We start from the raw sequence: 123,863 nt of genomic DNA, 5'->3' as shown, positions 1-123,863 counted from the left end.
ATGTGCATAAATGATTTGGCAAAACTTGTTTTTATGCGCCTACCAGTTTATTCGTCACTTTATAACATCGGTTAAACAAATGTCATTTGGAATGAGTTGACTGATATGAAACAAGTGCCAATGAATTACACGTTCCATTTTGTTGATAATGTGACGCATAGTTTTTGGTAATTCAAAATATTCCTGAAAATGCTTTTTTTTCAGGATTTGTGTATTTGAATCATTAAAGGACATTTTGCATTATGTCAAGTCCAAGAAAATGTCATGTGCATTTGCTTCCATCTACTGGTACAATGATGTATCACAGACATTGGCATTCGCATATGTCTACTCTCTTCTTAGCAATGACTGCAACATGTGGCAATTGCTGGGTATTGCTTCTTGACACAATTACTACCAAACTTGAACAAGGTGACGCAGGTGAGTTTAATAATAATGAATAGGCTATATGCGATACAGTTTGGGATCTAACCAGTTGTGCAGTAAGCATGACTTTTCTATATCAGAAAAATTCTAAACCGACAATGCGGAAACGCTGATTAGAAATAAATCAACATTTCACTGTCATTTTGATAATATTCCATTCTCTTGTGGTGAATGTAAATTAGCATATTTATCATGACACAATCACACACGTTGTGCCAGTTCTGTATTTAGAAACACGTTGATGTGTTTTATGTAAGCTGTGATTGGATCCCCATGTTTGACAGTTGCTTCTCACATGTACTGTAGCTAGTCTTTTATATTGTTTTTGTCACTGACACACATACTCAATGCCAACACATCCCCTTGTGCATTTTGACCTGCAAAGGCTGGATGAGATGATCCATGATTAACACAGTGCAGAATATCTTGGAAGTAGGAAGTAAAATGTCCACTTTAAGATTATATCATTTAAATTATGCTTCAGCATCCTTAACTTTTTATACATTTATTTTTTGCCACAATTTTTTTTCACTGCAAAATGCACAGACACACACACTTTTGTTAGGGTGCGGCATAGTTTGTGTCAGCAATTATAGATATTTTTAATTGTACAATATCAGTATGATATATTGTCAAGTCATATCAGGGCAAATCATACTGTGACTCATCTTATTTAGACATCTTGTTAGGTACACAAATAAACAAAAAGGCATGCATGATGCCCAACCTTCCATCCAAAGAATGCCAGAAATAGTCAAAAGTTGTGTAGATACATTTACATAAAAGAGAGGCTCTCCTCTGTAATTAGTTGTACTTGTATTGATATGACCACACACGTCAGCCCTCCAGTTGAGTAAGTGGCCCAAAGATGATCAGTACTATTACGAGACCTTAGAACCTTATTGCATTTCTGTCCAGAGTTATTGACATATCCTTCTGTTCAATGTTCTCTACCTATATAGTACTCTAAATACCTTGGTTCATGTTAAGGTCAAAATAATACAATTAAAATAAAAAAAATGCTGACCATTCAAACCAATGAGGGTTCGGAACTTTAAAGCCAGTTATCTCAATCGTCTTTTTGCACATAGAACCTTATAGTCCCAAGCTCTCGCAAAGTCTCAGTGAAAAGGACTCATTAAGCCCACAGAAAGAAGGGCTTGATTTGTCATTTCTACCTATAAACTATTAGCTAGGGACAAAATGACTAATTGGGTCTATAGTGGGAGAGAGGATGGGGTAGTGTCATGTATAAATCAGAGTACTAAAATTAGATAAGTGATTTACAGATGATTGGGGACCTTTCAACAAAGATCTCACTACTCAGAGGCCCATTGATGGTGTAGACAACATTGTTAGGGTAGAATAGAACTAAATTGGCATCTGGTACAGCGAGTAAACCTAAAACATCTGCAAGGCATTATTTAATAGTGAGTGTTTATTGTAAAAAAACATGTAATGCAGCCATTTGAGATCTTACTTAGACTAAATGAGCCTTTTTACAATTGAAGCAAATCAAACATATTCATCGTGATTTTATCCATTCAGCTTCTTTTTTCTTCTTACCAAAAAAACATCTCATCCTACAAACAAAATCAATACGGGGGAATCTCAGCTCTGAAAGGGTGTGATTTAGCCTCTTTTCATGGCACAGATGTGTGTTTTTGTCCCCAGTTCAGATGGAATAGTAAGCCTGAGTATGGGAACAAATGGCACTAACGCAAGGATCTTCTGACGTGATCTCATTTGACCCATTCATTCATTTCTCTACAATATTGGATTCCGATGCCGATTTCTCTGACCGACAGGAAATGGCATCAGCAGTCTGACAAGACAGAACAGTTTGACCTTTACAGACAACCAAGTGGAATGCTTTTCCTCACAATTTTTATGTTTCTATACACTTATAAAATAAATACATCCATGTCATTGTTTTTGATCAGGAAATATTTAGATATAGAGTATACTATAGCCTAAATGGTCAGTTCATACAAAATGAATGTCAATCTCTCCAAAAAGCTAGATTTATTTTCACTTTCTTCAGTCCCAAACTTAACGTTATTACATCATCTTCACTAACTAATTTGTTGTCATTTCTCACAGTTTTGATTTATCAGCAGAATTCTGTGGTGGACTAAATTGCAGCTGTCATGAGTTTTCGTCATGTCCCCCTCTGTTTATAGTGACAGCATGATAGCTAATGAGCCACAGTTGTGGACAAGCCCAATCTGTTTTCAAAGCAGATGCCAGTCCCCATTTGATCTCCACTGAATAACCTGCCATCTCCTCTCTGCATGCACAGTCCCTATTACCTCACAGGATGGGAGAATCTCTTATTGTCTAGTGCTTTGATAGGTCAGCATGTTGAGCCGTGCGAGTGTATAGTTACAGTATGTGATGTTTCTTCATAAAAAATGTCAATGGGTGAGAGACACTGTGTACAAAACAACTCTTTTGATGACAGACTGATCAGGTGAATCCAGGTGAAAGCTAGGATCCCTTATGGATGTCACCTGTTAAATCCACTTCAATCATTGTAGATGAAGTAGAGGAGACAGGTTAAAGAAGAATTGTTAAGCTTTAAGACAATTGAGACAGGGAGTGTTATGTGTGCCATTCAGATGGTGAATGGACAAGAAAAGAGAGTGCTTTTGAACTGGTTATGGTAGTAGGTGCCAGGCAAACAGGTTTGAGTGTGTCAAGAATTGCAAACCTGCTGTTTTTTTCCGTTCAACAGTTTCCTGTGTGTATCAAGTATCCACCAACCAAAGGACATCAACCAACTTGACACGACTATGGGAAACATTTGAGTCAACATCGGCCAGCATCCCTGTGGAATTCTTTCGACACCTTGTAGAGTCCATTCCCAGAAGAATTGAGGCTGTACTGAAGGCAAAAGGGGGTGCGGCTCAATATTAAAGTGTTCTTAATGTTTTGTACACTCAGTGTATAAAACTGGTAAAGCTATAGCACACATTGGACATAAACAGTAAAGATTGTTTGTATGCTACTGTTATGGTAAGTAGTTCTCTACTATCAAAACTGCAGAATTTTAGGCAGGGGGCTGGAGGACACTGAGTTTTGTAGTCCTGAAAGTAATCCCTCAGCATTTCACTTTAACATGTAAAGCATTGCTTTCAATCATGCAATCATTGCCACATTAGTTACTAACACAGCTACACAGTGTATGAGATAATAATTAGAAAATTGGGCACACTAACTGTTGTATTTTATTTTCTAAGGGCCCCTAACACACAATACACTGCCCCTCTCTTTACACAATGCTGAGATAAAAACAAACTTACATGGATCAGTATTACTGGCAATGGATGGGAACAATCTGCTGTTGCTTTTTAGGGATTATATTGGACACAACTCTAGGAAATGCTGTATAATTAGGCTATTAATAGCCCACAGTCAATTTTCTTTGCTAGGTCTGTAATGTAGTGAACGTTATGCCATAATCCAGTCTGTCTTTTCATCGTGTGGGATTCCAGTTCCATGTTTTACAGTAGCCAGCGGGTGGGAGGGATATGCCATGTGAACTATGTAATGCCAGCATACTTCTGAGTAAAGTTAAACTAAAGTATATGAATGCCTCAGTTCTTATCAACATAAGCCATCTAAATAACTGGATGTTACAAGGTCTAGATGTATGCTTACATAAATCTGTTCGGCACAAGTATTCATATCTCTGACCATTTTTTTTAAACCATTTTTAAAATACCCCAAAAATATAATACACTGAGTGTACAAAACATTAGGAACATCTGAAGGGGTGGAGACAGGTTAGAGAAGGATTTTCAAGCCTTGATGGATTGCCTATGTGTGCCGTTCAGAGGGTGAATGGGTAAGACAACGGATTTAAGTGCCTTTGAACGGGATATGGTAATAGGTGCCAGGCACGCCAGATTGTCAAGAACTGCAACGCTGCTGGGTTTTTCATGTCAAGAACTGCAGCGCTGCTGGGTTTTTCATGCTCAACAGTTTCCCGTGTGTATCAAGAATGGTCCACCACCCAAAGGACATCCAGCCAACTTGACACAAATGTGGGAAGCAATTAAGTCAACATGGGCCAGCATCCCTGTGGGTAGCTTTCGACACCTTATAGTCCATGCCCCGACTGTTTGAGGCTGTTTTGAGGGCAAAAGGGGTTGCAACTCAATATTAGGAAGGTGTTCTTAATGTGTTGTACACTCGGTGTATATGTTTTGTTGCAAATATGGTAGAGCAATTCATTGTTGTGAAGTCAGTTCTATGTTTGGTGGCAATTGTCTATGTGCTGAAGGAAAACATTTTTATAAATAATTCATAATTATACTCTATATTCCCTACGCAATTGTCTCCATCACAACAGCTTAGCAGCCAAAAACAATTAATTGTCCCTAGTCCATCCGCCATGCCGGGTCTTAGTGGCATCTTGATTTCTGCTGTGTGGGTTTTCCTCCTCTATGCGTTGCATCAACAGTGCGAGCTGTCAGGTGCATGGAGCAGAGGCTCGTGCGGTTTGATACCTATACTGCCCACCACCAGTCGCTTCTATTATTTCTCATAAACGGTTGTTTCATTTAGGATTTATCGAATATCGTTCCACTCATGAATGTTGACTTGAGAATACTCTGAAGGTAAGCTCTCAATATTTTTCCGATATGTTGCATGTTTTCCTCCATACAAATAGCAAGTGGTTGATTTGATGAATATACTAATGGTGAGGAATGGACCACATTAGCCTACTATCTACCTTCTTTGACAACTGTTTGTTCGCCGAAAGGCATTCTTTTAAAATAGGCTACATTGTAACCAACATGATGGTTGTAACACACACTTATCGCACAATGAAATTCCATAATTCTAGCGCCGATACAGCAGCCCACATCAGTTGCACACAGCAGCGCAACATATGAAGCACGATAAAGACCGCAAATGCCAAGCCTGCTGCTCCTACACATGTCGTGAATAGTCTGTGCGCTGTTTGAGTTAAAGCTATCGATGAATGCATGCACATTTTCTGACAGTATTCTATTATTTTCTAGTCTTGGAATGCAGTGCATGCTGTGTCTATAGCTCTTGAGTCATTTAACTGTTCAATAAGTGTTTGGAAACAAGTTTTTGCTATTTGCATAGTTGAACATGAGTGTTTTGAGCAAACACACTTTCTTCCGATTAGTATATCAAATAGCCTACTAATCAGGAGACAAATTGTAGTATTTAATAGATGTATACTGTTGCTCTAAAGTATTGCTTCAAGTCATGGACAGAGATGGGCGTTATCATTCTCGCAGAGAGAAGACGAGAGAGAAGACATCAGTGTTGCAGATTTATCTATGTAACTAAGCAGGTATTGCCAGGGTTTCCCCTCCTAAATATTATTAATACCTACATCAGATGGCACTTTTTTTAGGGTCTTCATCTGACATAGAGGTCCTCGATGGCAGGAAGCTTGGCCCCAGTGATGTACTGGGCTGTACACACTGCCCTCTGTAGTGTCTTGCTGTTGGATGCCAAGTAGTTGCCATACCAAGCGGTGATGCAGCCAGTCAAGATGCTCTCAAGGGTAGAGCTGTATAACTTTTTGAGGATCTGTGGGCCCATGACAAATATTTTCAGCCTCCTGAAGGGGGACGAGGCGTTGTCGTGCTCTCTTCACGACTGCGTTTGTGTGTGTGGACCATGATAATTCCTTAGTGATGTGGACAACGAGGAACTTGAAGCTCTGGATCTGCTCCATTACAGCCCTGTCGATGTGGATGGGGGTGCTCAGCCCTCTGTTTCCTGTAGTCCACGATCATCTCCTTTGTCTTGCTGACATTGAGGGAAAGGTTGGCACCACACTGCCAGGTCTCTGACCTCCTCCCTGTAGGCTGTCTCATTGTCGTAGGTGATCCAGCCTACCACCGTTGTCATCTGCAAACTTAATTATATTGTTGGAGTTGTGCACTGCCACGCAGTCGTGGCTGAACATGGAGTACAGGAAGGGACTTAGCATGCACCCCTAAGTGGCCCCCCTTGTTGAGGGTCAGCATGGTGAATGTGTTGCCTACATTCACCACCTGGGAGTGGACCATCAGGATGTCCAGTATCCAGTTGCAAAGGGAGGTTTAAAAATGTTGCCGGAAGGGATGGCTGTCATTTTACTGACTCTTAACCAATTGTGCTATTTTGTGAGTTCTTTTAGCATTGTTTGTAACTTATTTATGTAAATAATGTTGATGTTGCTGTCTCTTATGACCGAAAAAAGCTTCTGGATATCAGACCAGATATCAGTGAGTAATCTGACCAGATATCAGATTACTCACCTCAAACTGGACAAAGATTTTTTCTTTATTGAGTTGAACGCGAAGGATAAAATGTTGATCCCAGACAAGGCCCAAATCCCTGTCATTCACATGAAGGAAATACAGGGGGCGAAGATCAGGGTACCTTGTGAGAATGTCAGTGAGTGGGTAACCTGCCTCTACCATCTGTTCTATTGGCCAACGTGCAAACACTGGAGAATAAACTGGATGAGCTCCGTTTGAGACTATCCTACCAACGGGACATTAAAAACTGTAAAAGCTTATGTTTCACGGAGTCATAGCTGAATAACGACATGGATAATATATACACTGCTCAAATAAATTAAGGGAACACTAAAAAAACACACCCTAGATCTGAATGAATGAAATATTCTTATTAAATACTTTTTTCTTTACATAGTTGAATGTGCTGACACAAAAATTATCAATGGAAATCATATTTATCAACCCATGGAGGGCCTGGATTTGGAGTCACACTCAAAATTAAAGTGGAAAACCATACTACAGGCTGATCCAACTTTGATGTAATGTCCTTAATACAAGTCAAAATGAGGCTCAGTAGTGTGTGTGGCCTCCACGTGCCTGTATGACCTCCCTACAACGCCTGGGCATGCTCCTGATGAGGTGGCGGATGGTCTCCTGAGGGATCTCCTCCCAGACCTGGACTAAAGCATCCGCCAACTCCTGGACAGTCTGTGGTGGATGGAGCGAGACATGATGTCCCAGATGTGCTCAATTGGATTCAGGTCTGGGGAACGGGCGGGCCAGTCCATAGCATCAATGCCTTCCTCTTGCAGGAACTGCTGACACACTCCAGCCACATGAGGTCTAGCATCGTCTTGCATTAGGAGGAACCCAGGGCCAACCGCACCAGCATATGTTCTCACAAGGGGTCTGAGGATCTCATCTCGGTACCTAATGTCAGTCAGGCTACCTCTGGCGAGCACATGGAGGGCTGTGAGGCCCCCCAAAGAAATGCCACCCCTCACCATGACTGACCCACCGCCAAACCGGTCATGCTGGAGGATGTTGCAAGCAGCAGAACGTTCTCCACGGCGTCTCCAGACTGTCACGTCTGTTACATGTGCTCAGTGTGAACCTGCTTTCATTTGTGAAGAGCACAGGGCGCCAGTGGCGAATTTGCCAATCTTCGTGTTCTCTGGCAAATGAAAAACGCCCTGCACGGTGTTGGGCTGTAAGCACAACCCCCACCTGTGGACATCGGGCCCTCATACCACCCCCATGGAGTCTGTTTCTGACCGTTTGAGCAGACACATGCACATTTGTGGCCTGCTGGAGGTCATTTTTCAGGGCTCTGGCAGTGCTCCTCCTGCTCCTCCTTGCACAAATGTGGAGGTAGCGGTCCTGCTGCTGGGTTGTTGCCCTCCTACGGCCTCCACCACGTCTCCTGATGTACTGGCCTGTCTCCTGGCAGCGCCTCCATGCTCTGGACACTACGCTGACAGACACAGCAAACCTTCTTGCCACAGCTCTCATTGATGTGCCATCCTGGATGAGCGGCACTACCTGAGCCACTTGTGTGGGTTGTAAACTCAGTCTCATGCTACCACTAGAGTGAAAGCCCCGCCAGCATTCAAAAGTGACCAAAACATCAGCCTTGAAGCATAGAAACTGAGAAGTGGTCTGTGGTCCCACCTGAAGAACCACTCCTTTATTGGTGGTGTTTTGCTAATTGCCTATAATTTCCACCTGTTGTCTATTCCATTTGCACAACAGCATGTGAAATTTATTGTCAATCAGTGTTGCTTCCTAAGTGGACAGTTTGATTTCACAGAAGTGTGATTGACTTGGAGTTACATTGTGTTGTTTTAAGTGTTCCCTTTTATTTTTTTGAGCAGTGTAGTTGGCTGGGTTTTCCCTTGCATCGGCAGAACAGAACAGCTACATCCGGTAAGACGATGGGGTGGGGGTGTGTCTATTTGTCAATAAGAGCTCATATTTAAGGTAGTCTCGTGGTATTGCTCACCTGAGGTAGAATACCTCATGATAAGCTGTAGATCACACTATCTACCAAGAGTTTTCATCTATATTTTTTGTAGCCGTCTATTTACCACCACAAACCGATGCTGGCACTAAGACTGCATTCAACGAGCTGTATAAGGCTATAAACAAACAAGAAAATGCTCACTAAGCTGAGGATCCTTGGACTAAACACCTCCCTCTGCATCTGGATCCTGGACTTTGACGGGCCACCCCCAGGTGGTAAGGGTAGGCAACAACATATCTGCCACGCTGATCCTCAACACGGGGGCTCCTTAGGGTGCATGCTTAGTCCCCTCCTGTTCTCCCTGTTCACCCACGACTGCGTGGCCAAGCATGACACACACCATCTTTAAGTTGACTACACAACAGTGGCAGGCCTGATCACCGACAACGATGAGACAGTCTATAGTGGGCAGGTTGAAGACATGGCATTGTGTTGCCAGGACAACAACCTCTCCCTCAGCATGAGCAAGACAATGGAGATTATTGTGGACTACAGAAAAAGGATGGCCAAACACTTCCCCATTCATATTGACGGGGCTATAGTGGAGCAGGTCGAGAGTTAAGGTCCTTGGTGTCCACATCACCAACAAACTATCATGGTCCAAACACAGCAAGAAATTTGTGAAGAGGGCACAACAATGCCTTTTCCCCCTCAAAAGACTGAAAAGATTTGGCATTGGTCCCCAGATCCTCAAAGTTCTACAGCTGCTCCATTGAGAGCATCACCGCCTGGTATGCCAACTGCTCGGCATCCGACCATAAGGTGCTACAGAGTTTAGTGCGTACAGCCCAGTACATCACTGGGGCCAAGCTTCCTGCCATCTAGGACCTATATACAAGGCGTCATAGTCTCCAGTCACCCAAGTCAGACGTTTCTCTGTGCTACCGCGCAGTACCGGAGCGCCAAGTCTAGGTCCAAAAGGCTCGTATATTTCTGTTCAAAATGTTGTATCAATACTTCCCATATGTGCCTAATTAGTTTATTAATACATTTTCATGTTCAAAATTGTGCTCTCCTCAAACAATAGCATAGTAATATTTTACTGTAATAGCTACTGTAAATTGGACGGTGGAGTTAGATTAACAATAATTTAAGCTTTCTGCCAATATTAGATATGTCTATGTCCTGGGAAATGTTCTTGTTACTTAAGTAACAAGAACGTTTCCCAGGACACAATAGCAGTACCCACCGCACTCCAGCAGTTATATTTCACTGGTCATCCCCAAAGCAAACTCCTTCTTTGGCTGCCTTTCCTTCCAATTCTCTGCTGCCAATGACTGGAAAGAATTGCAACAAACAAAAAAATCACTGAATCACTGAACCCTCCCTCAGTAGCTTTAACCTCTCTGGGATATATGGGACGGTAGCGTCCCACGTAGCCAACATCCAGTGAAAATGCAGAGCGCCAAATTCAAATAAATTACTATAAAAATTCAACTTTGAAGCTGCACTTGTTGTGAATCCAACCAACGTGTCAGATTTCAAAAATGCTTTAACGCAAACGATGCTATTATCTGAGGATGGCACCCCAGTAAACAAAGAAGCATATTTCAACCCTGCAGGCGTGACACAAAATGCAGAAATAAAAATATAATTCATGCCTTACCTTTGACGAGCTTCTTCTGTTGGCACTCCAATATGTCCCATAAACATCACAAATGGTCCTTTTGTTCGATTAATTCCGTCGATATATATCTAACATGTCAATTTATTTGGCGTGTTTGATCCAGAAAAACACAGGTTCAACTTGCGCAACATGACTACAGAATATCTCAAATGTTACCTGTAAGCATTGTCTAAACATTTCAAACTACTTTTGTACTACAACTTTAGGTATTTTTTTACGTAAATAATAGATCAAATTGAAGACGGAATCTGTGTTCAATACCGGAGGAAAACAAAGTGGAGCGTGCTTTCAGGTCACGCGCCTCTAACAAAGAGTACACTTCCCCCCCCGTGCCTCATTCTGAACAGTGTTACTTCTTAATTTCTCAAAGGAAAAACCAATTTATAAAGACTGTTGATATCCAGTGGAAGCGATCGGAACTGCAGGAAAGTCGATTAGAAATCTGGATTCCCAATGAAACCTCATTGAAAAGAGTGACCTCAAAAAAATATTTAAAAAATTCAAAAATTAATCTGAACGGTTTGTCCTCGGGGTTTCGCCTGCCAAATAAGTTCTGTTATACTCACAGACATGATTCAAACAGTTTTAGAAACTTCAGTGTTTTCTATCCAAATCTACTAATAATAGCTTCTGGGTCTGAGTAGCAGGCCGTTTACTTTGGACATGCTTTTCATCCGGGCGTGAAAATATTGCCCCCTGTCCCAAAGAATTTAAGCACCAGCTTACCGATCATTGCACCCGTACACAGCCCATCTGTAAATAGCCCACCCAACTAACTCATCCCCATATTGTTATTTTTTTGCTCCTTTGCATCCTAGTATCTCTACTTGCACATCTATCACGCCAGTGTTTAATTGCTAAATTGTAATTATATTGCCATTATGGCCTATTTATTGCCTTTACCTCCCTAATCTTACTACATTTGCACAAACTGTATATATATTTTTCTATTGTTATTGACTGTTTGTTTATCCCATGTGTAACTCTGTGTCGCACTGCTTTGCTTTATCTTGGCCAGGTCGCAGTAGTAAATGAGAAGTTGTTCTCAACTGGCCTACCTGTTAATTAAAAAATAAAATAAAAAACATTGGCTACGGAGAGGCATTGATCATACCAGGCAGGTGTTCAGTCCCAGGGCCCTGAGCTTAATGACCAGCTTGGAAGGGACTATGGTGTTGAAAGCTGAGCTGTAGTCATTTAATAGCATTCTCATATAGGTGTTCATTTAGTCAAGATGTGATTGGGCAGTATGCAGTGCTGTGGCAATTGTCTGTTTGTAAGTCGCTCTGGATAAGAGCGTCTGCTAAATGACTTAAATGTAATGTAAATGTCTGTGGATCTGTTGAGGTGCAATGCATTTTGAAGTGGATCCAGGCTGTCAGGTAACCAGGGTGTCAGGTAAGGTGGAGCTGATTTGGTCCTTGACCAGCTTCTCTAAGCACTCACTTCTGTCATCATGAAGTGCCACAGGGCGATGGCTGTTTAGGCAAGTTTCCTTTGTTTGGTTGGGTACAGGGACAATGGGCAACTTGAAACATGTGGAGATTACACAATGAGATGGGGAGAGGTTGAATATGTTAATAAATACTCCAGCCATACCATCTGGGCCGGCTGCTTTGAAAGTATTCTCAGACTTAAGTCTTACTCACTTTGTCCACAGAGAAAGAGAGCACCCTGCAGCGGGGATTCTCATAGGAGGATCAATGTTTTCCTTGGAGCAAGCGTAAAAAGGTTTTTAGCTCATCTGGGACTGCGGCATTGGTGTTCGCCACGTAGCTGGTTTTCCCTTTATACAGTAGTCCTTACAACATGTCTTGCATGATTGAATTGCGATTCCATTTTGTCACTGTACTGTGTTTTTGTATCTGATTGATTTTGTTGCCATTTACCCACGGTTTTTGGTTGGGATATGATACAGTTGAAGTCGGAAGTTTACATACATTTAGGTTGAAGTCATTAAAACTTGTTTATCAACCACTCCTCAAATTTCTTGTTAACAAACTATAGTTTTGGCAAGTCAGTTAGGACAACTACTTTGCATGACACAAGTAATTTTTCCAACAATTGTTTCCAGACAGATTATTTCACTTATAATTCACTGTATCACAATTCCAGTGGGTCAGAAGTTTACATACACTAAGTTTACTGTGCCTTTAAACAGCTTGGAAAATTCCAGAAAATTATGTCATTAGAAGCTTCAGACAGGCTAATTGACATTTGAGTCAATTGGAGGTGTACCTGTGGATGTACTTCAAGGCCTACCTTCAAACTCAGTGTGTCTGCTTGACATCATGAGAAAATCAAAAGAAATCAGCCGAGACCTCAGAAAAAAAATTGTAGACCTCCGCAAGTCTGGTTCATCCTTGGAAGCAATTTCCAAATGCCTGAAGATACTCAACTGTTATTCTGACAGCTGAAATAAGTCACTCTCTACTATTACTCAGACATTTCAAATTCTTAGGATCACCACTTTCTTCTAACTGACCTAAGGGAATTGTTACTAGGATTAAATGTCAGTAATTGTGAAACTGAGATTAAATGTATTTGGCTGAGGTGGATGTAAATGTCCGATTTCTACTGTATGTACAATAAACTCAGAAAAAAAGAAATGTCCTCTCACTGTCAACTGCGTTTATTTTCAAACTTAACATCTGTAAATATTCGTATGATCATTAACAAGATTCAACAACTGAGACATAAACTGAACAAGTTCCACTGACATGTGACTAACAGAAATGGAAGAATGTGTCACTGAACAAAGGGAGGTCCAAATCAAAAACAACTGTCAGTATCTGGTGTTGCCACCAGCTGCATTAAGTACTGAAGTGCATCTCCTCCTCATGGACTGCACCAGATTTGCCAGTTCTTGCTGTGAGACGTTACCCCACTCTTCCACCAAGGCACCTGCAAGTTCCCGGACATTTTTGGGGGGAATGGCCCTAGCCCTCACCCACCGATCCAACAGGTCCCAGACATGCCCATTGGGATTGAGATGCGGGCTCTTCACTGGCCATGGCAGAACACTGACATTCCTGTCTTCCAGGAAATCACGCACAGAATGAGCAGTATGGCTGGTGGCACTGTCATGCTGGAGGGTCATGGCAGGATGAGCCTGCAGGGAGAGTAACACATGAGGGAGGAGGATGTCTTCCCTGTAACGCACAGCCTTGAGATTGCCTGCAATGTCAACAAGCTCAGTCCGATGATGCTGTGACACAACGCCCCAGACCATGATGGACCCTCCACCTCCAAATCGATCCCGCTACAGAGTACATGCCTTGGTGTAACGCTCATTCCTTTGATGATAAAAGCAAATCTGACTGTCACCCCTAGTGAGACAAAACCGCGACTCGTCAGTATAGAGCACTTTTTGCCATTCCTGTCTGGTCCAGTGATGGTGGGTTTGTGCCCATAGGCGACGTTGCCAGTGATATCTGGTAAGGACCTGCCTTACAACAGGCCTACAAGCCCTCAGTCCAGCCTATTGTGGACAGTCTGAGCACCGATGGAGGGATTGTGCATTCCTGGTGTAACTCGGGCAGTTGTTGTTGCCATCCTGTACCTGTCCCGCGGGTGTGATTTTCGGATGTACTGATTCTGTGCCGGTGTTGTTACACGTGGTCTGCCACTACGAGGACGATCAGCTGTCTGTCCTGGCTCCCTGTAGCTCTGTCTTATGCGTCTCACTGTACGGACAATGCAATTTATTGCCCTGGCCACATCTGCAGTCCTCATGCCTCCTTGCAGCATGCCTAAGGCACGTTCACGCAGATGAGTAGGTACACTGGGCATCTTGATTTTGGTGTTTTTCAGAGTCAGTTGAAAGGCCTCTTTAGTGTCCTACGTTTACATAACTGTGACCTTAATTGCATACTGTCTAAGCTGTTACAGTTAGTGTCTTAATGACTGTTCCACAGGTGCATGTTCATTGAACAAACATGGGATACAGTGTTTAAACCCTTTACAATGAAGATCTGAAGTTATTTAGACTTTTACAAATTATATTTCAACGACCGTGTCCTGAAAAAGGGACGTTTCTATTTTTGCTGAGTTTGTGGGATATGCATCGTATGATATGTACCATGTTTGAGAGACCCAGTGGGATTGCAAAAGTATTGTTCTGTGGAAAGACCATTACAAAAGGCATTACATTTGATTAAAGGTCAAAATTGGTCCAGAGACAGAGCAGGGAGTAATTGAGTAAAGAGTTGATAAAATAAAAATAAATCTCAATGTAATATACAGGACATTTTGACTTAACTGTCATCTGTCAGGCTCTGCCGTTTTCTAAGAAAGACCTCTGCTCTCCAAGAACGTATTGGGCTAGGCTACTATCATCCTCGGCCACTTTTTACATTTCACTGGATTAGTATTCCTTTTTAAAGCTGCAATATAACCTTTTGGGGCAACCGACCAAATTCACCATAGAAATGTGAGTTATAGATCAGTCTCATTGAAAGCAAGTCTAAAAAGCAGTAGATACGTTCTAATGCTTTTTCTATGCTTTCTGTTCTTATGTTTTGTTTTTGCATATTTTACTTTCATTTTTTGACACCATCTTAAAACAGCTGGTGATTGAAAATATATTTCACAATGGTTTAGATGGTACAATATTTCTCTACACTTGTTTTGTCACAATCTGAAATTACTACTTTAATTACTTCTTATTTGTCAGCAAGAGTCCTAAACACCGGAGGAATCAACTTAGAAAGATTTGGTTGTCAACTTCATTGTGCCACACACTACGAGGGAGGATAGATATTGCATTTCAATTGAGTTAGGCCCAATAATATACTGTTTGTAGATAATGTGTCAGTGTCTTCACATCACAGGCTGCACTATCACAGTATCACAAAGTGGAACTGATTGTCAAGCACCAAGTATCCTCTGCATCACAGTCCCCCTCTCACTGTGTGTTAGAACTATATCAGGATTACATAGACTGCCATTCAAAAGTTTGGGGTCACTTACAAATGTTTTGTTTTTGAAAGAAAAACAAAAATGTGTCCATTAAAATAACATCAACGTATCCAAAATACAGTGTAGACGTTGTAAATGACTATTGTAACTGGAAACAGCAGATTTTATTTTTTTATGGATTATCTACATAGGTGTACAGAGGCCTATTATCAGCAACCATCACTCCTGTGTTCCAATGGCACGTTGTGTTAGCTAATCTAAGTTGATCATTTTAAAAGCCTACTTGATCATTAGAAAACCCTTTTGCAATTATGTTATCACAGCTGAAAACTGTTGTTCTGATTAAAGAAGCAATTACAACTGGCCTTCTTTAGACTAGTGGAGTATCTGGAACATCAGCATTTGTGGGTTCGATTACAGCCTCAAAATGGCCAGAAACAAAGACATTTCTTCTGAAACTCGTCAGTCTATTCTTGTTCTGAGAAATGAAGAGAAATTGCCAAGAAACTGAAGATCTCGTTCAACGCTGTGTATTACTACCTTCACAGAATAGCGCAAACTGGCTCTAACCAGAATATAAAGAGGAGTGGGAGGCCCCGGTGCACAACTGAGCAAGAGGACATGTACATTAGAGTATCTAGCTTGAGAAACAGACGCCTCACAAGTCCTCAACTGGCAGCGTCATAAAATAGTTTCATAGAAAGTATGTTCCTCTGTCCAGTGTCTTATTTTTGCCCATCATAATCTTTTCTTTTTATTGGTCAGTCTGAGATATGGCTTTGTCTTTGCAACTCTGCCTAAAAGGCCAGCAGCCCGAAGTCGCCTCTTCACTGTTGACGTTGAGACTGGTGTTTTGTGTGTACTATTTAATGAAGCTGCCAGTTGAGGACTTGTTAGGCATCTGTTTCTCAAACTAGACACTAATGTACATGTCCTCTTTCTCAGTTGTGCACCGGGGCCTCCCACTCGTTCTATTCTGGTTAGAGCCAGTTTGCGCAATTCTGAACGGAGTGAGGTAGTCACCAGCAATGCTTTTCAATTAACAGGTATGACTTGTTAAAAGTTCATTAAGGTGTTTGAGCCAATCAGTTGTGCTGTGACAAGGTAGGGGTGGTATACAGAAGATAGCCCTATTTGGTAAAATACCAAGTCCATATTATGGGATGAACAGCTCAAATAAGCAAATGGAAACGACAGTCCATCAATACTTAAGATTTGAAGGTCAATCAATCTGGAAAATTTCAAGAACTTTGAATGTTTCTTCAAGTATTGTCGCATGAACCATCAAGCGCTATGATGAACTGGCTCTCAGGAGGACCGGCACAGGAAATGAGGACCCAGAGTTAGCTCTACTGCAGAGGATCAGTTCATTAGAGTTAACTGCATCTCAGATTGCAGCCCAAATAAACACTTCAGAGTTCAAGTAACAGACACATCTCAACATCAACTGTTCAGAGGAGAATGCGTGAATCAGGCCTTTGTTGCCGAATTGCTGCAAAGAAACAACTACTAAAGGGCACCAATAATAAGAGACTTGCTTGGGCCAGAAACACGAGCAGTAGACATTAGACTGGTGAAATCTGTCCTTTGAGTCCAAATTTGAGATGATTGGTTCCAGCCGACGTGTCTTTGTGAGACGCAGAGTAGGTGAACGGATGATCTCTGCATGTGTGGGTCCCACCGTGAAGCATGGAGGTGTGATGGTGTGGCAGTGCTTTGTTGGTGATACTGTCAGTGATTTATTTAGAATTCAAAAGCACGCTTAACCAGCATGGTTACCGCAGCATTCTGCAGCAATTCGCCATCCCATCGGGTTTGCGCTTAGTGGGATATCATTTGTTTTTCAACAATGACCCAAAACACACGTCTAGGCTGTGTAAGAACTATTTTACCAAGGAGAGTGATCAGATGACCTGGCCTCCACAATCACCTGACCTCAACCCAATTGAGATGGTTTGGGATGAGTTGGACCGCAGAGTGAAGGAAAAGCAACCAACAAGTGCTCAGCATATGTGGGAACTCCTTTAAGACTGTTGGAAAAGCATTCCAGCTGAAGCTGAATGTGAGGATGCCAAGAGTGTGCAAAACTGTCATCACGGCAAAGGGTGGCTACTTTGAAGAATCTCAAATAACATTTTGATGTATTTAACACTTTTCTCGTTACTACATGATTCCATATGTGTTATTTCATAGTTTTGATGTCTTCACTATTATTCTACAATGTACAAAATAGTAAAAATAAAGAAAAACCATGAGTGTGTCCAAACTTTTGACTGGTACTCCATGCATGTATGTGATCGTTATGTATTCAGACCCCCCCAGCCTTATTCTAAATTGGATTAAATAAAACAAATCCTCATCTATACACAATACCCCATAATGACAAAGGGAAAACAGTTTTTTTGTTGCAAATATATTAAAATTAAAAACATCTCGTTTACAGCACCAGTGGTGGAAAAAGTACCCAATTGGCATACTTGAGTAAAAGTAAAGATACCTTTTTATAGAAAATGTGAAAGTCACCCAGTAAAATACTACGAGTAAAATTCTAAAAGTATTAAGTATTTTAAATATACTTAAGTATTAAAAGTAAATGTAATTGTTAAAATATAGTATCAACATTTAAATATAGTATCAATTAAAATATAGTATCAAAATTAAAGTATAGTATAAATAGTTTCCCATTCCTTATATAAAGCAAACCAGACGGCAAGACTTTCTTGTTTATTTTATGGATAGCCAAGGGGAACACTCCAACACGCAGACATCATTTACAAACAATGCATTTGTGTTTAGTGAGTCCACCAGATCAGAGGCAGTAGCGATGACCAGGGATGTTCTCTTGATAAGTGTGTGAATTGAACCATTTTCCAGTCCTACTAAGCATTCAAAATGTAACAATGTACTTTTGGGTGTCAGGGAAAATTCATGGAGTAAAAAGTTAATTATTTTGTTTTGGAATGTAGTGGAGTAAAAGTAGTCAAATATACCTAGGAAAGTACAGATACTACCTAAGTAGTACTTTAAAGTATTTTTACTGAAGTACTTTAAACACTGCACCCCTACTTCCCGCAGCTATGTGCAGTGGGCTAGATGGCAAGTGGGTCCTGAGGAGTAGAGAGGAGAGAGGCAGGTCCAACTGTGGAGGAGGGTGCATAATCAGATTTATTAGAGCCCAGCTAGTCCACTGTGTCAAGTGAACTGACATTGTGCCAGTTCATCTCTGAACAGCATCGGCTCCATACAGCCAGAAATAGACGCCAGCCAAGGATTTTCTCTTAGAACTGTAGCTAGCTCTGTCTCTACCACTATAGAATAGATGGGATTCTATTATATAGGGCTGGAGCAGAAACTGTTTTTCAGACTGTCTAGTCGAAAGCAGGAGATAGATCAGTGTAGTGTTAATCATGTTGTAATTTATCAAGATGATACATTTCCTCTGATTTAAAGCTGTTCCAAAGGCTGAGGTTCAATTTGAGATAGATGTGAAAGCTGATAGGAGGCTGGGTACCCTGTAGAAGACTCTGATAGACCTTTGTAACTGACCGACACTATCTGTGGTCTTGCAGAACACTTTCTGTATGGATCTAAAGGAGAAACACTCCTGGATCACGTACTGCTATACACGCTCAGTTTATTGTTACAATCATTGACTGGTAGAGTCAATAGTGGTTTATTTCCTCATAATAGTTAGCTTTGGGTTATCTGTCAACCCAGCAATTACCTATTCCTCTCAAACCTCCTCCACTAGTCCCCCGAGAGTCCTTCCAATGGCTTAACCTCTGAACTGCTGAACCACTAGGGAACATCACACTACATTAGGTCAGGTGTAGGCACAATCTCAGGACAGTTTGAACCTTTTCACACTACTAATACAAGCCAAGACAGAGCAAGCTGTACTGTGCTGTCACCCATCCACCATAGTTGCTGGAACCCTGCTGGAAAGGAACATGTGAAAGATAGCCAAGCAAGCACTTGATGTTTTAGGTCTGCACTAAAAGGGTGTGACAATTGTATTTTATTGACTGCCTGCAAAATTGTGTTTACCTGTCCCATATTTGACCTTTAGGTGCAGGGCATCTCTATAAATGGGAAATGGTTGAATACAAGAAGAACCATCTTTGCCATAATATTTTACTCCTTAATAAAGTATAACAAAACGGCACACACATAATGTAAGTCAAACTCGGCAAAACAAAAGAAATAACCCTTTTTCAGGACCCTGTCTTTCAAAGAAAATTCGTAAAAATCCCAAACTTCACAGATCTACATTGTGAACGTTTTAACACTGTTTCCCATTCTTGTTCAATGAACCATAAACAATTAATGAACATGCACTTGTGGAATGGTCATTAAGACACTAACAACTTACAGACGGTAGGCAATTAAGGTCAAAGTTATGTAACGTAGGACACTAAAGAGGCCTTTCTACGGACTCTGAAAAATATGAAAGATTCCCAGGGTCCCTGCTCATCTGCGTAAATTTCCCTTCGGCATGCTGCAAGGAGGCATGAGAACTGTAGATGTGGCCAGGGCAATAAATTGCAATGTCCGTACTGTGAGACGCATTAGACCGCGCTATAGGGAGCCAGGACAGCTGATCGTCCTCGCAGTGGCAGACCACGTGTAACACTTGCACAGGATCGGTACAGCCGAACATCACACCTGCGGGAAAGGATGGCAACAACAACTGCCCGAGTTACACCAGGAGTGCACAATCCCGCCATCAGAGCTCAGACTGTCCGCAATAGGCTGAGAAAGGCTGGACTGAGGGCTTGTAGGCCTGTTGTAAGGCAGGTCCTCACCAGACATCACCAGCAACAACGTCGCCTATGGGCACAAACCCACCAGCACTGCACCAGACAGGACTGGCAAAAAGTGCTCTTCACTGACGAGTTGTAGTTTTGTCTCACCAGGGGTGATGGTCGGATTTGTGTTTATCGTCGAAGAAATGATCGTTACACCGTGGCCTGTACTCTGTAGCGGGATCGATTTGGAGGTGGAGGGTCCATCATGGTCTGGGGCGATGTGTCACAGCATCATCGGACTGAGCTTGTTGTTGCAGGCAATCTCAACGCTGTGCATTACAAGGAAGACATGGCAATGTCACCAGCCATACTGCTCGTTCTGTGCGTGATTTCCTGCAAGACAGGAATATCAGTGTTCTGCCATAGCCAGCGAAGAGCATCTCAATCCCATTGAAGCACGTCTGGGGCCTGTTGGATCCGAGGGTGAGGGCTAGGGCATTCACCACAAATGTCCGGGAACTTGCAGGTGCCTTGGTGGAAGAGTGGGTAACATCTCACAGCAAGAACTGGCAAATATGGTGAGGAGATGCACTGCAGTAGTTAAAGCAGCTGGTGGCCACACCAGATACTGACTGATTGACTTTGATTTGGACTTTTTTCAGGGACACATTATTCCATTTCTATTAGTCACATGTCTGTGAAACTTGTTCAGTTTGTGTCCGTTGTTGAATCTTATGTTCTTACAAATATTTACACATGTTAAGTTTGCTGAAAATAAACGCAGTTGACAGTGAGAGGACGTTTCTTTTTTTGCTGAATTTAATATGAAATGTGTATGTGCAAAGTTTTTCAATATCATTCATTTTACATGATTTCTTCCTGCCTGCGTTGGGCTATTAAAATATTTGATATGCTGGCTTATTCACCTGCTGAGGCATTCACTCTATGCTGCTGAACCTTTGACACTTTCATTTAGGATTAAGTTTTAATCAATGCTGGACATGGTCTGGTTGGTATAACAAAAAAAAGACTAAGACGTGATGTTTTCAAATGTACGGAATGGCAGTGTCCAAAAAACCTAAAAGTAATTTTCATCAAACTGTTGAGATGTACAGTATTTGCTTCAGGATTAAGAAAATGTGTAAATGCATTCAGAATGTCTTACAACAGACCTGCGTAATCCCCAGCCATTTTGAATGTTGAGTGTGAGATTGGTTTATGCATTCAAGGGTCTATCTGGAAATGCACATTTGTTTCTACACATTGCACGGTTGTTGCCTGTTGAAACCATTTGTGTTGCAGGGTATGACCATTGCGTTGATTGCAGAAGGTCCAGGGAATCAGGGAAATGTAATGGTATGTGGTGTAGCAAGCATTGCATGGGGATTCCAGCATTTCCACCCCATATAGCAGGTCTTTCTTAAACTATGGGTCGTTGCCCAAATTGGTCGTGAGTTAAGAGAATGCATACCGTTGGAATCGGAAGTTTACAAACTCTCAGGTTGTAGTCATTAAAACTCATTTTCAACCACTCCACAAATTTCTTGTTAAGAAACTATAGTTTTGTCAAGTTGGTTAGGACATCTACTTTGTGCTGGACACATTTTTCCACCAGTTGTTTACAGACAGATTATTTCACTGTATCACAATTCCAGTGGGTCAGAAGTTTACATACACTAAGTTGACTGTGGCTTTAAACAGCTTGGAAAATTCCAGAAAAATATGTTATTGTTTTAGAAACATCTGATAAATTATGTCAATTAGCCTGAGTCAATTGGAGGTGTACCTGTGGATGTATTTCAAGGCCTACCTTCAGACTCAGTGTGTCTGCTTGACATCATGGGAAAATCAAAAGAAATCAGCCAAGACCTCAGAAAAACAATTATAGACCTCCACAAGTCTGGTTCATCCTTGGGAGCAATTTCCAAATGCCTGAAGGTACCACGTTCATATGTACAAATAGTGCGCAAGTATAAACATAGGACCACGCAGCCGTCATACTGCTCAGGAAGATGATGCATTCTGTCTCCTAGAGATGAACGTACTTTGGTGCGAAAAGTACAAATCAGTCCCAGATCAACAGCAAAGAATGTTGAGAAGATGCTGGAGGAAACAGATACAAAAGTATCTATGTACACAGTAATACGAGTCCTATATCAACATAACCTGAAAGGCCACTCAGCAAGGAAGAAGCCACTGCTCCGAAACCGCCATAAAAAAGCCAGACTACCGTTTGCAACTGCACATGGACAAAGATCGTACTTTTTGGAGAAATGTCCTCTGGTCTGATGAAACAAATAGAACTGTTTGGCTATAATGACCATCGTTATGTTTGGAGGAAAAAGGGGAAGGCTTGCAAGCCGAAGAACACCACCCCACAGTGAAGCACGGGGGTGGCAGCAAATTGTTGTAGGGGTGCTTTGCTGCAGGAGGGACTGGGGTACGTCACAAAATAGATGGCATCATAAGGAGGAAAATTATGTGGATATTGAAGTAACATTTCAAGACATCAGTCAGGAAGTTAAAACTTGGTCGCAAATGGGTCTTCCAAATGGACAATGACCCCAAGCATCCTTCCAAAGTTGTGGCAAATTGGCTTAAGGACAACAAATTCAAGGTATTGGAGTGGCCATCAAAGCCCTGACCTGAATCCTATAGACAATTTGTGGGCAGAACTGAAAAAGCGTGTTTGAGCAAGGAGGTCTACAAACCTGAAACTGAATTTAAAAGTATTTGGCTAAGGTGTATGACTTCTAGTGTATATAATCACACTATTTCAGGGGTCGGCAAAAAGTTTGTTTTAGTTCCAAAGTATTCCCACAAACAACAAGATTGTCGTGTCTAGGGTTGCAAAATTCCAGGAACTTTCAATACATTCCCTGGTTTTGCAACCCTAATCGTGTCTCAATGTAATCAAGGTTTGTTATTTTCAAATACAATATAAATAGTGGCTTGCAAAAATGTTCACTCCCCTTGGCATTTGTCCCATTTTGTTGCCTTACAACCTGGAATTAAAAGGGATTTTGGGGGGGTTTGTATCATTTGATTTACACAACATGCCTACCACTTTGAAAATGCAACATATTTGTCTTATAGAAATAAGACAACAGAACTTGAGCATGCATAACTATTCACCCCCCCCCCCAAAAAAAAAAAGCAGCTCCAAGTCTCTTGGGGTATGTCTCTGTAAGCTTGGCACATCTAGCCACTGGGATTTTTGCCCATTCTTCAAGGCAAAACTGCTCCAGCTCCTTCAAGTTGGATGGGTTCCGCTGGTGTACAGCAATCTTTAAGTCATACCACAGATTCTCAATTGAATTGAGGTCTGGGCTTTGACTAGGCCATTCCAAGACATTTAAATGTTTCCCCTTAAACAACTCAAGTGTTGCTTTAGCAGTGTGCATAGGGTCAGAATTTGCTTGTATTTAGCAACATCCATCATTCCTTCAATTCTGACCAGTTTCCCAGTCCCTGCCGATGGAAAAATATCCCCACAGCATGATGCTGCCACCACCATGCTTCACTGTGGGGATAGGGTTCTCAGGGTGATGAGAGGTGTTGGGTTTGCGCCAGACTTAGCATTTTTCCTTGATAGCCAAAAAGCTAAATTTGAGTCTCAACTGACCAGAATACCTTCTTCCATATGTTTGGGGAGTTTCCCATGTGCCTTTTGGTCAACACCAAATGTGTTTGCTTATTATTTTCTTTAAGCAATGGCTTTTTATCTGGCCACTCTTCCGTAAAGCCCAGCTCTGTGGAGTGTACGGCTTAAAGTAGTCCTATGGACAGATACTCCAATCTCCACTGGGGAGCTTTGCAGCTCCTGCAGGGTTATCTTTGCTCTCTTTGTTGCCTCTCTGATTAATGCCCTCCTTGCCCGGTCTGTGAATTTTGGTGGGCGTCCCTCTCTTGACAGGTTTGTTGTGGTGTTATTGTCTTTCATATTTTTATAATTGATTTGACCTTAAAATGTAAATTATACAGTATAAAAGTCTCTATACAGTGTGTACAAATAAGGGAGGTAAGGCAATAAATAGTCCATGGTGGCGAAGTAATTACAATATAGCAATTAAACACTGGAATGGTAGATGTGCAGAAGATGAATGTGCAAGTAGAAATACTGGGGTGCAAAGGAGCTAGATAGATACAGTATGGGGATGAGGTAGTTGGATGGGCTATTTACAGATGGGCTAAGTACAGGTGCAGTGATCTGTGAGCTGCTCTGACAGCTGATGCTTAAAGCTAGTGGGGGAGATATGGGTCTCCAGTTTCAGTGATTTTTGCAATTAGTTCCAGTCATTGGCAGCAGAGAACTGGAAGGAAAGGAGGAATTGGCTTTGGGTGACCAGTGAGATACCAGCTTGAGCGCGTGCTACGGGTGGGTGCTGCTATGGTGAGCTGAGATAAGGCAGGGCTTTACCTAGCAGAGACTTGTAGATGACCTGGAGCCTGTGGGTTTGGCGACGAGTATGAAGCGAGGACCAGCCAACGAGAGCATTCAGGTCATAGTGGTGGGTAGTATATGTGGCTTTGGTGACAAAGCCGGTGTCACTGTGATAGACTGCATCCAATTTGTTGAGTAGAGTGTTAGAGGCTATTTTGTAAATGACATCGCCGAAGTCGAGGATCGGTAGGATGGTCAGTTTTACAAGGGTAAGTTTGGCAGCCTGAGTGAAGAATGCTTTGTTGCGAAATAGGAAGCCGATTCTAGATTTAATTCTGGATTGGAGATGCTTAATGTGAGTCTGGAAGGAGAGATTACAGTCTAACTAGACAGCTATGTATTTGTAGTTGTCAAACTGTCCAGAGTAGTGATGCTGGACGGGCAGGCAGGTGCGGAGAGCGATCGGTTGAAGAGCATGCATTTAGTTTTACCTGCATTTAAGAGCAGTTGGAGGCCACAGAAAGAGAGTTGTATGGCATTGAAACTTGTCTGGAGGTTAGTTAACAGTGTCCAACGAAGGGCCAGAAGTATACAGAATGGTGTAGTCTGCGTAGAGGTGGATCAGAGAATCACCAGCAGCAAGAGCGGCATCATTGATGTATACAGAGAAGAGTCGGCCCGAGAATTGAACCCTGTGGCACCCCCATAGTCAGAGGTCCGGACAACAGGCCCTCCGATTTGACACACTGAACTCTATCAGAGAAGAGGTTGGTGAACCAGGCAAGGCAATAATTTGAGAAACCAAGGCTGTTGAGTTTTCCGATAAGAATGTGGTGATTTGACAGAGTCGAAAGCCTTGGCCAGGTCGATGAATATGGCTGCACAGTATTGTCTCTTATCGATGGCGGTTGATATCGTTTAGGACCTTGAGCGTGGCTGAGGTGCACCCATGACCAGCTCTGAACCCAGATTGCATAGCGGAGAAGGTACGGTCGGTTTCGAAATAGTCAGTAATCTGTTTGTTAACTTGGCTTTCGAAGACTTTAAAGGCAGGGCAGGATAGATATAGGTCTGCAGCAGTTTGAGTCTAGAATGTCTCCCCATTTGAAGAGGGGGATGACCGCGGCTGCTTTCCAATCTTTGGGAATCTCAGACAATACAAAAGAGGTTGAACAGACTAGTAATAGGGGTTGCAACAATTTCAGCAGATCATTTTAGAAAGAGAGGGTCCAGATTGTATAGCCCAGCTGATTTGTAGGGGTCCAAATTTTGCAGCTTTTTCAGAACATTAGCTATCTGGATTTGGTCAAGGAGAAATGGGGAGGCTTGGGTGAGTTGCTATGGGGGGTGCAGGGCTGTTGACCGGGGTAGGTGTAGCCAGGTAGAAAGCATGGCCAGCAGTCAGGTCTGGAGTGAACCAAGGGCTATATCTGTTTCTACATTTTTTGAATGGGGCATGCTTATTTAAGATGGTGAGGAAGGCACTTTCTAGGAATAATCAGGTATCCTCTACTGATGGGATGAGATCAGTATCCTTCCACGATACCCGGGCCAGGTTTATTAGAAAGGCCTGTTCGCTGAAGTGTTTAGGGAGCATTTGACAGTGATGAGGGGTGGTCGTTTAACCGCAGACACATTACGCATGCAGGCAATGAGGCAGTGATCACTGAGATCTTGTTTGAAAACAGCAGAGGTGTATTTAGGGGGCAAGTTGGTTAGGATGATCTCTACGATGGTGCCCGTGTTTACAGCTTTGGGGTTGTACCTGGTAGTTTCATTGATCATTTGTGTGAGATTGAGGGCATGAACTTAGATTGTAGGATGGCCCGGGTGTCTATAGCAAGTGGCCTTTTGGAAAGGTGGATTTTTAAAAGTAGAAGCTTGAATTGTTTGGGTACAGACCTGGATAGTAAGACAGAACTCTGCAGGCTGTCTCTGCAGTAGATTGCAACACCGCCCCCTTTGGCAGTTCTGTCTTGTCGGAAAATATTATAGTTAGGGATGGAAATGTCAGGGTTTTTGGTGGTCTTCCTAAGCCAGGATTGAGACACAGCTAGGACATCCGGGTTGGCAGAGTGTGCTAAAGCAGTGAATTTAACAAACTTAGGGAGGAGGCTTCTAATGTTAACATGCATGAATCCAAGGCTTTTACGGTTACAGTTGTCAACAAATGAGAGCACCTGGGGAATATGAGTGGAGCTAGGCACTGCAGGGCCTGGATTAACCTCTACATCACCAGAGGAACAGAGGAGGAGGAGTAGGATACGGGTACGGCTAAAGGCTATAAGAACTGGTCGTCTAGTACGTCCGGAACAGAGAGTAAAGGGAGCAGGTTTCTGGGCGCGATTGAATAGATTCATGGCATAATGTTCAGACAAAGGTATGGTAGGATGTAAATACAGTGGAGGTAGGCCTAGGCATTGAGTAATTATGATGAGAGAGATATTGTCTCTAGAAACATTTAAACCAGGTGATGTCATCGCATGTGTGGGAGGTGTAACTAAAGGGTTGGCTAAGGTATATTGAGCAGGGCTAGAGGCTCTACAGTGAAATAAGACAATCACTAACCAGAACAGCAATAGACAAGGCATATTGACATTAAGGAGAGGCATGCGTAGCTAAGTGATCATAGGGTCCAGTGAGTAGTGTGGCTGGTTGGAGACACGGCGTTTCAGACAGCTAGCGGGCTGGGGATAACAAGCTAACAGAAGGTCCTCAGAGGGACATCGCGACGGGGAAAGTCTGTTTATAGCCTCCTTGTGCGGAGCCTCCTCGTGCGTTTACGTCGGTAGACCAGTCGTGATGGATTGGTAATGGGGACCAGTTCCGTGCGGTAAAGGGGACCAGTCCAATTGACAGAATAGGTATAGTGGCCCAAGAAATTGTCCGATGGACCTATACAGCTGATATTCTCCAGACTGCTAGGGGGCCACGTCTAGCAGAAGGGCATTCAGGGGACATCGCAACGGAGGTGCCATTTGAATAACTCCCTCGGGCAGATTAGATTTGCCCCTTACCTGTTTGGAGCGCTCCTTGGTCTTCATGGTGTCGCTTGCTTGGTGGGTCCCCTTGCTTAGTGGTGTTGCGGACTCTGGGGCCTTTCAGAACAGATGTATATTTACTGAGATCATGTGACAGATCATGTGACACTTAGATTGCACACAGTTGGACTTTATTTAACTAATTATGTGACTTCTGAAGGTAATTGTTTGCACCAGATCCTATTTAGGGGCTTCATAGCAAAGGGGGTGAATACATATGCATGCACCACTTTTCTTTTTTTTTCTTTTTTTGAATTTTCTGAAGCAAGTAATTTTTTTCACTTCACCAATTTGGACTATTTTGTGTATGTCCATGAAATCCAAATAAAAAATCTATTTGTATTACAGGTTGTAATGCAACAAAATAGAAAAAACGCCAAGGGGGATGAATACTTTTGCAAGGCACTGTATCTTATGTATGCTAGCTATGCTAACCAGCTTATAGTTAGCATTTAGAAGTCACTTTTTCTAAACCTGAAAAGGGACAACTTCTACATATAATGCGAAAATAGCCAAATATATCCATATCCAAAAATAGCCAAATATATCCAAATCAGACTTGAGTAACCACAAAATAGAAATTGAACAACTTGTCATGTTTCACATTGCGCAAAATGGATGTACTATCATGAAACATGTCTGCTTGTGCATGGAAAATGTTGTTGACTATTTCTATGTATTAAGTCTCACTTCTGCCTGGCTCTCAAATAAATGGATGATTCATATTTCGCTGGGTAAAAAAACTATTCAAGTCACTCTGTCACGCCTTGGTCTTAGTATTTTGTGTTTTCGTTATTTATTTGGTCAGGCCAGGGTGTGACATGGGTTTATTTTGTGGTGTGTTTTTGTATTGGGGTTTAGTAGGTATTGGGATTGTGGTTGAGTAGGGTTGTCGAGCATAGTCTATGGCTGCCTGAGGCGGTTCTCAATCAGAGTCAGGTGATTCTCGTTGTCTCTGATCGGGAACCATATTTAGGTAGCCTGGGTTTCACTGTGTGTTGGTGGGTGATTGTTCCTGTCTCAGTGTGTTTGTATTTCACAAGATAGGCTGTATAGGTTTTCACGTTCCGTTTCTTGTTTTTGTATTTATTCGTGTTTATTCTTTTATTAAAAATATATCATGAATCATCATCACGCTGCATTTTGGTCCGACTCTCCTTCGACGGAAGAAAGCCGTTACAGAATCACCCACCACACCCGGACCGAGTGGCGTGGTAACAGGCAACAGCGACAGCAGAACCAGCGAAAGGAGGAACGGACATGGGAGGATGAATTGTTCGGAGAAGGACCCTGGGATCAGCCTGGAGAATATCGTCGCCCCAAAGAAGAACTGGAGGCGGCGAGAGCTGAGAGGCGCTGGTATGAGGAGAAGCAACAGCGGCAGCAGGATCAACAATATCGGGACTACACTACTTGGGAGGATATAGACAGGTGGGCGGTCGACCCAGAGAGAGTGCCGGAGCCCGCCTGGGATTCGCTGGAGCAGTGCGAAGCAGGTTATAGGAGAATGGAGTTGGAGAGACAAGCACGGCGGCGCAGAAGAAAGCCCGAGAGTCAGCCCCAAAAATTTATTGGGGGGGTCTCAGGGAGAGTGTGGCAGAGTCAGAAGTCAGACCTGAGCCAACTCTCCCTGTTTATCGTGAGGAGCCAAGGAGGAGACCAGTACCAGAGCCGGTGTTAGAGGTGAGCGAAGCAGAGACTGTGAAGGAGTTAATGGGGAAAGTGGAGGAGAGAGTAATGAGGGAGTTGCTAGTTTGGTGCTTTAGGTACGATATTAGTCCGACGGAGCGTGTCGGGGAATTGATGACACCTGGGTCAGCGCTCCATACTCGTCCTGAGGTGCGTGTTAGTCGGCTGGTGAAGATTGTGCCAGTCTCACGCACCAGGCCTCCTGCGCACCTCCCTAGCCTTGCACGTCCTGTGCCAGTCCTGCTCTCAGGCTCTCCAGTACGCCTTCACGGTCCGGTCCATCCTGTGCCACCTTCACACACCAGTCCTCCGGTGGCAGCTCCCCGCACCAGGCTTCCTGTGCGTGTCCTCGGTCCAGTACCACCAGTTCCAGCACCACGCACCAGGCCTTCAGTGCGCCTCGCCTGTTCAGCGCAGCCAGAGCCTTCCTTCTCTCTAGCGCTGCCGGAGTCTCCCACCTGTTCAGCGCAGCCAGCGCTTTCCTCCTCTCCTGCGCTGCCGGAGTCTCCCGCCTGTTTAGCGCAGCCAGAGCTTTCCTCCTCTCCTGCGCTGCCGGAGTCTCCCGCATGTTCAGCGCTGCCAGAGCTGCCAGCCTGTATGGAGCAGCCAGAGCTGTCAGTCTGCATGGAGAAGCCAGAGCTGTCAGTCTGCATTGTGCAGCCAGGGATGTCAGTATGCATTGTGCAGCCAGGGATGTCAGTCTGCATGGAGCAGCCAGAGCTGTCAGTCTGCATGGAGCAGCCAGAGCTGTCAGTCTGCATGGTGCAGCCAGGGATGTCAGTATGCATTGTGCAGCCAGGGATGTCAGTCTGCATGGAGCAGCCAGAGCTGTCAGTCTACATGGAACAGCCAGATCTGCTAGTCAGCCAGACTCTTCCAGATCTGCCAGTCAGCCAGATTCTTCCAGATCTGTCAGTCAGCCAGACTCTTCCAGATCTGCCAGTCAGCCATGATCTTCCAGATCTGCCAGTCAGCCAGACTCTTCCAGATCTGCCAGTCAGCCAGACTCTTCTAGATCCGCCAGTCAGCCAGGATCTGCCGGATCCAACTACCTGCCTGAGCTTCTTCTCAGTACTGGGCTTCCTCTCAGTACTGGGCTTCCTCTCAGTACTGGGCTTCCTCTCAGTACTGGGCTTCCTCTCAGTACCGGGCTTCCTCTCAGTGCCGGGCTTCCTCTCAGTGCCGGGCTTCCCCTCAGTGCCGGGCTTCCCCTCAGTGCCGGGCTTCCCCTCAGTGCCGAGCTTCCACTCAGTGCCGAGCTTCCACTCAGTGCCGAGCTTCCCCTCAGTGCCGAGCTTCCCCTCAGTGCAGAGCTTCCCCTCAGTCCCGAGCTTCCACCTCAGTCCCGAGCTGCCCCTCAGTCCAGTGGGGTCCTTGGTGAGGGTTATTAGGCCAAGGTCGGCGGCGAGGGTCGCCAATCAAAGGACGCGTTACAGGGGGACTAAGACTTGGTTGGAGTGGGGTCCACGTCCCGAGCCGCCACCGTGGACAGACGCCCACCCGGACCCTCCCCTATGGGTTTAGGTGTGCGGCCGGGAGTCCGCACCTTGGGGGTTCTGTCACGCCTTAGTCTTAGTATTTTGTGTTTTCGTTATTTATTTGGTCAGGCCAGGGTGTGACATGGGTTTATTTTGTGGTGTGTTTTTGTATTGGGGTTTAGTAGGTATTGGGATTGTGGTTGAGTAGGGTTGTCGAGCATAGTCTATGGCTGCCTGAGGCGGTTCTCAATCAGAGTCAGGTGATTCTCGTTGTCTCTGATCGGGAACCATATTTAGGTAGCCTGGGTTTCACTGTGTGTTGGTGGGTGATTGTTCCTGTCTCAGTGTGTTTGTATTTCACCAGATAGGCTGTATAGGTTTTCACGTTCCGTTTCTTGTTTTTGTATTTATTCGTGTTTATTCTATTATTAAAAATGTATCATGATTCATCATCACGCTGCATTTTGGTCCGACTCTCCTTCGACGGAAGAAAGACGTTACACACTCCCCACTCCCCTGAGTATCATATATTATTATGTGAAGGTGTGCTAAATATGTTGTTACCCACCACAGCTCCAATCCTGATGATCATTTCAATATTTAGCTAATTATAGATTTTTGGCTCATTAGGAAATACATAATTTGAGTTGAAATGACCCCAAACTGTGTTCATTTAAAAAAAAAAAATTCACTCCCAAATGTCTGAATCATAGTTTATTAATGTGCCTTAGTAAAACTACTTTCCCTATTGCACTGCATGCCTCTTGTGTTCGTCTTTATTTTGTAATTGAATGCGCCGAAGGCGTGGCCTGAATCTCTCCCCTGGTCCCTACACTCCACACTACAGATGTCAGATCTTAATTTGCTACAGAAGTAAAATAATCCTGCAACGACAGGAAATGTTAATTAATATGTGGAGTATAATTAATTGACATTTTTGTAAGGGTTGATGCATTTTTCGTAAGGTAAAATCATGTCAAAAATGTCCATGTGGAAATTACAAACTTCAGAAGCCTTTTTAAACCTCATACCCTACACGTTTTAAAGTTAAGATCAAATGAAGGTCCTACATCTGTAGTTGATCTGACAGGCAGGAACCGACTGACCACTGGAGCGTGCTTCACTTTTCATTTCTAGCTGGACCCTTGCCAGTCCAGTCCCTTGACTTCACAATGTTCCTTGGCACCCTACCAAGTCGCCTTTCTCAATCAGGTGTCTTGTTATTTTTTAGAACATTCTTAGAGGAGGAATCCTTACCCGTTTTGTGTCAAGTCACCTCACGAGATGTTGACTCTTCCGACTGCTTGGTGTCTCTGTGAGAAGGTTCATTACATTTCAATAGCTGGCTGTTTTGGAGCATGTGAAGATTACTCTAATGGGCCTTAGCTATACAGCTATTTTTAAATCCTTTAGTTAAATTATATATACTTCCTTTTGTGAAATATTCTTGCATCATTTTACACACAGTATTTTTCTCTACCCAAACATGTTTTGACCAAGCACAAATTTTCTTCAAAAGAGAATGCATGCAAGTGTGGCTGAGGTGGTTAGGTGTACAGAATGAGTAACTCTACCTGAGACCTGAAGACCCATGCTAGCTCCGAGAGCTCATACCTAAGCTCTACTGTAGCTCAGTGGGCTATCGTGATCTTGAGTTACACCGACAACATAGGTTTGTATCTGTAAACCCCAGGTCCACAACCATACAAATCGAGAGCGCTGTAGGAAAGAGGTGGAGAGATTATAATCTTGTCATTCTTCCAGCCTCAGCAGTTGTGACTGTAACATGTTAATCAGTATTTGGGGAACTGTGTGCTCTGACAGACTCAACAGGACATGCTGAGGAGCCCAAGTGACTAACTACTGTACCCTGGCTATGGCTGGTTAAAGACCTCTGTGATGACACAACAGTAACCTATGTGAGTGTACACTGTGAGTCACTGTCAGTGAATTGGAAGATAGTCAAATTGATTGCTAACAGATGGTGGCAGATTGACTGGTCAACTTAACTTTATATAATTTCCCCATCATTCACTGTAGCAGTCTATTTCACAATTTCAGAGTATAATTTTTGATGTGAAAACATCACAAAAGTCTGTGGAGAGGAATTGTCTTGTTGAAAGATTTGTCTTGTTTCAGGAACAGCCACTAGTTCTGACATGTTGATGTTTCAGTATATGCATTATTCAAATCAAATGAAATGTTATTAGTCACATGTGCTGAATACAACAGGTGTAGCCCTTACAGGGAAGTTTATACATGTATTTTCCTGTAAGCCTCAAAATACGAATAATAAATAAAAGGAACAAGTAATTAAAGAGCAGCAATAAAATAACAATAGCGAGACTATATACAGGGGGTACCGGTACAGCGTCAATGTGTGGGGGGGTGTGTGTTAGTCGAGGTAATTGAGGTAATATGTACATGTATGTGGAGTTATTACATTGACTATGCATAGATAATAAGAGTAGCAGCGGTGTAAAAGAGGGGGTGGAGGGGCAATGCAAATCATGTTCAGCAGTCTTATGGCTTGGGGGTAGAAGCCTCTTGGACTTAGACTTGGCGCTCCGGTACCGCTTGCCGTGCGGTAGCAGAGAGAACAGTCTTTGACTAGGGTAGCTGGAGTCTTTGACCATTTTTAGGGCATTCCTCTGACACCGCCTGGTATAGATGTCCTGGATGGCAGGAAGCTTGGCCCCGGTGATGTACTGGGCCATACACACTACTCTCTGTAGTGCCTTGCTGTCAGAGGATGAGTAGTTGCAATAAAAGGCAGTGATGCAACCAGTCAGGCAGGATGCTCTCGATGGTGCAGCTGTAGAACCTTTTGAGGACCCATGCCAAATCTTTTCAGTCCCCTGAGGGGGAATTGTTTTATTTTATGCCCTCTTCATGACTGTATTGGTGTGCTTAGACCATGTTAGTTTGTTGGTGATGTGGACAGCAAGGAATTGAAGCTCTCAGCTCTCCACTATAGCCACGTCGATGAGAATGGGGGCATGCTCGGTCCTCCTTTTCCTGTTTTCCACATTCATCTCCTTTGATCATCTTGACGGATAGGTTGTTGTCCTGGCACCACATGGCCAGGTCTCTGACCTCCTCCCTATAGGCTGTCTCATCGTTGTCTGTGATCAGGCCTACCACTGTTGTCATCGGCAAACTTGGGAGAGTTTAGCCCCAGGGTCCTCAGCTTATTGATAAGCTTTGAAGGCACTATGGTGTTGAACGCTGAGCTGTAGTCAATGAATAGCATTTTCACCTAGGTGTCCCTTTCATCCAGGTGGGAAAGGGCAGTGTGGAGTGCAATAGAGATTGCATCGTCTGTGGATCTGTTAGGGCGGTATGCAAATTGGAGTGGGTCTAGGGTTTCTGGGTTAATGGTGTTGATGTGAGCCATGACCAGCCTTTCTAAGCACTTCATGGCTACAGCCGTGAGTGCTACGGGTCTGTAGTCATTTAGGCAGTTTACCTTAGCGTTCTTGGGCACAGGGACTATGGTGGTCTGCTTAATACATGTTGGTATTACAGACTCGCACAGGGAGAGGTCGAAATTTCAGTTAAGACACTTGCCAGTTGGTCAACGCATGCTCGCAGTACACATCCGGGTAATCCATCTGGCCCTGCGGCCTTGTGAATGTTGACCTGTTTCAAGGTTTACATTGGCTGCGTAGAGCGTGATCACACAGTTGCCCAGAAAAGATGGTGCTCTCATGCATGTTTCAGTGTTATTTGCCTTGAAGCGAGCATTACAGTTGTTTAGCTCGTCTGGTAGGCTCATGTCACTGGGCAGTTCTCGGCTGTGCTTCCATTTTGTAGTCTAATGGCTTGCAAGCCCTGCCACATCCGTCGAGCGTCTGAGCCAGTGTAGTACGATTCGATATTAGTCCTGTATTGAAGCTTTGCCTGTTTGATGGTTCATCGGAGGGCATAGCAGAATTTTTTATAAGCTTCCGGGTTAGAGTCCCACTCCTTGAAAGCGGTAGTTCTAGCCTTTAGCTAAGTGAGGATGTTGCCTTTAATCCATGGCTTCAGGTTGGGGTATGTACGTACAGTCACTGTGGAGACGATGTCATCAATGCACTTATTGATGAAGCCAATGACTGATGTGGTGTACTCCTCAATGCCATCGGAAAGAATCCCGGAACATATTCCAGTCTGTGCTAGCAAACCAGTCCTCTGGCTTTGCATCTGCTTCATCTGACCACTTTTTATTGAGTTGCTGGTGCTTCCTGCTTTAATTTTAGCTTGTAAGCAGAAATCAGGAGGATATAATTATGGTCAGATTTGCCAGATAGAGGGCAAGGGAGAGCTCTGTGTGTGGAGTAAAGGTGGTCGAGAATTTTTTGTTGTTGTTGTTGGTAAAACGGATTTAAGTTTCCCTGCATTAAAGTCCCCGGCCACTAGGAGTGCCACCTCTTGATGAGCGTTTTCCTGTTCGCTTATGCCAGAATACAGCTCATTGAGTGCAGTCTTAGTGACAGCATCGGTCTGTGGTGGTATGTAGACAGCTATGAAAATACAGATTAGGTAGATGGTGTGGTCTACAGTTTATCATAAGATTCTCTACCTGAGGTGAGCAAAACCTTGAGAGTTCCTTAGATATCGTGCACCAGCTGCTGTTGTTTACAAATATACATTGTTTGACTCCCCCTTGTCCTACCAGACACCACTGTTCTATCATGCCAATACATAACCAGCAGTATGTTGATAATGTCATCGTTCAGCAACAACTCCATGAAGCATAAGATATTACAGTTTTTAATGTCCCGTTGGTAGTTTAATCTTCCTCTTAGGTCGTCGATTTTATTTTCCAATGTTTGCTTGTTAGCTAGTAGAACGGATGGCAGTGGGGGTTTATTAGATCGTTTACAAATTCTCAGAAGACAGCCTGACCTCCATCTTCTCTTCACGTAAATGACAGGGATTTGGGCCTGTTCCCGGGAAAGCAGTATGTCCTTATTTGATGTTTACTATGAGTGTACTATGATAGCTGTTTGAGATTATAAAAAGATTAGAGTACATTATTATAGTACACTTTAATTAAATTGATCAGAATGGCTATTTTTGACTATTCTCTCTATATATATTATATAGACACTGTACACATTTACCCCGTACCCCTGTAAATCGACTCTGTAACGGTACCCGGTGTATATAGCCAAGTTATCGTTACTCTCAGTGTATTTATTACTTTTATTATTACACGTTATTACTTCTCTATTTTCTTTCTCTCTGCATTGTTGGCATTTCACTGTTAGTCTTGTTGTTTACAAAGCCTGTAACAAATAACATTTGATATGTCTGTATTAAATTATAATTTTATTAATCTACTTCTTTGACACACTTTAACCTGCACGCTATGAGAGCTGTTTCATAATGGATTAACGGGTTCATTTTTCTAATTACTTGAATCCTCATCTCAACAAGTCCTCTGGGAGAGTGAATAGAGATTAAAATATTTTTTCCAAACGAAATACAAATACAGTAATTGACTTGGTTCTGCAGTTCTTGAAATTATAATTTATTTGATAATGTTATGAATATCAAAAGCTCTATAGATTTTTGCCCAGGCCATATGTTTTATCAATCCCTGTCTGAAGCTATAAAAGTGCAGTACAAAAGAGAGCTTACTGTAATATCAGTTAATGACAAAGATGGACATGTTATTTTATAGAAACCAGTAAATGGTGGGGAGCTGTGTCTTACTCCAAATTCTGACTGCAATGTTTCACTTAAATCTCAAGTAGATATGTTGGTTCCCATAATTTACTAGTCATATGTTATCCTTAAATGTCAATGGTCGACAAAAAAGTGGAATTGAAGATATTTAAAATGTTGGTGGTAATAGTGATTTAGTAAGAACAGATATAGGTTTGTGTATTTCATGGTTTAATAGTCACTGTGTTGATTCCTTTCAGAATGACGGATATCATCCAATCTTGGAATGCCACAATGCAATACTACTACATGCCATATAACTATGATTTCTGTGTATTCATGAAACCAAGATGAATCATGAAATTACACATTAGTGGGCTATCATGTGATAATTAATGCATTTTTCTATTTAACTCGCGGTACTGTGAAGATATCAAAACATGGCTTTCACCTTTCTAAAGAAATGATTACATTTGTGACCTGATTCAGGAAACTAGGCGTATGTCACAAGTCACGACTTCACAGGGGAGCCATTTGAATGTAAACAAATGTTTTTGCCAGAAATGCCTTCTTGAACATGTGAACGTTCATGTGCCATAATATCAAAATCATATGCCATCTGTAAATAAGAATAAAATTGTTATATTATGAGTCTAGTTGGTTAAGCCACAGAAAAGACAGCAACCTTCCCACTAGCCATGATTGGCTGAGATAAGGAGTGGGCTGGACATGCCGAGAGAGGAGTTCGGATTGGTTTGCCATAGAAGCTTGGCAGTCTGTTGGTAATATTGTCTTACACAGCTTTTTTCTTAAATGTTGTATAGTGGAGCTGCATAAGTGTGGCTCCACTTTCTGGAGGATCAAGTTTTAAAAACAGTGGAATTGGAGAATGATAGCTAAAGAGATGGAGGAAATATCTGTCTCCGGATTACATCTTCAAACTAAGGGCAACCGTGGTATGGCATTCCTGACAGGGAGACGCGTTCATGCAAGATGATCTATACAGGTAAGATAGTCTAGCATTTAGCTAGCTAATGTTACATTTTCAGATATTACATGTTTCTAATGTTGACAGAAAGTGGTTTCATTTCAAGCTAAAGTGTACTGTTAGCTAGCTAGCTAACGTCAGCTGGCTGGCTCCCTAGCTGAAGTTATCATTAGTTTCCCAGAGCCGTTTGGTCTTCTAGTTAGAGCCTAATGTTAGCTAGCTAACATTGAACATAGTTGGATAGCTCCCAGCACTGTGGCATTGTTGGCACTGTTCATTGTTGTTTAACTAGCTAATGTTAGCTGGCTGGGTCATTAGCTAACATTATGTGACGTGTGTGCACTTACACGGTGTTTACCTAGCTAGGTATATTGTTTACCTAGCTAGCAAGCTATATGTCTTAAGCTAAAGTGTACTGTTAGCTAGATGGGTAACGTTAGCTGGCTGGCTCCCTAGCTGACGTTATTTTTCATTCCCAGAACCGTGTGCTGTTCAGGTTAGAGCCTAATGTTAGCTAGCTAACATTGAACATGGTTGGTTAGCTCCCAGCACTGTGGCATTGTTGGCACTGTTTATTGTTTAACTAACTTTAACGTTGGCTGGCTGGCTTGTTAGCTAATGTGACGTGTGTACAACACCCGTTGAATATGGCCGGTGTTAGTAAAGGTCTGCAAAAAAACGTAATGAAATTGTTGCCAGCAATTTAGGCTGTTTTCATGTTATCCGGAGGTAAACAAATCATCGGCCAGAGCGTCGATTTGTTTCGCTTCGAGAGCGAAACTAGATGGGTGGGGCTAAAGCTTAGGGATAGGGTGTGAACAATGCTGAATGGGTGTAGACAAAGAAGAGCTCTTCACTAGATAGCAAAATATTCAAAGGCGATTTTCTCAAAAGTGAGTTTACAAGTTGATCAACTTTCAAAGCAGAATTATTTTCCCATATTTCCTCAAATGCAGTGTATGATATACCATTTTGTAGCTCTAAGTCTCTACTTTTATATAATGTAAAAACACCATTTCAAATGTTGCTACATATGACCGAAAATAATCCAGATGGTGAGTCACATTTAGCCATTATGATGAGCCATTGTGACTGCCATAGTAGATTCTATGTAGGATTTAACAGCGGTAAGCACACAAGACAGATATCACCCATATTCCTTCATCTCATATCCCTACTGCTGTTAGGGTTGTAGATTGAATGCTGTCAAACTCTGAGATAAGGCTGTATTATTCACACAGTATCAGATCAGTGGTGCTAGTTCAGAACCATGGATTGCGCCAAGCAGACCTCACCACCAAACTTGCCCATTGCAGTGTTTCAAAGTAACTCACTGTTGCATTATTTGTCATGGTGAATGACTGTTGATGATCAGAAATTGACTTTATACAGCTCTCAGTCATGAAATTGGTTCTCATACTTGCTGTTTTTCTGTCTTTGTTCAGCGCTCCCCTCAACTGTAGAAGCTATTCAGAGAATGTTCACGTAGTACCATGCTGTGTGAATTATGGATGGATGTACGGTTCAGTAGGTTAGTGTCCCAGCTCATGAGCTAAGTGTTCAGATTTGTGATACTGGCCTGGTTTCTGTAGGATGAGGGTGGTGGTGTGGTAGTCTTACAGTGACCGATACTATAACTAGACTGTGAAGGATCCACTTTTAGGTTGGATGAGGATTTCCCCATGCACTCGCCCCTGTGTACTTCTACCCTCTGGAAGAGGAATGTAGGGAAGTATGCCATGTAAACAATGAAACCGGGATGTATACAGTATCTTGCAGAGACTATCGCAAAAGCCTGCTTAATTAATCAACTTGCCAACGCAGCTTCTTATCTCTAATTGGTAGTGGGTTCTGTTGAGACAAAACTGTGTATTGGTGGAGAGGAAAGTCCTGTGTGTGTGCGCGCTTGCATGCATGTGCATCGCTCTGTGTGCGCGTGCAGTGTGTTCCCCTGCTGGGAGGATGGAGCCACTCAAGCCCTCCTGAAGGAAAAAGTGCAGTGACTGCAGTCAGACCACTTTGGGCAAGGCCACAGGCTTAAACACACAGATCAAGAGTGGTTACAGCCCGCACAAAAGGCAGTGAAAAATGCATGGGAACGCACAATGCAGTGATGTCAGAGGAATAATCCACTAACAGTATCTGGGCCACTGCAGCTGGGGTGGAGGAACAGGGGATCCTCAGCTATATGTGGAGCTAGGCTCTGTCACAATGGATGGCTGAATGGGAAGAAAGAACTGCGAGCTGGGGAGGAAAAAGGAGAAGGGAGGGGGGATTGGATTGCCAGCAGCATATTAGTTGTGGTTCTGACTGACTGAGAGTGGCAATGCCAACAGCAGCATTGACTTGAATCATTCCAGCTGACGCAGAGAATCCTTTGCATCCTAGAAAAGGGGATTAGTCCCCAACAAGGCAACAAAGTGTTTCTTTATTACAGCACAGGCAGGCTGTGAATGTCTCATATGTTATGCCTCCCAATATATATATATATATAGTGCACAACATTTTGTCACCCTCCTAGTGGATATGAAGAGGAACTCAACCTGCAGTGTACAACCTGAGATGAGCAGTGTACAACCTGAGATGAGACGGTGAGAGGGCCTCAGACTGTACTGCAGACAGTAACTGTTCTCTCTCAGCCCAGCTACTGGTGAAACGGGAGAGCGAGATAGATCCCTAAAGCTCATAATCTTATCAGTTTAGCGCAGAGAGGGAGCCAAGTTGGACGATTGACTTGTCAACATACAGCTTGCAGTACAGTACAGGTTACAGTACAGAACTTTGGAGAGTTTGTAGGAAATAGGAATATTAACAGGTTGGTCTGGGGAAGAGACAGATATAACAGTAAGTATTAGATCCATGTGATCTGGGTTTCAGATTTCTGGTAACAATTCATTTCAATTGGGTGAAATCTGACTCTACTCAGTAATTGACTAAATTGACTTTGCCTCAACAAGTGATCAAATATTGTTTCTTTAATGTAATTACATTTGAAGGACTGACGTGAAACAGTTTAATGTGTGAATTAGCACACATTTAAATTAATGAGAGCAATACATAAACCGATTGCTACAAAGGGCCAAGTAAATTCCTTAGGCCAGGTGATAAGAGACAAATATGCATCAATCGATAAAACATGTCATTTGATATAACAAACTGTTTTAGGAAAACGGTGTTAAATGAGCAGTTTTCTCAGGACAAGGGACAGATTCCAATGCATTGTGCATGTTTAAATCACTATTAATCTTAATCTAGGATTAAAGATGGGATTCTAGGAGCAGATCAAGGAGTTTGAAACAATCAGTTAGGCTTTTACATATTTATTTCATTAAGTCTTTGCTCGAGACGCCATTTGTTGCAAATTACTTTGGGGAGCTTTCAGTTTTCATACAGTGGAGAGTTTTCAGCTTTCCAAACCATATGACATCACCTCACCTAGAGACAGACACATACAGTTGAAGTCAGAAGTTTACATACATTTAGGTTGGAGTCATTAAAACTTGTTTTTCAACCACTCCACAAATTTCTCGTTAGCAAACTATGGTTTTGGCAATTCGGTTAGGACATCTACTTTGTGCACGACGTAACTAATTGTTCCAACAATTGTTTACAAACAGATGATTTCACTTATAATTCACTGTATCACAATTCCAGTGGGTCAGAAGTTTACATACACTAAGTTGACTGTGCCTTTAAACAGCTTGGAAAATTACAGAAAATTATGTTATGGCTTTAGAAACTTCTGATAGGCCAATTGACATCATTTGTGTCAATTGGATGTGTACCTGTGGATGTATTTCAAGGCCTTCCTTCAAACTCAGTGCCTCTTTGCTTGACATCATGGGAAAATCAAAAGAAATCAGCGAAGACCTCTGAAAAATTGTAGGCCTCCAAGTCTGGTTCATCCTTGGGAGCAATTTCCAACCGCTTGAAGGTACCACGTCCATCTGTACAAACAATAGTATGCAAGTATAAACACCATGGGACCACGCAGCCGTCATATTCCTCAGGAAGGAGATGTGTTCTGTCTCCTAGAGATGAACGTACTTTGGTACAAAAGTGCAAATCCATCCCAGAACAACAGCAAAGGACGTGGTGAAGATGCTGGAGGAAACCGGTACAAAAGTATCTATATCCACATTAAAACAAGTCCTATATCGACATAAGATGAAAGGCCGCTCAGCAAGGAAGAAGCCACTGCTCCAAAACCGCCATAAAAAAGCCAGACCACGGTTGGCAACTGCACATGGGGACAAAGATCGTACTTTTTGGAGAAATGTCCTCTGGTCTGATGAAACAAAAATAGAACTGTTTGGTCATAATGACCATCGTTATGTTTGGAGGAAAAGGGGGAGGCTTGCAAGCTGAAGAACACCATCCTAACCGTGAAGCACAGGGGTGGCAGCATCATGTTTTGAGGGTGGTTTGATGCAGGAGGGACTGGCGTACTTCACAAACTAGATGGCATCATGAGGGAGGAAAATTATGTGGATATATTGAAGCAACATCTCAAGACGCCAGTCAGTTAAAGCTTGATCGCAAGTGGGTCTTCCAAATGGTCAATGACCCCAAGCATACTTCCAAAGTAGTGGCAAAATGGCTTAAGGACAACAAAGTCAAGGTATTGGAGTGGCCCTCACACAGCCCTGACCTCAATCCTATGGAAAATTTGTGGGCAGAACTGAAAGTGTGCGAGCAAGGAGACCTTCAAACCTGACTGTTACACCAGCTCTGTCAGGAGGAATGGGCCAAAATTCACCCAACTTATTGTGGGAAGTTTATGGAAGGCTACCCGAAATGTTTGACCCAAGTTAAACAATTTAAAGGCAATGCTACCAAATACTAATTGAGTGCATGTAAACTTCTGACCCACTGGGAATGTGATGAAAGAAATTAAAGCTGAAATCCTTCGCTCTACTATTATTCTGACAGTTCACATACTTAAAATAAAGTGGTGATCCTAACTGACCTAAGACAGGGAATTGTATACACCAAGCTGCCTGTATATATCAAGCTGTCTGTGGCCTGTATATATCAAGCTGCCTGTGGCCTGTATATATCAAGCTGCCTGTAGCCTGTATATACCAAGCTGTCTGTAGCATGTATATACCAAGCTGCCTGTGGCCTGTATATACCAAACTGCCTGTATTTACCAAGCTGCCTGTAGCCTGTATATACCAAGCTGCCTGTAGCCTGTATATACCAAACTGCCTGTATTTACCAAGCTGCCTGTAGCCTGTATATATCAAGCTGCCTGTAGCCTGTATATATCAAGCTGCCTGTAGCCTGTATATACCAAGCTGCCTGTAGCCTGTATATACCAAGCTGCCTGTGGCCTGTATATACCAAACTGCCTGTATATACCAAGCTGCCTGTGACCTGTATATACCAAGCTGCCTGTATAAACCAAGCTGCATGTATAAACCAAGCTGCCTGTATATATCAAGCTGTCTGTGACCTGTATATATCAAGCTGCCTGTGGCCTGTATATATCAAGCTGCCTGTAGCCTGTATATACCAAGCTGCCTGTAGCCTGTATATACCAAGCTGCCTGTGACCTGTATATACCAAACTGCCTGTATATACCAAACTGCCTGTATATACCAAGCTGCCTGTATATACCAAGCTGCCTGTGGCCTGTATATACCAAGCTGCCTGTGGCCTGTATATACCAAGCTGCCTGTGTGCTGTATTTACCAAGCTGCCTGTATATACCAAGCTGCCTGTGGCCTGTATATACCAAGCTGCCTGTGACCTGTATATACCAAACTGCCTGTATATACCAAGCTGCCTGTAAATACCAAACTGCCTGTATATACCAAACTGCCTGTATATACCAAACTGCCTGTATATACCAAGCTGCCTGTATATATCAAGCTGTCTGTGGCCTGTATATATCAAGCTGCCTGTGGCCTGTATATATCAAGCTGCCTGTAGCCTGTATATACCAAGCTGCCTGTAGCCTGTATATACCAAGCTGCCTGTGGCCTGTATATACCAGACTGCCTGTATTTACCAAGCTGCCTGTAGCCTGTATATACCAAGCTGCCTGTAGCCTGTATATACCAAGCTGCCTGTAGCCTGTATATACCAAACTGCCTGTATTTACCAAGCTGCCTGTAGCCTGTATATATCAAGCTGCCTGTAGCCTGTATATACCAAGCTGCCTGTAGCCTGTATATACCAAGCTGCCTGTGGCCTGTATATACCAAACTGCCTGTATATACCAAGCTGCCTGTGACCTGTATATACCAAGCTGCCTGTATAAACCAAGCTGCATGTATAAACCAAGCTGCCTGTATATATCAAGCTGTCTGTGACCTGTATATATCAAGCTGCCTGTGGCCTGTATATATCAAGCTGCCTGTAGCCTGTATATACCAAGCTGCCTGTAGCCTGTATATACCAAGCTGCCTGTGACCTGTATATACCAATTCATGGAATTTTACTAGGATTAAATGTCAGGAATTGTGAGAAACTGAGTTTAAATGTATTTGGCTAAGGTGTAGGTAAACTTCCGACTTCAACTGTATAGTATCAAACAGTCTGTGACAATTACTGATTTTATGCTCATAGTCAGAGACCGAAAAACAGTGTTCTAGTAACAGAAGTCATACGGTTTTATTACCTAATCAAATCCAAATGTATTTGTCACGTGTGCCAAATACAACAGTGAAATGCTTACTTAAGTAAAAAATAGGTATTAGGTAAACAATAGATAAGTAAAGAGAGAAAATGTAAAATTACAGTGAAAATAACAGTAGTGAGGCTATATACAGGTGACCGAGCTGTTGCCTTACCAGGCAGTAATGCAGCTGTAGAAACTTTTGATGGTCTGAGGACCCATGCTAAATCTTTTCAGTCTCCTGAGGGTGAATCAGTTTTCTTGTGCTCTCTTCACGACTCTCTTGGTGTGTTTTGACCATTCTAGTTTGTTGGTGATGTGGACACCAAGGAACTTGAAGCTCTCAACCTGCTCCACTACAGCCCCGTCGATGAGAATGGGGGCGTGCTCTGTCCTTTCCTGTAGTCCCCAATCATCTCCCTTGTTTGATTATGTTGAGGGATAGGTTGTTATTCTGGCACCACACAGCCAGGTCTCTGACCTCCTCCCTATAGGCTGTTTCATCGTTGTCGGAGATTAGGCCTTAATGATGGTGTTGGCGTCATGCCTGGCCATGCAGTCGTGGGTGAACAGGGAGTACAGGAGGGGACTTAGCACGCACCCCTTAGGGGCTCCAATGTTGAGGATCAGCGTGGCAGCTGTGTTGCTACCTACTGTTGGAATTGGCTAAACTTTTAACATTGAGATATTAAATAAATTATAGATGAGAAGCATAGAATATATGGAGTGCTTTCCCTTTGTAGTCTGTAATAGTTTGCAGGCACTGCCACATCCGACGAGCGTTGGAGCTGGTGTAGTATGATTCAATCTTAGTCCTGTATTGGCCCTTTGCCTGTTTGATGGTTTGTCTGAGGGCATAGCAGGATTTCTTATAAGCTTCCGGGTTAGAGTCCCACACCTTGAAAGCGGCAGCTCTACCCTTTTAGCTCAGTTGCCTAAAATGATTGTACGTTGGCACGTAATATTGATGGTAAGGGCAGATTTCTCACTCGCCGTCAACGGATTTTTACAAGGCACCCCACCCTGTGCCCTCTATACCTGCGTCTCTTCATCTTGCCAATGACGAGGATTTCGGCCTCGTCGGGTACATCCTGTGCATCCTGCTTGTTGAAGAAAAAATCTTTGTCTAATCCGAGGTGAAGGATCGCTGTCCTGATATCCAGAAGCTATTTTTTGTCATAAAATACGGTGGCAGAAACATTATGTACAAAAAAAACACATAATAGCACAATTGGTTAGGCGCCCCTAAAACGGCTGCCATTTCTTCCGGCGCCATCTTACTCCTACAGTTTTACTACAGGTTAGAGTACCCATCTGGGGTTAAAAGCAAACTGTGCTTTTATTCATCACATAAACCAGGTTTCCATCCAACGATTTCATACGGATGAAAGTCATGACCTGGCTTATGGAAGCAGGAAGCCCGTCTGGTGTTCAACCTTCCCAAGTTCTCTCACGTCACCCCGCTCCTCCGCTCCCTCCACTGGCTTCCAGTTGAAGCTCGCATCCGCTACAAGACCATGGTGCTTGCCTACGGAGCTGTGAGGGGAACGGCACCTCAGTACCTCCAGGCTCTGATCAGGCCCTACACCCAAACAAGGGCACTGCGTTCATCCACCTCTGGCCTGCTCGCCTCCCTACCACTGAGGAAGTACAGTTCCCGCTCAGCCCAGTCAAAACTGTTCGCTGCTCTGGCCCCCCAATGGTGGAACAAACTCCCTCACGACGCCAGGACAGTGGAGTCAATCACCACCTTCCGGAGACACCTGAAACCCCACCTCTTTAAGGAATACCTAGGATAGGATAAAGTAATCCTTCTCACCCCCCTTAAAAGATTTAGATGCACTATTGTAAAGTGGCTGTTCCACTGGATGTCATAAGGTGAACGCACCAATTTGTAAGTCGCTCTGGATAAGAGCGTCTGCTAAATGACTTAAATGTAAATGTAAATGGTACAATTTATAAGTCGCAACAGAGAATTTGATCGTACGACATGTTGGGATCCTTTTGTGTGGGTAAAATTAATTATGGTAGAAATGTCAGTGGAAATGCATGCATTTTATTAGGCTACAGAATAAATCAATTATGATGAACCTCAAAGCGTGGCGAAAGTACGTTTATGAGCTTGATGCTCCTTTCCAATAAATATCCAGGGTCTTATTCTGGTCACATGATGATCAATGCTTGGCTGCCGATTTGACAAATTAAAAATCGATTTTATCCATAATAATCTCATCATGTAGGTAGCCTACCCACACTGTATCTGTGAGCTATTGGCTAGAGCGCACTTGCCAAGACTAAAGTAGACACATTTGCAATATAACGCAGCAGTTTTTATGACTACCATTAGTAGTGTTGAAAATGCGATGGAAACAGTACATAGGAATTTAACCATAAATGTTATTTTTATGTGCACTACTGTACGTCATCACGCACAGCCTTTTTATCCACAATAAGTCAGTTTGATGGAAACGCATCTCTGGTGGGAAAATATAATCATTGTAGAATATTTGCATGAAAATCTGTCGCCAATTGGATGGAAACCTAGCTATAGACCTATACTTGTAGAAAATGTTTGACATTTTGTTCTTAAAAACTCCAATATTTACATTTTGAAAAGACATTGGATTATGTAAATTACTCAGGGTTGATGTATAATAATCGGTTACATTGGTGCCGTGACCCTGATCATTCAAAGCAGACAAAGTGTATTGTAGGAAGACTTGTGTTAGCTCCCACTACATTATCTCATCTGGGTAACATGGTCTTGATTAATGCCATCAACTGTCAACTGTTTGACCTAACACCTGATTGGTTATGCAGTAGGCCTAACCCTAGACTGGTCTAGAGGGATGGCCACTCTACCGTCTGGTTGTGCAGTATTGTCAGGTCACTGCTGCGTTTTACACTGAAATTATGTCTACAGGTCAAGACAATTTGACTTAGCCAAAAAGATGACCTTGTGAATCATTTCTCATTTATTTATGCACACTGCATACTGTGCTCTTCTGGGTTTAACGTGGCGTTACAAAGGAATAAAAAAGATTAATATCTGCAAAGCTTTTTAAAATCCCCTGATGGAAAAAAATAAATGTTGTGTATTTAATCGTTCTGTGACGTCAGCTACTCCAATGCTGAGGACTGTTGTTCATTTTAGGCTGAAAAGTGAGTCCCTGCCTAAATGATAACTGATGATACATGTGGTATTTAACTTTAATAGTACAGTATTTCCAGTGTGGGAGTAATGTCAAATTTCTCATAGTCGAAGACTAGCTGTACAGTTTAAGATCAGTTCAGTCCAAATCGTGGCCCACCCACAGGCCTTCATGGTCCTTCTATGAGAGTCGATATTCTACGTTTCTTATTATTCCTTGTATCATGATGAAATATAATTATTCTACAAAGGCCAAAGATCATCCCTGTGGCCCACACAGAGCTATTCTGCCCCTGTGAGCCTGTGACTCATCATTCAGTCTGTTTGTGTCTCGAGGAGAGAATCTGTTGGCTCATCCACAGACAGAAGGGTCTGTGAGGTAATGGAGTGACCTACATGTGGCAGCAGGTTAATGGATCCTATGATTAATCAGAGTCACCCCCTTGTTATATACACTATGTCCAGTATGTCTGGAGAGCTAGGGGATAGTGGTGAGAAGCCATTCAGGTTTTAATTTAGGCTACCTTCTCTTATTATGCTATTGGGGAATAATGGCACAACTATAAGATCCAAATCTCTTCTGACCCTGCTAGTCCTAATTAAGGAGACTAATGTGTTTAAACTATTAGGAACTAATGGGGGGGAGAAGAAGAATGATAATTAAGCAGCCTAGTCTCATAGACTAGACGTAACATTATAAATGTGAATCCGGGACACTGAAATTAGTAACCATACCAATTATAACATAAGACAGAAGGTTACTGAGGTAAAAAAAAGTAGGGTTGATAACAGATGGGTAGATTAGGTGTTCGAATCTCATCATGGACAACTTTATCATTTTAGGTTATTTGCAACTTTGTAACTACGTGCTAGTTTTTTGCTACTTTGCAACTACTTAGCATGTAAACTAACCCTTCCCTTAACCCTTTATCCTAACTCCCAACCCCTAGCTTAGCTAACGTTAGCCACCTAGATAACGTTAGCATTAGCTACCTAGCTATCAAATCGAAGTTTATTTGTCATGTGAGCCGAATACAACAGGTTACAGTGATATGCTTACTTACAGGCTCTAACCAATTGTGTAAAAAAAGGTATTAGGTGAACAATGGGTAGGTAAAGAAATAAAACAACACAATGCAGATAGCCCTGTTAGCCATTGTGCGGGAGCACTGGTTGGTCGGCCCAATTGAGGTCATATGTACATGAATGTATAGTTAAAGTGACTATGCATATATTATAAACAGAGAGTAGCAGCAGCGTAAAAGGGGGGCACACAATGCAAATAGTCCGGGTAGCCATTTGATTACCTGTTCAGGAGTCTTATGGCTTGGGGGTAAAAACTGTTGAAGTCTTTTTGTCCAAGACTTGGCACTCCGGTACCGCTTGCCATGCGGTAGTAGAAAGAACAGTCTATGACTAGGGTGGCTGGGGTCTTTGACCATTTTTAGGGCCTTCCTCTGACACCGGCTGGTGTAGAGGTCCTGGATGGCAGGCAGCTTAGCCCCAGTGATGTACTGGGCCGTATGCACTACCCTCTGTAGTGTCTTGCGGTCAGAGGCCGAGCAATTGCCGTACCTGGCAGTAATGCAACCATCAGGATGCTCTCGATGTTGCAGCTGTAGAACCTTTTGAGAATCTGAGGACCCATGCCAAATCTTTTTAGTTTCCTGAGGGGGAATAGGCTTTGTCGTACCTTCTTCAAGACTGTCTTGGTGTGTTTGGACCATTCTAGTTTGTTGTTGATGTGGACACCAAGGAACTTGAAGCTCTCAACCTGCACCACTACAGCCCCGTCGATGAGAATGGAGGCATGCTCTGTCCTCCTTTTCCTGTAGTCCACAATCATCTCCTTAGTGTTGGTTACGTTGAGGGATAGGTTGTTATTCTGGCACCACCTGGCCAGGTCTCTGACCTCCTCCCTATAGGCTGTTTCGTTTTGTACGAATGGCAATGATATATGGCATGTTAGTTTTATTTTTATTTTTTTCTTATGAAGCACTTAGAAATCTCAATTATAAAAAGCAATATAGAAGTTAAATATTCATGTTATTTAGGAGAATAGCTCATTTCACGCCCCGGTCACCATTCACGTTCTCTCTTCCTCTCTCTCATATATAGTGTGTTTACATAAAGTCAGAGAATTAGCCTACAGCTGCATCATATCCTCTCTGTGTCGTTATTGAACTGAATGGGTCTTCATCATCTAGCCTAGAGCAGTGGTTCTCCATCCTGGTCCTGGGGACCCAAAGGGGTACACATTTTTGTTTTTGCCCTGGCACTACACAGCTAGCCTGGTTGCTGTCTCTGTTCAGCTATTACATTCCACTACTTGCCACTCCTGTCATTTGCCAAATAAACTGGCCTTTTGGCAATCTTCAAATATGAACACTCTATCATTAATGAGCTTGAGGAGATCAGAGGATTTGATCCTGATTGCTAACCCTCACAGCTGTCTTCCAATCACAATGTTTATGCAAATTAGACTGAACGTTTTCCTAACACAGTTCATACATTTGATTGGAAAATTCTAACATTTGAGCATTCTGACATAATACATTTCATTGTAAAGATAAACAATGGGTGCGGGGAGAACAGAGGATTCTTCTTAATTTAATTTTTACCACCAGCGAATGTGGTCACATTACACCAAAGAAGCTCTCGCCATTCCTATTTTATATCCAGCAATCAAGAGCAAGGTGCTTCTTTCCTCTTACATACATGCATGCATACATACATACATACATACACTGGGTGTACAAAACATTAGGAACACCTGCTCTTTCCATGACAAACTGACCAGGTGAAAGGTGTGATCCCTTATTGATGTCACCTGTTAAATGCACTTGAATCAGTGTAGATACTGGGAAGGAGATATGGTAAAGAAGGATTTTTAAGCCTTGGGACAACTGAGACATGGAATGTGTATGTGTGCCATTCAGAGGGTGACTGGGCAAGACAAAAGATTTAAGTGCCTTTGAATGGGGTATGGTAGTAGGTGCCAGGGGCACCGGTTTGAGTGTGTCAAGAACTGCAACGCTGCTGGATTTTTGATGCTCAACAGTTTCCCGTCTGTATCAAGACTGGTCCACCACCCAAAGGACATCCAGCCAACTTGACACAACTGTGGGAAGCATTGGCGTCAACATGGGCCAGCATCCCTGTGGAATGCTTTCGACACCTAGTAGTCCCTGCTCCGACGAATTGAGGCTGTTCTTATGACAGAATGGGGTGCAACTCAATATTAGGAAGGTGTTCCTAATGTTTTTTACACTCTGTGTATATTGATACTTCTGGGACAGCCAATGGGCTATAGGCTACTGGTTCAAGAGTTATACGAGTAATAGCGCACTATATTTTACATAGAGTAGGCTTTTAAATGACCAGAGTTTGGTCTGCTGTGTGGTAAGATTTTTGCCATGGAAAAGAATTGGCGATACTGGTATTGTCCCGGTCCAAGTAAATTGTACGCCGACTCATTCCTAGTGTGTGTTTGTCAGTGGTTGGATTTTAATAAGCCAATTTCAAGTCAACAACTTTGACTTTTAGCGTTCCGTTCCAAAAGATGTTTGCCAGTCGAGTGACAAATTATTTTTGACAAACAAATTAGTTTGTGAAACAACAGTGCCACAAATCACTTGTGCAGATGATGAAGTACTGCCTGTAAAATCAAACCTGAGAAGAGGGAGAGAGGGGGCCCATTATTAACATCTGAATCCTGAATAGTTCCATTTCATTTCAGCAAGCCATGACACCCACTATCTCAGGTTGTTCTGAAATTGTTTCTGTAGTTCGAAACAGATACTATTGGCATTCCTGAAACATCTGAATCCTAGAAATTAAAATGGTCATTTTGGGTGCAAACAATTAGCTGAAATTTTCCGAGATCAAATTATATTTCAACTAAATAATGTTTCAGGAATACTAATCGTATCTGTTAATAACTACAGAAATGATTTCATAACAATCTGAGATGGTGGGTGTTGAAATGCTCTTGTGCTTTTTGAGGTGGAACAAACCTCCTTACAGCACAATGATCCCTGGCAGCTGCTATATGCTTCCGTACAGTTCCTTTCTGCTTTTAAACTGCTTCGCCTGCCACATTGCTCTCTCTCTGCCTCCTTTCTCCTTGCCAGCTAATAATCTAAAATTACATTTTAATTAACTTTGAATAGTACCCACCTTATGCTTTCCTGAGGCCATTGCTAAGCCGTTCTATAAACGCCGTGGCCAAGGGAGGTTTAATTTCATACACTTCCCACCAACCGAGGCCTTTATGTGATGTCACGTTCAATCAGATTGTCACATAACACACAGCAAAAGCATATGGAAGAGGATAAATGTTACGAGATGGCTATATTGCAACAACTTAAACCAGGAGGGCAAAGAACAAGTGGAGGAATCTCCTTCGCGTCACTTCCCTTTCCCTGTTCTGACATGGCACACAACAAGAGCTTCTTTTACTACCACCTGCAAAGTCTAGCGGAAGTTTGCTTTAAAACAAAACCCCAATCTCTTCACCTTACATCAACGTCCTCCATGAATTCCTTTGCCAGAGTAGCAGACCTTCCATCTCCCACAGAAATTCAATCCGTGTCCCTTCAAATCTGAACATATTGCATTATCCACCCGCAGTTATGTGTTCCCCTAGCCCCTTAGGCAGTGCCATACATCAAGGGCCCTGGCTGTTCTGCTCTACTCTGCTCCTCTGGCAGCCACTGCCATTACATCGGTGACTGGGTTTGACTCTGCAGGGGGGGGGGGGAGCTGCCTCATCACATGAAGTAATAGATAGAGGCTCATAAATGATCCCCATCAGTCATAGAGCGCTGAGGCGGGAAGAGGCATAATAATAATAAGGAGCAATGTGCCACGTCCACCTGAGCATCTGTCTTTTTCAGACGGCTATTTCCTGTTTGAGTGGTGCAACATCCACTTGTCACTTAAATCTCGCAGGATTGATTGATTTTCATTTTACTCCTGTGACTCTTTCATACGCTTGCTTGTGCATGTCGTCGTCGTCGTCGTCTCCCCCATTAAAGTTACGAAATGTTTGTACTTACCTGTCGAACACACCCCGGTAATGGCTGAAATGGGCTCAATGGAATATATTGTCTTTCCGATGTGTCTATAAGAATGCTAAAGCTTCGTCGGGGATTTAACACATCTCAACACTTACATCACAAGAAAGAGAAGAAAGATACATTTCTTTGGATGGGTGTTAATTTTTTGTGGAATTTGAAATAAGTAATTTGCTACAGTTGAAACTTTAACAAATTAGATGCGCTGAAATGAAAGCAACAACTAAAAATGAACACTCGGTTTATAATGATATTATGTCTGATCTCACAAACAATGTAAAGTATGTATAGATAGGTGTAATCTAGAGCCAAGCGTGTTGATACTTAAACTGAGGGTACCATGCTATTGACACATTTGTTTGTAACATAACGTGATAACAACAGTAATTAATGAGGCAGTCTAGACAGTGCAGGTGAGTCCAAGTAGGTCTAGACAGAGGATTTTTTTGTGTGGTTCCAATCGTGTTCCATCCTTAGTGTTAATGATGACCTTTGCTACAATAAGGGCTGCAAATGGCTGACAATTGAATAAGGCTAAGCTCAATATGAATTCTAACAGCCAGATAACCCTCTTCATGTTAGTGAAAAGAGGGAGATGGGGGGTCTACTTCCCACCTTGTCAAACATGATTTTACATTGGGTATGAATTGAATGAATGAAGTGTTGGGGAATAGATATGGTCAGGAGGACAGGAGAGGGTGGGTTGGACGTGTTAGGGTATGGTTGCAGTGTACTGAAATAAACAGCCTAAACAGTTTTTGTGTGCACTGTTTTGCACTGCATAACCAGGCAACCTCCATGTGCTCCAATCGACTACCTGAACTTATTACTAACCTATTATGATGAGAGAGAGGTGTGTGTGTGTGTGTGTGTGTTTGCGTGTGTGCGTCCTTGTGTGTGTAGTGACTTTGATTGTTACGAACGTTTGGGGGCATTGTGGGAGATTGGGAATAGAGAGAATCACAGCACACACCATAAATTCAGCTCATCTGGGAAATCAACACTGCGTTCAAAGTCATTATATCCTCTTTTTGTTGGCAGTTTACACGTTTATGTTATGGAGTCTCATCAAAGATAACATCTAATGATCAAAGCCAATGATGCTTGTCTGTGTGAATAATAATGTTGCCGGAACAGCGTGTGCTGTGTTACATCCTAGGGCTAGGGGGACTGGCGATGTGTAATCAGGGACATGTTCTTTTTAGACCTTGGGCAAAGCTGGGGCTTATCTCAAATTGTACTCATGGCTCCTCTTTCAGAACAAAGGGCTGTGGAGTAACGGCTGAAGAAGCTATTTCATAATTTAGCTGTGGTATCTCTGTCTGCACCACTGTACTGTAGCTGGCCAAATTAGCATGAAGGAATTCAAGTGTCAGTGCGTCCAACTATCACTTCAGGATCTCTGATTGCGCAACTGGCTCGGTGTGAACCCTGTTGTCATCTGAACTGAAAATTCAATTGAATTGACTTTTTAAAAATGTAACAATAGACAGTGTGTTGTTTCATGAGACATCTCTAATACATCCTAATGAAATGACCCTTTCTGTTTGTTTGCTTTTGTCTTTTCCAGTGGACTATATCGGTGTGAAGGCTAACACACAGGGATTCTGATGCCTTCCAGACAACAATCTACGATGGGGAATTGAAGAGGGTGAGTAGGATTACTAACGGTTAATCAAGAGTTTGTTTAGGGTTAATTGAAATGTATACATGTGTACATTATATTGACTGTGGCCACTGGCTAGGTCAGACCAGACTAAACACATTTGTCTTCACTTGAAGCCATTCAGCCAAACAACCCCTCAGCCACACACCCACTCGATCATAGATACGTACCGCAATTCTTATATTTAGAGGGGAAGAGGGGTGATAAAGGATCATGACAGGGACCTCTAAAGGCCTGAGGCAGAAATCAGAACAGACTTTCCAGTGGTAGCTGGAGGTATAAAGTAACACTTCAAAATGCTGGTCACAGAAAGATGAGGCCAAAGCGACAGGCAGATGATTGACCTGGCAGTCAGAGCTGTCAGTTTGGCCCAGTGTAACACGGGGGAGTGAGAGACAACAGGCAGACAACAGGAGCAAAGTGACGCACAGAGGCTCTGCAGCAGCCTGGGACAGACTGGTCAAAAGCAGTGCGGTAAATAGAGAATAGGGTGCCATTTGGGACACAGACAGGGTCTGGTAGCAGGGAGAGAGGCCAGTTAACCTCACATTGCACGTGTCTTGATGATAGTCTTCTTAGTTCTTTATATCACCGCAACCAATGCCATGAGAATACCAAGGATGATATGTTTTGAAGGGAAAGCCTGCAGCTAAACAACAAATTGTAGCTGTTGATGAAATGGAGATCATGATGTCCCGGGATGGAGTAAAGAAACAAGCTTTTAGCTATGAGCTGGAGAGGAGAGGAGTGGGGTGGAGAGGAGCCAAGAAGAGAGAAAGGGAGTAAGCCGTCTGATCAGAACCACAGCAGGGCAGCATTCTCAATTCAGTTTGAAGACTACAGTGGAGAGGCCCCATAAGTGAACATCAGAGGGCTTTCACACTGTCTCATAATATTCACTGCCTCTTTTAACAGCTGCGCACACAACCTTCATTTTTATGTTGCCCTGCATTGGCTCTACCCCATGTGTTTTCACAGCTGACCCTTGCAATTTGATTGGTTTTGCCAAGTTAACAGTACACATTTGTGTCAGAATTCTGCCTAAGCGACTCCATCAACCGCTTTTGGGTCTGTGGTTAAAAATTTGAAAGTAAAAAATCTAAAATCTTGCTTCCAGCAGTTTCCGCTGTGATGTTTTTTTTTCCTAAGTGCACCAGAAGGTGAGACGTAGTGCAAAAGGCACTCACTTGGAATCTGTACTCCATTCGCCCCTGGCGAAAACACTGCTCATTAAATCTTAAGAGAAATTGTGTATTTCTTTTATTTTTAGTGGTGTTATTTCTGGGAGGGGCAGAGATCTGATGGTAAAGTAGATAGTGGATTAGATGAGAAGGAAGCATGAACAACAATTATTGTTGGATTATACATGTTAGAAATCTAAGGGTTTTGGGCTGGAAGTAATGTATTTACAGTAGAATTTGCTGTAGAAGCATGATGAGTGGAAGCATAAAATAAAACCATGCCTATAATATATTCAAAAACTGTACTCAAGTACTGTAGCTTCGCTGTATGGAAGCTTGGAAAGCAGTCCCAAGACATATGTTTGACGAGTTGATGACAAGCATAATACGTTACTGTGGGTGTCTGTCTGCTTTACAACTGATGCTGCTCACGTGACATCAGCTCACTCTGTCATACTTAAGCAATAAGGCCCGGGGGGGTGTGGTATATGGCCAATACACCATGGCTAAGGCCGGTTCTTACGCACGACGCAACACGGACTGCCTGGACACAGCCCTTAGCTGTGGTGTACTGGCCATATATCACAAACCCCCGAGGTGCCTTATTGCTATTATAAACTGGTTACCAACAGAATTTGAGCAGTAAAAATAAGTGTTTTGTCATACACATGGTATACCACGGCTGTCGGCCAATCAGCATTCAGGGCTCGAACCACCCAGTTTGTAATGCTAATTTTATCATGGCATTGTTGAATAGTCGTTTCTGATTGGCTTGAAGGGCATTCTAGAGTGTGCATTACCTTCCTATAACGCACAGTGTATATATACAAAAATTACTTTAAAAAATGTTTTTTTGCCACAAATAAGTTTTATTTTTTTATCAGTTCGTATATTTGAGTTTAACCACTATTTGTTGTATTATTTTGTCTGTCTTTTTCAGGTGGATTAAACTGAAATTGCAACGAACTTTCTAAGGCTAGTTTAAAAACTAACAATATTTTAGAGATTTCATTTTCATATAACTGAAAGTGAACTGAATAAAGGGAAAAAGGCCGCCATTGAACATGAGGTGAGACATTCCTACCAATTTACTAGAGAACCATTTCGGATTTAAGTTTAACTTTTGTATGACTGATGCCTTTAGTGAGAGGTCTAATGCTTTAATATATAATCATTTATGTCCTCCAAATTCATATTTGTTATATAAATAGGCCCTTTTTAATTTGTCTGGCTTGCCATTCCATATAAAATTGAATATTTTTTTTCTTCATATAATTTAAAAAGCAGCTCACTAGGTGTAGGCAAAACCATAAGCAAATATAGTAAGCAAATTCAAAATCAGCTATGAAAACTAGTCCTGGTTTCCCCGATATTTCATAGTTGTCACGCCCTGGCCATAAAGAGGCTTTTTATTCTCTGTTCTGGTTAGGCCAGGGTGGGCATTGTATGTTATTTTTTCTATGTTTTTGTATTTCTTTGTTTTTGGCCGGGTATGGTTCTCAATCAGGGACAGCGGTCTGTCGTTGTCTCTGATTGAGAACCATACTTAGGTAGGTCTTGCCCACATGGGTTTTGTGGGGAGTTGTTTTCTGTTTCGTATCTGTACCAGACAGAACTGTTTCGGTTATTATTTTTGTCATTTTCGTATTTAGTGTTCAGTTACTAATAAATAAATTATGAACACGTACCACGCTGCACCTTGGTCCTCACCTTCTTCCACCAACGGCCGTGACAATAGTATTCTATTGTTTCCAGTACTTATCTTATTATCTCCAATGTATCGTTGAAGTATAAAAACCTGTCTGATTTCGGATTAATAAATCAGACAATACCTTTTTTAATTATATGCGCTAATCATTTTGCTAAAGTTTTTGTGAGAGGCCTCCAGTTTTTTAAATAGACTGGATCTTTATATTTCCAATTTGAACCCTGTTTCCGTAATAATGAAATCAGACGACCTTGTTGAGTGTCTGACATTCTACCATGTATAGATGAGTGGTTAGAACATGCTAATAACGGTCCTCTGAGTATATCAAAAAAAGGTTTGGTATACCTCCATTTGTATACCATCCTGCCCTGAAGTTTTCCCGGTCTTTAGTTGCATCAAGAAGTTCCTCCTCTGTAATTTGTCCTTCACATGAGTCTTTCTGTACAGCTGTTAATTTTACATTACTAATAGAAAAAAAATCTATACAATTAGCTTAGTTAGAAGAGATGGAGGAGACTGAAACAAAAACATATGCTTAAAGTACTTTACTTCCTCTTTCAAAATATTGTTTGGTGAAAATGGGTGACTAACATTTGTAACAAGTTTCAGTAAATTATTTTTGGTAGCATTTCTATGTTGAAGATTAAAAAATAATTTAGTGCATTTGGTACAAAGTTCGCTTTATTTTTTAAAATATATTGCACTTGATCTTTCTTGATAAAGTTCCTACATTTCTTTTTGTTTTTCCTCTAACTTATTCTGAGCCTCTATGGTACTGTTTTTATTGCTATCTATGTGTACTGTTAATCCTTCCATTTCCTTGATGAGTACTGAATTTCATGGCCTCTAAAGGCACATAAGTGTCCCATACAATAAGGGGGATCTGCTGTACCTACGTTATTGCGGAAAAAGTCAGTTATCATCCAGTAGGCTTGATTAAATTTCCAATATCCTCGCCCCTCGTGGAAATGCTATAGTTAATTCTTACATGTTCAATGTTTGAGCTGCTTATGAAAGCAAAAGTCAAATGGAAAACATTGTTAAATTAAATGTTCATAGTTGCAAGCTAGGACTGATGGTTTGGTTAGCTAAACTAGCTAACCAGTGGCTACCAAGGCAACCACTGTTCAATCTAGTGAGCTTGCTAGCTACTTCAGTGGTTGTTGATCACATTTCTAGCGGTAAATGTGTCAAATTATAGCCATGATATCAAAGGGATAATCAACTCGAGGCTCTATACGTTCTCTGGAAAATAATCCATGGAAGGTTACTTCTACTCCACTAGCGCATCGTGGAACACACCTTCCAAGTCGTTCATTATTTTCCAAAGAATACATAGCCCTTCTTTGATTATTCCTTACATATTATATAGTTGAAGACCAGTGGCAGTCGGTTCTGTTTAAAATGAGGGAGGACAAAAAAAATGTTTAATTCGCATGGCCTTATTTCTATTACACAATATTGGATGACTGTCATTCATATTCCAATCACCCAGTAACATCGATAGGTTTAGGCTACTACATGATACTCACATTTTCCCTATACCCATCATGAGGTTGCTATAACCTACTCTATGAATGAAAGTTTACAACGTAGGTGCACAGGTCAAGAGAAAAAATTGAGGTGACAGACAGTGACACATGGACAGACAGTGACACATTCAATACCGCCTTGCACACTCTTGCCTGCATCTAGCTGATCTAGGCTGTAATCATTAGTCCAACAGTTGCAAACGAGAGTTTCTATTGGACAATATCCGGAATTTTTATCCCTGTTTCGTTACGTTTGCTTCTGTTTAAGAAACGTTTTTCAACAGAATCAGGGGGAATGAATACCCCCCAGTTCACTTTCATAGCAGCCATGTTTTATTGCTTCTTGCATCTATGTGCTTTTCTCCTCACATTTTCCCTTCGTTTGTGGACTTCAATGCACACAACATCAGCAGTATCTGACCATGCAAAAAAAACTTTCCAAGCCAAAACATATCATATCCACTACACACAGCTTACATCTTTGTCACCATATTAGCTAAAGTAATGTCATTGTTAACATAGCTAATATGATTCATGTGTTAGTAAACCCTCAACAATCATGCAGTAACGTTAGTGTATAGTCAGTAAGCAGTTTAGCATTTACACCCCTCTACACACCCTGCCTCTCCCTGTTCGGGCGGTGCTCGGCGGTCGTCGTCGAAGGCCTACTAGCTGCCACCGATCCATTTTTAGGTTGTGTCTGTTGTTATCACCTGTGTCTGATTAGTTCATTTTCGTGAGTTTATTAACCTCCGCTGCCTGCTAGTCTTTGTCCAGGATTATTTTGCTGTGTTAATTCTGTTAGGGGTGCGAGTTTACGCCACAGGGTTTTTTTCCCTCACAGTCGTTGTACCATTGGTACTGTGTTAGGAGTAGAGGTTTCTCCTCCATGTGTTTCGTGATTTTCCCCGCCTGTTGTTGGTGGGTTGGGACTTATATTAAACAGCTGTGCAAACTGGAATTCCTTGCTCTCCTGCTCCTGACTCCCGCACCATAATGAAATGGAGTCAGCAGGAGCTGACATGCTCTCCACTTCCATGGAGGAGCGCGTGCAACACCACACCACCATTCTCCACCGTCTGGGGACCGCCATGGATCAGGTGATGGTGACGATGGAGAGATGGGAGAGGGGTGGCCTTCCTACCCCTCCACCAGCCACACTCCAACCAGCACCACCACCTTCTCCGATGTTGTCTGGCCCCAGCGGTATTCGGCTCGCGCTCACGAGGGAGTGAGCTAGCATGCAGAGACGCCTCCCTCACCCTGGACCAGCTAGTGGACATGTCCATAAGGTTGGATTGGGTCCTGTTGGTTCCATCCCCCAGCACCTCCACGCCAACCCCCATGGAGTTAGGGGGTGCTGCAGCGAAGGCGGCCGGAGGAGTAGCCCCTTCCTGCACTAGATGTGGTCGGGGGAAGGCACACTGCCGACCGGTGCTGGAGGGACTCGTCTGGGAGTCGAGACGGCAGGCCGAGCACTGTCCAGGTGAGTCAGCACCAGGCTCATCCAGAGCCCCCTGTTGGTCACATGTATGTGTTGATTTCTTTCCCTGAGTTTTCCCCCCATTCCCACCATAAGGCGCTAGTAGATTCAGGCACAGCGGGGAATTTCATGGACCATAGTTTCGCACATAGGTTAGGGATTCCCCTGGTTCAGATGGACAAACCCTTCCCCGTGCAGTCCCTAGATAGTCGAGAATTAGGGTCAGGGAGGCCACGGCTCCACTGGACATGGTTACGCAGGGGGGTCATGAGGAAAGAATTAGTCTCTTCCTCATTGATTCACCTGCGTTTCCAGTGGTGGTGGGGATTCTCTGGTTGGCCTTTCACAACCCCACTATTTCGTGGCAACAGAGGGCTCTAAAGGGGTGGTCAGAGGAGTGTTCCGGTAGGTGTGTGGGAGTTTCCATCGGTGCAACGACTGTGGAGAGTCCTGACCAAATCTCCACCGTGCGCATTCCCCCCTAATATGCCAATTTGGCTAACGCCTTCTGTAAAACAAAGAGGGTGACCACCATCGACGAGTGGATTGTGCGATAAACCTCCAGGAAACCGCCGCACTTCCCAGGAGTCACGTGTATCCCCAGTCACAGAAGGAGACTGTGGCTATGGAAACATATGTCTCTGCATCTCTGAGGCATTCACGTCACCCGCCTCCTCAAGTTTATTTTTTGTCAAGGAGGGAGGTCTGTGTTCGTGCATTGCCTATAGAGGTCTAAATTCTATTACGGTGGGGTACAGTTACCCGCTACCTCTCATCGCTACGGCGATTGAGTCATTTCACGGAGCACGCTTTTCCACAAAACTGGATCTCAGAAGCGCGTATAACTTGGTGTGTATCCGGGAGGGAGATGAGTGGAAGACAGAGTTTAGTACCACATCCTGCCATTATGAGTACCTCGTCATGCCGTATGGGTTGAAGAATGCCCCAGCCGTCTTCCAATCCTTTTTAGACGAGATTCTCAGGGACCTGCACGGGCAGGGTGTGGTGGCTTATATCGATGACATTCTGATATATTCCGCCACATGTGCCGCGCATGCGTCTCTGGCGCGCAGAGTACTTGGGCGACTGTTGGAGCATGACCTATACGTCAAGGCTGAGAATTCCCAACAGGTCGTGTCCTTCCTGGGGTATCGCATTTCCACATCAGGGTTGGTGATGGAGTGTGACCGCATTGCAGCCGTGTGTAATTGGCCGACTCCCACCACAGTAAAGGAGGTGCAGCGGTTTTTAGGGTTTCCCAATTACTACCGGAGGTTTATCCGGGGTTTTGGGCAGGTGGCTGCTCCCATTACTTCACTGCTGAAGGGGGGGCCGGTGCGTCTGCGGTGGTCGGCTGAGGCGGACAGAGCGTTTTGTCGCAAATTAATTTTAAAATGAAGAGCTGAAATGTCTTATGTCAATAAGTATTCAACCCCTTTATGGAAAGCCTAAATCAGTTCAGTTGTAAAAATCTCCCTAACAAGTCGCATAATACGTTTCATGGACTCACTCTGTGTGCAGTAATGGTGTTTAAAATCATTTTTGAATGACTACCTCATCTCTGTACCCCACACATACAATTATCTGTAAGGTCCCTCAGTCGAGCAGTAAATTTTAAACACAGATTCAAACACAAAGACCAGGGAGGTTTTCCAATGCCTCGCAAAGAAGGGCACGTATTGGTAGATGGGTAAAAATTCTAAAATAAGACATTGAATATCCCTTTGAGTATGGTGAACTTATTAATTACACTTTGGATTGTGTATCAATACACACAGTCACTACAAAGATACAGACGTCCTTCCTAACTCTGATAGGAAGGAAACCGCTCAGGGATGTCACCTTGAGGTCAATGGTGACTTAAAACCGTTCCAGAGTTTAATGGCTGTAAAAGGAGATAACTGAGGATAGATCAAAAATGTTGTAGTTACTCCATAATACTAACCAAAGTTTTTTTTTTTAAATGGAAGTCTTTACAGAATACAAATATTCCATAATATGCATCCTGTTTGCAACAAGGCAGTAATGTAAAACTGCAATAAAAATGTGGCAAAGGTATTAACTTTATGTCCTGAATACAAAGCGTTATGTTTGGGGCAAATTCAACACAACACTTCACTGAGTACCACTAACCCTAATCTGAATAAGAGTTGTCTATTAATCAGCTACCAAAAAGTAAGCTTGTGTTCATCATAAATATTCAAATGTGATATTTCTGCCTATTGTATCTGTGTGTTTGTGCCCCCTCCCCACCCCCACTCCAGCCAGGCATTATTCTGCACTTTTTGAGCTTATGTGTGTCACAATATCTATCAATTGAACCACTTTTGCAGTTAAATATTTTTAAACAACCATCCATTTCATTGGAGAAATTAGAGATGTGAAAAACATGTTTGTGTTTTGTTCTTACTCGGGTAGGGGCTTTTCAAATTGAGGCCTTGCAACTAGCTTACTAACACAATACTTGAAATGCATACGACAACAACATTGCATTCACTCCACATTACTGGTCTAAATGACAAAGTGAAAAGAAGGGTGCCTGTGTTTAAAAATATCCACTCCAAATCATCCATTACATTTGCAACAAGTCCGTTAAGTAATACTGCAAGACAACACCGCAAATAAATTAACGTTTTGGCCTAAATTTAAAACTACAGGCTCGGATCAAATTCAATACAACACAGAGTTAAACCCTCTATTTTGTGGTGGCTGCATCATGTTATGGGCATTTCTGTCACCTGTAAGGACTGGGGAGTTTGTTAGGATCAAAATAAATATGAAAGCAGCAAACCGCAGGTAAAAACTTAGAGGAAAACCCACCTCAGTCTTTTGAAACCCTAACCCTGGGATCGTTTTTTTTTTCAGCGAGACAGTTACACAATTTGTAATGCCAAAGGCACATCAGAATTGCTTTCCAAGAGGTGTTGAGTGTTCCTAAGTGGTCCAGTCTCAGTCCTGACTTAAATGACCTTTTATAAAAGGTTTGAATATTTCTGTCCATCAATGATTCCCAAACAAATTTACTGAGCTTGAATAAATGTACTGAGCTTGACAAAAACAATGGATAAATGTTGACCTAAGAGTTTTGCAAAGTTAGTCTTATTCTAAATTATTCACAGCTGTAATGGCTGCCAAAGGGGTTTCCATTAACGCTGAGGTATGAAGACATATGCAATCATTTGGACATTTTTCTTTCACTTTAAAAATGTAGATTAGGTTGTGTAGATCTGCAGGGGAAAAAATGGAATGTATTCCCTTTTTAGATTTGAATTTAAGGCAGCAAAATGTGATTATTTTTTTCATTACATTAATTACTACAGTGTATACACTACAGTTTTATTTTACTACAGTAATTGTACTATAGTTAACTGTAAATATGACAGTATACTACAGTGAGTACGACAGTGTTCACTGTATTGTTTTTACTATTTGTACCATAGTGTAGTATTTTTTTCATGTGGGTAGGAACTATTAAGAGTCATGCAAAGTGACGTGTGTCTTCTGTACATGTTTGGACCTTCTCCTTTGATCAACACAGATGAAAGCCTATCCACCTGTGACTGGGACTGGATGTGCATGCTCTAATTCCACTGTCACTCACTGGAGATAAGCAGGAAGACAAAGCTTGCGTCCCAAATGGCACCCAAGCTGATTCCCATCCTTGGGTATTTACCAAATGGCAACCTATTCTTTACGTAGTGCACTACTTTTGTAAGTAATAGGGTGCCATTTGGTAAACAGCCAAAAATGGGAATCAGCTACCCAGGGAGGGTACTGTACCTCATCTCACAGCTGTGGTGTGAAAGCCAAAGCTCTGGTGTGAAAGCCAATGAGGTTGCTCAGAGCTGTCTGGCACTGCAGTTAATAAGTGGTGAAGTGTGGAACAATCAGCTCTGTGGGATCATCCATCCAGCTGAAAGGCTTCTGCATCCAAAATGACACCATATTCCCTATATAGTGCACCACTTTTGACCAGAGCCCTATGGTGCCATTTGGGATAAGGTGCCATTTGGGATGCGCAGCCTTCGTGTATGGGAGGATGATGATGCAGTCGGAATGGATCCAGCTGTCACAGTAGGTGGTAGCTGATTCTTCAATGGAAAGGATTAGCTCAATATAGGTATTTGTGCATTTCAGATCTATTCATGAATGAGATATACACTATGTATACAAAAGTATGTGGACATTCAAATTAGTGGATTTGGCTATTTTAGCCACACCCGAAGTGGTAGCCACACAAGCTCACAGAATGGGAGCGCCGAGTGTTGTAGCGTGTAAAAATTGTCTGTCCTCAGATGCAAAACTCACTAGTTCGAAACTGCCTGTGGAAGCAACGTCAACACGAGCTGCTTGTCGGGAGCTTCATGAAATGGGTTTCCATGGCTGAGCAGACACACACAAGCCTAAGATCACTATGCACAATTCCAAGCGTCGTTACCGCCATTGGACTCTGGAGCAGTGGAAATGCGTTCTCTGGAGTGATGAATCACACTTCACCATTTGGCCAATTGACAAATCTGGGTTTGGCGGATACCAGGAGACTGTTACCTGCCCCGATGCATAGTGTCAACTGTAAAGTTTGGTGGAGGAAGAATAATGGTCTGTAGCTGTTTTTCATGGTTCGGGCTAGGCGCCTTAGTTCCAGTGAAGGGAAATCTTAATGCTACAGTATTCAATGACGTTGTGGCAACAGTTTGGGGAAAGGCACTTTCCTGTTTCAGCATGACAATGCCCCAGTGCACAAAGCAAGGTCCATACAGAAATAATTTGTTGAGATCGGTGTGGAAGAACTTGACTGGATTGCAGAGTCCCCTGACCTCAACCCCATCAAACACCTTTGGGATGAATTGGAACACCGAATGCAAGCCAGGTCTAATCACCAAAAATCAGTGCCTGACCTCACTAATGCTCTTGTGGCTGAATGGAAGCAAGTCCTTGCAGCAATGTTCAAATCAAATAAAAATATATTTGTCACATGCGCCGAATACAACAGGTGTAGACCTTACATTGAAATGCTTACTTACAAGCCCTTAACCAACAATGCAGTTAAGGAAATACCTTTAAATAAGTAAGAGATAATAATAACAAATAATTAAAGAGCAGCAGTAAATAACAATAGCGGGGCTCTATACAGAGGGTACCGGTACAGATTCCATGTGCGGGGACACCGGTGTCGAGGTAATTGAGGTGATATGTACATGTAGACTTGGCACTCCTCTCTGCTACCGCACGGCAAGCAGAACCGAACAGTCAATGACTGGGGTGGCTGGGGTCTTTGACAATCTTTAGGACCTTCCGCTGACACCGCCTGGTATAGAGGTCCTGGATGGCAGGAAGCTTGGCCCTGGTGATGTACTGGGCCATACGCACTACTCTCTGTAGTGCCTTGCGGTCGGAAGACAAGCAGTTGCCATACCAGGCAGTGATGCAACCCGTCAGTATGCCCTCGATGGTGCAGCTGTAAAACCTTTTGAGGATCTGAGGACCCATGCCAAATCTTTTCGGTCTCCTGAGGGGGAATAGGTTTTGTTGTGCCCTCTTCACGACTGTCTTGGTGTGCTTGAACCATGTTAGTTTGTTGGTGATGTGGACACCAAGGAACTTGAGGCTCTCAACCTTTTCCACTGTCCCAACATCTAGTGGAATGGCTTCCCAGAAGAGGGGAGGCTGTTATAGCAGCAAAGAGTGATCAACTCAATATTAATGCCCATGATATTAAAATGAGCTGTTCGTCAAGCAGGTGTCCGCATACAGTGGGTTGTGAAAGTATTCACCCCCCTTCACATTTTTCCTATGTTGTTGCCTTACGACCTTGAATTTTAAAAAGAAATGGGGGGGGGGGGGTTGTATCATTTGATTCACACAACATGCATACCACTTTGAAGATGCAAAATATGTTTTATTGTGAAACAAACAAGAAATAAGACAAGAAAACAGAAAACTCGAGTGTTGCTTTAGCAGTATGCTTAGGGTCATGGTCCTGCTGGAAGGTGAACCTCGGTCCCAGTCACAAATCTCTGGAATACTGAAACAGGTTTCCCTCAAGAATTTCTCTGTATTTAGTGCCATCCATCATTCCTTCAATTCTGACCAGATTCCCCGTCCCTGCCGATGATAAACATCCCCACAGCATGATGCTACCACCACCATGCTTCTCGGGGTGATGAGAGGTGTTGGGTTTGCGCCAGACAGGTTTTTGGCCATCAAGGAAAACACTAACTTTTTGTCTCATCTGACCAGAGTACCTTCTTCCATGTGTTTGGGGAGTCTCCCACATGCCTTTTGGCGAAAACCAAAAGCAATGGCTTTTTTCTGGCAAATCCTCCATAAAGCCCAGCTCTGTGGAGTGTACGGCTTAGTGGTCCTATGGACAGATACTCCAATCTCAGCTGTGGAGCTTTGCAGCTCCTTCAGGGTTATCTTTGGTCTCTTTGTTGCCTCTCTGATTAATGCTCTTCTTGCCTGGTCTGTGAGTTTTGGTGGGCGGCCCTCTCTTGGCAGGTTTGTTGTGGTACCATATTCTTTCCATTTTTTAATAATGCATTTAATGGTGCTCCGTGGGATGTTCAAAGTTTCTGATATTTTTTAGAACTTGCGCAATTGGTGGCTGACTAAATACTTTTTTGCCCCACTGTATGTATGAATGTATGTATATATATATGTATGTGTGTGTGTGTATATACACATACACATGTACATATATACACACGTGTGTGTGTGTGTGTGTGTGTGTGTGTGTGTGTGTGTGTAATATATATACTGAGATCATGTGACACTTAGATTAGACACAGCTGGACTTTATTTAACTAATTATGTGACTTGTGTGTGTGTGTATACATATGTATATATGTATATACATTTATATGCATGTGTGTATATATATATATGTGTATGTATATATAATATATATACTGAGATCATGTGACACTTAAATAAAGTCCAGCTTTGTCTAATCTAACTAATTATGTGACTTCTGAAGGTAATTTGTTGCACCAGATCTTATTTAGGGACTTCATAGCAAAGGGGGTGAATACATATGCACACACCACTTTTCCATTTTCCAGTTCTTTTTTAAATTTCACTTCACCAATTTGGACTGTTTTGTGTATGTCCATTACATGAAATCCCCCCAAAAAATCTATTTCAATTACAGGTTGTAATGCAACAAAATAGGATAAATGCCAAGGATGAATACATTTGCAAGGCACTGTACTTTTGGTCATGTAGTGTATTACCCATACATGAATCTGTTCCAAATATCAGTCTCTTGAAAAGCTGCATTGGTTTTCTTCATGTTTTCTTCATGTGATAATGTACAGTGGGTTTATTTGGGCTTTATTTTGCAACCCTATCCATTCTTCTGTGTGCGTAAAAATAATACAGATACATGAAAATTCAAAGGGCAAAAGGATGTGTTCAATATCAGAGAGATTACATTGCATGTCAACAGACTGCTGCTGAACAGAGTCCATTCTAGAGAGCTGCCCAGTATTTTAGAAATGGATTCATCCAAAGCCTGAGCGAGTAGATAGATGCAGAGCAAAAGAAACATGTGACATAGTCAGTAGTGCTGTGTTACAGAGACACCATGGTTCATTCCTAACATGGATTCATGGAAGCCAGGTTTCTCTGCAGTGGGGAGATAGGGATGTTTAGAGCCCCCTGCAGTGCACTGAACAGGAGGATAAGGCTGGAGGAGTGGGTTGTTGTAGATCTACAGGGAACAAATGGGCCATTTGATGAATAAATGTTTCCCGTATGTAATTAAGATCTGACTCAGACTTTTAGGGTTGAGGAGAGGAGAGGTGTGTACGTGTGTGTACGTGTGTGTGTACGTGTGTGTGTACGTGTGTGTACGTGTGTGTGAGAGAAAGTTCCTTAGTTTGCAGTAATTAGCTCAGGCCAGATTAACTCACTCTGAAGACTAAAAACCAGAAAGGCTTCTAACCCCCCTCCCCACAGATAATATGAGGCATGTACATAAAGGGCAGTGGCATGTATAGACTGTGTATATTATTTTGGTCGTTGTCTGCTATCTTGGCTATAAAGCCGTAGGATATGTTAATGATGTGTTGACCGTTTCTAAATTAAAACATGGTTTGGGTTCACTGAACAATTAGCTGTGGTACATTCATCATAAAGTTCATTTTTTAGAATGTTCTGTGGATGGTCACGACTAATAGCTTTTCTGTTGGTAAAAAGTAAGTGCAGTTATGACTCAGCTCTTAGAGTAAAATAGATTATTCTCAATATGATTTCACAGTCTTGAAGAAATGTATTTATTGAGAACAAATTATGGACCAAGGAGATCTTGTATGTCTTCAATTTGTTATTGAATTTAAATGCTGTTTTTTGTTTCTCTGCTTCTAGTGTTTGTGCTCTTTCAGGAACTGTAAATCAATGCAGATAGCTAGCATATTTTCCAAGTGAATATGTTAGCACTACAGGCCTTTGATATTTGCTTGCTCTTTGTTTGGTGAGGAGGGAAAGTACGGAAGCACATTAATGACAGTGCATGCCTCTAGGACATGTTTTCATGTGGAACACAAATGGTGGATCTTTCTCTCTCTCGCTCTCTTGGAATTTAGCCAGAACTATTTTACAACCTAAATAGCTCTGTTTCAAAGGGTGTTGGTTGTTAGGAATCAAAGCTTGTTTGAAATATGATGGAATTAGATTTTCCTCTCTTGAAAGTAATACTGATTACCATAAGTGGATTATGTATGCAGTTGATGGAGTTGTCACCTATACATTATGAATGTCTTTATGCTGTTTTTTTATTTGCTTTCCAATCCATATCCTACATCTGCAGTGTGGTAATGCATGGTGATTTATTTTAATTGCAAATGGTAGCGACAATATGTTTGAATCTATAGATCAAAATCCTATAGGAGCATCCTATCGGGGTGACATCAGTGACTCTCGCTATAGGCTCAGCCAGCCAGCAATCTGCTCCATTGCCAGAAATGGGAATTAAAACCGTTGTTTGCATTCACATTGTTGCTCCGCCGACAGTTAACTATTCTACATGTGACAGAGGGATTACATATAGAATACCATTAAAATATGGTTAACAGCCAGTTCACTGGTGGGTCCATACAATGTCCATATACGCAGACATGCATTTGGGTATTCAATCTTTATATAAAACATATTTGGTCCAGATGCTCATCTTTGCATTTTGAACAGAATGGCAGAGAAAAGCGTGTTGGAGCTGGCTATTTTCTGTGTGAAAGAGAAAGGAGTCTGAGCCCACGCTCTGCAGGCTGGGCTGAATCATAAGAGTGAGTGGGAGGGATACGCATTTCTTTCCTCAGAAAGACAGAGATTCTGCTCTGACGTATATCCCTGGTGCACTGGAGAACACAGCCTCCAGCAGGTTTTTCTCTGACATTTATATTTCTCGCACTTTCTAATTTTAATGTGACTATGTATTATGGGAGTCTGTACTCTTAACAGAATGATGTCATCGTTGACCTATGACAGCAGACAGGAAATGTATATGCATACATTGCAAACACATTTTTTTTGAGAATTACGCAACCTCCATACAGGACCAAATCATTTCCTTTCACACTAATATGGATGCTAGGCTGGACAAAGCTGTAAATATTGATTGATGGCCTGCAACAGATAACAATACAGTCTCTCGCCATCAGACTATGAACTCAAGCTGACCTATTCAGACTTGCAGCGTACAGGTCATATATTGTAATGGGATAGAGGAGGGTGTAAGACGGTGGGGTGTGTACACGTGGGACATGTAGGCCCTGGATTTCATCATAGAGGCAGATGAATGAAGGAGGTCAGGTCAGTGTGCAGAAGACACCTGATACAAATCCAGAGAGCACTTGAGCAGTGTCCTCGTGCTGTTGTCTGCTTTGATTAATGGAGCTGCCATCAGTGTCTCCTTCCAATGTCAGCTGGGTGATCGTCAGTACTCTGCCTCCTGAACACAAATGTGAGGGCCCATCCCAACTGGTGTTAATGTAGAAAAATCCCTAACGCTTGTTTTTACAGATTACAAAGGTTCAGATTCAGAACTCCCAAATGAAATGTCATTCACTGTGATTGGAGGACACATGGGACAGTTATGCTGCTTTAAACATGTATAAACTTGTTATCCCACTTAGGAGACAAGAAAGATTTTGATGAGTGCTTGAGAGCTCTTTGTTTACGCCCATTCAACACCGTCCACACCCTCTTAAGCCATAGATCCACACGTCTCTTTAAGATTTCACATGTAAACACATGGCCAACCATCAGCATGGTCAAACCCCTCCATTATCTCATCCAATCATGGCTAGCCAGGAAGGATCCGGTCTTTTTCCCTATATAGCAGTGCTTTCTCTTTGTCTAAACTAGGCTCCTAATTTAAAATTGTATTCATATTTACGGATCCCATAAAATGCTGTCTTTAAGGCACATGCCATTTCACATATTCAAGAAGGCATTTCTGCACACAAAAACATATATTTTTTAAAGGCCCTACTGTGAAGTAGGAACTAGCGTCATCCACCCACGTTGGGCTGGCGTGTCACAAATAGCATTGCCTCCTCTGGTATGCCCTTACAGTAACATGGATCTGCTGATTTGGATAGCAGTGAGTGCACTATACCTAGGTTCAGGATAACAACTAACTATAACAACCATGGCACTACACTACAGTTCCTAGATAGATCACCTTACTGTGTGTGAGTTTGAGGGTATCCCTTGGCAAAGTAATGTTAAAGCTTTCTAATAGTTAAATATACTATTAGAAAGAATATCAAATTCTGTTTTGAATATAAATAGTCTGTCTGGCTCTGGCACCTATGTGGCCATCCACAAGTATTTGTCATAGGCCTAGTGATCTGTTAGCATCTAAACCATTTATTAACTGACATTTTGTGATAAATCTGAGGATTTGGCTTGGTCAGACAATAGTCCCTTACTTTAGGGAGCAAAATTATATAGGGTTTTCAATCACAGAGTTGAGTAGAATTTTCTATCCCTCACCAGATTTGAGTTCTTCGAGTGCACTCCTTGGAGTGTCAGTCAGGGCAGCCTTGAACCATGTTATTTAATGTCTTGGAGAGTCAGCCTCAAACCACCGTTAGTGCTGCACAATGTTATTCAATGTCTTATAAGAAACAGCCCCAACACTGAATGGAGAATGTAGGCCACTGAGAGCCTCATTTTCTTGTTCCTCTGTCTTACTTCTGTGGATTGGATAGTTTTCTATAGTAGATCTACTGTACTATACATGCTAAAATTAGTTTAGAGATGTGGCTGGCCTGTCTTGCTGCTTCAGGGGTGGCTTTTGCACAGCCAGCCCGCCTGCTTGATAGTGATTCTCACAGACAAGCCAGTCATGGGAACACAACGCAGTGAAAACTTGTTAGCTTCTTATGAATTAGCCTTGAATGCTCTATCGCTGTTTCTTTACTCCAAATTCAAACTTCATGGTATTGGTGGTGGATTTGATCTCAATGATAGTCACAGTATTTTTTTTTTAAACAAAACATTTTTGACAAATTAATAAGAAGTAGCATCACGTCATATTTCATCATTATTTCATTTATACAACTGTGTTCACAGTGCTGTGAGATTTGGTCATTTTAGAATGCCCTATTTGGTATTCCAGAAAACTCCTCTTCCCCCCACCCCCCATGGCTTCACTTCCCCATCCACTCACCCAGCAGCTTTCCTCTAGGAAACATAGTTCAGTAAAACGTGTTGTAATTCACATAAAAACTTCAAAGACAATAGTCAATAAAGAAAAAAACACACTGCTCCCATACACAGAAGCCTCAGATTCCCACTAAGTTTGTGATTTTAAACTGTTAGTAGATACTTGAATGTAAAACCATCTAAGTATGTAGTATCCATCTTGCATATTGAGAATGTCGTAGAGCACTATCTGTTCTCAGTGGCTGAGTATGCCAGGACTGTCTTCCTCCATGCCTTTATTGAAATCAACCAGTGTCTTTATTGACATCAACCAAAGAGTCACTTCCACTGTTGGTGGCTATATATTAGATTTTGTCATTGTTCAAGCTGTTATTGTATGTATCAGATATGCTTGCACATATTTTGCAACAAGGTTTTATTTTGTTTCCATGGTGACATCCTTCCTTTCCTTCAGCAATATTTCTGAAGCATATATATATATAAACACACGCATGCCTCACTTTGACTACCCATATTAACACCCCAAACTAAAGGCCATGGAAATGTGAAAATATGTTGCAGTAATGTGTCCTTTACTGTAACAACATCCACTTGAAATAGACCAGTAATCAACAGTAAATTGTACAGTAGTGTGTTATATCATTTTAGTACGTTTGATAGAGCCTTTCACAGCCTTGTTTAGATCCATTAACATCACACGGTCACTCCCCTCCCATCCTGAGCTTGCGCCACATGGTGAAATCCATTTGTCAAGGATGCATTTAGCTACAGTTGTTAGGGGCTATAGAGGCTTCTGGTTTTTATGTGCACCACATATTAACTCATTCAGACCTGGGAATTTGAGACTGTTAATATATTTTCGGAATATTACCCTTACTGAAAAAGTATCCAATCAGATGAGACAACCATCAACATTCAGGTCCATGTAATATTCTGGTTCTTATTCTTTCAGCTAGAAAATTGATTATCAGTAAATTACCAGTATATCACATAATAGCTGTGTTTATAATTGTGTTGACCAGATACAATGCTATTTCACAGTAAACAAACGAACAACAAATGTTCAGCAATGCTTATAGGGACAAGCAGTCAACATGTACGGCACTTACACAAATGACAAGGGAGTTTTTCCTAGCCACCGTGCTTCTACACCTGCATTGCTTGCTGTTTGGGGTTTTAGGCTGGGTTTCTGTACAGCACTTTGTGACATCAGCTGATGTAAGAAGGGCCTTATAAATACATTTGATTGATTGAAATTTGATTGACTGATGATTGGCTGAGAGAAATTAATCATAAGATTGGGAGCTCTTTTGTTAGACTTCAATGCAGCTTTTCACATTGATCATAATCTGCTGCTGGAAAAACGTATGTGTTATGGCTTTACATCCCCTGCTATATTGTGGATCGAGAGCTACCCGTCTAACAGAACACAGAGGTTGTTAATTAGTGGAAACCTTTCCAACATAATCCAGGTAGAGTCAGACATTCCCCAGGGCAGCTTTCTAGGCCCCTTACTTTTGTCAATCTTTACTAATGATCTGGCACTGGCTCTGTGTAAAGCCTATGTGTCTATGTACAGTGCCTTGCAAAAGTATTTATCCCCCTTGGCATTTTTCCTATTTTGTTGCATTATAACCTGTCATTTAAATTGATTTTTATTTGGATTTCATGTAATGGACATAAACAAAATAGTCCAAATTGGTAAAGTGAAATTTAAAAAATAACTTGTTTAAAAAAATTCAAAACAATTCAAAATGGAAAAGTGGTATTCACCCCCTTTGCTATGAAGCCCCTAAATACGATCTCGTGCAACAAATTACCTTCAGAAGTCACTTAATTGGTTAGATTGCACACAGCTGGACTTTATTTAAGTGTCACGTGATCTGTCTCATGATCTCAGTAAAAATATATATACACCTGTTCTGAAAGGCCCCAGAGTCTGCAACACCACTAAGCAAGGGGCACCATCAAGCAAGCGGCACCATGAAGACAAAGGAGCTCTCCAAACAGGTCAGGAACAAAGTTGTGGAGACTTACAGATCAGGGTTGGGTTATAAAAAAATATCAGAAATTTGAACATCCCACGGAGCACCATTAGGTCCATTACTAAAAAATGGAAAGAATATGGCACCACACAAACCTGCCAAGAAAGGGCCGCCCACCAAAACTCACAGACCAGACAAGGAGGGGATTAATCAGAGAGGCAACAAAGAAGACCGTCCGTCACGAGAGACAGCAGGAGTGGTAGAGATACTCTTAATGATCGGCTATGAAAAGCCAACTGACATTTACTCCTGAGGTGCTGACTTGCTGCACCCTCGACAACTACTGTGATTATTATTATTTGACCATGCTGGTCATTTATGAACATTTGAACATCTTGGCCATGTTCTATTATAATCTCCACCCGGCACAGCCAGAAGAGGACTTAGCCACCCCTCATAGCCTGCTTCCCCACTATGGTTTCTTTCTAGGTTTTGGCCTTTCTTTCCTAGCCACCGTGCTTCTACACCTGCTTTGCTTGCTTTTTTGGGTTTTAGGCTGGGTTTCTGTACAGCACTTAGATATCAGCTATGTAAGAAGGGCTATATAAATAAATTTGATTTGATAACACTGCAGGAGCTGCAAAGCTCCACAGCGGAGGTTGGAGTATCTGTCCATAGGATCACTAAGCCGTACACTCCACAGAGCTGGGCTTTACATTGTTTTTTTAAAACGAATCATTCACTAAACCCAAAATCTTGTAATGAATAATGTAGAAGTGAGGAGACTAAATTGCTCGGAGTAACCCTGGATTGTAAACTGTCATGGTCAAAACATATTGTTGCAACCAGTAGCTAATAATAAACTAGTGGGAATCTTAACAAAGATATCAACAAGGCAGGTCCTACAGGCCCTAGTTGTCACACCTGGACTACTAAGGTCCAGTCCTGTGTTCAGGTGCCACAAAAAAGGACTCAGGAATGGCTGGCCCTTAAGTGTACACAAAGAGCTAACATTAATCATATGCATGTCAGTCTCTCATGGCTCAAAATAGACGAGAGCTTGACGTCATAACTACTTGTATTTGTGAGAAGTATTGACATGTTGACTGCACTGAGCTGTCTGTTTTTAAACGACTAGCACACAGCTTAGACACCCATGCATACCCCACAAGACATGCCACCAGAGGTATCTTCACAGTCCCCAAGTCCAGAACAGACTATGGGAGGTGCACAGTGCTACATAGAGCCATGACTACATGGAACTCTATTCCAGATCAAGTAATTCATGCAAGCAGTAAAATCAGATTTTTTTTAAACAGATCAAATTACACCTTATGGATAAGCAGGGACTGTGAAGACACACACACACACACACACACACAGGCACACAAATCTGTTGTGTAATGTAATGATTGTTTTACTACTCTTCCTGGACCCCAGGAAGAGTAGCTTGGGGATCCATAATGAATACAAATATCACATTAAACATCTAACACCTAAATTGTTAGTGTTACAGAGAGAGAAAAAATATATCCATTGTTTAAAGTAACTGTCCAGTGTTTACAGATTTCTATGAAATATGACCTATAATTAATTACAATATGAGTGAAATATACCAGTCATTAAAAACATTAATGCGAGTAGACTGCTGACTGATATTATTATCTTTGAGGAAATGGAAAGCATTTTTTTTAAATGGTCTGTTTGAGACTGGGTTTTTAAACTTTTTTTTTCTGTAATTCATGCTTTGGCCACATGAGTATAGGATGAGTCAACCACATAATTTGGGTATGAGATAAAATAATAGTTACTGGACAGTTACCTTAAATGATGCAAGTCTCCTGCTTCATTCAATGACTTTGCCGGACTCCTGTTTGATATTGACACATTGTAATCGTTGCCTTGGCCATGAATTGCTTATTCTTTACGACTTCCGTAGATGCATAACATGGGCCACGGAGGTGCACAGTGACAAATCACATTCAAATGTGTCAAATTGATCTCGTTCATTGATGAAGATTTGTACTGTAACATATTGGTCAGTTTGTCCCTTTTATATTTTATGTAACATAATCTAATGTGAGGTACCTGTTATGGAAATGTGTTAGTTCCATAGGTTATGCATCTAAGGGTTAAACCAATGACACTTCTAACACAGGAGAGCATCCAATGATTGCACATTATTATAATAATTATGTCCGACCAAGCAACACACAAACCATAAAGAGGTGGCCATATAGTAAGATATGTGGAGTCTGTGTTGTCGCTCAGTAGTGTTGGACTGCATTTCTGTGACTCCAAGGCTTTTGTTTGCCAGGCTTTCTAAAATAAACAGACATCAAAACGCTTGGCACATGCGCTTTGAAAAGGACCGTCGAGAGGTTTTCACTGTCAATCTGATGTGTTTTTCTGATGTCTCCACTCTTCCATTAGGGAATGCAGTTTGTCCAGCATTTAGATACGTTTCCTTAGTGAGTTTTTGAGAATGAATATCCTGTACGTGCTAATTTGAACATTTCAAGTTGTTTTTGTCATCCCCAAAGCACTACAATGCACAAATCTAATGGCCATGGGTGTTCTATTTGTGTCTCTATTCTTCCTGTCTGCCTGATATAGGCAGCTTGGGTCCTTTTAAATCAAATGAACCAAATCATGCATCATTTCAGAAAAGCCTTAGAGCAACAATATACTGCTGCGGTGGTGGTGTAAAATTGTATTCAATGATGTTGGTATTACAGTGAGGTGGGAAAAAATAACAACACATTTCTCTATGTCTCAAACTGCATGAGTAAGACCGGTCAAATGCCTGGTCTTTACATTCACTTACTGTACCTAACCAAAACTGTGAATGATAATCAAAGCGAAGTCCAGACGGAAATTCACTCACTACATGACAGCACTGTGAATTGGAGACTTTTGAAGGCCATATAGCTGTCACATTTTCACCTCTGTGTGTCACCCAGGCCCAGGCAGGGTCTGTTGTGACAGGGAGATGGATGGGGAGGTGGCCCTCTCATTACAGACAGGTAGAGCTGGGTGGAACTCTAATGGGTTGGCTGAGGATTGTCAGGAGACATCACATGATGGATCTCTGTACTTCAAAAAGGATAATAGCAAGATATTGAACGTTCAGTTGCCTGTCACTACTATTGTGGAGGAGACCTGAAATATCATGATTCATTTATATCATAAACCTGGAAGAGTTGGTTGTTGTTGTATTCCCTTTACAGAGTGGTAATCCACAGGAAATAATAAGAGACTAGGTCATTGATTGATTGGTTACTCTTGATTGTAACAGAAGTTGATAATTTATCTGTAATTGGGAAGACATCAAAACCTAATCTCTGTCCCAAATGGCACCCTATTCCCTATATTGTGCTCTAATTTAAATGAGGGCATGGCACCCTATTCCATATAGAGTGCACTGCAGTGCACTAGGGTATAGGGTTCCATTTGGGATGCACACCTAGTGTTGAAATATTTGGTATGTTCAGAATATGAACCCGGGCAATGGAATGCAAAGACAATATCTGAAGCAGTAGTGTAATGTCAGGATTCTGTGAATGCTTTTGATAATGCTGTCACTGTATGGTTCTTTTTCTCAGTTGTTCAGGTAGTCAAATGTACGTATGTTGCTGGCTCCAAAGAAACATGAGAAAAGCCGTAGAGGACAACTGATCAAAGGCGAGACCTGAGTCCCTTTTGAAATGTAGACAACTTGGTCTGTCTGTCGACCGCACTCTAATACTGTCAAGCAAGCACTTCTCTCCGTGTGTCTGTCAGATCCCTGCCTTGAATTACAATTCTCTATTCTCTTCTATTTGTTAGGAAAATTGCTTCCCAGTGGATTTTCAAATGCTTGATGGTATGTTTGGAAATGGGATAGCTAACTACCTGATCTTTCTATGCTCTCTTCCTCTTTTTCTTTTTACCCCCCCCTCTCTCTTCTCTCTCACCCTTTCTCTCTCGCTTGCTGTCTCGCTCTCCATCTCTCGGTGTGTCTCTCTCTCTCGCTTGCTCTCTCGCTCTCCATCTCTCGGTGTGTGTCTCTCTCTCTCTCTCTCTCTCGCTCTCTCGCTTGCTGTCTCTCTCTCCATCTATCTCTCTTCCTTTTGTTCCATCTGCTCTCCTTGCCTCTGTGTAATGACCCTTTTCCCTCAGAGACCAATTACTCACTAACCGTAACCACTCTCATTAATAGTTATGAAACAGACAGATGGATAGTTTTCATGCAACACTGTTGTAATTAAAAATATACATGTACTGTAACTGTAGTTAGCCTTCTCCTACTGGCAATGACTGTGATTGGAGGTTGGGACATTCAAACGGCTTTTTCCACAACTTTGAACAGACCCTTAGCCTTAATACTATCTGAACATACAATGTGAAGTATCCAGTATAAGGTTAAGTTGAAAATAATGAGTTATTTATTTTTCACTTGGAAACTACAGATCTCATTAAGCCTGCTTTACTGTAATATTGCCTCAATCAAAACTGTGATGAAGCAGTATTAAATCAAATCACATTTTTATTTGGTCACATACACATGGTTAGCAGATGTTAATGTGAGTGTAGCGAAATGCTTAATACAACCAAATGCACCAACGGCACCTCAGTACCTCCAGGCTCTGATCAGGCCCTACACCCAAACAAGGGCACTGCGTTCATCCACCTCTGGCCTGCTCGCCTCCCTACCACTGAGGAAGTACAGTTCCCGCTCAGCCCAGTCAAAACTGTTCGCTGCTCTGGCCCCCCAATGGTGGAACAAACTCCCTCACGACGCCAGGACAGCGGAGTCAATCACCACCTTCCGGTGACACCTGAAACCCCACCTCTTTAAGGAATACCTAGGATAGGATAAAGTAATCCCTCTCACCCCCCCTCCCCCTGAAAAGATTTAGATGCACTACTGTTCCACTGGAGGTCATAAGGTGAATGCACCAATTTGTAAGTCGCTCTGGATAAGAGCGTCTGCTAAATGACTTAAATGTAAATGTAAATGTATCTGGAAAAGTGTTGACAAGTAGCTGGCTCTCTGGTTACATTGTTTGTTGGGCAACAAACTGAGCAACCATCTGCAAGTTATTATTCAAAGTTCCCCATGCTTTAGGATTCAGCAGTGAAGGGTAGCTAGTGCACCTTGTTAGAGTTGACTGGTACAGTACTAGTGGAGCTGTCATCTTATGTTAAGCAGCCTGCTGCCTAATGAAGACCAAGTAGGTCAGGGAAGCCAGCAGCACAGAAAGATGGTCCTCTGTGGAGTGAGAGAGGCTGCATACTGTACTTCAGATGTCCTCTCTCTGAAGGTGTAGAGGAGACCAACTTCCAGACTCCCCTCACACACTGTCTCTGGCCCATAGGGCTCTGGTCAAAAGTATTGCACTATATAGGGAATAGGGTGCCGTTTGGGAAACAGCCACTGTAACACCTCCAGATTTGTTTTTAAATATCCCTAGACAACAGCAGAGCAGATATACATACTGTAAATAAAAATATATATATATTTAAATTCCCAATCATTTTTCAGATTGTCATGTTCAATAGGCAAATATAACAATCAAGCATGATTTTCAAGAAGATCGCCTCCCAATCTTGCCAGTTCCTCTCCACAAGTGTAATTTGTGTTATTGCTAGACATGATGGCTCTATCATAAACGTATAAATCATTACTGTGTGGGCTGTCATTGTGTGCTTCCAAAGTTACCGTTGCTACACACTCGAGGCTCCCGAGTAGCGCAGCGGTCTAAGAGGTGCAAGAGGCATCACTACAGTCTCTGGTTCGAATCCAGACTTTATCACATCCGACCGTGATTGGGAGTCCCATAGGGCGGCGCACAATTGGCCCACCGTCGTCCGGGTTTGGCCGGTGTAGGCCGTCATTGTAAATAAGAATTTATTCTTAACTGACTTGTCTAGTTAAATAAAAATCGAAATGCTCTAAAGGTGTTAGCATTTACACTTAGTTGAAAACCAGGCAGCTAAAGCCAGTCAACTAGCAGAGACAGCCTTCTAGACTACATCCATGCCTCCACAGTGAGTGATGCCAGGATCCTGGGGTTCAACCCCCAGTGTCATTAGAGGATCACAGGGGCCAATAATAGTCCAATAATAACAGGGCTGGCTGCTTTCTCTCTGCCCCCCCGTTGAGCCCCCTTCTTTCCTGCTGCGCGACCCTGCGGGTTCTGCTTCCTGTCCTGACGAACTTCACACAGTCAACACAGCTGAATGAGGGGCTCTCCGCCTGCCGCAATTACTATGATGCGCCTAGCATGATCTGTTCTGTTGTACAGTGCAACCAGAAGAAGACTCAGTGAAGATGTTGTTGTCAGTATTGGTTGGTGGAGAGGCTTTTCACTTTTGACTGTGATTAGACTGGGTTGTGGTTCATATTACAATTACATTTATTCCCAGCTTGCGATCAAAAGCATTCAAAATAAAAAATAAATAAAAAACAATCTTCATTTCTATCCTACCTTATGTCAGGAGATTGCATAATGCAATGATACATGTTTGTTTTTTAGTCACTCCAGAGGGTCTGTGAATTAAAAGTAATAAGGGAGTGAGCATTAATTTCTAAAAAAGTTTACGTGTCGAAAGTCGGACCTCTCTGAAATGAAAATGGATGTCCCTCCCCTCTGCAAAATATATTTGACCTAAACACTCTAGGAGGCTTAAAAATAAAAGTGACACTCCCCTATACCCAAAATAATAATTAAAACGAAGTGGATAGCAGTGAACATGCCTATCATTTACCCTCACTTCATGGACAGACCAGAGGCTTAGATATGCCATATTAAAAACTGTTATTGTCTGATATAGAATTATATTATCAATGTTTATACATTTCAATTAGTTTAATCGGTCTGCAAACCAGAGTGTGTAAAGTTCTGGTTTAAATGAAACGGACAGAATTCCCAGCTCACAAAAATCAAATCAAGGTTTATTCACGAGAGCTCTGCCGTTCATATACAAAGACATTACTTTTATAACATTCTTCTTTCTTATGCACACACATGCACACTAACATTAGGAGCGCCATAATTCTCACCATAGTTTATCACTACCCAGCTGACAGTTCCATTCCCCCCCAGATAAGGGAAACCTGGAGGGATTTGGCCGTGTCTGGGGGTATCATCAGATGGGGCCACAGTGTCTCCTGACCCCTCCTGTCTCAGCCTCCAGTATTTATGCTGCAGTAGTTTGTGTCAGGGGGCTAGGGTCAGTTTGTTATATCTGGAGTACTTCTCCCATCTTATCCAGTGTCCTGTGTGAATTTTTAAGTATGCTCTCTCTAATTCTCTCTTTCTCTCTCTCTTTCTTTCTCTCTCTCGGAGGACCTGAGCCCTAGGACCATGCCTCAGGACTACCTGGCATGATGACTCCTTGCTGTCCCCAGTCCACCTGGCCGTGCTGCTGCTCCAGTTTCAACTGCTCTGCCTGCGGCTATGGAATCCTGACCTGTTCACCGGACGTGCTACCTGTCCCAGACCTATTATTTGACCATGCTGGTCATTTATGAACATTTGAACATCTTGGCCATGTTCTGTTATAATCTCCACCCAGGACAGCCAGAAGAGGACTGGCCACCCCTCATAGCCTGGTTCCTCTCTAAGTTTCTTCCTAGGTTTTGGCCTTTCTAGGGAGTTTTTCCTAGCTAACGTGCTTCAACACCTGCATTGCTTGCTGTTTGGGGTTTTAGGCTGGGTTTCTGTACAGCACTTTGAGATATCAGCTGATGTACGAAGGGCTATATAAATAAATGTTATTTGATTTGGGTACTCCCTGTCCTATCGTACGTTCTCAGAGTTATAGCCGGGTCGGTTCAACCACAGTTTAATTGTTCTAGGTGTTTTCTTGGGCACACACACATTCCTCTCTCTCCCAGTCTAACCTAGTCGGACTTATGTTTAATATTTTTAATTACTCCTTATCCATGCTACATAACCTCTAATCCCTAATGGTTAAGTTTCCGGGTAGAATTATTTAATCATTTATCTTTTAACCTTATAAATGATTTTATCATTTTCCTGTCAGCATCACATGGAAACACAGGATTTCTATAGCGCAGAGGGCTGTGGGTCAGACGGTTGTGGGTTCACTGACAACCGTGGACAAGAGTAGGGGTGGAAAGATCTAGTTTATAGAAATGCATGAATCTGTCATCGTATTTGCAGGTCCGAGAAACAATAGCCTTTTATAAACATTTCATACAATTCTACATAATTTTACATATAAGCAGAATATTTTTTAAACCACACAAATTACTCAAATTACAAAGTATAAGAATGGACAGAGATATGCCTATGTGTTCATCTTATCATATTTCTCTAATGCCAAATCAGTTTGTGTCTTGTTTGCAACAAAACTGTCTCTGTTTGAAAATAAACCAATCTGAGACGTCATTAAGAATCTGAGCATGGTACTTTAAAAGTTTTGCCTACCTTTCCACCACAGACACTCTATTCAGCAAACTGGATGTAATCTATCAAAGTGCCATCTGTTTTGTCACCAAAGCCCCATATACTACCCACCACTGCGACCTGTGCTCTCGTTGGCAGGCCTTCACTACATATCCGTCGCCAAACCCACTGGCTCAGGGTCATCTATAAGTCTTTGCTAGGTAAAGCCCTGCCTTATCTCAGCTCGCTGGTCACCATAGCATCACCTACCCATAGCACGCACTCCAGCAGGTATATTGCACTGGTCATCCCCAAAGCCAACACTTTGGCTGCCTTTCCTTCCAGTTCTCTGCTGCCAATGACTGGAATTAATTAAAAAATTCTCTGAAGCTGGAGTCTTATATCTCCCTCTCTAACTTTTAAGCATCAGCTGTCAGAGCAGCTTACCGATCACTGTACCTGTATACAGCCAATCTGTAAATAGCATATACGCCCAACTACCTCATCCCCATATTATTATTTACCCTCTTGTTCCTTTGCACCCCAGCATCTCTACTTGCACATCATCATTTGCACATCTATCACTCCAGTATTAATGTTAAATTGTAATTATTTTGCCTCTGTGGCCTATTTATTGCCTACCTCCATACTCTTCTACATAGATTTTTCTATTTTTCTTTTCTATTGTGTTATTGACTGTATGTTTGTTTATGTGTAACTCTGTTGTTTGTGTCGCACTGCCTTGCTTTATCTTGGCCAGGTCGCAGTTGTAAATGAGAACTAGATCTCAACTGGTCTACCTGATGGAAAAAAAGACAGAGTAGGCCTACCGACACAGCAAAATGCTTTAACTGCTGGCTACTCTTCTTCTGTGGCATAACCCAACAAGAGAAGGTCACAAGTGTTTCCCTAAACTATCTGGATTAAAACATATTCCATTGTACAGAAAGTGAATAGCTTAATCAATTGATAGTGAGAGAATTAGGCTCATTCCCAAGCAAAGTCAATTATTCTCCTCGGCTATAGAAGGTTGTAGCTCAGCCTCTGAATGTCAAAGAAACAAAACAAAGATTTCACCATATGCACGTCTTTCCCAGGTATTTACAACTTGTTTGTAGCATAAAGTATCGTGGATCAAAGCGCTCTTATAGATCACTTTTTGCAATTTTGAATAAAATACCCCCTCATACCCCCTCAATTCGAGTCCGGGTTTTAACTTAGCCTACTTCCGTGTCAGTGAATCATTGTTATTTAAAGAGTGCATGGTGGGTGGAGGAATTGGCAGACAAATCTATGGATATTGCAGCTAATAGCCTAATTTCGTCTGTCAAAAAGGTAGGCCTACCTCTTATTTTTTTAATAAAAAGAAATAGCCTCCAAAAAAAAGTCATCTTATTGTTAGTAAAGTCTAATTTAAATTAAGACTGTTTAAATCAATTATGTCTACTGGAATTTGCCTACTTTGAGCACCATGAGCAGTCCATATCTGATTGATTCTGCCGAGGCGGCTGCTTCAACTTTCAGCACCAAATTGTCAGTTACTCAAATCTGGCTTATTGTGAGGTCAATAACTCTGATAAATACATCATGGGCAAGAAACAAGTTGTTTTTATAAAAATTAAATTAGAGTAGTAGCAAGCTATAGTATCAACGTTTATCTCCGGTCCTCCTCCTCATCGTCGCACACTCTTTCTCAAACTGAAAATAACATAGGCTATAGACTAGTCTGCCCGCAAGATAGAAAGAAATGTTGTGGGGAGGAAGTCTTTGACTCTCCTACTGAACTGCCAATGTAGGCCTACACAGCACAGCACTGGTTAGGCAGCACACAAAAAAGGTTTTTATCCTCAAGGGCAGAGCAGGTCGGGGCTCAGGGTTGTAATATTCATTGCGGTGTGTAATGTAGCCTAGTTTTATTTACACCATCCCAGCAGCTATCTTAGAAATGTAACTTTGCTCTGTGCTTCTCCCAGCATGCACTTCGTAGCTTATAGCCTATAGGCTATGGATCATTTGATTGAGACCAAATTACATAGCCTATAGGCACACTTGATATTGTGTGCCGAGTGGAGAATCAGAGATCAAGAGGGGCATCAGGCACACATTGATATACAGTGAGGGAAAAAAGTATTTCATCCCCTGCTGATTTTGTACGTTTGCCCACTGACAAAGAAATGATCAGTCTATAATATTAATGGTAGGTTTATTTGAACAGTGAGAGACAGAATAACAACAAAAAAATCCAGAAAAACGCATGTCAGACATGTTATAAACTGATTTGGATTTTAATGGGGGAAATAAGTATTTGACCCCTCTGCAAAACATAACTAAGTACTTGGTGGCAAAACCCTTGATGGCAATCACAGAGGTCAGACCTTTCTTGTAGTTGGCCACCAGGTTTGCTCAAATCTCAGGGGGATTTTGTCCCACTCCTCTTTGCAGATCTTCTCCAAGTCATTAAGGTTTCGAGGCTGACGTAGGGCAACTCGAATCTTCAGCTCCCTCCACAGATTTTCCATGGGATTAAGGTCTGGAAACTAGCTAGGCCACTCCAGGACCTTAATGTGCTTCTTCTTGAGCCACTCCTTTGTTGCCTTGGGTCATTGTCATGCTGGAATACCTATCCACGACCCATTTTCAATGTCCTGGCTGAGAGAAGGAGGTTCTCTCCCAAGATTTGACGGTACATGGCCACGTCCATCGTCCCGTTGATGAGGTGAAGTTGTCCTGTCCCCTTAGCAGAAAAACACCCCCAAAGCATAATGTTTTCACCTCCATTTTTGACGGTGGGGATGGTGTTCTTGGGGTCATTGGCAGCATTCCTCCTCCTCCAAACACGGTGAGTTGAGTTGATGCCAAAGAGCTCCATTTTGGTCTCATCTGACCACAACACTTTCACCCAGTTGTCCTCTGAATCATTCAGATGTTCATTGGCAAATTTCAGACGGGCATGTATATGTGCTTTCTTGAGCAGGGGGACCTCGCGGGCTCTGCAGGATTTCAGTCCTTCACGGTGTAGTGTGTTCCCAATTGTTTTCTTGGTGACTATGGTCCCAGCTGCCTTGAGAACATTGACAAGATCATCCCGTGTAATTCTGGGCTGATTCCTCACCGTTCTCATGATCATTGAAACTCCACGAGGTGAGATCTTGCATGGAGTCCCAGGCTGAGGGAGATTGACATTTCTTTTGTGTTTCTTCCATTTGCGAATAATTGCACCAACTGTTGTCACATTCTCACCAAGCTGCTTGGCGATGGTCTTGTAGCCCATTCCAGCCTTGTGTAGGTCTACAATCTTGTCCCTGACATCCTTGGAGAGCTCTTTGGTCTTGGCCATTGTGGAGAGTTTGGATTGATTTCTTCTGTGGACAGGTGTCTTTTATTTAGGTAACAAACTGAGATTTGGAGCACTCCCTTTAAGAGTGTGCTTCTAATCTCAGCTCGTTACCTCTATAAAAGACACCTGGGAGCCAGAAATCTTTCTGATTGAGAGGGGGTCAAATACTTATTTCCCTCATTAAAATGCAAATCAATTTATAACATTTTTGACATGCGTTTTTCTGGATTTTTGTTGTTGTTATTCTCTCTCACTGTTCAAATAAACCTACCATTAAAATTATAGACTGATCATTTCTTTGTCAGTGGGCAAACGTACAAAATCAGCAGGGGATAAAATACTTTTTTTCCCACACTGTATAGCCTAATAAGCAACTGATTCTAAAACACAGAATTATATCAATTTTATCAATTACAAATGGTATGACCCTCCCCTGGACAAGATCAAAAAAGACTAAAGCCTCCCCTTGACTGCAATTGAAAAAGCCCTCCCCCATTTTCCTCCAGGTACCAATTCTGTAAATTTCGATCCCCCCCTAAAATAAAAAAGGTCTTTCTCCATATGGTTCGAGTAGAGTAATGATCTACCATGAGACATCACCAGGGGATAGGATGCCACTCCCGCTGTTCCACCATTTGATATTCATGAAGATTCACTAATGACAAGCACATCAAAGTACCAGTTAGCCAGTTTAAGCCATGAGCCCAGGAAAACTAGCTAGTGTCGCAGAATTATGAAATCGAAGCTGAACTGTGACAGTATTCTTGAAGTGAAGCTTTTTACTCCTTGACATGTCCTCTTTGTCTGTCATTCTCTATGCTAGGAACCCAATAATCCTCTGGTGTTGTGAGTGTTTGAATAACCTCTCAGAAACGAATACTTCACTGACAAAACATTGTGTGCGTTGAAAATACTGATTTTAGGATCTCAGCTCTCCCCACGCAATCCTAACCTTCACAATTATTAGAGTAGATTTGAAAAATAATTATTACTGAGTGGATTGTTTTGAGAGCACTAAGCGCACAAACAAAAGGAACATACAATGTCTACCGTCTGGATTTCCAGTTGTTCTAACAGTTTGTTGTGGTTTCTCCCCTCCTGTCTTCACAGCTCCTATCAGGAACATCATCTGCAGCAGTTCCCAGGCTGTGGACTGAACAGACACCATGAAGGGTCTATCAAGCAGCCGCAGTCACCACCATGTGGTCACCTATGACCCTGCTTCCTACGATGCCCTAGGCCATGGCCACCACCCTGATCGCAATCCCTACCTGATCAATCAAATTGACATGCCCATGTCTCACCCCTCTGACCACCCCTACTATGGCCAGGTCCAGAGCCACATCCAGCAGAGGAACCACACTGCCTTCCCCTCAGACAGTAGTGTGGTGCCCTATGGGACCTTCCCCAGACGACACTACAGTAGCTCACACTACGAGTTGAAGGATCGGATGGGGAAGGATGAGTGTCCTGTGGTGCCCTATGGTGTGGGTGTTGGTGTGGGTAACATTGTCCCCAACAAGGGCGTCAACGTCCGCCTGCCAGTCAACCTGCTGGACCAGTTTGAGAGGCAGCCGTCGTTCACGCGGGATGGGTACCACACGCTGCAGTACAAGAGGACGGCTCTGGAGCAACGCAGCGACAGCCCCGGACGCATCCGCCACCTGGTCCACTCCGTCCAGAAACTCTTCGCCAAGTCCCACTCCCTGGAGGGTCCACACACGCACTCCAAGCAGGGCAGCATCAATGGCAGCAGGAATAGCCCCGAGAGTGAGACGCCCCCCACGCAGAAGCACCGAAAACGCAGCAAGAGCAGGGAGCGCTGCAAGTCGGCAGAGCCAAAGCAAAGGAGCACCACCTCGGGCTACTGGAGCTCAGACGACCTCCTGGATGACCGAGACGTCTGCCACAGCCACAGCCTGTTCCACAGCCCCACTGGAGTCATGACCATGGGCCGCCACCCTGACAAGTCCCAGTCACAGTACTTCATGGAGGCCTACAACACCATCAGCGAACACGCCATGAAAACGTCGCGCAGCAATAACGATGTAGTAAAACACACCTGTGTCCCCTCCCATATCCCCATAAGCATGGACGCCCAGCTCATGAAGAAGAGCTTGTGGTCGTCCAGTCTAACGGTGAGCAGGGCTCGCGAAGTCTACCAGAAGGCCTCAGTTAACTTAGATCATAAAGCACTAGTGAAATCTGAGGCTTGTCAGCAGGAGCGCTCATGCCAGTTCTTGCAGGTATGCAATTCTTAAAATGTACCCCTAAACCTCCCCCTCATCCACCTAGTTACCCCACTGGAGAGGACCTACCCCCCCCTCCACTTTCTTTTGATTTGAAGAGAGAAGTAAGTGCAAACCAGTAGTGGCCTTACTTCCTTTAGTAGGCTTTTTTCATTTAAACCCATCAGTGACTGGCATTATTTCCTGTTTATAAACCTCTTAATTTCATAGATTTCCCAGTTTTGGGGTTCCTTAATTATTTCTGTGTGTGTGTGTGTGTGTGTGTGTGTGTGTGTGTGTGTGTGTGTGTGTGTGTGTGTGTGTGTGTGTGTGTGTAAGAATGATTGTGTACTATTCTCCTGATGTTGTTCACTAAGATTGCTGCTAAACCCATCAAATCTGAAATTCCACATTCAAGACACAGTTGGCCCATCAGAAGCACACATAGCACATCTCTAAATAGATCTAAGCACTCCACTTCCACACAGTTTTTACAGAAGTATCAAAAGAAGGATTATAAATTATTAGGATGTTCATGTAGCTAAATTATATGTAAATGTGGTTCTGTGCAGTATGCTAGTTTCTCATCTCTTTCTCACTTGTTCTATATTCTAAATCAGTCAAAACAAAATCAATATGACTCTTCCATTTTTACATAACGATCCCCATTGGACATTTTATTTTTTACTTTGCAAACAAAACCGACAAACCACAGGACTAAGTAATTAGTGTGTCTTGAATTAAAATTAAAATAACTCAAATAAAATAAAACACCATAAGAAGAAACTGTGCATTATAAAATATAGCCTAAACAAGTAGGCAAGGCATTTGTAGTAATCAAAAAAATAGGTGGAGACATCAATCAGCAGATAACTTCCACTCAATCAGAAACATTTTGAATGTTAGGAAGAAAATCTATTAAAGGACCCCAGATTTTCCTGAATTGAGAGTAGCTTTTCCTGATAGAGCATGATATTTTCTCTGGGGTACAACATGACATCACCTCCTTCAACCATTGTCGTGTTGATGGAGCATGTTCTGATTTCCATTTAGTTAAGATGTACTTTTTACCTGCTGTAGCAGCATGAAGAAATACATATTTGTTTGTGCTATCTGATACTGTATTTAACAAGGTTATATTCCCTAACACCCGCATCCTGGTGTAATTTTGAAGTTCTGTCTCTAATATCTCTGATGTAATTTTACTGATATTTTCCCACAAATTCTATAGGTAGGGACAACTCCATAAAATAGGAAAATATATCCAGTACTTATCTCACATCTAGGATATTTGTCAGTTATCCTATCAAGTCAATTCAGTCTATATGCAGTAAAATATGTCCTGTGCAATATATTGAATTGCATCTGTCTGTGTTTGGTTGCCATCAAGAAGCTCTGAGAGGTTTCAATCAAGTCATCCCAGTCAACTGAGTCATAAATGCAACCCATCTTAGGTTATTATATGTAGGCAGATTAGTATTGAGTATGTTATACATCCTTGAGATCAGACCTCGAGTTGCCCTAGTACTATGGATACGATTTTTGAGCAGTGATTCCTCTGGAGTATTAGGGAAATTGTATTTTGTCATTTCTTTTACCCAGTGCCATATCTAAAGGTTGTTTTTTTTAACTAGTTTGAGGAAGCTCATGCTCGTCTTTGAGTTGTTTAAATGATATGAATGTATTTTCCTTATATAAGTCCCCAACAATAGAAATTCCTTTAGAGTTCCATACATGTATTATTCTATTAGCAATGGCCTTTCCAATAAGTGGATTGTTCATTAACGGAATAGATCTTTCAAGTATGTTATTGAATCCAAGCAGTTTATGAGCTCTCTGCTATGAGTTAAAAGTATTTTAGATGATGGGACTTCCTGACTGATGTCTTCAGATATTGCTTCAATATATCCACATAATTTTCCATCCTCATGATGCCATCCCTCCTACAGCAAAGCACCCCCATAACATGATGCTGCCACCCCCTTGCTTCACGGTTGGGATGGTGTTCTTCGGCTTGCAAGCATTCCCTTTTTTCCTCCAAACATACGATGGTCATTATGGCCAAACAGTTGTATTTTTGTTTCATCAGACCAGAGGACATTTCTCCAAAAAGTACGATCTTCGTCCCCACGTACAGTTGCAAACTGTAGTCTGGCTTTTTGATTGCGGTTTTGGAGCAGTGTGTTCTTCCTTGCTGAGCGGCCTTTCAGGTTATGTCGATATAAGACTTGTTTTACTGTTGATATAGATACTTTTGTACCTGTTTCCTCCAGCATCTTCACAAGGTCCTTTGCTGTTGTTCTGGGATTGATTTGCACTTTTTGTACCAAAGTACGTTCATCTCTAGGAGACAGAACGCGTCTCCTTCCTGAGCGGTATAGTGGCTGCAGTGTCCCAATGTGTTTATACTTGCGTACTATTGTTTGTACAGATGAATGTGGTACCTTAAGGCATTTTGAAATTACTTCCAAGGGCGAACCAGACTTGTGGAGGTCTATAATTTTTTTTCTGAGGTCTTGGCTGATTTATTTTGATTTCCCTATGATGTCAAGCAAAGAGGCACTGAGTTTGACGGTAGGCCTTGAAATACATCCACAGGTACACCTCCAATTGACTAGAATTATGTCAATTAGCCTATTTAAAGCCATGACATAATTTTCTGGAATCTTCCAAGCTGTTTTAAGTCAGTCAACTTAGTGTATATAAACTTCTGACCCACAGGAATTGTGATACAGTGAATTAGATGTGAAATAATCAATTGTTAACAACTAGTTTTTATGACTCCAACCTAACTGTATGTCAACTTCTGACTTCGACTGTATTAGATCACTCACATACAATAACACTGTGCTAGAGGCTAAATAGCCATTGCAAAAATTAAAGGTATAATCAGGCATCGTTTTCTTGTCCCCATACCAAGTACAAAAGTGTCTGAAAGCAGACCATTGGTCAGCAGTTTCTAGTTTCAAAGTTTATTTGCCACATGCACAGGATACAACAGATGTAAAACAGTACATTGAAATTCTTACCATGAGAGCTCTTTCCCAACAATGCAGTGATGATGATGATAATAATAATTAGATATGCACAATATATCGGTGAACATGATATTAGCTGAAAATGCCAACATTGGTATTGGCCCGATAGTTTAACGCCGATGTTAAAAACCGATGTCAGAGTTACCGTGCAGACCTATATGAAGTAATGACGCCATGTAAAGTTTTGCACTACACGTGCAACACAGCATTCCTAACCTTGCCCACAATGTCTGCTGTGTGGATCGAGCAGTCAACAAGTCGAGCAGTCATTTGAAAGGGTAAGAAAATTTCAAAGGCGAAATCCATTAAAGCCAAGATAATTGAATTCATTGCCCTTGACAATCAACCGTTCTCTGTCATGGATGATGTTGGCTTTCGCTGACTGGTCGAGCACTGTTACATACTACCAAGTGCGCTTTTTTTCAGATGTTGCACACTGCTATTAGCTTCACGACATACATACTATGGAATGCCTTTTGGATCTTGCGTGTCAAAACATATACAGTAGTACTGTCAAAGCTGTTCAAAAAAGTCTGCAAACAAGCAAACACCGGCCACGAATGGTGTGCTTACAATACTGTGTTGGTAATGAAGCATAATGTGTTCAACCACAACTTCTGGGGTAGCTAGCTTTAGCTTGGTACCTAGCTAGCGCCAATACAACCAGCCTGAAAACAATGACCAGTAGAAACTGCAGTCATTTTCATTTTTCTTAGCAATGATTTAGGAATCCTTGTGAGTAAGTATTAGCTAGGTTGCCACTTGTTGTTAGCCTATTGAAATTAAACTTTCATTCATGAAAATAAATAGCTAGCCAGCTACTTACCCTGTTGTCTCATTTTTCCTGCAATCTGAACAGCCAAAAAGCACATGGAATCAGATATTTCAAGCCACATTTCAAACCACCTAAAAAAAGGTGGAATCAGATATTTCAATCCACATTTAAAACCACCTTTTTTAGGTGGTTTGAAGTCAGATCCCAAACTGTTTCCTGGCCATGTGACTTGAAGTCTGAGCGGTCCATTCTCATTTATTTGCCCTCAAGTGGTTTTTATACTATTTGGCATTGAACATGTAGTAGCTAACTAGCTTGTTAATGTTTCACAAACAAATTATTGAATGTGCTAGAAAGCTACCTAGCTAGGACTCGTTTTGAAAGTTGGATCATCTTATCCTTTGAGGCTTTAAAAGTGTTTATTACACAATGATTTTGAACATTCAAAGCAACTGCAGGCAATGTTGTCACCTTAGCTTGCTACATCACTTCTGAGGGATAGGAAGCAGGAGCACCACCATCAATCAACGTACACCACTGTGCACACACCTGTTGTTACTATGACAACTAGCAAAGCCTTGTCAGCAGATGACCGCTGTCTGAACACACACAAATACGATTTAGTCACTTGTAACTTGCTGTTTGGACAGTCAGTAGTCAGAATTACAGAAAATAACCTGTGGTAACCTAGGTTACCCCATTGGCTCACAGCAAATATCTCGCCTTTTTCGAACACAATTTTCTTGTCTGCTTGTTTTAGTGAATTACAAAACTACATTTAAGAAAAGTAGAACATGACTAAAGATTACTTTTTAACATTGCCTGCTCCCGAGTTTTCTAACTACTGAAAATTGTTTGGCTTCCCTCATGCCCCTTTTCATGATGGTGCCACGTGAGTGCTAGTTAACTACCAACCCGAACATTAAGCTAGCCAAGACCAATAACACAAACAAACAGACTATACAGCTGCAAGTAGTGAAGGGCGTTACAAACGGACTATACTAAACAAGTTAAATGTCTTACCTGTGATGAAATGTTTTCCACACACATAGCTACAGTATGTGAAGCCTACTTGGACACATGGTCCCCACATTTCCCACTCTCCCAATAGCCTGAACCCTCAGTGCTCTTCTGGCAGGCTCTATTTCCCTACATGGGAGCATTGCGAACCGTAGTTCGGGATTTTTTTTAACCTGTTTGCATGTACGTTGGAACAACACAGCAGCTTTCCGGCATGTCTTGTTATCTCTGTATAACAATAGATCAGCGACAAATTTGACTCTTTTACAATGGGGGTCAATAGGAAAGAATGTTTGTTTTCCCAATTTGTGTGCTGCGTGGTCGAGTGGAATTCCTTCTTATTACGTGAATACCGACTTGGAGTATTGGTCTGCATAGATGTTTCCCATTTACTCTCTCATATCCTGCTATCTTTTTCTGCTGTAATATAGTTACCCTGTTACCATAGAAACACCTACCAACATTATTGGCAGGTTTGAGTTGAATGCTGGGATAGGATAGCAGTGGCTGCATTATTGGTACAAATGGAGACCAGTTATGTCCGTAAGTTCAGTGCCATGGGAGAATTGATGCCCAAAATGTTATGCAGCTTTTCTGAAATCAAAACTTCTAAATTAGTGTATTTATTTTGCTGTCAATGTTATGTTGTGAGTAGATTTGTTGAGTTATGTATACTAAAGTATTATGGATACTGTATTCTGTACATATATGCACAAACAAACAGTTCAACAGGTTTAACCCAGTGACAAATACACAAACATACAGTACTCAATTACTGACATATTCTTATAACTCATAAATTATTTGCTCCCGCAGTAGCCAAGCAACACAACATTCAGATCTTGAACTATTCAGCCCCACACCATGTGCATTGACCATTTTGGTACAGTAGATAAAAGTAAACAGAGCTGTTATAGTGGAGTTATCACAACAACAAAGCACTGAACACATCCAGTATGGTAGCTAAGGTACATGTGGGTCTGTGTGAACTTGTGAAGATAGGCCTATTTCTGTGACGAGCAGGGGACACAGGCAGCACAAGCACGGTGTGTACTGTGTTGTAGTGTGTGGGCATAGAGCCGCTTGGCGGTTGAGTCGCTCTGCCTCCACAGCCTCCTTTTATATACAACCTGCTCATTTCTGCTCTGACGTCAAAGGCCCTAGCATCCTAGCCTGCTCTGCTCTGGCTATCTCCTCAGTTACCAAGGCTCCTCTCCCTCTGTAGTGATTCATGTAATTACTAAGACTTCAGAGGAGTGGGATTCTCTCTTCTCCAGCATCAACTTAGTCTCCAAAGTATTTTTGTATGCTCAATGCTAACTACCCAAATGAGGTATATCATTGGAAGATAAATTGATACTCTCTGGTAACAAATGTTTTCAAAGTGTCTGAATTAACCTTTTTGAGCCAAGGGCGCCATAATTCCTCTCAGTATGGAGGAGTGGATATAGTAGTATTCATATTAGTACTTCATCTATTATTAAGCAACTAATAATAGTTTCAGGTTGTGTTTGTGCCCTAGTTATAATATTTAGTTTAGCCCATATATATGGCTAGCTCATTGTTTCTCCTTCAATCATTCATTTTCCTTAACCCACAATAGTAGTCAGTCAGATTCATTAAAATGTCATACCACCCTGACACCCTAGTTCTCTGTGAGCATCCTGTTCATAAGGCTGTGCCCATAGGGAGACTCCAAGCTAACAGATGCCCAGGTTGTCAGGAAAGGGTTTTAAGTGTAATCAAGCGAACTCACACCAGTCTCTTAATTACCTATTACCTTCGACGCTCAGTACGAGACAGAGAGATAAATAGAGGCGCATCTGACTGTGTTGGATATTGTTGTGACGCCTCGTTTGCCGGACTGGACCAGGTGGATGGTACATGGCACCATGCAGTCATCCATGGAGGTGCCTGAAGCCCTGTTGTCACCTTCCCTATCCACACAGGTGCCCCAGGATGAGTGGAGTGGCTTCTCACCTCTGGAGGGGAAGGAGGACGATATCCCGTGTCGGCGCATGCGCAGCGGCAGCTACGTGAAGGCTATGGCAGAGGATGAAGACAGCGGAGACTCCGAAGAAAGTCCTAAGCTGTGTCCAAAGATCCAGGCCCAAGGTCGACGGGCCAGCTATCTCAAAGCCACCCAGCCATCACTGACTGAAATGACCACCTTAAAGTAAGACTCCTCTCTTTAACTCATTTTAAAATAACTTTAACTTTAAATTAATGTATCTAACTATCATAGTTCTTATGATGTTGAATTCTTTGGGGCATGGGATGTACCTACTGGAATGTTTTACTGCAGTGGTGTAGAAGCATAGCGTGAAGAAATCGGACAACAGTGACAGGATGAGGTTCTCCAACCTCCAGCTTTAATGGTACTTTTGACTCCCTTCGAGTGGTGGATAATTTGATACCATTATATAGAGAGGCTGCTCATAGCCTTCAGTATCACTCTGACATATCTGGGGCGTACAGCTCGCATTTGTGAATTTATTTAAGCGCCATCCAAGTCAAAAGACAACCCAGCCTGGTGCTTATACATCCCCTCTGCATCCTTTTCCACTCGATGAGTAAAGAGTATTAACGTTTCAAACACCAGGGGAAATGAATGTAAGGTTCTCCTCGTTTTACATGAAGTGGCTAAAGTGAAAAACACCTGTGTAAATTAACATTTCAGTTAATGATCTTAATTCTAGTCGTATTGGTTCATTGCAATGTGCACAATGAACAAATCTGTCAATCCCTGAGCAACACAATCATCTCAATGCAAATGTGAAAGGGATCTTTGACAAACGTTTCACTAAAGGCATTGGTTGAAGGACAACATAAGTGAAAAACGTGGCTGACTGTGATCCATTTTCTGAGCTTTGCTTGTATTAGCTTTTTATCTGAAGGTCTGCATGCTTCTTGGCCTTTGATAGTGTACTGTGCCTCTCCTAGTTATTTTGTTCCAGTTCTGAACTCCACTAGGTGCTAGAAACAGTTTGGCAGGCCCTCGGACTGCGTTTACAGTTAGCCCAATTCTGATATATTTTTTCACTAATTGGTCTTTTGACGAATCAGGTCAGCACTGAAACAACAGATTTGATGTGACTGGTCAAAATACCAGTTAGTGAAAGAAAGATCATAATTGGACTGCCTGTGTAAACGCATGGTGCAGCCTATTGCTCCACTCACTGTGTGGAGTAATGATGTGATAATCTACACTGATAAATCACCTTCCCAATCAACAAGAACAAGGTTGACTTATTACACAAAAGAAGATAGTTTAATAGTTTGGCATTTCTTCCTTTTTCCCTCTATGACATAGGCCTACAGTAGTATCTAGGCTCCCTGGACCTTTCACTAACAGCAGGGATATGAATTAGATTCTCCTCAAACACACCATGCATGTCTCTATCTCTAAGTACCCACACTGCTGGAGAAGGTATGGTGAGTAATTACATTAATTAGCCTGGGGACTTCTCTTTAAAAGTGCTGCACTCACAGAATGGAACCTCATTGCTGTTTTGTCTGACTTGGATTACAGGCAGAGGGTATGTGTCATTCATTTATGTTATTTCCATTTTGATGCAGTTATTGTATAGGCCGGTTTGGATTTATTTATTGATAATGTTATGGTAATGTTTGATAAGTCAATGTTTTGTACGTGTCCCACATTTCTGTGTTTGTGCGTGCGTATTCTTGACGTTTACCTGTTTTCCTTCAGTGCTTGTTAGATAATGCACCACAGTCATGTGATTCTTGTTACCAAATGGTAATCAAGAAATCATAGGGATATAATACCAGAGAGAGACAAATATGCTTTGTCATGAATCCCATTGCTGTCTCATATCATTTGCTTTGGAATGATCAAGAGTCTTATGACTAATGACCAGTGTGTTGGTTTATGTGTTTTTATTTGCCATAATGCATCAAGTATATTGTGAGATCTACTACATGGTGTACAATTACTGTACTACTGTGAACATTGATTGCAATACCATTTATGACGCAGTGCTATTTCATGCCATTGATAGGATAGTACAGTGATAGTCATAGAGTTGGCTAATGTGAAGGAAGGAGAGCACGCAGCACATATGTCAAAGGACGACACAACACCAACTCTGATTGGTGTAAAATAAGCCAAAATGTTTCTGCTTCAGTGACATCAGGCATAACCAAACCCCTTTAGAGCCAAACACAGAGGAATCCGCAGCTTGGCCCTTCAAGCACTTTAGGTCCCAACTTTTTCCATTTCTTTTGTTCTGCTGGATTCGGAGTCCAGCTCCCAGAAGGCTTTTTGGACCACAGTGGAGTTTCAGTAGAAGTTTCTGAACCGAATGAACCATGCTGCAGCAGCAGAGCAGACCGAGTTTAGACACAGAGTTTCTCAAGTGCCAACCCAACCCAGCACTGTCCTAGCTGTCTTGTCTGCTTGGCTTCCCTCACTGCTGCTGCTTAGAGTGTTGCGTGGGTGGCCTTAAGTGAATTTAGCTGTTTCTCCTCAGCACTGTGGTCGCTGGCTGGCTCGACCTGCTTTATGGAAGAGTGCATAATGGAGGTAGGGCTTTGCAGCTGTAACCAGGGTCTATTTTAAAACCATGCATATTATAATACATGCAAGGAGCAGAGTGGACAAACATCAAGTCAATCAATCAAGAGATTCGTTGGACGTATTTAACTTCTCAGATTGAGGTTTAAGCAAATCTGATGTGAACGTGACGTGCACTGAGCATGCCCGTCTTGATGAGAGGGGATCAGACACATTGTTGCGATCTAATTTCACCTGGTTTGATTTTGTTTGATGGCGAAAATGAGACACAGCGGGCTCTATTTTCGGCTGGTGTTAAGGCGGCGCTAGTGTCAAACGGACGTTATTTTGCAATTTCGTCATGTTTTTACATGGCGCTCTGACATTTTACAGCTCTAACGCCAGGTTCAGCAATTAACCTGTCTTATTTTAGCTCGCTTGCGCTCAGATGGGCAGGGTAGAAATATTTTAGGCGTGTCCTTAAAAACATGATCCAAAGTGCTAATTTCTGGCAGCGCTGATATGGATATTTAAAACAAACCAAAAGCTGGTTATGGCATGAATTTTGACAGCGGAAACGTAGCCTATTCAGCCGTGACGCACACTGCCCATATGCACATGAAACAAGAGTAGCCTAAAGTGCTTTTGGTGCATACCCTCCCACCCTCTCAATGAAGGCGTTTTTTGTCTGCCCAATGCAATCTCAAAGTAGTCAAGACTGTCGATAAACGGTTTGGCTCCTGAGACCGCTTGGAAATAAATCTTAATCACCAAAGCTTTATTAAAATATGAAGTTTGAGAGGAGTAAAACAGTGAGCATTTTTTATCTATGCATTGTAGGCAGGCCCACATTTTATCCATGCAGGTCCCGTTTTGGACGTGCGTAAAACCCCTTCCATGATGTAGGCTACGTGTCCATGCCCAACATGAAAAGAGAGATGAGTACCTGGGTGAATACTGATGAACCTTGTATTTAGAAGTTATCTGTAACCTGTAAAAATGGCTTGTTTTACGTTCCATCTGTTCAAAACCCAAGCACTCCCTTAGGCCTACTATAATGAAGGCTGGTTCAACAGCAATGCCTGTCTTTTTTTTATATCCTGGCCATTTTATGATACCATTACATGTATTTATTGTTGTATTTTTAAACAGCTTGTTCTTCGTTACATTGTATTACAACCAAACTTATTAGAATGATTAATCTTCCTGGTTTTATGGAACTTCTGGAGATGTGTGAATGCGATCAGATCTGTAAGATGTTTTTCCGATTATGTTCATAAAAATAGGCCTATTTGGGAGCAGTATAACGGCCAGTGGACATTCTCCCTTTCTCTTTATATTGGATCTTTGTCCAGCTACTGAGAGCAGTTTGGATGTGTGTAAAACCCTCCATAGTCTTCGCTGTTTTAATATTATATGTCCACAGGGATACATTATGATGCCTGTAAGTGTGACATAGCCTATTCAAAACGAGTTGTTTTGTTTTTAAACTTTTTATTGTTGTTCTCTTTTTATGCCTTATCAATAATTAATTTAATCTTGCTTATTGACAATGTTTGGCATGTTTTTGCTCAGACATAATCCAATTACAGTATGCCTAGCCCATATATCAGTGTGAATGCTATTGAAGCCATGAAATTACTTAGAACAATGAAAATGGGTTCAAGTTAACGTATTTAGCAAAGACAGGTCTACATACTGTTATTTTAATTCTGTAAGTCATTTATCAAACTATAACGGACTAACATTCGAATTGGAGTTGATTCCAGGGCAATACATAAAATTACGTAAATACACAACTTAAAGCTACCACATACAGTATTTCGCCATGGGGCATGTTGTGATTGGCCGGTGAGAGGCCAAGCCTCAACACACCCACAACTTGCTTATTCATCAAAACCCAGCCCCTTCGCGCTGTTAATTGTAATCGTGAAAATAGCTAAAATATTTCTGACACACCGCTGAATCTATAGCGCTACCGCCTGCACTTAGCTTTACCATTGTGTTAAAATAGAGCCCAGCATGTTAAAGAAACATTCTTAGTGTGGACAAAAAATATTTGTTTCATACAATGTTCCAGTCTGTTGCTGTGATTCATGAAACTATAATTATGACACCGCTACAACTTGCCAGTGCTCCAGAAATGTCTCTCTTTGATCTGTCCATCAGACATAACTACTGCACCATACCTTTGACTGCTGATCACAGTGAATCAGACTATAACTAACATGCATCAATGACGTCCACATTTATGAGAGCCCATGACATCAGAGTAGCCTGATTGTGCGATCTTGCCATCTCAATGTCACACAAACTCACAATGAGTGACAAAGAGTTGGGAAGATGCACAAACAGATCTGGGATCAGGCTAATGACAGAAGGCCAATATTTTTAACACCTGTTTGAACTCTGTTGACTTGTCTTCATTGGCAGGATCTCCAACGAACACTCTCCGAAGCTGCAGATCAGGAGCCACAGCTACCTGCGGGCGGTGAGTGAAGTTTCCATCAATAGGAGCCTGGACACCCTGGACCCCAAAGGGCTCCTGGACCCCAAAGCGCTGCTCTCCTCACCCCAATACCGCTCGCGAAACGAGAGTTACATGAGGGCAATGAGCACCATCAGCCAGGTTGGTGCTCCCGGCATTACGTCACCATCTCTGGTGCTACGTCTGTGCAAGGGAGGAAAGTCACGTCCAGTCAGCCATTAACTCCGCCACAAATTCATCTCTCCAGCGATGAGATGAATTTTTTATTTCAAACCAATGTCAATGTTCAGCCCTCAAACATCAAGAGTCAACCTAAGAGGAAAAGCCAAATGAAACGACCGTTCCATTTATCATTTAAAACTCTCACAAATTTTGATACAGGAAAAATGCTCCGGTTGTCTGCCTTTACAACCAGTGTAAAAATCCTAGCCCACTGCCTTCTAAAGCAGGTTGTGAATTGTTTCATAGTATTTCAAAGATAGCATAACAGAATAAATTATAATAAAAAATAAGCCATTATCATATGACTTCCATAATGTACTGTATGTCATGCACATTACTTCATGTTAACTCTCAGCTAAATAATCATTTTAAGATTGATTCAAAGATAACAATCAAAGTATCGTACCATATTCTTATTGATGTTCAACTATTCCAAGGACATTACATTTCGGAGTAAACAAGTCACCCAAAATCAGTCACCTTATGCCCTTTGCTTTTCATGTCTGAAATTACAAATATAACTCACTGAACAATCATCTCCCAAACTAAAATGCAATAAATATTTGGATAAAGGATCAGTATTCACCAACTGTTTCTTCTTTAATACCCTCCCTCAGTTATCAGTGAAAATCAGATGGAATTACAAAACATCTCAGCATTAGTCTTGCCAAAAGCGCCTCAAGCTCTCATCTGTTTGTGTAGGAGTGGTATGCTTTAGACTGTATCCAAACCCTCCTTATCCCACCTAAACTTACAGTATGTTATTGAACCATCTTAGATGCTCTGGTACTCATGTTACCTACTGTCAGGCCCATCCCCTGCATCTCCCATGATCCTCTGTTTCTGTGCTGATCCACTGCAAGACCCCCTCACCCTCATAGACTAGGGCTTTTTCTCAATTAGTCTTTTCTTGAAGATCCAATGTTACTCCCCTCTTACTCCCCCTTTTCCTCCAATGTTTTTTGAAATGCAGTCGAGGAGAGAGTATGCCAGGATTTGAGGAAAGACAAATTGAGAAGGGAATGCCTAACTCTGGTTTAAACCCTGAATAAAGCCACCTCCTCATCCCAAACATTCTCTAGGCACTGCACTTGCTTGTTCTCCAATTAACATTGACCCTCACTCTCCCATTCCCTCCGACTCTTCCTCCTCTTGTTACTGCTATTTTGTGGTTCCTCTTCTTCTGTTGTAGTTCTCTCCCTTTACTTCTCCTAATGATTCCAGATATGTTTACTCTGCCCCTCAGCGTTAAATGTTAACGGCTATTAAACTCTAGGTAAGTGGCTATTCTATGGTGCGTTTCCGAGGTTAGGATTAGTATACTGATATTTTGATATCTGGTTGTGCTGCACCCCCTCTCTCTCCCCCATCGTCCCCCAATCCCTGTCCCCTTGCAGGTGAGTGAGGTGGAGGTGAACGGGCAGATAGAGCAGGTGTGTGAGCAGATGTTCAGCGAGATGGAGTCGCAGGCCATGGATGCGTTGGACCTGCCCATGCCGAGCTGCTTCCGCATGCGTAGCCACAGCTATGTGAGGGCCATGGACCAGGGCTGCTCCGAGGATGAGGGGATGTCTCTGCTGCCCGCATCACCCCCCAGGACCACCACCACCACTGTCAGGACCATCCAGAGTAGCACAGGTCAGTTGGTTAATCACTCTTACAATACACACGGATTAGTCACAGGTCAGTCTGGCAAGATGGCGCTGACAGACATGGCAGCTCTGCTTTTAGCTCATAAGCAACTTTGCAGTATTTCGTTTTTTTGAGTTTATTTCTTACATTATTAGCCCAGAAGGTTTTTTGTTATTACATACAGCCGGAAATAACTTTTGGATATCAGAGTGGCGGTAACCAAGATTACGACCAGGAATACGCCTTTCCCGAATTGGATCCTTTGTTCGTACCCCCCAGGGCAGTTGAACTTATCCCAGAGGCTGCTCCAAAACTCCACTGGCAGAGAAGAGGTATACGGAGTGGACTTCTAGTCTGACTCAGGAGGCGTGCACACCATCCATCGCTGCCGAGTATATTACTCGCTAATGTTCAGTCTCTGAGGATGTCCTTCTAGAGCGACATCAGGGACTGTAACATACTCTGTTTCACGGAATCATGGCTGTCCGAATATACTGACCCCCTCCTTACAGCCAGCTGGGTTCTCAGCACATTGCACAGACAGGAATAAAGAACTCTCCGGGGGAAGAAGAAGAAAGGCGGGGGTGTATGTTTCATGATTAACTACTCATGGTGTGATTGTGATAACGTACAGAAACTCAAGTCCTTTTGTTCATCCAAACTAGAATACCTCACAATCAAATGCCGACCGTATTACCTCCCAAGACAATTCTCTTCGGTCATACCACGGCGGCCCTCAAAGACCTACACTGGACTTTGTGCAAACTGGAAACCACATATCCTGAGGCCGCATTTATTGTAACTGGGGATTTTAACAAAGCAAATTTGAGGAAAACGTTATCAAAGTTCTATCAAAACATTGCCTGTAGTACTCGCGCTGCTAAAACACTTGACCACTGCTACTCCAACTTCCGGGAAGCCTACAAGGCCCTCCCCCGCCCTCCCTTCAGCAAATCAGATCATGACTCCGTTTTGCTCATCCTTTCCTATAGGCAGAAACTCAAACAGGATGTAAACGTGCTACGGTCTATTCAATGCTGGTCTGACCAAGCGGGAAATCCATTCTTCAAGATTGTTTTGATCACGTGGACTGGGATATGTTCCAGGTTGAACAACATCGACGTGAACACGAACACGTTCATCAGGAAGTGTATAGTGGATGTTGTTCCCTCTGTGACTATTAAAACCTACCCAAATCAGAAACCGTGGATAGATGGCAGCATTTGTGCAAAACTGAAAACGTGAAGGTGACTGGGAATTTGGTTGAATACAAACAGTATAGTTATTCCCGCCATAAGGCAATCAAACAGACAAAACGTGAGTACAGAGATTAAGTGGAGTCGCAATTCAACAGCTCAGACACGAGACGTATGTGGCAGGGTCTATAGATAATCACGGATTACAAAGGAAAACCAGCCACATTGAGGACACCGACGTCTTGCTCCCGCACAAGCTAAACACGTTCTTCTCCCGCTTTGAGGATAACAAAGTGGCTGATGTGGCTCGCTCTCAAGGACTGTGGTCTCTCGTTCTCCTTGGCAAACGTGAGTAAGACATTTAAACATGTTAACCCTCGCAAGGCTGCCAGCCAAGATGGAATCTCTAGCCACGTCCTCAGAGCATGCACAGACCAGCTGGCTGGAGTGTTTACGGACATATTCAATCTCTCCCTCTCCCAGTCTACTGTCCCCACTTCAATATTTACACCATTGTTCCTGTACCCAAGAAAGCAAAGGTAACTGAACTAAATGAGTATCACCCCGTAGCACTCACTTCTGTCATCATGAAGTGCTTTGAGAGGCTAGTTAAGGATCATATCGCCTCTACCTTACCTGACACCCTAAACCCCCTTCAATTTGCATAGCGCCCAAATAGATCCACCTATGATGCCATCGCACTGCACACTGCCAAATCCCATCTGGACAAGAGGAATACCTATGTAAGAATGCTGTTCATTGACTATAGCTCAGCCTTCAACAGTATAGTGCCCTCCAAGCTCATCATTAAGCTCGGGGCCCTGGGTCTGAACCCCGCCCTGTGCAACTGGGTCCTGGACTTCCTGATGGGCTGCCCCCAGGTGGTGAAGATAGGAAACACCTCCACTTCGCTGATCCTCAACACAGCGGCCCCACAAGGGTGCGTGCTCAGCCCCCTCCTGTATTCCCTGTTCACCCATGAATGCATGGCCACACATTCCTCTAACGTAATCATCAAGTTTGCAGATGACACAACAGTTGGAGGCCTGATTACCAACAATGACGAAACAGCCTCCAGGGAGGAGGTGAGGTCCCTGGCGGAGTGGTGCCAGGAAAATAACTTCTCCCTCAACGTCATCAAAATGCTTGTGGACTAGAGGCCTCCTGGGTGGCGCAGTGCTAGCTGTGTCACCAGAGACTCTGTCGCAGCCGGCATCGACCGGGAGGTCCATGGGGCGACGTACAATTGGCCTAGCGTCGTCCAGGGTAGGGAGGGTTTGGCCGGTAGGGATATCCTTGTCTCATCGCGCACTAGCGATTCCTGTGGCGGGCTGGACCAGGTCGCCAGGTGCACGGTGTTTCCTCCGACACATTGGTGTGGCTGGCTTCTGGGTTCGATGCACGCTGTGTTAAGAAGCAGTGCGGCTTGGTTGGGTTGTGTTTCGGAGGACGCATGGCTTTCGACCTTCGTCTGTCCCGAGCCCGTACGGGAGTTGTAGCGATGAGACAAGATAGTAACTACTAACAATTGGATACCACGAAATTGGGGAGAAAAGGGGGTAAAAAAATAAAAAATGCTTGTGGATTCCAGGAAACAGCAGAGAGAGCACTCTCCTGACGTGACCACAGTAGAGAAGGTGAAAAACTTCAAGTTCCTCGGCGAACACATCACCGACGATCTGAAATGGTCCACCCACACAGACAGTGTGGTTAAGAACGCGCAACAGCGTCTCTTCAAGCTCAGGAGGCTGAAGAAATTTGGCTTGGCCCCTAAGACCCTCACAAACTTTTACAGATGGGATCACCGCCTGAAATGGCAACTGCACTGCACGCATTTGCAGGGCTCTCCAGAGGGTGGTGCAGTCTGCCCAAGGCATCACTGGGGGCACCCGATGTCACAGGCCAAAAAGATCATCAAGGACATCAACCACCCGAGCCACGGCCTGTTCACCCCGCTACCATCCAGAAGGCGAGGTCAGTACAGGTGCATCAAAGCTTGGACGAGAGACTGAAAAACAGCTCCTATCTCAAGGCCATCAGACTGTTAGCTAGCCGGATACCACCCGGTTACTCAACCCGGCACCTTAGAGGCTGCTGCCCTATAGACATGGAATCACTGGCCACTTTAATAATGGAACACTAGTCACTTTAATAATGTTTACATATGAAATGAGTAAAGCAGTATGTATATACTGTATTTTAGTCAATGCCACTCCGACATTGCTTGTCCTAATATTTATATATTTCTTAATTCCCTTATTTTACTTTAGATGTGTGTGTATTGTTGGGATTTGTTAGATACAACTGCACTGTTGGAAAACAAGCATTTCGCTACACCCTCAATAACATCTGCTAAATATGTTTGTGACCAATACAATTTGATTTGATCTGTTGCGCTGTTTGTCTGGCGAGTCAAAACACGCACTGCTCTGTCATACCACTGTAGCAAAAGGAAGTGTCTTCTCTATCCACCACCACGATTAGATCCTCAAGAGCAAAAACAAACACTACTGTCAGCGTTGCATAGACCAATAAAGGTCAATGTCTCCCCTGGAACGCCTACAATTCACACCACCACCACTATGGAGACGCTCAAGAGCACCACAGGTCTGTGTTTATCACTTTCACAACGCACATTGATCTACTGTACCAACACTGTCAGGGCAGCACATACCAGCAAAGGTCAATGTCAAGAAAGACTCTCTCCACAAGATCACAGTATGTTCACCTGACTCCCAGAACATACACCACCCTCACACAACACACAATCATAGCAGCACTAAGCCTGAGGATGCTCTAAGCAGGAGAAGTAGAGCTGAGCCTGAGGCCTATCACCACTGTATCTCTTTGAGAGGAGATGACTTTTATTGGTGCTATGGTCAAAACATGGCTGCTTGCCTGGTCCAGTCCAGCATGAGGAACATGATCGTCTCTCCCTGGTATATTAAATCACTGTTATATACAGAACATTTTAAATCCGAGCTGGTGTGTGTAATAGGCTTGGAAATGGCACTCATTTCTCAAATGTGGTTAATGGAGCTGAAGAAAATCCTTACAAGAAAAACTTACAAGAAAAAAAAAAAATTCTGTCATTTCTGTAATTAATACAATATTTTCGGAGATAAAGTGTGATATGATAAGGACCCTCTAAAATTCACTTATCAAGTTATTTATTTTAAAAATGTCATTGTTTTTATAATTTCACTGAAATGCTTCAAAGGACTTTATCAAACTTAGAGACTGCCCCATCAGATGAGTCCCAGGTGTCAGTGCTGATTTGAGTTGTACTTCCTGCAACCTAGTTTGACTGTTCCTCTGGGAATTCTTGTTCTCCTAGTGGCAATCCGCTGACAGCAAGGCTCTGTTTGACCTCCCAGGATGAAACGTTAAGAGACATCTCTGTAGTCCCAGGAAATGATCATCAGGACCATTTAGCCATATTTTAAATTAAACCAACATGTAGTTTGAAAATAATTGTTGAGTTTATAGATAATCATGAAAGTACTGTTACCATGCAGAGGTAGAATGAAATAATAACAAAACTGCTAAGGACAGATCTCTCTAACTGATGTTGAGTTGTCTTGTGAAAATAAAGGAGCCAGTTGCTTATGTTCTCGTTTAGCTCTTAAAATGTATAATGCTTCAGTACTGCAACAACAAAGACTTCAGATATGCATAGTTGATGCATAGGTACAGTCATCTGAAACAGATAAATAATAAGGGCTTTCTTTAACTCTACCTCCAACTCTTTGCTGGTGCTGCATGTCTGACTGAAGATATGCGCTCGCTACTTTCCATCCTGCTGCTCTGCACCCGGGGGTAGTCAAGGCAGACATATGGGCTGGACCCGCAGGAGAGCTGCTTGAGCGAGTGGAGAAAAGAGAGAGAAAGAAAAACGTGTGAAATATATTTTATTTATTTTATAGACATTATTTATTTCACGATGTCAATATGTCTTTGTTGTAAATGTTTATGTGCCAAACTGGTGGCAGTCGAGAAAAAAAGAGTTTCAGTTATTAAAAAATAATGCCATTGTTGATTAGATAATTTTTTCATTAATTGGACAAATTTCTCTTGGACCATATGGTCTATATGGACACAGATGTAAAAAAAAAATGAATACTATATATGAATACATTTCTTTTAAGTTATTCAAGTATAAATTGCCAAAGTTACCATAGATTACCTGTTAATTACTGAAGATTCCACTAACATTGGTAAATTAATGGTAGCTTTGCAACCCTAGATGAGAAAATGTGTGGAGGGAAGTTTCTGGACTATTTGATCTTTCACGATGGCCGTTGGGTCTGAGTGAAAACATCAAGCTGGCATTTGCGTCCTGTCCCGACTCTGCCGTCAGCACTCCACAACATCTCTAGACATTTGAGCTGTGGGGGGGGATCAGAGGCTGCTCTCATAAGTTTGAACATGATGCCAAAATCTAGTTTGCATGTTAGATAATGGGCTTGAGAGTGGTACTATGTTTCATTGTATGTGGGCACAGAAGCAGTATATGTGTTCTTTGTACTCCGTACTGTACAGGTATGTTATTGTCTATGCATTATACGTTTTCATCAATTCTCGATAATCTGTCCTATGACGTCCTTGTCCACATCAAATAAAAGCAGTTGAAGAAGATTTCTAATGAGGCAGCAGATTAATTAGGCATTAGGGGAGCATGGCCCTGAAAGAGGTCACCCTCAGTTAAGAGCCAGGCTAAGACATCTAAAGCCCATGCAAATCACTTCCCCTTTCTGTGCTTTGACTTATCTGCATCTCTGATATCCTACTTTCCCACCATTTATAATTTCCCCACCCATTTCAAAAAGGCAGACAAGCCGTACATTTTTTTGTAGATAATTCTGCCTAAAAATATATAATTATATTAATATGAACACAGGGCGTCGACATCCTTTGATAAGCTTGTGTGAATTGAAAACAGCAGCAACAACGTCATAAGCTGTTTTGTGAGGAGTAGAGACCGAATAGGGAATCAAACCGGAGCGTACAGCCCTGACAAAACCGTGTGAAACTAAACCCTTTCTTCACAAAACCTTGTGGACTCTTCTCCTAATAACACAGTTCAACAGAAATTGTCCACAAGGTTTTGAGAGGAAAAGGGGTTTGGTCCACACGGTTTTGAGAGGAAAAGGGGTTTGGTCCACACGGTTTTGAGAGGAAAGGGGGTTTGGTCCACACGGTTTTGAGAGGAAAGGGGGTTTGGTCCACACGGTTTTGAGAGGAAAGGGGTTTGGTCCACACGGTTTTGAGAGGAAAGGGGGTTTGGTCCACACGGTTTTGAGAGGAAAGGGGGTTTGGTCCACACGGTTTTGAGAGGAAAGGGGTTTTGGTCCACACGGTTTTGAGAGGAAAGGGGTTTGGTCCACACGGTTTTGAGAGGAAAGGGGGTTTGGTCCACACGGTTTTGAGAGGAAAGGGGGTATGGTCCACACGGTTTTGAGAGGAAAGGGGGTTTGGTCCACACGGTTTTGAGAGGAAAAGGGGTTTGGTCCACACGGTTTTGAGAGGAAAGGGGGTTTGGTCCACACGGTTTTGAGAGGAAAAGGGGTTTGGTCCACAAGGTTTTGAGAGGAAAAGGGGTTTGTTCCACAATGTTTTGAGAGGAAAATGTTTTTGGTCTTCAAGGTTTTGTGAAAAAGAAAGTCCACAAGGTTTTGAGGCAGAAATAAGAGAGCCAAGCTCATCAGAGTGAGGCCCTGACATTGACGCTTGGTGTGCAGTGGAGGAAGGGGGCGATCCCAGTGATGGCTCATCGCCATGGTGCTGTGAGAGATTTATACGCTGCTGTACGAGAGAGAGAGGAGAGAGAGTCTTATGGTAGAGTTAATGGGGAGGAGTGTTGGTGCTGACATTCAGAGGGCACCTCTACCCCTCGTACATGGCTCTGAGTCTGGCTCCCTGAGACATACCATCTGCCTAAGGGAATGGAAAGCAGGAGATGGGCATAGTTCAAAGTTGTAACTCAGGTTTCTAGGTTATTTTAGGTGAATGCAATTTACAAGGAAGCCTTGTAGGTCAGATAAAATTGATTCTGTTTATCTGATGAATTACCATGTGATTCTTGATTATTTGTGTCATATTTTACTAGACTTGTGATGCCATCCTTCCAAGTCTTGTTAATCACTTGAGGAAGCCTGGAAAGCGAGGCTATATTTTTCCATACGGTACGCGGCAGATCAGATATAAAGCTTCTTAATCCCATGATACTTGTGAAAGTGTTTTCCATCCATCCTCTCATCCTTACTAATCTGTGAGACTGATGTGTGTGATTGACGTGTTTCCCTAAACAGCTAAGATGATGGGATGCCAAGAGGCCTTTGGTGTGTAGCGGTGAGTGGGTGTGGGTGCTGCTGCTGCTGAGAGTAGATATGGGTGATTGTACATGACATCTGTGTAATACTGGTGCAAGCTGAGCCCTAGGACTCCTGCTGGCTCATACATACAGCAGAGGAGTGAGCGATGAGGAGAGAAAGAGCGAAATGAGGAGGGGATACTGTTACAGCTCAGGAGTTGTGCAGTCAGAGCTGTTACAAGAGGATGTCCCCTGGACTTAGAGAATAGAGTGTAGGTACTGGTGGTACTCAGTGTAGGGATCAGTGTTTTGGGAAAGAAAGCACTCTCAAAGCACTAGTTGTTCTAGTGTAGTCAGGTGTTTCAGCGACATTTACAGTGTTTCTACAACTGCCAGCTGATAATACATTCTTCAAGAGGCAATGCATTTACACTTACAAACTATTTAAAGAATAGTGACCTTCATCTCCAGCAAGCCAAGCACGGCAGTAGAATACAAATAGCCGTCATCTTACCCTCGACTATTATTTCCTCAGACGCTGTCGTACAGTGTAAACAACACTGGTTATAGCTGGAGATCGGAGTCATGTGGGGCCTGTCTCCATGCCTCATTCCCAGAAAGAAGTCCACCATGGACTGAGATCATTCCCCCAAGGCAGCCTGAGTAACACCGCTGGTGAATGACCCATCTGTGTTCTACGGCTAGAAGGCCTCATTCATCACCCTCCGGCCCTGCCCTGGCTCCTGCCTGTCTGTCAACGACAGTTAACCTCCAGCCTAGCAGGGCATGAATGAGCCCGTCTTTCCTTCTGCTGACGCTGCGTGTGCCAACACACACGAGGGGTTCTGCCTCCACTCTGACCCTGTCAAGGAATACTTGAATATTCTGCTGAAACTGTGAATCTGTTGACAGCTACTTCCTACTGCGGACTGGAACAGACCAGATGAGATGGGAAGAAGTTGATTTGTATTATTATTTGAAAATGGATAAGGAATGGCATTAGATTCCTGAATGACAGGGTTTGTAAGCATGTTACATGGGTTAATATGGGATCATCTTTACTATGCACTGCAGTACATGTTTAGCAGTTAGTCCAGTGGCTTTATGGAGCTAAACCGGATCTTTTCATAGATTCCTGCAGTGGCGGTGGAGGACTGGGGCTGTTTTGAAGTCTTCTAATGTTTTTTCTGCTTCACATCGTGAACCAGAACATGTACAGTACCATGGAGATCTTTAAAAAGATACAGTGCATAGAGGCACAGCACAGAGAAGAAAGTGACGACATTGTGGGCAATTAAAAGGAAATGGTTGTCATGGTAAAATGGTTGTCATGGTACTTTGTGTTACAATGGATGCCCTGGTCCACAGTAACCTCCAGCGTGGTTTATAGCATATGTGACCTACTCCTACATCTTCATATTTAGCTCTTACTGACGCAATTATGATGGATTATCTCTCTCTCTCAATAAAAAGACACTGAGTCATACACACTCAAGTTCTCCATCCGTTCTCTTAGGTTCTTACCTATATCTTAATTGAATCATATCTTAATTTCATTTCCACACTGTGCTGGTGACAGAGAATAGTGAAGGTAAGGATGGTATCAATAACTCAAGTAACACTTGTTTTGTAAGCAGCCATGTTTGTTGTTGCTGTGGTTGTTGTTTCCACTGTAGGAAGATCCTGATTAGATCATGGCGTATAACACTGTACTTAGCTAATGAGTGTTCTCTTCCCTGAAGCCAGATGTGCAACGTATAAACATAGACATACGATATGACTCACAAGAATTTACATACTTCCACCTACACTACCTGCATGGCTGAATACAAAAAAAATAAGAATTCCACATAGCTCGTGTGCTATATCACACATCCATCTCTGTATTTCGGTCTGTTCTTGTGTATAAGGGAGGGAACACACACACTTAGGGCTCAGACACACCAATGGTGTTTGCTGGTTGAAAGTACTTAACATCGCTGAACGTAATTTGTGAACCGACTGCGCACTGATTCTACATGTAGAATCACATGTAAAATTTTGGGTGGTCACTAACACACAGTGCGCTGAGAAAATTTGCAGACGAACGCTAGATCCACATTCGGTGTGATGTGTGAGCCTTTAGAGAGGGAACACACAGATCTGTGCTGCCTGTCCGTGAAATGGAGACTAGTGATCTGGCCGGGATTGATTAGTCTTCTTGGTAGTGTCAGTGTCATTCAGCCTGTCCTCTAACAGGCTGACTATACCGCTTGCGTGGCGCGCACGAGCGTTGCAAAATAAATTTAGATATCTATATTATTCAATATTATTCTGCGTTGCCAAGGGCTAAAATAGAAGTCAGTTCTATTTCTGACGCAGATCACGCTGCAAGTCCTGCAACTCCCAAACAGGTACCCACGTGCCATCTCATTGGTTATACCCACATGGGTGACTGAAAGACGAAATAAGTCGGTGGGCGTAATGCACGTAATTTATGAAAGTTGCCCATTGCAATATAAAGTCAAAGAAAAAGCCTGGAAGGAGGAGAGTTGACTAGAAACGATTCAGTTAACCGTTGTATGTGTGGATTAATTGGTGGAGTAGAGGACCTTGTGCATTTCAGGTAAAATAGCAACTCAATGTTTATATCCCAGGACAAATTAGCTAGCAACAGCAAGCTAGCTAAATAGGACAAATTAGCTAGCAAGTGCAAGCTAGCTCGCTAAATTGCCATAAATGTTTAATGCTTTTCGACCTGTCCCCAAATTAATATAATTGGTTCAGAGTTTGTTTTGATATTTTAACCTGCGTGTCATGATCGGGGCGGCAGGGTAGCCTAGTGGTTAGAGCGTTGGACTAGTAACTGGAAGGTTGCAAGTTCAAACCCCCGAGCTGACAAGGTACAAATCTGTCGTTCTGTCCCTGAACAGGCAGTTAACCCACTGTTCCTAGGCCGTCATTGAAAATAAGACTTTGTTCTTAACTGACTTGCCTAGTTAAATAAAGGTAAATAAATAAAAGATTGCATTTGGTGTGGGGAGACAAAATACATTTATGCATGATGGCGCACGCGTGCAGCCGATTAGGGTTCCGTGTAAGACAGAGCAGGGCTACATGGAACCTAAACCGTCTGCACACGTGCACCATTCCTAAAGTGATGATTAGATTGGATAGTCCTAAAAACTTTTGGGTCATGTTTTACCTAATAGGAACTGAGTGATGACTGGTGTAATTTTCTTTCTCAGTGAGTAGATAAGATGTTCCTGAACACTTCTGAATTAATCCAGATAATGCCATGATTAAGACAAATCAGTAATTAATTAATAATGATGAGTGAGAAGGTTAGAGGCTACAACAAAACAAAACCTCTCACCATTACCAATAATGGGAGGTTTGTTTTTTGTGGGGTGGGTGGGTCAATGGTCTTTGTGTCTTTTGTAACTTTCTGAACACTTCTACATTAATGTGAATGCTACCATGATTATCCATAATCATATCCATAACCATGGTATGTGTGTTCAGAAACATCTTCTATTGTTACTCACAATTAAAGTTTCTCCAAAATGACACAATACATTTATTAACAATGAACTTGCTGTTAGGCAAAAATATAATCTGAAACACAACCAAATCAACCTGCAAATGCATCCAACAAGTTTATATAGTCGCAAACTTGATGTAGCATTGACACTATAAGTGAATTTGTCTAAACACTTATGTTTTCCTCAAATGGGGAGCTAGATACATAAAGAGCGTTCATTTCTAAATGGTAAAACAGATATGTATGAAAATACCCTCAAGTAAAAGGTGACATTATGTACTGCCGCCTCATATGGCAGTCTCTATGGGGGTGCCACAGGGTTCAATTCTCTGGCCGACTCTTTTTTCTGTATATATCAATGATGTTGCTCTTGCTGCGGGCGATTCCCTGATCCACCTCTACACAGACGACACCATTCTGTATACTTCCGTCACGTCCTTGGACACCGTGCTATCTAACCTCCAAACGAGCTTCAATGCCATACAACACTCCTTCCGTGGCCTCCAACTGCTCTTAAACGCTAGTAAAACCAAATGCATGCTTTTCAACCGTTCGCTGCCTGCACCCGCACGCCCGACTAGCATCACCACCCTGGATGGTTCCGACCTTGAATATGTGGACATCTATAAGTACCTAGGTGTCTGGCTAGACTGTAAACTCTCCTTCCAGACTCATATCAAACATCTCCAATCTAAAATCAAATCTAGAGTCGGCTTTCTATTTCGCAACAAAGCCTCCTTCACTCATGCCGCCAAACTTACCCTAGTAAAACTGACTATCCTACCGATCCTCGACTTCGGCGATGTCATCTACAAAATAGCTTCCAACACTCTACTCAGCAAACTGGATGCAGTTTATCACAGTGCCATCCATTTTGTTACTAAAGCACCTTATACCACCCACCACTGCGACCTGTATGCTCTAGTCGGCTGGCCCTCGCTACATATTCGTCGCCAGACCCACTGGCTCCAGGTCATCTACAAGTCCATGCTAGGTAAAGCTCCGCCTTATCTCAGTTCACTGGTCACGATGGCAACACCCACCCGCGCTCCAGCAGGTGTATCTCACTGATCATCCCTAAAGCCAACACCTCATTTGGCCGCCTTTCGTTCCAGTTCTCTGCTGCCTGTGACTGGAACGAATTGCAAAAATCGCTGAAGTTGGAGACTTTTATCTCCCTCACCAACTTCAAATATCTGCTATCTGAGCAGCTAACCGATCGCTGCAGCTGTACATAGTCTATCGGTAAATAGCCCACCCAATTTTACCTACCTCATCCCCATACTGTTTTTATTTATTTACTTTTCTGCTCTTTTGCACACCAATACCTCTACCTGTACATGACCATCTGATCATTTATCACTCCAGTGTTAATCTGCAAAATTGTAATTATTCGCCTACCTCCTCATGCCTTTTGCACACAATGTATATAGACTCTCTTTTTTTCTACTGTGTTATTGACTTGTTAATTGTTTACTCCATGTGTAACTCTGTGTTGTCTGTTCACACTGCTATGCTTTATCTTGGCCAGGTCGCAGTTGCAAATGAAAACTTGTTCTCAACTAGCCTACCTGGTTAAATAAAGGTGAAATAAAAAATAAAATAAAAATATGAAACATTTGAGCTCAAATCCAAAATGGTGTTGTATAGAGCCAAATTAAGAATACATTAGCTTCACTGTCCAAATGCATATGGAGGGGAGTATATGTCATACACAACCCTGGAAGGACCTGCTACTAGGAGGCTATTGATTTAACAGCATAATATGTGTATTCTGCCTAACAGCATATTATGTGTATTCTGTATTGAGTATTGTCTCTACAGCACAATAGGCTTTTTTTGACAAATTCTGGTTTTGTTATTAGCTATAGATTATTCAGGTGTGTGTGTAATAGATACAGTACAGGCAGCAGGGCCAGGGGGGGTCCAGGGACAGAGGGGGCGGAGTGCCGCGGGGTCACTGCTACACACTAATAAGCTCCACAGTTTGTCAGAGATGGTGGTGTCTGTGTGCTCCTTCTCCCTCTCCCTGCCAGCCATCGCTCATCAAAAACAAAGCCAGACAGTTGATTTCTATCGTCAAAGTTTTAGAAGTGGCGATGTCAAAAGAGATCATGAGTTGGTGTGCGTCTGTGTATGAGAGATAAAGAGAGAGAGAGACTGTTCTTTGCTTCTGTGTGGTCTGAGGGCATGGTGCTATTTATTCAGTCCTGTCAGAGTTTGCGTTTTGAAGTACTTGTCAAAGCAGACAGAATCCTGGGGCTGGGCCTAGACTCTCTCCATCGACGTAACATAAGTATCCTGCCGCCCTACATGGATCATTCCTCCACAGACACCTCACTTTGTTAGCTTGCCATGGAATAAAATATCTAATATGTGCTGGAGACGATCCCAATATTTCTCACAAGTGAAACATTCATTTAAGAACTCAATTGAAAAGCATTTTTCTTGTACAATTGGACCTGTATTGATGTTTCTATGGATAGAAGTACGACGTTTTTCTCTGTACTGTACAGTGCCTTTGGGAAAGTATTCAGACCCCTTGACTTTTTCCACATTTTGTTATGTTACAGCCTTATTCTAAAATGGATGAAAGAAAACTAAAAAAAATCCTCAGCAATATACACAATACCCCATAATGACAAAGCGAAAACAGGTTTTTAGACATTTTGGAAAATTCAATCAATATAAAAACAGAAATGCCTTATTTACATAAGTATGTAGCTCCTTTGCTATGAGACTCGAAATTGAGCTGAGGTGCATCCTGTTTCCATTGATCATCCGTGAGATGTTTCTTCAATTTCCTGTGGTAAATTCAATTGATTGGACATGATTTGGAAAGGCACACATATGGGTATGTTTTTCAGTGGCATGGACTGGCATACTAGTCAGGATCGAGGGAAAGATGAACGAAGCAAAGTCCAGAGAGATCCTTGATGAAAACCTGCTCCAGGGCGCTCAGGATCTCAGACTGGGGAGAAGGTTCAGCTTCCAACAGGACAACGACCCTAAGCACACAGCCAAGACAATGCAGGAGTGGCTTTGGGACAAGTCTCTGAATGCCCTTGAGTGGCCCAGCCAGAGCCCGGACTTGAACCCGACCGAACGTCTCTGGAGATACCTCAAAATAGCTGCGCAGCGACGCTCCCCATCCAGCCTGACAAAACTTGAGAGGATCTGCAGAGAAGAATGGGAGAAACTCCCCAAATACAGGTGTGCCAAGCTTGTAGTGTCATACCCAAGAAAGGCTGTAATCACTGCCAAAGGTGCTTCAACAAAGTACTGAGTAAAGGGTCTAAATATTTATGTAAATGTGATATTTCAGTTTAAAAAAATAAATATATATTTGCAAAAATGTCTACAAACCTGTTTTTGAATTGTCATTATGGGAATTGTGTGTAGATCTAATCCCTTTTAGAATAGGGCTGTAACATAACAAAATGGGGAAAAATTGAGGTGTCTGAATACTTTCCGAATGCATAGTATTGTCTGTCTGCTCATTTGTGTTGCATGATTTACCATCTCACAGTTCCGCACTCTATGAGAAACTCCACGGCTGTTCATTTGCTGTGCTTTGGTGTTTCCCTCTACTTTTACATGAATGACTAACCCTCATTATTTTTGCTGTAATTGCACATTTTGTAATGAGCAGTTAACTCTCGACTAGATTGTGTAAGCCATCACAAAAACAAGCTATCACAAACTTTAAAAAGAGGGTGAGTGTGGTAGAGAAAAAGAGGTAGAAAGAGTAGGAATAAAAAAAACTTGTGTTTTATTCATGTCTTTCTATAAATTTGCTTGCAGACCTCTACCACTACTATCACCATTACCTTTTTAGATTGTAACATGTTCCCTCTTCATCAATGAGACTTGTTGCCCTCCCCTGATCACCTATAGATTTGACTGTGTATGAGAACATCAAAAACCTGTCCACAGCGGGAGAGTAGAATATACATTCCTACTTTGACATGTTAGAAAGCTATGACATGTGTGTGTTAAATATCCCCCTCGCAAGTACTTTACCTCTCCCATGGTTCCCCACAGTGTCATCATGCATCACAACCTATAAGAAGACCCCACCCCCGGTGCCGCCCCGCACCTCCAAACCCTTCATCTCCATCACAGCCCAGAGCAGCACCGAGTCGGCCCAGGATGCCTACATGGATGGCCATGGCCAGGGGGGCAGGGATAGTCACCCGCAGGGAGACATGACCATCCAGTCAGGCCTGTCTAACTCCACAGAGAGCATCGACAGCATGAAGGCCCTAACGGCAGCCATTGAGGCGGCCAACGCCCAGGTCCACGGCCCTGCTAGCCAGCATGTTGCAAACAGCAGCATCACCATCACCACCACCACCTCGGCCCTGGCCCATATCACTGAGGACAGCAGGAAGGAGCAGGCCAGGCGGGCCAAGTGCCAGCTGTCCATCGGCATCCAGGTCTGTGGTAGACACTACCTCACAACCACTTTTCTGGTGTCGTTTAACATGTTGTTTGATCTGATATGGGAATAATAAGAAATGAATTAGTTGACACACGAGCCACGTTTTGAGAGACTGGATCCTCATCCCCTTTCTGTGTTGACAGGTTCTACTCTTGCTCTATACTGTCCTCTAGTGGCAGATGTTTACATTACTTCACCCTGGTGTTCTGGATATTGTAGTGACTGAAAAATAGATGTCTAGTTTATAGGTGAATTCGTTTTTTGGATGATTTTATGTCCAGGTGGATGGGCCAGAAGAGGAAGCTCTGGAGATGGAGGACCAGTCCAAGTACCAATCAATTGGGGTCCAGGTGGAGGACGAGAGGGGGTGAGTCTCTCTCTCGCTTTCTCTCTATCAGTCAGAATGTCAGTCCTTCACTGTTTCTTGCCTTCATGACCTTTTTGTGTGAATGTCCAGAGAAAGCAAATGAAGGCTGTTACTAAGTGAGTCAAGGGTTGCTGGGAGAAGCAGCTTGTGCCTAGGGTTGTTAATACGGTGGAACAGCTGCGCTAGCAAAACAGACATTTGGAACTATGGCATTTCCTGCCCCGTTTCTCTGAAAGGGAAATGGTGAGTGAGTTGTGTTTGTCTGTTGGCCTTGCCGGTGACGCCTCTTCAGTGACTTCAGCTGAGTCATCTCCAGCTCACCTGCGACTGCAGTCTGATGAGGCAAACCAAACGCCTACTCTCACTCACAAGATTATTCTCTAATTTTTGATACTGGAGATAGAAGTTGGAGAAATAGTCTGGGTAGACTTTAAAGTAGCTGACTCCAGCTGGTTTCTCCAACTTCTGTCTGTTAATGAGGACCACTGACTGCCCACTACAGCAGCTTAGTCATACTAAATACTGTGAGAGTTTGAATATGAATCAGAGTGAAATTATTCACATTATACACCTTATTGTATATTTCTTCCTTGTGCTACGTGTGTTCTGCTCCACCCTATGTGTTGTATAGGACAAATATAGCAGCGATAGTCATCGGCATCGTGAGGCAGTTCTTGTACAGCTCTGCTGTGTCTGCAGTGAAGGGCGCTCCCTCTAAAGGAATAGTCATGGCTGGTGGGTGTTTTAGAGTAGTAGGCTTGCTCCGTGATGACTGCAGCCTAGGGCCCCTTCCCTTCCCTTACTCTGTGTCTCTGTACACCTCCCACACTAACACTCTGTGTGGGATGTTCATTCATGGTACCATGGATTGGCTCAAAATGTGGTAAAATGAACCTTCCATCCATCAGAATGGATGGAGAATAGAATATTGCAGTACTGGTAGTTTCAGAGAAAATGCTGGGCCTTAAGTTCTTCTGACCACATTGTGACCTGGCCAGAAAAACTCTGCACCTTATGTATAGCCTTAAATTAGGTTCAAATTTTTCCTAGTCAGGTCACCTCAGACTGAGCACTGATGTATATCTCCCCCTGTTGGCAGATACCGGCAGTTCATCCGCTCCAACAGTGTAACGGCAGCAGTACAGGCAGACCTGGACATGCCTGACATATTAGACAGCCCCCTGGACTCCCCAGAAACAGATCTTCCCTTCTCAGGCTCTGTGTCCCGCAAGTACTCCCGCGAAGCCGCCACCTCGCCAGCCTCTGCCTCCACCGTCAGCATCCAGGGCTCGGGCAACCACTACCACGCCTGTACCTCAGACGACTACGATGACGTGTGCTTCGACCCGTCCATCCTGCCCCCGCCTGACCCCTGGATAGACAGTGTGACTGAAGATCCCCTGGAGGTAGTCCAGAAGTCTGTGTGCCAGAGGGACGGACGCTGGTTCCTCAAGCTGCTGCAGGCCGAGACGGACCGCATGAAGGGCTGGTGCAGACAGATGAAGCAGGACGAACAGGAGAACGACCTGCCGGATGACAGTGAGTCTGGCCTGTCCAAAAGCATTTACACCACTACCTATCACAATTGTGTGAGAGCAGTGGAGGCTAGTGCCGCGTAGTTGTGCGTAATTGTACTTGTGATAGGTACAATTAGGTGGCCTCATTCCAGCCATTACAATGAGACAGTCCTCTGATTTCTCCCTGTGTGATCTGATCTGTATTTACATTATCTTCCTCTCTACAGTCTTGGGGAAAATGAGGCTTGCCGTAGGAAGTGCTCAGCTCCTGATGTCACAGAAGTTCCAGCAGTTCCGGGAACTTTGTGAGGAGAACCTGGTGTGCGACTCTTCTAGTTCTTCAGTTTCCTTTGACTCCCCCTGTTCTTCACATAAAATCTGAGGTAAAACTCTGTTTCGTTCTTCCCTTTTTTACTGATCTGGGATCAGAACCCCAACGCCCGCCCGCGGCCCATCTCTCAGGACCTGGCTGGTTTCTGGGACATGCTCCAGCTGTCCATCGAGAACATCAGCCTGAAGTTTGATGAGCTGCACCAGCTGAGGGCCAACAACTGGAAGCCCCTGGACCCCCCGGAGAGAAAGGTAAAACAGGCATCCAGGACCAGCTAGTATCTGTCTGTGCTGTCTAAGTCAATGGAGACTCAGCTCATCATTCCGACCAGCCAAGATATACTGATCATGCAGAAACAAATCAGTAGCTTCAACTCATTGCATGATCTAGTATTGCTGTTGTAACTTCACAATTATTATTTATTAATAACATACTGTATCAATGATTTTCTCTGGTTTGGCAACAAATTACTTTTGTCTAGATCAGTGGTCACCAACCTTTTCTGAGTCCAGATCACTTCATGAGTCAAAATACAATTTGAGATCTACCGCTCAGATTATTTTTAAACATGACTTTAACGTAAGCCTATGCAACATTAACCATTTTAAAACAGGTCTGTAGCAATGAGATTTGTGCAGTAGGCTATACACCCAAAACATTCTCATTGCATAATTGTAATGCTTGAATTGCCCTGCCAATGTTGTTCTTCTCAGACTATTGTTAAATTATATTTTTTTAAATGGAGGTATATGATCACACTGGTAATAGATACTTTGTTGTATTACCTGAGGCACAGCTGACTGATGGCCTGCATCTGATGGTCAGTCTGAGGGGAGGGAGAGAGCAACAGTGAGGCTGCCTCTCACCCGAATCACTGTCCCTCTGCTGTCCCTCCCTCCACTGACAAAAGGGGACGCAGTCTTTCAGTTGATGGCGAAACTCAAGTGGCACTTCATTATTTCTGCCTCATGGACCAATCCATGTTACTCCTATAACCAGAGAAAGTGAAATATTCCTGGATATTAAAACAGACACAAGCCGCTAATAATAACAATGCAAGCTTATGGGAACACTTTGCTAGAGACTACTCCTTTAATGCAGCGGTAGTGCTGTTTGTAGCATAAGTGGAAGTAGGGAGAACGTGCATTTTAAGTGTTGACATTGCTGAATAACAACGTAAACTTGAGCTTTTGCTCATAAAAATAGCAGCTCTTTGCTGTATTCGTTGAGTCTCATGTTTTTAAACCATTTGAAATCTCACCGTATCGATTTTGCTGTGCGATCGAGTCTTCTTTTTACAGTCTATGGCTTGATGAAACTGTGCAGACACCGTGATCTGCACTATCTGATTGGCCAGTGGTAGGCCTATAGGTGCACTTGATTTGCTCTCTGGGCCTGCTGGGTAGATGGAGTTCTCCCTTCAGACACAAGAAATGGTTAAAAAATGGGAACACTTTGCCTTCCCGGCACTAGGGCTGCTGAATCAAGTGCACCTACCGCCAACAGCATGAAAAAATAAATACATATAGGAACGCAAGGCTTTATCATTGGGGTTTTTACAGAAATGTTTGGTGCTCGACTAGGCATACCTTGGAGATCGACCGGTTGGTGACCACTGACCTAGATGGTGAGGGTTTATGAGTGGTACCGCATACCTTTAAGTGCTTCACATGGCGTGAATCACACATTACAACTTATACGCCATCAATAGTTTTATACACCATCATATTCATTCAGTTTTATACACAATAATTTAACACAGTGAAACACCTCACACCCAAAAGTTGAATGTTGCCATTTCCTGTCATTTGTTGTATTAGCGACTGTAAAGATGTTGTCACTGTACAGTATCATGGCTGTTGCATTTTATACTATTGATTTCCTGACCGCTTCTCCATGTTTTTGTTCTGTTGTTCTTGTCGACAGTGAGCTGGTTTTGAGAAGTCATTCCATCTGGCACGCACCACGGGGCCTGACCTCGCTGGGCCACCGTACCTCATGCAGTCAGTCGCCCCCCCGCCGCTGCGTCGTGTGTGGTTGTCTATCTGTAGCGCTAGCCGTGTGCTGCTATAGGTGTACTAATGCTGTCTACGCTCCTGTCCCCCCTCCCCCCGAGGGCTAACTGACTATTTGTCATCCCTGTTCAGGAGAGACGGATCCCCCCTCCTGTGCCAAAGAAACCCCCAAAAGGTCACCCTCCCCTGGCCCGCGATAGGTCCCTGGAGAGCTCAGAGAAGCAGCGGCTGGATGCGCGCAAGCGCTTGATGGCCGCCAAGCGAGCCGCGTCAGTGCGGCAGAACTCAGCCACCGAGAGTGCAGACAGCATCGAGATCTATATCCCTGAGGCCCAGACCAGGCTATGAGCTCCGCGGCAGGCACACCTTCACCACTACCCATACAGACAGATTAACTTACATCTCACACACCGCTAGATCTCACACACAGGTAAACGCACACATATGCTTTTAACGGTATGGTTCCTGTGCGCACACAGACCCACACAGATTTTGTAATATAACCACACTAACTCTTTTCTCTGTAGTGGGAAGAGAAATGCCAACAGTATAGTTGTTTCTTTTACATATTCTTGTCTCTCTCACAAATTTGATCCTGGTCTTGTTTCCATCTATGTAACATAGATCCTCGCTTGAAGATGACTCCTTCGTGATCCTTCTTTTAAAAAGTGTATCACTTTTACCCATAAAAGTAACAAAAATCATGATCTTGTGAAATGTATAGCATTCTTAATCAATGTAGACACCTGTTGATATCCTAAAAGATAGCAAATAAGTACGTTTGAGTATTTGGTTTCTTTAGCTATTTTTACTTTTACCTAAGCATGGGCCAAACAGAATCCCTTGCTTGATGCCCCATTCAACCTTCTCAATATTTTTTTTTTTTGGATTGTAACATAATTGGCAAACGAACAGGGTTTTTTATGCTTAAGCAATATTCATTTGAAATCAGATCAAGTAAATGTGTAAAACAACTGAACACTTTGGTTTTGAAGTCCCATCTGTAAAGATCAGAGATTTTAGATAAAGAGGATGCCTTCCTTTCTGTAGCCAATTCTGTTGGTTTTGTCTGCTGATGCTGTCAATTGTAAAGACATAGTTGCTTATTCTAGAGAATCACTATCTGTTTAAACATTTTAATCATTAACGGTACAAGGACAACTAGAGACAATTTTCTTTGATACATGTACTTAACTCTTCCTGGTGATTTCCCTTCTGTAAATTCAGACAGGTGTCTAAAGTAGATTTGTATGACAAGTGAGGATCTTTGTGGTGATAAGCAGCCCAATATGAAATACCCTAAACACTTAGAGAGGGACACTAAAAAACATCTCTGGAATGCAAGTTGTTTAATTTCTTAACAATGTCTTTCCAGTAGCAAGTTCAGTGGCTTAATTGTATTAGTAAACTGTTTCTTGGTGTGTTAGTTTAATCCCAAATGGACTCCTGGAATGCCATGTGACTGTGGTTGAGCAGGCTTAGCTCTGTTATTTCTCAGGAAGAGATGGAAATTCAGTCTGTCAAATCAGGGTCTCCTAGTGGTGTGTGTGTGTGTGTGTGTGTGTGTGTGTGTGTGTGTGTGTGTGTGTGTGTGTGTGTGTGTGTGTGTGTGTGTGTGTGTGTGTGTGTGTGTGTGTGTGTGTGTGTGTGTGTGTGTGTGTGTGTGTGTGTGTGTGTGTGTGTCCATCAGTGTTTAGAGTTGAGTGTGGGTCTCTTAAAGTGCTTCCTAATTTCCTTGTTTGATATGTTGGCCTTTCTTCAATACGGTCAAGTAGCCTCATGAACATAATGTACATAGTCAAAACAACACTTGTACTTGAAAATAGCCATGTGTGTGTTTGTACAGAAATTATACATGAGGATGTTCCTTTAAGCATGCAGACAATATTAGAAATACAAAATCTATACCTAATTTATACTTGTATTTGTTTATTTATTTAACTATTTATTTATTGATGATTTCGTTTTTTTACTGTTTGGATTCTGTTTTAGTGGTCTGTCATGCTACTCTGATCTTATGTTGTATTGTATGTGCATACATATGAACACAGAATAAAATAATTATGAACTCTGTTCCCGGTCTTGACCATGTATTCATTTGCAATGACTGATTCCATTTTTCAGTCAGCCTGATGTTATTTTTCTGTCTTGACCAATCAGTGCCGCTGATTTCATTTTTTTATTTGATTTATTAGGATCCCCATTAGCCGACCCCAATGGCGACTGCTAGTCTTACTTGGGTCCGACACATAACGAAAAAGATAATACGAAATACTTTACAATTTACATAGATTTAAAAACATTAACATGTAGTGTGTGTGCATCTATCAGTCACACATACAGTGCATTCGTGAAGTATTCAGTTACGTTATAGCCTTATTCTAAAATCGATTAAATTGTTTTTCCCCCTCAAATCTACACACAATGCCCCGTAATGACAAAGAAAAACCAGGTTTTTAGAAATGATCAAAAAATATCACAAGTATTTAGACCCTTTACTCAGTACGTTGTTGAAGCACCTTTGGCAGCGATTACAGCCTTAAGTCTTCTTGGGTATGACACTACAAGCTTGGCACACCTGTAGTTGGGGAGTTTCTCCCATTCTTCTCTGCAGATCCTCTGAAGCTCTGTCAGGTTGGATGGGGAGCATTGCTGCACAGCTATTTTCAGGTATCTCCAGAGATGTTCAATCGGGTTCAAGTCCGGGCTCTCGCTGGGCCACTCAAGGACATTCAGAGACTTGTCCCGAAGCCCCTCCTGCCTTGTCTGGCTGTGTGCTTAGGATCGTTAAACCTTCACCCCAGTCTGAGGTCCTGAGCGCTCTGGAGAAGGTTTTCATCAAGGATCCCTCTGTACTTTGCTCCGTTCACCTTTCCCTCGATCCTGACTAGTCACTCAGTCCATGCCACTGAAATACAGGGATGGTGCCAGGTTTCCTCCAGACATGACGCTTGTCATTCAGGCCAAAGCGTTCAATCTTGGTTTCATCAGACCAGAGAATCTTTGTTTCTTATGGTCTGAGAGTCGTTTAGGTGCCTTTTGGCAAACTCCAAGTGTGTTGTCATGTGCCTTTTACTGAGGAGTGACTTCCGTCTGGCCACTCCACCATAAAGGCCTGATTGGTGGAGTCCTACAGAGATGGTTGTCCTTCTGGAAA

General features: G+C 42.6%; 1 protein-coding gene across 3 annotated transcripts; it reads left to right on the top strand.

Annotated features, from left to right (window-relative positions):
- Nucleotides 1-4,904: 4,904 nt before the first annotated feature.
- On the top strand, nucleotides 4,905-122,779 carry LOC115103063 (disks large-associated protein 1-like). Of its 3 annotated transcripts, none has more exons than XM_029623668.2 (12): nucleotides 4,905-5,051; nucleotides 53,688-53,768; nucleotides 86,192-87,327; nucleotides 94,092-94,318; nucleotides 99,092-99,287; nucleotides 100,766-101,006; nucleotides 116,077-116,471; nucleotides 116,758-116,843; nucleotides 117,943-118,382; nucleotides 118,588-118,679; nucleotides 118,790-118,942; nucleotides 120,839-122,779. In XM_029623668.2, the coding sequence occupies exons 3-12, from the start codon at nucleotides 86,248-86,250 to the stop codon at nucleotides 121,052-121,054; spliced, it is 3,126 nt and encodes a 1,041-aa protein (XP_029479528.1). In that variant the 5' UTR covers nucleotides 4,905-5,051; nucleotides 53,688-53,768; nucleotides 86,192-86,247; the 3' UTR covers nucleotides 121,055-122,779. The 3 variants fall into 3 exon arrangements, with proteins under 3 accessions (XP_029479528.1, XP_064861800.1, XP_064861799.1); XM_065005728.1 differs by having other exon boundaries at nucleotides 86,192-87,219; nucleotides 99,092-99,149; nucleotides 120,618-120,915; XM_065005727.1 differs by having other exon boundaries at nucleotides 86,192-87,219; nucleotides 99,092-99,149; nucleotides 118,790-120,915.
- The last annotated feature ends 1,084 nt before the right edge of the window (nucleotides 122,780-123,863 follow it).

Source organism: Oncorhynchus nerka, linkage group LG20 (genome assembly GCF_034236695.1).
Source record: "Oncorhynchus nerka isolate Pitt River linkage group LG20, Oner_Uvic_2.0, whole genome shotgun sequence".
Lineage (NCBI taxonomy): Eukaryota > Metazoa > Chordata > Actinopteri > Salmoniformes > Salmonidae > Oncorhynchus > Oncorhynchus nerka.
Note: the sequence above shows the minus strand (reverse complement) of the source record. Positions and strands in the feature narration are given on the sequence as shown.

Excerpts from the sequence above, each read along its gene's own strand:
- LOC115103063 (XM_029623668.2), top strand. The coding sequence starts at position 86,248 with ATGAAGGGTCTATCAAGCAGCCGCAGTCACCACCATGTGGTCACCTAT. Across the intron at positions 87,328-94,091 it reads GCTCATGCCAGTTCTTGCAG|GTGCCCCAGGATGAGTGGAG; the intron begins GTATGCAATTCT and ends CTATCCACACAG. Across the intron at positions 101,007-116,076 it reads GACCATCCAGAGTAGCACAG|TGTCATCATGCATCACAACC; the intron begins GTCAGTTGGTTA and ends GGTTCCCCACAG.